Source organism: Melanotaenia boesemani, chromosome 16, assembly GCF_017639745.1.
Source record: "Melanotaenia boesemani isolate fMelBoe1 chromosome 16, fMelBoe1.pri, whole genome shotgun sequence".
NCBI lineage: Eukaryota > Metazoa > Chordata > Actinopteri > Atheriniformes > Melanotaeniidae > Melanotaenia > Melanotaenia boesemani.
In genome coordinates, this window is record NC_055697.1 from 33,106,166 (window position 1) to 33,250,344 (window position 144,179).

Consider the following 144,179-nt stretch of genomic DNA (forward strand, 5'->3'; position numbering starts at 1 on the left):
AAGTTATAACATTTCTTCTAGTGAAACTAAATAAATGGATTTTAAGGAATCAAACATGCCAGCGTCAACATTTTCATTGATCCTCTATTCTGACACCTTATTGCCTCTGTTTTAGTCTTTTTATGTCTTTGTTACAGTCTGCATCCATGCACTACATCCTTTTTTACCATATGCATCCATTTCCAAACCTTTCACCCTTTTTTATTCTAATGGTTTAATCTTTTTTCCACCAAACCCATTTAAGTCTCTTTAAAATGCAGAGCATCTCTACTGAGTCTGGTCTGAGTCTCGTGTATTTACTACACATGGTCCCGAACAACATCATGTGTGTGTGTGTATATATATATATATATATATATATATATATATATAGTATACTTTTGCTTCTTTGCACTAAAACAAAGGAGAAAAGTTATAAGTTTTCATTATTTATAGGTTTTTATGCTGTTATTTTACTGGTTCGGCCCACTGGAGACCAGACTGTGCTAAATGTGGAACCTGAACTAAAACGACTTGGACACCCCTGTTTTTAGAGGTTTGGAAAACACAAGATAAGTAAACAACATAGACGGGGTCAGAAAAACCAGGTGCTGGGAATTGAACCGATGAGAGGAAATCCAGCCGGGGTAGATACCCCAGCTGGGTCCCAGGCAGCTCTGGTGATGAGGTGATGAGCATCAGCTGGGAGGATACCAGAGAATACCGCCACCAGCATTCATGTAGAAGCTTTGTTAGCAAGTTTATAATGCCGGTCGGCCCTGAACTTTTCTTCCAGTCATGACGTGCGTTTACATGTTTGTGCAGAATAAATCATTCTCACATGCACATATAATCATCTGACTTACACAAAACAGCAGCAGAAGAAGACAGTGTGATTTCCTGTGTAAACAAACATTAAACAAATAAACAAACATAAGGCTGAATTGTGCTCTTGAATAAAACAATTGTTTAACTCTCTTCTTGCCTCAAGTCGGGCTCTTTATAAGACTAAGATGTACTAATACTAACGTGGTCTATATATTTCTTCATTCAAGAATGCATACCTACAACAATTAGAGAAGATTTGATGGACTTTGGCTACAAATACATCTGCCTCATCTCAAACCGATATTAGTAGGTAGCTGTTACAGACCACCTAATGCCACTACTGTGTACCTGGATAAAATATGTCAAATGATAGACTACGTCAGTGTCATGGGTAAGGAGATATATTTAATGGGAGACTTTAATATTGATTGGTTAGACCAAAACTGTTAAAAAACAAAATGTTAACTACTACTACAGCCTGTGGTTTCCACCGGCTAATAAATATACCTACCAGGACATGTCTTAGTAATGGCTCCAAGAGCTCAACATGTATTCACCATATTTTCACAAATGCTCCTGAACAATGTCTCACAACTTTTTCAGTGCCTGTTGGTTGTAGTGATCATAACATGGTGGCCGTAGTAAAGAAAGCAAGAATGTCACAAACTGGACCCAAAATAATATTTAAAAGATCATATAAGATGTTTAAAACTGAACGCTTTAAAGACGAGATTAAAACCTGATTCGGGTGGAAATTTTAAAAGAATGTAATCCAGTCGTAGCTTTGAACAAATCTGAAGAAATTTTGTTGCCGGTAGTTGACAAACACGCCCCTCTCAGAAAATTTACAGTCAGAAGTACCGTACACCCTGGTTAGATCAAGAAACCGAAGAGCTCATGAACCAACGAGATAAGCAAAGAAAACGGCGAGACTAACAGGACATGAGTCCGACTGGAAAATATATCGTAAATTTAGAAACTGTGTTACGAAATTAAACAGAATAAAAATAAAAAAATATTATGAAAATAGGATTAGTGACATTAAAAATTATAGCAAAAAAGTATGGAAAACACAAAATGAAGTGATGGGCATCAAATCTTATCAAACACCATCATTTTTAGAAGTGGATGGTTGTTTCCTCACTCGACCATCTGACCCTGCATGCCATCTAAAGAAATATTTATAAATAAAATTAACAAACTGAATGATAATATGCCCTCTATCGATATTACTAACATATCTAACGTCCTAATAAAAAATAAAATGATGAAAGATAAACAATGTTCATTTCAGTTTGATAAAGTGAGTATAAAGACAGTAGAAAATTTATTAATAACATGTAAAAAGAAACCTCCAGGCATTGATAATCTCGATGGTAAGCTACTAAAATGGTCGTAGAGGAAGTTGCTCCACCCATCTGTCATATTATAAATATGTTTTTCCAGCTTTCTGTGTCCACCACAGTGGAAGCGTCCCAAGATAATTCCAATACCAAAAAACAAGGAATTGTCATTTTCAGGAGCAAACAGCCGTCCAATCAGCCTCTTACCTGTAATAAGTAAAATCATGGAATGTGTCATATCTGAACAAATTACAAACTACTTTTCTGTGAATGATTTAATAACAGATTTTCAACACGCATATCACCACATCAGCTCTGACTCAGATGACAGATGACTGGTTAAGGGAATTAGATAAAAAGAAAGTAGTTGGTGCTGTTATGTTGGATTTTTCTGCAGCTTTTGATTTAATTGACCACAACTTATTGTTGGAAAAACGTGAATGTTATGAGTTTGAAGTGCCTGCAATGTCCACCCTTAGGAACTATCTAACAGAACACAACTAGTTTTCTTTAATGGATGTTTTTCTGATGAGAGTGCTGTGTCTTGTGGAGTACCACAGGGAAGTTGTTTGGGAGCTTTATTGTTTACCATTTTTACTAATGACCTTCCACTTGTTCTGAGAAATACAAACATAGGAATGTATGCTGATGACTCAACCTTATATACATCTGCACTGACTATCAATTAGTTGAATTCAGTTTTAAAAGAAGAATTAAAAGTAGTTGTAAACTGGGTAAAACACAACAAACTTGTTTTGTATGTCTCTAAAACCACCTGTATGGTAATTGGTTCCCATCACAATGTCAGTAAAAGGCCTAAAGCTAAAAATGGAGAAAGTATTTATCAACCAAGTGCAAGAAACCAAGCTGCTGGGTGTCGTCATAGATGACAAACTTTCATGGAAGACACATATAAATAAAACTGTTAATAAAATGGGAAGTGGAATCTCTGTCATTAGAAGATGATGGTCATATTTGTCATAAAAATCAGTTAAATTAATAATACAAGCTTTAATCTAGTCAAATCTTGACTACTGCCCAGTGGCCTGGTTGAACGCCTCAGCAGACATGATCAATAAACTCCAAAGAGTGCAAAATAGGGCAGCTCGCATTGTTCTTGGCTGTCATTCTAGAACAAATGTAGTTTGTTCTAGAATGACAACCAAGAACATGAATATATATGTATATATATATATATACATTTATGAAGATGAACTTATTATTCGTGTTTACAGCGTAACTTAAAAACCTGCTGACAGGTTCATTCATTTGTGCTGAAAAACTGTTTTCTGGGGCTTAAAAAGTACATCCGCACCTAATTATAGCTTTCATTATTCATCCTTTAATGGCTGAATGTGAACGTAATTATACAGCTCATCAGACTCTTTTCATGAATACATCATAATTATTAAAGTTTCATTTTAGATTTTAGGCTTTAGAAACTGTATTTGATGTCCAAAGACAGCTTGTGAGCATCCCTCATGCAGTTCGAATATAACGAACCTGGAGATTTTAGATAAAACTCTCGGACCAGCTTTATCTATCCCTTCAGGAGTTCTGTGTGTTCTTGTGTCTGTCTTGTACTGATAACTGCTGTCTGTTATTCATTCGTGGCTTGTTCCCAGCGCGTTACCACCGGACACTCAGACCGAGGGAGGAAACTTTCTGTCCTCTTTCTGTATCTCTGGTATTCATAGAGAGGCTTCAGCTGGAAGGACACCGAGCTCTGTAAATAATAGATGCAACCTCTGTTGTTTGCCTCTGAATGACAGCCCGGAGGAAACTTTAATGCTCGGAGCAACCTGGTGGAGACGGAGAGAGACGGGCGCGGATGTACTTTATAAAACGACACGAAGCACGTGGAGTCTGAGCTTTATGGTCCTGCAGATTTCATGGTGCAGTCTGTTGATTGGTTAGCTGACAGCTGTGTTCAGTCTTTTACGTCCTCTGATCCGACGAGGATGTTCAGCTGTATGATTGGTGCACTGATGGCTTCAGCTATGTGACTGTTCTTTAATTAAAGTGAATCTGATTCTTGTACATTGTTTAGCCTGAAGGTATCATGGGTGATGGGTTGTTCAAACAGCATTATTTAATCTCATCACTTCTGTAAAATATATTCATACATTTTGTGATGTTAGGGTTTCATCTTAGAGAAAAATAGTCAGACTTAATCATTTTTACTGCTCACCACTAAGAACAGGTCACCAACCAAGGATGAAGAAGTGCTTAATAATGCATGTAATAATGCAATAATGCCAAATAATGCATGTTTTGTTTTTTCCTGCTAGTAAAAAACAGTGGCATTAAGTCATCAAACTGGCATTTAAAGGGTTAAGCTCTTCCAGGTCTTTGAATATTTGGTAGTTTTGAGCAAGGCTGAAGCTTTTTAAGTAATTTATGATGAAAAAAATCAGACTATTAAATTTTTATTGCAGTGTTTTGTTTTTTTCCTGAATGACTCAACAGGGCAGTAAATGAAAGACACCTGAGGGTGGAATTAAAAGAAAATGCAGAAAAGTAGTTTAATGTGAGTAACTGTGGAGGTTGAGCTCAAACATAATAAATCATAATTACTGCCCTGATTTGCATTCTGTGTTCTGTTATTTGCATTTAAAACAGCAACTGGGGTTGAAGTCATTTTCACCATTAATGTCCTGGTTTCAGTCCGTCGCCATTTGACGGCTTAAACCAGCTTTTCCTCACAGCTTTCCTGTGTTCACCGTTTCAAACACGGCCACTGATGCTCGTATGAAGTCATGAAAAAGTAATATTGTTACTGTAACGATTTACTCCCAACACTGTATATGTGTATATATATATGTATATATATATATATATATACATATGTAACATCCACCCCTCCTAAATTTCACAAAAATCCAAACTAGCATGGAAAATATACAAACATTGAAACATCCGTAAAGTACCCTGAAAATCTGGCATGGGTCTCCCACAAACTCTAAGCTTATGTCTCGGCTATAAAAGCCACCTATAACACAGGTTCAGAAAGAACAAAAGGGTGATCAAGCCTTTGTCCCTCTTAGATTAATATGATGCCGTTTACACCACACATTTCCCTTGCCACACAGGTGAATAAACATACAGGGTAAATTCGATGACAGTGACATTGCCACAATAGATCGGCAAGCATAAAAAAAACTGATCAGGTTCAATACCCTAAAACAATGAAAGGAGTGACTGAGATCTCCTGCTAACAGAATCTGCAAAACCTCTGAAATAAGAAGACCTTTGCACCATGGATTCAATAAGTCTGTTTACTTTCTTACTGACCCTACCCACTCGTGTTCTGACCACAGGTTCTCTGTTTCCTGATGGATGTGCCACTTGTTTTGAGTTATGACCTGAATCACCTGAAGGTGCCTGTGCACCTGACACTGTGTCACTCCTTAAGTCTGTGGAAAGTGTCTGATAACAAGTTTCTCCTGCATCTACATCTGAAACAAGCAAGTTTGAGTCAGGTTCTGCAACTAAACTGCACGGGTCACCATCTTTGTCACAACTGTCAGTTTTCTGAGAGGGCTCTCTGCGTAGTCATCAGCTTCCACCTTTCACAGTCCATATCAGGATGATTTTGGCTCTGCTGGGGCGTCTCTGACAGTCCTTCGTTAAAACTGTGAAGACTCTCATTCTCTGCTGACCTGGTTAGGATCCATGAGCTGATCTTGTCCTCCGTGTTATTCTCATCCTCCATGATGCTAAAGGAGTCTGTGACACATGACAGTTCCTCTGTTTCATCCATCTCCTCCTCAAATGTTCCAAAGGGCAAAAAGCTGATGTTAAGGACCAAGTTGCGATGCACTATCTTTGTGTTTCCTTTTTCATCCTCCAGTTTATAGGTGTGTCTGAAAATTTCTGTCTTTGACTGTGTACACTGTTGCATCCCACTTGTCAGCCAGCTTTTTCTTTCCTTTTCCACCCTTGTTTGCAAGTAGAACTCTGTCTCCTATGTTCAGATGAGTGCCTTTAACTTTTCTGTTGTATCCCTCTGCCTGTTTGTCCTGTTCTTTAACAGCATGTGTTTGGGCAATCTTGGCAGCTTCATGGAGATGTGACATCAGTGTTTTTACATAATTTTTGTGGTCAACAATCACTGGATCATGCAACACTTGCTTAAACATCACATCCACAGGAAGCCTTGGAACTCGGCCAAACATTAGCTGGAATGGGGCATATCCTGTCGTTTCATGTATGGTTGCATTATATGCAAATGTCAGGGTCCGCACCTGCTGAGGCCACTTGTGTTTCTCTTTAAGAGGCAAAGACCGGAGCATGCTGCCAAGTGTTCGATTAAATCTTTCAGTGCCTCCATTCCCCATTGGATGGTATGCTGCGGTATGTGATTTTGAGACACCTGATAAATTGAGAAGTTCTGCTATGAGCTCACTCTCGAAGTTCGCCCCCTGATCCGAATGGACCCGTTCTGGGAAGCCGTACACACAGAACACGTTATCCCACAATTTCTTAGCTACTTGCTTGGCTGTTTGATTGGTGCACGGGAAAGCATGGGCCAGTTTAGTAAAGTGGTCTGTCACGATGAGCACATCAACTGAGTTCTGCTTACTATCCTCAGCACTCCAGAAATCTAAACAAACTAGTTCCATTGGAGCAGAGGTTCTGATGCTGGTTAGTGGGGCACGAGCATGAGGGTCTGGTGTTTTGGCTAGGATGCACCTTTGACAACACTTGACATACTGTTTTATGTCGGACTCCATCTTAGGCCAGAAAAATCGCTGTCTGGCTAGATGTAAAGTCCGAGCTTGCCCCTGATGTCCAGCTGTATCATGGATGCCATGCAGTGCTTGTTGTTTGAGGCCATCAGGCAGAACAAACTGATGTCGTTTATGTTTACTGAGAGGGTCCTTGATAACCCTGTAGAGGACACCATTCTGTATTTTCAGTCTGTCCAATTGCTTAATAAGTGCCAAAGCTTTTGCATTGAATGCCACTCTCTCATGACGAGACGGTCGCCTCCCCTGAATAACAAATGGCATGATCTTTGAAATAGCTGGATCAGACTCCTGGCTAAGCTGTAGTTCATCTAATGTGAACACTGGCAGTGTGTCTTGGCCTGGTAGCATAAACTCTTGAACTGAATGATATAATTCCACAGCTCTTGTCTCAGCAGCCAGATCCCATTGGTCATGGACATCCAAAAGAGCTTGAACAGCATCCGCATTACAGTGAGAGTTTTGAGGGCAGAACTGGGCCTCTGCCACACCCTGAGCCGGTTTATTTAGCCTGTGGCACTGGACCTTTAGGTGGAAGGTGTCCTGGACACCATCTTGGCTGACACTAACAGCCTCAGCAAGCAAGCGGCTGTACTGCTCTGTGATGAGCCTATGACTGACAGTTGTTGCAAATGGGTCTCTACTGAGAGCATCGGCTACGATGTTTTTTGTGCCAGGTATGTGTTTAAGGTCAAATGTGTAGGGTGCTAGCTTGGATACCCAACGCTGTTCACATGCTCAAGTTTAGGCTTTGTCATGATGTAAGTAAGTGGGTTGTTATCTGTCCACACTGTAAAAGACTGACCTCTCAGCCAGTGGCTAAACTTCTCACATACACTCCACTTCAAAGCCAAAAACTCAAGCCTATGAGCTGGGTACTTTTTCTGGGAGTTATTTAGGGTCTTACTGGCAAAAGCTACAGGGCGTGCTTTCTTTTCTCCAGCCGGTATTTGTGACAAGACGGCACCAAGCCCGTCTAGTGAGGCGTCAATAGACAGGATGAAAGGCAGTGAGAAATCTGGATGTGCAAGAACAGCACAATTCAAGAGTTTTTCTTTCAGGGCAGAGAAGGCTGCATCACATTCATCTGTCCAATCAGAAGGTCTGAGGTTCCTGTATGACCCAGAATTTGTGTTTATGTGGCCTCTTCCCCTTCTTTTTTGCCCAGCAGTGAGAGCAAACAACGGCTTGGCTATGGAAGAACAGCTTGGAATGAAATGTTGGTAGTAAAATACCATGCCAAGGAAAGATTTGATTCTCTTCACTGATGGTGTGCAGCCATCATTTTCCATTAAGTCTTTTTTTGTCATCTTTGTTATGACCTCAATCTTTTCGGAGTCCACAGCTACTCCACTGCCATCTATGATGTGACCCAAAAACTTGACAGAAGATCTCATGAAGTGACACTTTTTAGGGCTCAGTTTGAGGTTGTGCACACGCAGTCGCTGGAACACAACCTCCAGACGCTCTAGGGCCTCTTGCTCAGTTGAAGCAAACACAAGTAAATCATCAAGGTAACACAACAGACTGCTGAAGTTCAGATCACCAAATATGCTTAGCATCATTCGCATGAATGAGGCAGGGCTGTTGCATAAACCTTGGGGCATTCTGTTGTACTCATACAAGCCCATTGGAGCTGTGAATGCAGTGTATTTCTTGTCTTCCTCTGCCATTGGGATATTGTAAAATCCTGAGGTCAGATCCATTGTGCTGAAAAAGGTGTTTCCCCCTAATGCAGCCAGGCAGTCAGACTGGTGTGGCAGAGGATGTGCATCTTTGAATGTTCTCACATTGAGCCATCTGAAGTCAGTGCAGATTCTCAGACTGCCATCCTTTTTCCAAACTAATACAAGGGGGGAGGTGTACTCACTGACTGACTTCCTTATTATTTCCTGCTCCTCCATTTCAGACAGAACTTGTCGCAGTTTCTGATAATGGGCCGGTGGTATTCGGCGGTAAGGAAGGCGGAATGGCTTTTCATCTACAAGTTGGATGCGATGCACAAAGCCTTTTGTCTCGCCACAGTCCAGTGCATGTTTGGAGAAAACATCATTATAGTTTTCAAGCAGTTCAACCAGCTTCACTTTCCCTGCGTGATCAGCATGGCACAAATCAACATCAATGTCACTGAAACCAACCTGCTGCAGTCGCTGTTTGAGATCTGCAGGTTTGGTGTCATCACAGGTCTCCTCCTGCCTAGCTTTTGCAGGCTGACTAGTGCCTTGAAAGATCTCAAAATCCTCTACAGCCAAACAAGGGGACACATCTGCCAGCTTACTGTTCCTCCTCAGGGTGAGGAGGGTCATGGGGACCCACCTATCCCCCCACAACGGTGTAATGACACGGCCGACCATAACATTGCGTGGAATGGACTTGGATGTGGTGGGTTCAACGATCACTGTGCTCCCTTGAGACATGGGAATGTTATTTGGCAGCTTACCCCACACCAAATGCTCTTTCTTCGCTGACAGGGTGACTGAATGCTGCAGCTTCACTGTGCCTATTTTGTCCGGAAGCTCCTCAGCCTTCCACCGGGAAGTGTTTGCCATTAGGTCAAGAAATTGCTCACACTCTGGGAGAAGACTGCCACTGGACACAAGATGCCAATAATCACTGGTTATTTTCAGTTGATGCATGAGAAATCTGATGACATTTGTGCCGATGATTAGATCATCACGTTGGCCTGGCACTACAAGGACAGGAACAGTACAGGTTTCTCCATACAACTTCATTTCCACCTCATACATGCACTTAGGTTTGCTGAGTGTCCCACAGCAGCCTACCAGCACAATTTCTTGAGTTGAGGGGATGGGATTAAAGAGTGCATTCTCACTCAGCATCTTCTGCTCTGCTTCCTCACTGAGTGTGCAGGCCATGGAACCTGAATCCAGCATACCCTGCAGATGGTTTGTGTTGTTAATGGTAACGGGGGTGTAAAACAGTTCATCGTATGGCCCCACTCTTTGTGTATTCTGTGCTATCACCTTAGCACCAACAGGTTGTTGAGGGTCTCATCAATTTTACCCACACTTCCCCTCACCGAATGCGGGCCAGTTAGTTTAAATGCTGGGAATTTTGTGGCTGGGAGGTATGCTGATTTTGAGCAGACAAGCGGTTAGGACAGTCTCTTTTGATATGGTTTGGCTGGAAGCATGCCAAGCAGAGACGTTTCTGTCTGCAGTGTGCAACAGTGGAATGTTCTGGGGACTGGCAGACCCTGCATGTTGTGAAGTGTGTTCGACCAGGAGAGATCGGCTTACTGGTAGCCTGATTATTCTGTGACAGTGCACGTTCAAAAAGACTCATCAAGGTTTTCATGCATCCGTCATTACAAGAAGGCCCAGCTGCTGCAGTGGTTTCAACCTGGGCTGTTGGCACTGCTGACTGACTTGTTACGGGGTGATTTTCAAGAGCAGGGGCCTGGGTATGAACTGTAATTGGCTTAGATGGTCTTGATCTGGAGAGCACCTGTTCTCTTGATTCAATATGGTAACGATCAATCTGTTCTTGAATCTCACTGGCTGTCCATTTATCTGGTGCTTTGAACTTGAGAACAGCAGCTAAAGCTGGGTCTGGGCAGTGTTTCACAAACATCATGACTGCCTCTTGGCATGGGTCTTCTAAGTGACGTCCTAGCCTTTTAAGCCTTCTTCTGCTGCATCAACTGCCTTATTCAGTCGTACCCAGTAATCTAGAGGAGACTCTCCTGTTACAGGGACTGTGCTGCAGAAATCGGCCATAGGCATACATGAGTAAGACACTTCACTAAAATGCTGTCTGAGAATTTGGTAAATGACCTCTGGGTTCTCTTGAGCCTTCAGTGAAGGGCTGCTTCTCAGTGTTATTCTCACAATGTCTTTAGCTTTTCCCATCAACCTAGACATTATCTCTGAGTGCTGTTCTTCCATCGGTATGGCTCGCTTCCTTAAGTACATTTTCATTATCTCTTCCCACTCGCAGATAGTGGTTTTGTCTGACCCCTCCCCTCTGAAGATAGGGGGCTGTCTTATGTCTGACTGCAGAACTAGCTTTGCCCCAGTCAAGTTAAGGTAAGTAGAGTCATGGGGTAACTGACCTGCACCAGAGTGAGATTGTGAGGCCCTGCCATCGCTCTCTCCAAATCCCCCCTTTAGATGATCGCGAATAGTCAGCCCAACCTGCTGAGCGATTTGAGTTATCAGGTTATCTAACCCTGGATCAGCAGTAGCTGGGTTGTCTGAAAATGTGGCATTTTGCTTAGGACTAGAAGCTGCTTGACCCACAATGCGGGTTGAACAAAAAGCTGGAGAGCCTGTACCATTGCCATCTCGAACTGGGGTAACTGGTAATCCTCCAATTAATCTCCCTCTCCCAAAAGAAAAGTTAAAAGAATCAGCTAATGGCTTATTTTCATCCATTTTACCAAGTACATACGTCATTCCCAATCCCTTACACAGTAATCAAGTTATGAACAACAATACAGAATTTACCGAGGCAACAAATTTGTCTTCAAGACTGTATGTGCAACTAACAACAACAAAAAAATAGATAAATAAAATTTCTGTATCACTTCACACTCTTATTTTGTACTGACCGATACGTTAACATTAACACATTTATAGCAGCAACCTCTGGTGACCAAACTGTTGTTGATCCACAACTTCAGGAGCCACGATGATCCAGTCTGAAGCAGTGTGGATCCGGGTCACGGCACCACTGTAACCGGTCTTGTTCGACACCGTCTATCTGCGTTGTGTAGTTTGAAGAATGAGGAGGCGGACACCACTGTGACCTTGCAGCTGGCTGGCGGGTTTATTCTGTACAAAAAACAGTTAATCAGTACAGCAACTCTCCTTAACCTGGCTTCACCATGCACACCTTTAGCAGGGAAAAGAACAAAAAAATAAAACAATGGACCGCATGAGAGAGACCAGACACATGCTCTGGTTAGCTGAACATCGACAAATGAGCACATCTTAATAAGAGTTTTGTACTGCATCCAAACTAACAAACATAACAAGTAGAACATACAGTATAACCATAAAACCAGGTATGAGACTGACTGGAAGAGTTTTAGATCGTATATTAACATTCCCCACGTTATAAAGGGTGGAGCACTTCTCAGACTCACCTCTCCTCAGCGGGGCTGCTAGCAAACTGAGGAGCAGAGCGCGAACAGGAAGTGACATCACCAAAGGAAACCGGGATCAACCATACAAATAAAAGCCCACCAATAAAATAAGTGCTTTACAGAAAAATAAAGAACATAGTGCTGAACAAAGCATATACAGACATATAAGGGGGATTTTTAGTGAAATGTATAGTATTTTAACACACCTGTTACACATATATATATATATGTGTGTGTGTGTGTGTGTGTGATCGACAGGTGGATCGGTGCAGCGTCTGCAGTGATGCGGACTCTGTATCGGTCTGTTGTGGTGAAGAAGGAGCTGAGCCAAAAGGCAAAGCTCTCGATTTACCGGTGGATCTACGTTCCTACCCTCGCCTATGGCCATGAGCTGTGTGTAGTGACCAAAAGAACAAGATCACAAATACAAGCGGCCGAAATGAGTTTCCTCCGCAGGGTGGCCGGGCTCTCCCTTAGAGATAGGGTGATAAGCTCGGTGATCCGGGAGGAGCTCAGAGTAGAGACGCTGCTCCTCCACATCGAGAGGAGCCAGATGAGGAGGCTCGGGCATCTGGTTAGGATGTCTCCTGGACGCCTCCCTGGTGAGGTGTTCTGGGCACGTCCCACCAGAAAGAGGCCCCGAGGAAGACCCAGGACACACTGGAGGGACTACATCTCTTGGCTGACCTGTGAATGTGGCCGGGTAGAGGAAAGTCTGGGTTTCCCTGCTTAGGCAGCTGCCCCCACGACCCGACTCCGGATGAATGGAAGAAAATGGAAAAAAAAATGTATATATATATATATATATATATATATATATATATATATATATGTATATATATGTATGTATGGCTGCGTCCGAATGTCCACCCTACTCCCTCCTTCACTACGTAGTGACTCATTCTCTTGGCGATTCGGACACGAAGCTGCCTATTTTTTTCGTCGCTGCAAATCAAGTGACTACCGCTGTCACCACGGCAACCACAGCCTGCGTCAAGAAGTCATTCCAAATCCAATCCAAAGTTGTGTGTACATATTTTTATTTTTATTCCTTATGTTGTATTTTATTTTTTGTTTGTTTGCTTATAGATAATTTCGAGCAGCTCACTTTTTTCGTCTCCTTGCTCCATGTTGAGCTTCTGCCCGCAATGCATTGTGGTCTATATTGGCCTGTCTAGTGACCATTGATGCTCACTACTTTTCAAGATGCATTGTGGGTAATTTTGAGTACCCTACTTTTTTCTCTCTGGACATTCGGACACCCCTACAAAATGGCGTGACCCCTACATAGGGCGTGTTGCTGTGTCCCAATTCAGGGTCTGCACACTTCACCCTATGTAGGGAGTAGGGTGGACATGCGGACACATGTAAAGCTCTGAAGTGTGCGTCATTCTAATCGGTGCACCGGAAAACTCGTTCACTGACAAATGTTCCGCGTTGTTTAGAATGAAAAACTGGGATTAAATGTGTTCATTTTTTTAAAATTAATTAATAATAAATAACGAGTTAAAGTCCCACCTCTAACACACACACACACACACACACACACACACACACACACACACACACACACACACACACACACACACACAGATATATATGTACAATAAAATAACCCCAGTTTAAGTTGTTTACTTGATCCCTGTTGTTGCTTTCACCTTGTCCTTCCAGTTTATGTAATAAAAAGAAGAATTTAGAGACATCAGTTCACTTAGCAGCATCTTTTTCGACTGTGGGAGTTAATCATAAATATCATCATCAGAATCAGAAATACTTTATTAATCCCAGAGGAAAGTGCTGCATTGCATCAACATCATTATCAACATAATAATAAATTGATGGTAATGATAGTAATAAAAAGCAATAAATTATAAATTACAAAAACAACTTAATAAATAGATAAACAGATGATTTAATAAAATGAGTATTATGATGATGATGATGATACATGGCTGTATATTCTTTTAAATCTCCTGCTTCATGACAAAAAGAGTGTACCATTTTAATTCTAATGAAAACGTACATTTTCTGACACGAGCCTTCATGAGTCTGTGTGCAGCCTCCACAGTGATGTGCAGCTCACGTCTTCACCAGATCCATGCTGATCAGCGACAGACTGATCAGTCGTCAAGCGCTCTGCACATCATGTCTTTCTAACAGCTGAACCAACCGCAGCACAGCATGATAAGAACAACGGATTGATGAATAAAATCAGACTGGACTTAATGTCCGAGTATGAGCAGCTCAGGGCGACTGGTGGCTTTCTAGTGAAAAAGAAAAACGCCTGCAGGAGCAGCTTTATTTTCATCATTAACAATCTCATTTCCATTCACACTTGAATTATAGTTGCATCAGTCTGTCATCCATTTCCTGCCACAGCAGCGACATTAACCTAAAATAAATAAATAAAGAGAGAAAGAAACAGACATGCAGACACTTAAATCACCTCAATCCTGAAATGTGTATCTCCAGCCCTCACCGCTGCTTGGTGCCAGTCTTTTCCTACAAAGGAGGTCAGAAAATCTAAAGCGTCTTTGGTTTTTATTCTGCAGCTTATTGTTACCCTGCTCATTAAAATAACTGCCATCCTCTATGAATAGACAGCTTGAAGTCTGCAACTTTTCTACAACTTGAGAAAGTTACAGGTAGAAGGTGCTGCATGATCCGACAGGTGAGCCGAGTGTGAACCGTCAGGTCCGCTGGGTGTCCAGGCGGGACTCAGACCACCGTCTCCTGGGCGGAAATCACTCCATCGCCATGGATCTGGGCGACATCGCCTCTGGAGTTTAGGATCAGCTGACGGTGGCCTGCTGCTCAGAGTGCGGCTTGAGATCCTCGTACATCAGACCGGGCTGGCGGTGAAGATGATGCTGAAGACTTTTCCCTGGTCAGACATCACCTCACCGAGCCGTCATTTCCTTTTAAACACTTAACCCCTTAAAAAACCTCATGTACCCTTTTAATCCCAGTCAACATGCAGACATTATTTTTTCAGGGCAGCTTCGGGTTAAATTTGAGCTTCTGTCTTTCAGCTGTTATATAAATGACTCAAAGACCTAATAAATGTGATCTGATGTAAAGACAATGACGTTAGACTCTACAACGCAGCCACAAACGTGTTACATAAAAGTCCATCTGGTCCATCATGTTTGGAGTAGTTGCATTCGAGGCTTTTTCCAGAATCAGATTTGATCCAGTTTTTAATTTCTGTGTAACTGAAATTTCATTTTTTTCTTTCAACTCTTTCCTACAAATGTTGCGACTTTAACCCAGAACAGAACATAAATAAAGAAAGTAAAGTCTGCTGGGAATCCTGGAAACAAGCAAAGAAAGCTGCAGGACCATGATCCTCATCATCATTTCTGCCTCTGCAGCGCACACACAGGCTCTAAGCTGTAAAGCTGCTTAGCTGCAGCCAAGCAGGCAGCTGCCTCCGGAGCCATCCAGGCACCCGTAGCCTCCAGGACGGGATGGCAAAATATATAAACACAAATGTAAAATGGTTTTTGTTACAAAACTCATCCCCATGTTCAAACTTATTTACATACATCAGTTAAAAATAAAATTTTCTGTTTTTGTTTTTATAATTTTATTTTGATATTTTATATCTTTATGTCAGTGAATGTCTTTATGTGACTGAAGTACTTTTAAAAGGTTTTATTTGGAAGAATAATTTCCAGACGGGCTCGGGGATCGGACATGGATGGCTCTGGGTCATTTCTTAACGTGGTGAGCTGTTCAGGGAGGACGTTGATGGCTGCAAAGTGTCACTGAGAGGGCACTCCGGCATGTTTAAGCTGCTGGGAGGTAATGATCCACAGGTGAGTTGAATGAGAAATCACAGGAAAAGTGAAAGTACAGATGATCGATATTCCACAGAAAAAGCTTTACGTCCTTCATCTGATGCAACCGGATCATGGCGTCATGCAGAAGCCATCGAGATTTTAGGATGTTACGACGGCTTGGAATCAGAAAAACGTTCTCACACAAACATTTTTCTGCCCTGATATGTATCACCGTACAGCTGGATAAACATGGACGTCACAACCACAAGGAATTGTGGGATGAAATTATCACCTCTCTTTCATAAAGATGCTTCCACATCTCCTTTCCTACAGGAGGTCATAAAGGAAGGATTGGATCTCTTTTCCTTTGCATTTGGAGAATAAAAACAGCTCTGATCACGACTGCTGTTCAGAAACATTCAGTCTTTCCAGAAGATTCCTGAATAGACTCGACTGCTGGACCAGGCAACTGTCAGATACAAACGAAAATCAGACTTCTCTGGACCTTCTGAGGTCCAGATTCAGGACTGAGAGGACAGAGACCCATAAACACTCTGCAATAAAAACACGACACAATGGAAGAAAGAACGCTGAAATTAAACAGCAACCCAAGCGTCTGAGTGAGCTGTGATGATGAGACACATGAGGCTCGGCTCCATGAACAAGGACCACACGCCGGTCCTTACATCACACCACCGTGAAATTCGCCAAAACGGGAACGTTGTTTGAGCTCCGGCATCGAGATGTTTCCTACAGCAGATATCAGAGATGCTGCTGCAGGTGATCATGATTCACGTCGTCATTTCTGAGCATTAGTTTGTGAACTTCCTCTTCAACCCAAAGAAGCGTCTGGATTCAGGTCTGGATTCAGGTCTGGATTCAGGTCTGGGAGAAGTTCCCCCGTCATCTAAAAACCTGTGAAATTTTGACTTTATGCTGCATCATCATGAGCTGAAATTATTTAAATCCTCCTCTGATCGTCCTGCAGCATTGCCTGCTGGAACAAACCAGATCTGTGCGTGAACACGTTTATTTATTTACATGTTTATTTAACAGACAAATGCATAAACTTTGCTTCATGAAATTATGCAAAGCAAAAGCCACGCTTGCAGGTTAGCCAAGGAAAATGTGCGACCCCGGGCCCTGGATAGACCTCATGAAGACAAATAAAACAGGATGACGTTAAAAATACTTTTAAAAAAGACAAACAATAAGATTAGTATTTACAATAAGATATTAAACAGGAAGCAGCACCAGGATAAAGACGGAGAAAGAAATAAAAAAGTGTGTGTAAATGTGTGTGCAGGTGTGCACATGATCAATTTTCAGCTAGTACTTTGTTAAAAACCTCCACTTCACGGTTTGATACCCATCACTGACCAAACATCGTCTTCCTCTGCTCCTCCTCTCAGGTTTAGGGTTGCAGCAGTGGTGTGCACAGACATTTTGAGGGGCAGGTGCTCGGTTTTAAAAAAAGGGCACCTTGCAGAGCGCGTGGAACCGCCACCTTTGTTTAATTATAGTGTGGGAAAAAAAAACATTACAGGCATTTACAGGCAAATGTAGTGAAACATGTTACTGTACATGAACCTGGTACTGATCTGACACGGCTGTCCCTATCTTCCTCATCCTCCATGCTGGTAGATGGTCTACTGTGGGACAGTAGAGAGAATAGAGTGATGCATCTTTGACTAAGACTGCTTAGTGACAAGAGTCAATGCATTGCACCACGAAGTCTAAGACCAGTCTGCAACCGCCATAGTCTGACTTCATGTCTCACCACTAGCTGTGTTCTGCAGACAAATTCTAATAGTTTATTCATGATGGTCAACATTTCATTATTAGCCTACAATAAATACAAGGTAACTGTGAATTCTCTAATGCCTAACACAGAAACAACTTCTATTTGTGGGGCTACAGAATAAAGTACTATACTAATAAAGCTTGTACCAGATCTGGCTGCCAGACCACATAGTGGACACGTTTACAGGCTTCAGTAAAATTAGTGGAAGAGTTCATTTTTAAAAAGCTGAGGTCCCCTAAACACTGTAAAGCGCTTCAAGTGTCTAAAAGGGCTATAGAAATGTACGGAATTATTATTTATTAATAATTATTAAAAGGCTTTAAACAGTTAACATGACTCTGGTCTTGGCTCTGACCTTTCTCCTTCATCATCTTCCTCATCCTCCTTGCTACTTGATGGCTTCATCCAGGCCAGCAGAGAGCTGCTGCCCTGAGCTGCTGGTGTAGCTTCTGGTTTCTTAAACTCTCTTTTCTAGGCTGCAGTTGATAAATGCCGAGGCCAACAGTGTTACAGACGGCTTAGAATAACGCTGCTTGGAATAAAAAAAAAAAACTTGTCAAATTATTACAATCTGCGACAAGAGATGGAAACTGGAGGACGCTGTGCGGTGTGGTTTATGAAAACGTCGTGAAAACTTCATGGAAGAAAAAGCCAAACACACCCGCGTTTGTAGCGACCACTTAGCCCGACATCTGGCAACGACATGATCATGGCTGCTCGTTAACCAGGCAGTCGGCTGATCCAGACTCAGCCGTTCAGGCTGTAACGAGACAGGCTGCTTTACAACAGGGATGAATAGTTTGTATCACACACACATGCACATGTGTGCAAGGTCAACATAGTGGGGCACATACAATACACTGCACATTAAAAAAATAATCCTGATTCAAAGGACACTTTTTCAGCCCTGACAACAAGGGCTTCAGCACCACCAAGGCTCGCTCTGTGTACGGCAGTGGCTTGCAGGCTCCAGCGGGTCTCGTTCCCTCATCAGACACATTCTCTGCGCTGGATATTTTTCCTCTCTCGGGTTTCTGAATGAGCTGTCTGTCAAACACCCTCCAGCCAATAGAATTCTAGATAGATGCTGAGTGATCACATAGTCCCCGCCTTCTTCAGGGTGCGCTTGTTTTACTTATCAGTGTACTCAGTAAATCGTATTTAACTGAGATCATCAGTAAACACCCAGCAGTCTCTAGTAAGATTATGTTTTTATTATAGGGTTGAAAGTATATACAAACAAAACAAATAAGAATAATAATCTTTATTTTAATCAAACAATAATAATGCTCATAAACAAGAAGGATATAGGGTGTAAATAAGGAGAGGAAAAAGGTAAATAAATCAGATACATAATTTTATAATAAACCAGATTTACTGAACTGAAAGAAGCAATATTGATTTATTTTATTCCATCAGACACAAACATGAAACTAAGAAATTATAATCAAACTGAACCTAATCTGCAGGGTTGACGTGATCCAGGAAGCCAAACCTGAACTAGCAAGCTGCAAGATGACCCCACGATTAAAGAAAATGTGTTAAATTACCCACATGATAGTACTCTGATGGCAGCGGACACTTGTGTTTTACTGGCATCAAACCGCTGACCTGGTTATAGGACGCCATCTCACACCAATTCTAAACATAATGGGGCATTAAGCTGCCAGTAGGACGCTAAAATAATAACCCCAGTCAAAGAAACGGCCATGTTTGATTCCCATTATGCCTTGGTTGCTAAGCAACGGTGAAGACGAGCAGCAGAGACAGACTCGTCTCGTATTTGACTAAAAGCCTTTAATGAGTTTATTCAGACGGTTTGAAGGATCTGAGCGCTCGTCTGGGAGAAGCAGCAACACGCCCTGTTGCTTTGTGAAGATGTTTTCCCGTGGGGGGCGTTTTGTTCCTCGTAGCATCTCCATACCCCGAAGATTCTGGAATGTTTGGATTCCTTCAGGGCTTTCAGAGAGCTGATAGCTAATGCATGTGTTTCCTGTAACGCTGTTTTTGTGAGGACAAGTTTGGCTTTCAGACCCTGATGTAACAAGACTGAATCACATATCTGGTTTCATTTCATTCTCTCAGGATGACGTCGGATTTGTTCTGGTGTTGGATGATGTTTCCATCCAGATAAAACGCTTCCATGAACACTGAGATATTCTGTCCTCTGAGATGAGACGTCTTTTTCAAAAGGAATAAAATTAAGTCTTTCTTTGTACAAGTTCAATTCAAATCAGTTATATCAATGTACCTTTAAAAGATGGCGTTTAATTAAAATCCAACTCATGTGTAGCTGTCACATGATGTTAAATTTTCTTCATTTGTCCTATTCTCACCAAAAAAAAAAAAAAAAGTGAGAGAATTAAATTACCTGATGTGTGTGGACTTGTCATCATGTTGAGTTAGCTAACAGCTAACAGTGGTGTGTGGGGGGAACGCAGCTTTGCTCTCAATCAAACACACTGATAACCAATCAGAAGTTGAAGGATTGGAAAACATGTGGTTGAAAGATCCGCTGCAGGTTAAATGTGCTCCCAGACAGAAACGATGGAGCAGAGACGGTGCTGAACAGGTGTAAACGAAGGCTACGTCAGTTTGCGAGATCAAGTCAACTTTATTTATGAGCACATTTATTCAGTTGCTCTGCTCTCATGGAAGTCACTTCCCCCTGACATCCTCAACATCGACTCACTTCCAGTCTTCAGATCCAAACTTGTCTCTTGTTCTTTTGTAATTGTATTTCGCTGTAGTTTGATTTTATTTATCTTTGACTGTAAGGTGACCTGGAGTGTCATGAAAGATGCCCAGAAATAAAATTATTTCTTCTTCTTCTTCATCTTAAAAACAGTAAAAAGAAAATAAAGCTCCAAGTTTAAAGGGCTAATCAGACTATTATTATACTTGTTTTTTGGTTCAGTTTCAGAAATGAAAATGTCTTTAATTTAGTTTTAGTCGTGAATAGCAGCTGATCACATGGTGAAGCTGAGGAATGTGATTGTCCTCACAAGCCTAGAAGTGTTGTGTGTTTCCACGTCTAATCAGCAGAAACTGCATCTACCCAGCCTCTGATTTTATGTTCACATGCACACTGAACACACACATCTGAAATCTCAGTCTGAGCTCCTACTCAGTAAACAGGTCACATCTTCATAATGTTCCTTTCAGCATCGCCGGCTCGAGGAGTTCTGCAGCTGAATGAGATGAACAAGTTTGCTGTTGGATTAATCCTCTAACAGCTCCCAGAGATGCTCTCATTTCTCCTCCCGGACCATTCCTTCATTTCACCTTCCCTCTGCTCTCACTGCATCTTACTGCCCTCCATCTCCAACGTTCCTCCATCTCCAGTGTTCCTCTGTCCCCAGCATTCCTCCATCCTCAGCGTTTCTCCTTCCACAGCGTTCCTCCATCCTTAACGTTCCTCCATCCTTAGCGTTCCTCCATCCTCAGCGTTTCTCCTTCTCCAGCGTTCCTCCATCCTTAACGTTCCTCCATCCTTAGCGTTCCTCCATCCTTAACGTTCCTCTGTCCCCAGCGTTCCTCCATCCTTAACGTTCCTCCGTCCCCAGCGTTCCTCCATCCCCAGCGTTCCTCCATCCTTAACGTTCCTCCATCCTCAGCGTTTCTCCTTCCCCAGCGTTCCTCCATCCTTAGCGTTCCTCTATCCTTAACGTTCCTCTGTCCCCAGCGTTCCTCCATCCTTAGCGTTCCTCCATCCTTAACGTTCCTCCGTCCCCATCGTTCCTCCGTCCCCAGCGTTCCTCCATCCTTAACGTTCCTCCATCCTTAACGTTCCTCCGTCCCCAGCGTTCCTCCATCCTCAGCGTTTCTCCTTCCCCAGCGTTCCTCCGTCCTTAACGTTCCTCCATCCTTAGCATTCCTCCATCCTTAACGTTCCTCCGTCCCCAGCGTTCCTCCATCCTCAGCGTTTCTCCTTCCCCAGCGTTCCTCCATCCTTAGCATTCCTCCATCCTTAATGCTCCTCCATCCTTAACGTTCCTCCGTCCCCAGCGTTCCTCCATCCTTAGCGTTCCTCCATCCTTAACGTTCCTCCGTCCACAGCGTTCCTCCAACCTTAGCGTTCCTCCATCCTTAGCGTTCCTCTGTCCCCAGCGTTCCTCCATCCTTAGCATTCCTCCATCCTTAACGTTCCTCCGTCCCCAGTGTTCCTCCATCCTCAGCGTTCCTCCATCCTTAGCGTTCCTCTATCCTTAACCTTCCTCTGTCCCCAGTGTTCCGCCATCCTTAGCGTTCCTCCATCCTTAACGTTCCTCCGTCCCCAGCGTTCCTCCATCCTCAGCGTTTCTCCTTCCCCAGCGTTCCTCCATCCTTAACGTTCCTCCATCCTTAGCGTTCCTCCATCCTTAACGTTCCTCCGTCCCCAGCGTTCCTCCATCCTCAGCGTTTCTCCTTCCCCAGCGTTCCTCCATCCTTAACGTTCCTCCATCCTTAGCGTTCCTCTGTCCCCAGCTTTCCTCCATCCTTAACGTTCCTCCATCCTTAGCGTTCCTCCATCCTTAACGTTCCTCCGTCCCCAGCGTTCCTCCATCCTCAGCGTTTCTCCTTCCCCAGCGTTCCTCCATCCTTAACGTTCCTCCATCCTTAGCGTTCCTCCATCCCCAGCGTTCCTCCATCCTTAGCGTTCCTCCATCCTTAACGTTCCTCCGACCCCAGCGTTCCTCCATCCTCAGCGTTTCTCCTTCCCCAGCGTTCCTCCATCCTTAACGTTCCTCCATCCTTAGCGTTCCTCCATCCTCAGCGTTTCTCCTTCTCCAGCGTTCCTCCATCCTTAACGTTCCTCCATCCTTAGCGTTCCTCCATCCTTAACGTTCCTCTGTCCCCAGCATTCCTCCATCCTTAACGTTCCTCCGTCCCCAGCGTTCCTCCATCCTCAGCGTTTCTCCTTCCCCAGCGTTCCTCCATCCTTAACGTTCCTCCATCCTTAGCGTTCCTCCATCCTCAGCGTTTCTCCTTCCCCAGCGTTCCTCCATCCTTAACGTTCCTCCATCCTTAGCGTTCCTCCATCCTTAACGTTCCTCCGTCCCCAGCGTTCCTCCATCCTTAGCGTTCCTCCATCCTTAACGTTCCTCCGTCCCCAGCGTTCCTCCATCCTCAGCGTTTCTCCTTCCCCAGCGTTCCTCCATCCTTAGCGTTCCTCCATCCTTAGCGTTCCTCTATCCTTAACGTTCCTCTGTCCCCAGCGTTCCTCCATCCTTAGCGTTCCTCCATCCTTAGCGTTCCTCCATCCTTAACGTTCCTCCATCCTTAGCGTTCCTCCATCCTTAACGTTCCTCCGTCCCCAGCGTTCCTCCATCCTTAACGTTCCTCCATCCTTAGCGTTCCTCTATCCTTAACGTTCCTCCGTCCCCAGCGTTCCTCCATCCTCAGCGTTTCTCCTTCCCCAGCGTTTCTCCATCCTTAGCGTTCCTCCATCCTTAGCGTTCCTCTATCCTTAACGTTCCTCTGTCCCCAGCGTTCCTCCATCCTTAGCGTTCCTCCATCCTTAGCGTTCCTCCATCCTTAACGTTCCTCTGTCCCCAGCGTTCCTCCATCCTTAGCGTTCCTCCATCCTTAGCGTTCCTCCATCCTTAATGTTCCTCCGTCCCCAGCGTTCTTCCATCCTTAACGTTCCTCCGTCCCCAGCGTTCTTCCATCCTTAGCGTTCCTCCATCCTTAGCGTTCCTCCATCCTTAACGTTCCTCCGTCCACAGCGTTCCTCCATCCTTAGTGTTCCACCATCCTTAGCGTTCCTCCATCCTTAACGTTCCTCTATCCTTAACGTTCCTCTGTCCCCAGCGTTCCTCCATCCTTAACGTTCCTCCATCCTTAGCGTTCCTCTATCCTTAACGTTCCTCTGTCCCCAGCGTTCCTCCATCCTTAACGTTCCTCCATCCTTAGCGTTCCTCCATCCTTAACGTTCTTCCGTCCCCAACATTCCTCTATCCTTAGCTTTCCTCCGTCCCCAGCGTTCCTCTATCCTTAACGTTCCTCCATCCTTAACGTTCCTCCGTCCTTAGCGTTCCTCCATCCCCAGCGTTCCTCCGTCCCCAGCGTTCCTCCATCCCCAGCGTTCCTCCGTCCCCAGCGTTCCTCCATCCGTAGCGTTCCTCCGTCCGTAGCGTTCCTCCATCCGTAGCGTTCCTCCGTCCCCAGCGTTCCTCCATCCCCAGCGTTCCTCCGTCCGTAGCGTTCCTCCGTCCCCAGCGTTCCTCCATCCGTAGCGTTCCTCCGTCCCCAGCGTTCCTCCATCCGTAGCGTTCCTCCATCCGTAGCGTTCCTCCGTCCGTAGCGTTCCTCCATCCGTAGCGTTCCTCCGTCCCCAGCGTTCCTCCATCCCCAGCGTTCCTCCGTCCGTAGCGTTCCTCCGTCCCCAGCGTTCCTCCATCCGTAGCGTTCCTCCGTCCCCAGCGTTCCTCCATCCTGATGATGATGCTGAAACCACTCTGTTGCAAACTCTGAGCTAAACTTCTTCCATCATAGAAAAGTATTATTTTCTACTCAGTAGTAGATCTTCACTGAAAACTTTTACTGATCTTTCCTCACTTTACCCTAAAAATCTATGAATAATGTTTGTAAATGAATGTTGTTTTTCCTGGTTTCATGCTGTGCTTTGGGGTACACTCTATCGGATGAAAGGATATTCGCTTGGGAAGCGTAAATTCCTGGTGACTGGGCTGCAAACAGAACTAACAAGTCCAAGTCACAAAGTCGAGCTTTTTTATTTCACCTCCATAACTCTTCTGTACATTTAATTTTCTCCCCTGGAGACAGTGGTCTGTTCCCATTAGGGAGTCTTCTCATCCCCACTACTGGTCCCCGTGTAGAAAAAAGAACTGTCCTTGCAGAGGACATCATTTACAATGTTGAACAAGTGTCACATGTATTTGCAATGTTTCTGAGATGTGTATGTTTTCTGGATCACAATTAAATCAGAGACTAAACCTGCTCAAAATTTCATTCACACAGGTTCCATAAAACTACGATTTAAAGGCAGCGGGATCAGCTTGTGTTTTCAGTATTGATGGAAAGTGAAGACGAGGCTGGAAAACGAAAAACAGCATGAAGGCAAAATTGATCTTTAATGGATGTTTGTGTTTTAGACTCAGAGTGGTAATTTAAAGGGAAAAAGCTGTACAATCTGTCTAAATCTCTCCTGTTTGAGATGAGCTGAAACAATTCCAGCAGAATGTTAGTAAAACAAGCTGAGAGCAGCTTATCAGAGGCAATCAGAACATTTCTAACAGGTAAGTGGGAACTCAAGGATAACAAAGTGCTTGTGGATAATGTGGAAAAGGTTGTAGTGTGTGGAGTATCTGCTGTTTGAGAACAGAAATTCTGGAAACATTTCCATTTGTGTTTAACATTTACAGGGTTTATATGAAGGACAGAAGAGGTTTGCTTTTGGTTTTTGTTCATGTATTAGCTGTAGAAGCAGAGATGCCGCTCTCACTATAGGCATCATTTAGGGGGCACCAAAAATACTGAGAAAATGATCATATAATCATAATCAGGCCTAGATAAGAGTATTCAGAATCCAATCCTTTAACAGGAAGACAGAGCCTGATGTGGGAAAAATCACCATGGCTGATATATTTAGAAAGAACAAGCCTGAGCTATTTGCACCAAAGGGGAGACCCTCCCATAGACCCATCTCTCAAACTCACCCACATCTATGAGAAATAAAACATCTTTATATTAATAATCTGGATCATCAACAAGGTGAAAGGCATAGAAAGCAAGTTGGTGGTTTTGGGTTTCAGTATCTGGATCCTGGTGTGGTAGTAGGGGGATCAGGTCCGGTCTACTGTCTGGTGGTGGTTGTAGACTAGATCCTGGTGTGGCTAGCTCCGAGCTGGGCTGCTGATACTGCGTCTGGGGTCTGTCTCCACCTGTCTAGAAGTCAGAAATATCTCCTTCCTCTTCATTCTTATATCTTCTTCTACTAAACCAGACTGGTTCCAGGATCTATTTCTTCACATTTTCATGCTGTAGCTATTTTAAACCAGCTAGCAGCCTTGCTAGCCTCCTGTTTAAATTAAACTGGATCATAGCGCTAGCTTAGCCAGCGCTAAGTAACCTGGATACTAGGGATGGGCATAATTAATGATCAGCTATTTGATCATTAAGATGTTAGTCGATGACATTTATTTAAATTAATAAAACTAATGCAAGTCCTGTTGCGTGGTGCGAGTCTTGAAGGAATGCAATGAATGTTGCTATGTGGCAGTAATTCAACACTTTACCACATGAGGGCAATGTTTTTTTTAAAAAAAATCTCCACAAGCCTACTCAGTTACCTGTTTCTGTGTATTTCAAAAGTAGTCTAATCATGAAGAGGTCCCGGGGAAGTGTGGCGTGGGTCCATTTTAATTTAAAAAAATGACTCTGTTCACCAACACTGCAAAGCTGTGTTTAAGTACAACTCGTCCACGACGCAAATGATGTACCACTTGAACAACGTGCATCGACCCTGGTTAGTGGCGGTGCCTCCTGCTCTCGTCTTGACCTAGCATCAACTCTGTTAGCACGGAGAAGCTGCGATGCACAACGGGCAGAGAAAATTACCCAAACGATCTGCAGGTTCATTGCGATGGATGTGCTACCCTTAAGTGTTGTTGAGGGCGAAGGTTTTCAACAACTGATAAACTTATTGGAACCGGCAATCACATTCCATCACGACGTACGAAGAACGGAAGCAGGAGCTGTTAGAGGAATTGAGCACCGCTGAGAGAGTTGCTCTAACCACCGACTGTTGGACCGCTTTAACAGCTGAGAGCTACGTCACCATCACCTGCCGCTACATCAGTGATGGCTGGATGAACTTGGCGGTCCTCCTCACAGAAAGCCTGCCAGGCCGACACACAGCTCACCACCTAGCTAAGAAGATGAATGCAGCTGTAGAGCAATGGGGACTTGAAGACCCAGTTATTGCATGTGTTATGACAACGCAGCCAATGTTGTCGCTGCCAGTAGACTGGTGCTGAAGTTATGTAAGTTACTGGTTATTTTTCTACTAAATTTAGTCATTGTTGGGTACGCTGAGCTCGCTCTCACCCTTTTTCTCAACTCTGTGCCTTTTTTTGTAAGTTTTGTGTTATATTTAGCAAAACCTGTCAGATTGTTTTCATATATTATTATTTTGGCCAAAAAGGGGGTCGGTTGTGTTTATGAGAACCGGCTGCTGGCTGTCGGCTCTGCTGCTTAAGAACACACATTTTCAAGTGTAACCATTAAATGAATCCCGTTTACCTGCCACAAGAGTTGTTCATCTTGTAATTTTCACTGCATTTTAATACACCCCATAAATACTGAATTTTAATATAAATATTAATGATTAATCGATAATCAATCGTTTATTCTCACGATGATCAATTAAGACAATTTAATGGAATGCTCATCCCTAGTGGATACCGAGCTTCTCTTTGAGCATCTTGATAGCTTATTTTCAGCTCCAGTGTGAAAATCTTGATGTTGATGTGTTATCCCTAAACACACTCACTGAAAACCAAATATGACCTGGTTTCCCCACATTAGTCTAAAACTGATCTAGTGCTAGCATAGAACTAGATTAGCACTGATGTGTGTCTTCATGCTAATATCAGGTTAATAGTCTTGCATAACATTAGTAGTTGTACCTGCACAGGAACTAAGTCTCATCTAGAAATCTGCAGCCACATGTCAATATTTTTGAAGGATGAATAATTAGGAAACTACTTTAAAATGTACTTTTTGCAGGGAAAGATGGTTCTGTCCTCCTCCAGTGACCTGACAATCACCTGAGGTGGCACCTGGGGGGTCCAATAAGATTTCAGAGATAGCCAGTGCCACCCCTCTAGCTCCGCTGGAGAGATTTCCGTTCCTGCTATCATGTGACCCCTTTAATCACATAACTCAAAGTGTTAAAGGAAAACATGTCACTCATCATCCCAGACCAGCATTAAAACAAGTCTCTCCAGTCTAGCCTGCCACTTTTTGTCATCACCTCGACTGTAGGCAGGTTTTTTTTCAGGTATTTTGTCTGAATGTTGTGTGCATGTCTCTTCGCCTTGCATGTTTTAAGCTGCAGTGCTTTGAGCTTTCCTGGCTCTGTTTTTGGACGAGCATATAGGAGAAGAATCTGTGGACAGCATTAGCTCAATACCAGCGACCGTCAATGCTGACAAAGCCGATCCCACAAGACAAACACAAAACAAGGCATGAGAGGATGAAAAAGGAAGCCTAACGAGAAACAGGAAATTGTGTGAGTATGGAGAGAAAGCCTTTAAGCAGCGACGACCTGCTGAGGAAACAAAGTTAAACTGGGTTGTGTACCTGGATCATTACTCGGCTGTTGGAGCGGCCGAACGGATCAAAGTGAACTCGCGAGCTGACGGGTCAGAAAGCCAAGCGCTCCCCATCTTTCTGACCTGGTTTTGGCAGGTACTGCTTTATATTCTCAAGACATGAATGTTGTCAGGAGGAGATGTAGTTGTCTGAGGAGGGCTGAAGGCTGTGATGTGAGAACAGCTGAACTGAAATGAATAACAGACCTGGTGATGGCGGAAATGGGGGGGGAAGCAACTTCATTTCACTTTGTTAGAAAAATTCCTTCCTTCCGTGTCTCAAAATGCAGCTGCTGCTGGTGTCACACAAACCCGAGCACAGCTTAACGCAATACCTGGATTAGCCACTATTTTACAGAACAATGCAGTAATTAGTACAATTAGGCCAAGACTGGATGTCCTAGAAGAAATAAAATGCAAATTGCTGGCTAACTGAGGAAGAGTCAGAGGTGCATCAGCAAGGGATGGTAAAGAGAGGAAGGGAAGCTGTGGTAAATAGTATAAGAGAAAAACGACAGCTGCAGCGGAAACTGGGCCGAAAGCAGGAGAAACGTGCTAACAGATTTCCATCCCCGTAAACTTTACTGGATGTCAGCCAGTTTGTTGTGGTTTGGTGGCTCATCACATGATGAGAAGGAACCCATTTAGTGTTTCGCCTAAAGTCAGACTGAAGACACAATCTGGGTCTGAATGAAGTCGGCTTGAGGAGGATGATGCTGTGAGGTGATGATGATGCTGCTGATATTAAAAAACAGACTTGGTTTCAGAACGAAGGAACCTTTGCTCCAAATATCATCTCAGACTCAAACAACTTCGATTTCAAATCTCCAATTTTACTTTGATTGGACCTCTTGATCTATTAATCAGCAAATATTAGATAATTATCTTCATTTACCTGTTGACCAAATTCCAGATTTATAAATCAAATTTCTCCAACTCACCACAGGAGTCCAGGACTACTCCCCGATTCCTGGCTTGGTTGGTTTTTAACGTCACTGTTTGATGCCGAGTGCTGACTTTTAATCTCTTATTTCAGTAGAAATAGTAGCAGCTTGTAGATGATGAACAGCAGTGGACTCAGGATGGAGCCTTGAGGAACTCCACAGGTTATTTTAGTTAACTCAGATTTATACTACAAAATAGTTCCTGTGTGTTAGGTAGGACTCAGAGCAGTTCAGTATTGCTCCAGAAAGTTCTACCCTGTTTTTCAGCTGGTCTTTAAGACGTTCTGGTGCTCTGTGTTGAATGCAGCACTGAGATCCAGTAGAACCAATCGTTGAAGATGTAAAGTAAAACTCACGCCCAACACGATGCTGGAAAGTGTAGCTTCTCGGTCTCGGGATGCTGCAGGAAAGTACGTAATTAATGTCCCTGTGGCATCAAAATGAGTCAGAAGTGTATGTAGTTTTACTTTTATGACTAATTCCTTGATTAATAAGATTCACTGTCTGGAAAAATGCCTGCACTTTAACCTGAAACACTGACATTTTTTTGCTATCACCCTGTCTTGATTTTTTTTTATACGTGTTGCTGAAATACTGGAAAAAGATGTTGGACCCGAAGCCCAAAAAATGAACGGAAAACTTGTGACGGCTGCAAAAGGCTTCAGTGCTGAATGTATGCAGAGAAAGGAGTCCTTCAGGCTGTTGCTTCTACCATGAGTTAAGTGCAGAGAGGAGATGATGATGAGCTGATGATGAGCAGGGGATAATCAGCAGGAGGAAACAGACAAAACCAAAGTGCTGAGAAGCTGTCTCAGTACCAGCCGTAAACAGCTCAGCTTACAACAAGATGAGAATAAAATGCTAGAGATGCTGATGGACAGACATCCCTGCACAGCTGCAACGTTTTCTAATAATTCTATTTACGTCTCTAACAGCTGGTGAACATTTAGAGGCTAAGTACAAGATCAGCACAAAGCTATAACCCATGATGAAATTTTACATTTAATTTTTTTAGTAGTTTTAGTTGTGAACCAATCGTCATATAATTTTCCTCTAGTTGAGAGAGAACCTTTTAATAAAAATTCAAGCTCTCTATTTGGAGATTATCTCCCGGTCCTGAACTAGGAGGATGCCTGAAGGTGACAAACAACCAATGAATATGATGAAGGAGCTGAGGGATAATGGGGATATCACAATTAAGTCATTCCACAATTAATCATGGTATTAAACGCTACGATTAAGTAATCGTAAAGATCTCGCAAAATCATGAGTCTCCATGTGTGAACCATGTGATCAGATCAAGAAGGTAAACAACACGCGTGTTACTGCATCCGTGTTTTCATGGGAAACTAACAGATTAAATCCTGGTGGGATGAAACATGAGGCCGGTGTGCTGCTGGTGGACGTCTCAGCCTGGAAAGCAGGAAGTGAGACAGGAAGTCGGTCCAGCATGTTTGACCTCATGCAGGAGAAGCAGCAGCTGTAAATGTTCATGATGTTTAGCTAGCTCTGTGTTTACAGGTTGTCCTGGACTGACTCTGTCTGGACTTACAGCAACGTGACCACTTCACTGGATCCTGGTCCACGTAGAGGTCCTGGTCCAGGTAGAGGTCCTGGTCCAGGTAGAGGTCTAGGTAGAGGTCCTGGTCCACGTAGAGGTCCAGGTAGAGGTCCTGGTCCAGGTAGAGGTCTAGGTAGAGGTCCTGATCCACGTAGAGGTCCAAGTAGAGGCCCTGGTCCAGGAAGAGGTCCTGGAGCCTTTTCATCTGTTTTCTCTGAATTGATATGAAGGATTTATTTATTCTTAACATCAAATGATAGAAATAAATTAAAGTGAAATTTATTTACAATTATGTAAAAACAAAATAAATACAGGGAAAAAATACAATAATGTACTACATTAGATAAATACTAAACAATATCAAGATAAATCCATAAATAAGACTGGATAAAAGCAAATAAATAAATCAACCAGATAACAAAACCAGGAGTGATTAAAGGTGTGGAGGGTGTACACCGGTAAGGGTTTTACACATTCATCCTGTGGAAAATGATACCAGATTAATTGTGATAATTGTGATTATTTCTCTGACAATAAAGATCCAGAAAACCTATAATAGTGACATCCCTGATTGACTCCAGATCCAGCCAGTTAGGATTAATTCATTACTCCAACCAAATAAAAGAAAAAAGACACAAAAGATATTGAGCTTCGGTTCCCATCCTCAGTTCTTCACGGCTTTATGGATGCAGGAAGGTTTCCCAGTAGCTCCAGTCAGACTCAGAATGGGTTGGATGAAAAGCAGTGACAGAGGCCTGCAGACGGTCTGTAGCTGCTGTTAGGATCAGTGAACAGTCAGAGTCATCGCTCATCATCAGTGCATTGTTCTCAGATCACCCAGCAGATATGTGAGGCAATCACACTGAGCCGTGCGTCAGAAACTGCACATCTCCACCTGCCATCAAATGATAAATATTGATGACCTAAAATTTAAGCTTCACTACTTTAATTTTTTTTATTACGTTTTGCTCTTTTAAGTCTTAACCTGCACAATCAGGATCAGAGTTTCTTTATCTGCATGTTCATCAAGATGTCGTTAATGGGCCGTGAGATGAGATTAGCAGGGGAAATTTCACTTCCTGACATTTTCGCAGGATATGGAAAGTGTGGAAAACATCACCAGGCACATCAATAACTGGAGATTACAGGGGTGAGTGGGCTCTTTCCAGGACTCCGTTCCACATAAAGACTAATTGAATATTAAGATAATTGCAGCCAGGAAACGTACTGGGAAAAAATAGCAGTAGGCCGAGTTTCACGCGGACAGCTGCAGCACAGGTATAACGCTCACTGCTGCAGCTCAGCCTCTAATTACAGGAACATTTTAGCCTCCTGTCAACGCTCTTTCAACAAAATTTTAAACTTAACAAAATTCTAAGATTTTGGTGAATGAGGCTCAGTTTACAAGTATAGTTCAGAACAGGAACCATCAGGCCGTCAGTTTCTAACAGCCCCTTCTAACTCCATACCTGAGCTGTCCCAGTCACACCTGCATGCATACGTACGTACACAGTTTGCTTTTAATTCACTCATACATGCACGCACGCACCCACACACACCCCACACCAATACAACCCCCAATACACTCACGCAGCCACTGACCCCACCCCCCCACACATACACAGACATTTCTTCTCTCTTCTATCCTGTTAATACTACCTTAGTACATTTTCTTCTTACTCTTGTCACGTGTTTGTTTCAAAGAGGATCTGTGTTTTTACTGGGTTTGGTATGTTTATGTGGTCATATGTTTCTGTATTTAGTTTTTATCTGTACTGGGACTTCTTGGTCACGTCACGTCACATTTACCTGTGAAAACAGGTAAAAAAATATTTGCTGTTGAATGTCGCATTGTTTGGCTAGCTATGGTTTTAAATTTGCTGTTGAACGTAGCATTGTTTGGCTAGGTATGGTTTTAAATTTGCTGTTGAAAGTAGCATTGCTTAGCTAACTATGGTTTTATATTTGCTGTTGAATGTCGCATTGTTAGGCTAGCTATAGTTTTATATTTGCTGTTGAACATAGCATTGTTAGGCTAGCTATGGTTTTATATTTGCTGTTGAATGTAACATTGTTTGACTAGCTATGGTTTTATATTTGCTGTTGAATGTTGCATTGTTTGGCTAGCTATAGTTTTAAATTTGCTGTTGAACGTAGCATTGTTTGGCTAGCTATGGTTTTTACATTTGCTGTTGAACGTAGCATTGTTTGGCTAGTTATGGTTTTAAATTTGCTGTTGAACGTAGCATTGCTTCGTTAACTATGTTTTTATATTTGCTGCTGAACGTAGCATTGTTTGGCTAGCTATGGTTTTAAATTTGCTGTTGAACGTAGCATTACTTCGCTAACTATGTTTTTAAATTTGATGTTGAACGTAGCATTGTTTGGCTAGCTATGGTTTTAAATTTGCTGTTGAAAGTAGCATTGCTTAGCTAACTATGGTTTTATATTTGCTGTTGAATGTCGCATTGTTAGGCTAGCTATAGTTTTATATTTGCTGTTGAACATAGCATTGTTAGGCTAGCTATGGTTTTATATTTGCTGTTGAATGTAACATTGTTTGACTAGCTATGGTTTTATATTTGCTGTTGAATGTTGCATTGTTTGGCTAGCTATAGTTTTAAATTTGCTGTTGAACGTAGCATTGTTTGGCTAGCTATGGTTTTACATTTGCTGTTGAACGTAGCATTGTTTGGCTAGCTATGGTTTTAAATTTGCTGTTGAACGTAGCATTGCTTCGTTAACTATGTTTTTATATTTGCTGCTGAACGTAGCATTGTTTGGCTAGCTATGGTTTTAAATTTGCTGTTGAACGTAGCATTGCTTCGCTAACTATGTTTTGAAATTTGATGTTGAACGTAGCATTGTTTGGCTAGCTATGGTTTTAGATTAGGCTGCTGAATGTAGCATTGCTTCGCAAACTATGTTTTTAAATTTGCTGTTGAACGTAGCATTGTTTGGCTAGCTATGGTTTTAAATTTGCTGCTGAACGTAGCATTGCTTCGCAAACTATGTTTTTAAATTTGCTGTTGAACGTAGCATTGTTTGGCTAGCTATAGTTTTATATTTGCTGTTAAATGTCGCATTGTTTGGCTAGCTATAGTTTTAAATTAGCTGTTGAACGTAGCATTGCTTCGCTAACTATGTTTTTATATTTGCTGTTGAAGGTAGCATTGTTTGGCTAGCTATGGTTTTACATTTGCTGTTGAACATAGCATTGTTTGGATAGCTATGGTTTTATGGTTGCTGTTAAATGTCGCATTGTTTGGCCAGCTATATTTTTATATTTGCTGTTGAATGTCGCTTTGTTTGGCTAGCTATAGTTTTATATTTGCTGTTGAATATAGCATTGTTAGGCTATCTATGGTTTTATATTTGCTGTTGATCATAGCATTGTTTGGATAACTATGGTTTTATGTTTGCTGTTAAATGTCGCATTGTTTGGCCAGCTATGGTTTTATATTTGCTGTTGAATGTCGCATTGTTTGGCTAGCTATAGTTTTATATTTGCTGTTGAACGTAGCATTGTTTGGCTAGCTATGGTTTTAAATTTGCTGTTGAACATAGCATTGCATCTCTAAGTATGTTTTTATATTTGCTGTTGATCATAGCATTGTTTGGCTAGCTATGGTTTTATATTTGTTGTTAAATGTCGCATTGCTTGGCTAGCTTTGGTTTTATGTTTGCTGTTAAATGTCGCATTGTTTGGCCAGCTATGGTTTTATATTTGCTGTTGAATGTCGCATTGTTTGGCTAGCTATGGTTTTAAATTTGCTGTTGAACGTAGCATTGCTTCGCTAGCTATGTTTTGAAATTTGATGTTGAACGTAGCATTGTTTGGCTAGCTATGGTTTTAGATTAGGCTGCTGAATGTAGCATTGCTTCGCAAACTATGTTTTTAAATTTGCTGTTGAACGTAGCATTGTTTGGCTAGCTATGGTTTTATATTTGCTGTTAAATGTCGCATTCTTTGGCTAGCTATGGTTTTAAATTTGCTGTTGAACGTAGCATTGCTTCGCTAACTATGTTTTTATATTTGCTGCTGAACGTAGCATTGTTTGGCTAGCTATAATTTTATATTTGCTGTTGAATATAGCATTGTTAGGCTAGCTATGGTTTTACATTTGCTGTTGAATGTAACATCGTTTGACTAGCTATGGTTTTAAATTTACTGTTGAACGTAGCATTGCGTCGCTAAGCATGTTTTTATATTTGATGTTGAATGTAGCATTGTTTGGCTAGCTATAGTTTTAAATTTGCTGCTGAACGTAGCATTGTTTCGCAAACTATGTTTTTATATTTGCTGCTGAATGTTGCATTGTTTGGCTAGCTATGGTTTTAAATTTGCTGCTGAGCGTAGCATTGCTTCGCAAACTATGTTTTTAAATTTGCTGTTGAACGTAGCATTGTTTGGCTAGCTATGGTTTTAAATTTGCTGCTGAACGTAGCATTGCTTCGCAAACTATGTTTTTAAATTTGCTGTTGAACGTAGCATTGTTTGGCTAGCTATAGTTTTATATTTGCTGTTAAATGTCGCATTGTTTGGCTAGCTATAGTTTTAAATTTGCTGTTGAACGTAGCATTGCTTCGCTAACTATGTTTTTATATTTGCTGTTGAAGGTAGCATTGTTTGGCTAGCTATGGTTTTACATTTGCTGTTGAACATAGCATTGTTTGGATAGCTATGGTTTTATGGTTGCTGTTAAATGTCGCATTGTTTGGCCAGCTATATTTTTATATTTGCTGTTGAATGTCGCTTTGTTTGGCTAGCTATAGTTTTATATTTGCTGTTGAATATAGCATTGTTAGGCTATCTATGGTTTTATATTTGCTGTTGATCATAGCATTGTTTGGATAACTATGGTTTTATATTTGTTGTTAAATGTCGCATTGCTTGGCTAGCTTTGGTTTTATGTTTGCTGTTAAATGTCGCATTGTTTGGCCAGCTATGGTTTTATATTTGCTGTTGAATGTCGCATTGTTTGGCTAGCTATAGTTTTATATTTGCTGTTGAACGTAGCATTGCGTCGCTAAGCATGTTTTTATATTTGCTGTTGAATGTAGCATTGTTTGGCTAGCTATGGTTTTAAATTCTCTGTTGAACATAGCATTCTTTGGCTCGCTATGGTTTTAAATTTGCTGTTGAACATAGCATTGCATCTCTAAGTATGTTTTTATATTTGCTGTTGATCGTAGCATTGTTTGGCTAGCTATGGTTTTATGTTTGCTGTTAAATGTCGCATTGTTTGGCTAGTTATGGTTTTAAATTTGCTGTTGAACGTACCATTGTTTGGCCAGCTATGGTTTTATATTTGCTGTTGAATGTCGCATTGTTTGGCTAGCTATAGTTTTATATTTTCTGTTGAATGTAACATCATTTGACTAGCTATAGTTCTAAATTTGCTGTTGAACGTAGCATTGCGTCGCTAAGCATGTTTTTATATTTGATGTTGAATGTAGCATTGTTTGGCTAGCTATGGTTTTATATTTGCTGTTGAATGTCGCATTGTTTGGCTAGCTATAGTTTTATATTTGCTGTTGAACGTAGCATTGTTTGGCTAGCTATGGTTTTAAATTTGCTGTTGAACATAGGATTGCATCTCTAAGTATGTTTTTATATTTGCTGTTGATCATAGCATTGTTTGGCTAGCTATGGTTTTATATTTGTTGTTAAATGTCGCATTGCTTGGCTAGCTTTGGTTTTATGTTTGCTGTTAAATGTCGCATTTTTTGGCCAGCTATGGTTTTATATTTGCTGTTGAATGTCGCATTATTTGGCTAGCTATAGTTTTATATTTGCTGTTGAATGTCGCATTGTTTGGCTAGGTATGGTTTTATATTTGCTGTTGAATGTAACATCGTTTGACTAGCTATGGTTTTAAATTTGCTGTTGAACGTAGCATTGTTTGGCTAGCTATAGTTTTAAATTTGCTGTTGAACGTAGCATTGTTTGGCTAGCTATGGTTTTATATTTGCTGTTGAACATAGCATTGTTTGGATAACTATGGTTTTATGTTTGCTGTTAAATGTCACATTGTTTGGCCAGCTATGGTTTTATATTTGCTGTTGAACGTAGCATTGTTTGGCTAGCTATGGTTTTAAATTTGCTGTTGAACGTAGCTTTGCTTCGTTAACTATGTTTTTATATTTGCTGCTGAACGTAGAATTGTTTGGCTAGCTATGGTTTTAAATTTGCTGTTGAACGTAGCATTGCTTCGCTAACTATGTTTTTAAATTTGCTGTTGAACGTAGCATTGCTTGGCTAGCTATGTTTTTAAATTTGCTGCTGAACGAAGCATTGCTTCGCAAACTATGTTTTTAAATTTGCTGTTGAACGTAGCATTGTTTGGCTAGCTATGGTTTTATATTTGCTGTTAAATGTCGCATTGTTTGGCTAGCTATGGTTTTAAATTTGCTGCTGAACGTAGCATTGCTTCGCAAACTATGTTTTTAAATTTGCTGCTGAACGTAGCATTGTTTGGCTAGCTATAGTTTTATATTTGCTGTTGAATATAGCATTGTTAGGCTAGCTATGGTTTTACATTTGCTGTTGAATGTAACATCGTTTGAATAGCTATGGTTTTAAATTAACTGTTGAACGTAGGATTGCGTTGCAAAGCATGTTTTTATATTTGATGTTGAATGTAGCATTGTTTGGCTAGCTATAATTTTAAATTTGCTGCTGAACGTAGCATTGTTTGGCTAGCTATGGTTTTAAATTTGCTGTTGAACGTAGCATTGCTTCGCAAACTATGTTTTTATATTTGCTGTTGAATATAGCATTGTTAGGCTAGCTATGGTTTTACATTTGCTGTTGAATGTAACATCGTTTGAATAGCTATGGTTTTAAATTAACTGTTGAACGTAGGATTGCGTTGCAAAGCATGTTTTTATATTTGATGTTGAATGTAGCATTGTTTGGCTAGCTATAATTTTAAATTTGCTGCTGAACGTAGCATTGTTTGGCTAGCTATGGTTTTAAATTTGCTGTTGAACGTAGCATTGCTTCGCAAACTATGTTTTTAAATTTGCTGTTGAACGTAGGATTGTTTGGCTAGCTATGGTTTTAAATTTGCTGTTAAATGTCGCATTGTTTGGCTAGCTATGGTTGTAAATTTGCTGTTGAACGTAGCATTGCCTCCCTAAGTATGTTTTTATATTTGCTGTTGAACGTAGCATTGTTTGGCTAGCTATGGTTTTACATTTGCTGTTGAACATAGCCTTGCATCTCTAATTATGTTTTTATGTTTGCTGTTGATCGTAGCATTGTTTGGATAACTATGGTTTTATATTTGCTGTTGAATGTCGCATTGTTTGGCTAGCTACAGTTTTACATTTGCTGTTGAATATAGCATTGTTAGGCTAGCTATGGTTTTAAATTTGCTGTTGAACGTAGCATTGCGTCGCTAAGCATGTTTTTATATTTGCTGTTGATCGTAGCATTGTTTGGCTAGCTATGGTTTAAAATTCGCTGTTGAACATAGCATTCTTTGGCTAGCTATGGTTTTAAATTTGCTGGTGAACATAGCATTGCATCTCTAAGTATGTTTTTATATTTGCTGTTGATCATAGCATTGTTTGGCTAGCTATGGTTTTATGTTTGCTGTTAAATGTCGCATTGTTTGGCTAGCTATGGTTTTAAATTTGCTGTTGAACGTAGCATTGTTTGGCCAGCTATGGTTTTATATTCGCTGTTGAATGTCGCATTGTTTGGCTAGCTATAGTTTTAAATTTGCTGTTGAACGTAGCATTGCTTCGCTAACTATGTTTTTATATTTGCTGTTGAACGTAGCATTGTTTGGCTAGCTATGGTTTTACATTGCTGTTGAATGTCGCATTGTTTGGCTAGCTATAGTTTTATATTTGCCGTTGAACATAGCATTGTTAGGCTAGCTATGGTTTTATATTTGCTGTTGAACGTAGCATTGTTTGGCTAGCTATGGTTTTAAATTTGCTGTTGAACATAGCATTGCATCTCTAAGTATGTTTTTATATTTGCTGTTGATCGTAGCATTGTTTGGCTAGCTATGGTTTTAAATTTGCTGTTAAATGTCGCATTGTTTGGCTAGCTATGGTCTTAAATTTGCTGTTGAACGTAGCATTGCTTTGCTAAGTATGTTTTTATATTTCCTGTTAAATGTAGCATTGTTTGGCTAACTATGTTTTTAAAATTGCTGTTGAACGTAGCATTGTTTGGCTAGCTATGGTTTTATGTTTGCTGTTAAATGTCGCATTGTTTGGCCAGCTATGGTTTTATATTTACTGTTGAATGTCGCATTGTTTGGCTAGCTATGGTTTTATATTTGCTGTTGAATATAGCATTGTTTGGCTAGCTATGGTTTTATATTTGCTGTTGAACATAGCATTGTTTGGCTAGCTATGGTTGTAAATTTGCTGTTGAACGTATCATTGCTTCGCTAAGTATGTTTTTATATTTGCTGTTGAACGTAGCATTGTTTGGCTAGCTATGGTTTTACATTTGCTGTTGAACGTAGCATTGTTTGGATAACTATGGTTTTATGTTTGCTGTTAAATGTCGCATTGTTTGGCCAGCTATGGTTTTATATTTGCTGTTGAATGTCGCATTGTTTGGCTAGCTATAGTTTTATATTTGCTGTTGAATATAGCATTGTTAGGCTAGCTATGGTTTTATATTTGCTGTTGAACGTAGCATTGTTTGGCTAGCTATGGTTTTATATTTGCTGTTAAATGTCGCATTGTTTGGCTAGCTATGGTTTTAAATTTGCTATTGAACGTAGCATTGCTTTGCTCAGTATGTTTTTATATTTGCTGTTAAACGTAGCATTGTTTGGCTAGCTATAGTTTTAAATATGCTGTTGAACGTAGCATTGCTTCGCTAACTATGTTTTTAAATTTGCTGTTGAACGTAGCATTGTTTGGCTAGCTATGGTTTTAAATTTGCTGTTAAATGTCGCATTGTTTGGCTAGCTATGGTTTTAAATTTGCTGCTGAACGTAGCATTGCTTCGCAAACTATGTTTTTAAATTTGCTGCTGAACGTAGCATTGTTTGGCTAGCTATAGTTTTATATTTGCTGTTGAATATAGCATTGTTAGGCTAGCTATGGTTTTATATTTGCTGTTGAATGTAACATCGTTTGAATAGCTATGGTTTTAAATTAACTGTTGAACGTAGGATTGCGTTGCAAAGCATGTTTTTATATTTGATGTTGAATGTAGCATTGTTTGGCTAGCTATAATTTTAAATTTGCTGCTGAACGTAGCATTGTTTGGCTAGCTATGGTTTTAAATTTGCTGTTGAACGTAGCATTGCTTCGCAAACTATGTTTTTAAATTTGCTGTTGAACGTAGGATTGTTTGGCTAGCTATGGTTTTAAATTTGCTGTTAAATGTCGCATTGTTTGGCTAGCTATGGTTGTAAATTTGCTGTTGAACGTAGCATTGCCTCCCTAAGTATGTTTTTATATTTGCTGTTGAACGTAGCATTGTTTGGCTAGCTATGGTTTTACATTTGCTGTTGAAAATAGCCTTGCATCTCTAATTATGTTTTTATGTTTGCTGTTGATCGTAGCATTGTTTGGATAACTATGGTTTTATATTTGCTGTTGAATGTCGCATTGTTTGGCTAGCTACAGTTTTACATTTGCTGTTGAATATAGCATTGTTAGGCTAGCTATGGTTTTAAATTTGCTGTTGAACGTAGCATTGTTTGGCTAGCTATAATTTTAAATTTGCTGCTGAACGTAGCATTGTTTGGCTAGCTATGGTTTTAAATTTGCTGTTGAACGTAGCATTGCTTCGCAAACTATGTTTTTAAATTTGCTGTTGAACGTAGGATTGTTTGGCTAGCTATGGTTTTAAATTTGCTGTTAAATGTCGCATTGTTTGGCTAGCTATGGTTGTAAATTTGCTGTTGAACGTAGCATTGCCTCCCTAAGTATGTTTTTATATTTGCTGTTGAACGTAGCATTGTTTGGCTAGCTATGGTTTTACATTTGCTGTTGAACATAGCCTTGCATCTCTAATTATGTTTTTATGTTTGCTGTTGATCGTAGCATTGTTTGGATAACTATGGTTTTATATTTGCTGTTGAATGTCGCATTGTTTGGCTAGCTACAGTTTTACATTTGCTGTTGAATATAGCATTGTTAGGCTAGCTATGGTTTTAAATTTGCTGTTGAACGTAGCATTGCGTCGCTAAGCATGTTTTTATATTTGCTGTTGATCGTAGCATTGTTTGGCTAGCTATGGTTTAAAATTCGCTGTTGAACATAGCATTCTTTGGCTAGCTATGGTTTTAAATTTGCTGGTGAACATAGCATTGCATCTCTAAGTATGTTTTTATATTTGCTGTTGATCATAGCATTGTTTGGCTAGCTATGGTTTTATGTTTGCTGTTAAATGTCGCATTGTTTGGCTAGCTATGGTTTTAAATTTGCTGTTGAACGTAGCATTGTTTGGCCAGCTATGGTTTTATATTCGCTGTTGAATGTCGCATTGTTTGGCTAGCTATAGTTTTAAATTTGCTGTTGAAAGTAGCATTGCTTCGCTAACTATGTTTTTATATTTGCTGTTGAACGTAGCATTGTTTGGCTAGCTATGGTTTGACATTGCTGTTGAACGTAGCATTGTTTGGCTAGCTATGGTTTTACATTTGCTGTTGAATGTCGCATTGTTTGGCTAGCTATAGTTTTATATTTGCCGTTGAACATAGCATTGTTAAGCTAGCTATGGTTCTATATTTGCTGTTGAACGTAGCATTGTTTGGCTAGCTATGGTTTTAAATTTGCTGTTGAACATAGCATTGCATCTCTAAGTATGTTTTTATATTTGCTGTTGATCGTAGCATTGTTTGGCTAGCTATGGTTTTAAATTTGCTGTTAAATGTCGCATTGTTTGGCTAGCTATGTTTTTAAAATTGCTGTTGAACGTAGCATTGTTTGGCTAGCTATGGTTTTATGTTTGCTGTTAAATGTCGCATTGTTTGGCCAGCTATGGTTTTATATTTACTGTTGAACATAGCATTGTTAAGCTAGCTATAGTTTTATATCTGCTGTTAAATGTCGCACTGTTAGGCTAGCTATGGTTTTATATTTGCTGTTGAATGTCGCATTGTTTGGCTAGCTATAGTTTTAAATTTGCTGTTGAACGTAGCATTGCTTCGCTAACTATGTTTTTATATTTGCTGTTGAACGTAGCATTGTTTGGCTAGCTATGGTTTTACATTGCTGTTGAACGTAGCATTGTTTGGATAACTATGTTTTTATGTTTGCTGTTAAATGTCACATTGTTTGGCCAGCTATGGTTTTATATTTGCTGTTGAATGTCGCATTGTTTGGCTAGCTATAGTTTTATATTTGCCGTTGAACATAGCATTGTTAGGCTAGCTATGGTTTTATATTTGCTGTTGAACGTAGCATTGTTTGGCTAGCTATGGTTTTAAATTTGCTGTTAAATGTCGCATTGTTTGGCTAGCTATGGTCTTAAATTTGCTGTTGAACGTAGCATTGCTTTGCTAAGTATGTTTTTATATTTGCTGTTAAATGTAGCATTGTTTGGCTAACTATGTTTTTAAAATTGCTGTTGAACGTAGCATTGTTTGGCTAGCTATGGTTTTATGTTTGCTGTTAAATGTCGCATTGTTTGGCCACCTATGGTTTTATATTTACTGTTGAATGTCGCATTGTTTGGCTAGCTATGGTTTTATATTTGCTGTTGAATATAGCATTGTTTGGCTAGCTATGGTTTTATATTTGCTGTTGAACATAGCATTGTTTGGCTAGCTATGGTTTTAAATTTGCTGTTGAACATAGCATTGCTTCGCTAACTATGTTTTTAAATTTGCTGTTGAATATAGCATTGTTTGGCTAGCTATGGTTTTACATTTGCTGTTGAACGTAGCATTGTTTGGCTAGCTATGGTTTTAAATTTGCTGTTGAACGTAGCATTGCTTCGTAAACTATGTTTTTAAATTTGCTGTTGAACATAGCATTGTTTGGCTAGCTATGGTTTTAAATTTGCTGTTAAATGTCGCATTGTTTGGCTAGCTATGGTTGTAAATTTGCTGTTGAACGTATCATTGCTTCGCTAAGTATGTTTTTATATTTGCTGTTGAACGTAGCATTGTTTGGCTAGCTATGGTTTTACATTTGCTGTTGAACGTAGCATTGTTTGGATAACTATGGTTTTATGTTTGCTGTTAAATGTCGCATTGTTTGGCCAGCTATGGTTTTATATTTGCTGTTGAATGTCGCATTGTTTGGCTAGCTATAGTTTTATATTTGCTGTTGAATATAGCATTGTTAGGCTAGCTATGGTTTTATATTTGCTGTTGAACGTAGCATTGTTTGGCTAGCTATGGTTTTATATTTGCTGTTAAATGTCGCATTGTTTGGCTAGCTATGGTTTTAAATTTGCTATTGAACGTAGCATTGCTTTGCTAAGTATGTTTTTATATTTGCTGTTAAACGTAGCATTGTTTGGCTAGCTATAGTTTTAAATATGCTGTTGAACGTAGCATTGCTTCGCTAACTATGTTTTTAAATTTGCTGTTGAACGTAGCATTGTTTGGCTAGCTATGATTTTATGTTTGCTGTTAAATGTCGCATTGTTTGGCCAGCTATGGTTTTATATTTGCTGTTGAATGTCGCATTGTTAGGCTAGCTATGATTTTATATTTGCTGTTGAATGTAACATTGTTTGACTAGCTATGGTTTTAAATTTGCTGTTGAACGTAGCATTGCGTCGCTAAGCATGTTTTTATATTTGCTGTTGAACGTAGCATTGCGTCGCTAAGCATGTTTTTATATTTGATGTTGAATGTAGCATTGTTTGGCTAGCTATAGCTTTAAATTTGCTGCTGAACGTAGCATTGTTTGGCTAGCTATGGTTTTACATTTGCTGTTGAACATAGCCTTGCATCTCTAAGTATGTTTTTATATTTGCTGTTGAACGTAGCATTGTTTGGCTAGCTATGGTTTTAAATTTGCTGTTGAACATAGGATTGCATCTCTAAGTATGTTTTTTATATTTGCTGTTGATCATAGCATTGTTTGGCTAGCTATGGTTTTATATTTGTTGTTAAATGTCGCATTGCTTGGCTAGCTTTGGTTTTATGTTTGCTGTTAAATGTCGCATTGTTTGGCCAGCTATGGTTTTATATTTGCTGTTGAATGTCACATTATTTGGCTAGCTATAGTTTTATATTTGCTGTTGAATGTCGCATTGTTTGGCTAGCTATGGTTTTATATTTGCTGTTGAATGTAACATCGTTTGACTAGCTATGGTTTTAAATTTGCTGTTGAACGTAGCATTGTTTGGCTAGCTATAGTTTTAAATTTGCTGTTGAACGTAGCATTGTTTGGCTAGCTATGGTTTTATATTTGCTGTTGAACATAGCATTGTTTGGATAACTATGGTTTTATGTTTGCTGTTAAATGTCACATTGTTTGGCCAGCTATGGTTTTATATTTGCTGTTGAACGTAGCATTGTTTGGCTAGCTATGGTTTTAAATTTGCTGTTGAACGTAGCTTTGCTTCATTAACTATGTTTTTATATTTGCTGCTGAACGTAGAATTGTTTGGCTAGCTATGGTTTTAAATTTGCTGTTGAACGTAGCATTGTTTGGCCAGCTATGTTTTTAAATTTGCTGTTGAACGTAGCATTGCTTGGCTAGCTATGTTTTTAAATTTGCTGCTGAACGAAGCATTGCTTCGCAAACTATGTTTTTAAATTTGCTGTTGAACGTAGCATTGTTTGGCTAGCTATGGTTTTATATTTGCTGTTAAATGTCGCATTGTTTGGCTAGCTATGGTTTTAAATTTGCTGCTGAACGTAGCATTGCTTCGCAAACTATGTTTTTAAATTTGCTGCTGAACGTAGCATTGTTTGGCTAGCTATAGTTTTATATTTGCTGTTGAATATAGCATTGTTAGGCTAGCTATGGTTTTACATTTGCTGTTGAATGTAACATCGTTTGAATAGCTATGGTTTTAAATTAACTGTTGAACGTAGCATTGCGTTGCAAAGCATGTTTTTATATTTGATGTTGAATGTAGCATTGTTTGGCTAGCTATAATTTTAAATTTGCTGCTGAACGTAGCATTGTTTGGCTAGCTATGGTTTTAAATTTGCTGTTGAACGTAGCATTGCTTCGCAAACTATGTTTTTAAATTTGCTGTTGAACGTAGCATTGTTTGGCTAGCTATGGTTTTAAATTTGCTGTTAAATGTCGCATTGTTTGGCTAGCTATGGTTGTAAATTTGCTGTTGAACGTAGCATTGCCTCGCTAAGTATGTTTTTATATTTGCTGTTGAACGTAGCATTGTTTGGCTAGCTATGGTTTTACATTTGCTGTTGAACATAGCCTTTTATCTCTAATTATGTTTTTATGTTTGCTGTTGATCGTAGCATTGTTTGGATAACTATGGTTTTATATTTGCTGTTGAATGTCGCATTGTTTGGCTAGCTACAGTTTTACATTTGCTGTTGAATATAGCATTGTTAGGCTAGCTATGGTTTTAAATTTGCTGTTGAACGTAGCATTGCGTCGCTAAGCATGTTTTTATATTTGCTGTTGATCGTAGCATTGTTTGGCTAGCTATGGTTTAAAATTCGCTGTTGAACATAGCATTCTTTGGCTAGCTATGGTTTTAAATTTGCTGTTGAACATAGCATTGCATCTCTAAGTATGTTTTTATATTTGCTGTTGATCATAGCATTGTTTGGCTAGCTATGGTTTTATGTTTGCTGTTAAATGTCGCATTGTTTGGCTAGCTATGGTTTTAAATTTGCTGTTGAACGTCGCATTGTTTGGCCAGCTATGGTTTTATATTCGCTGTTGAATGTCGCATTGTTTGGCTAGCTATAGTTTTAAATTTGCTGTTGAACGTAGCATTGCTTCGCTAACTATGTTTTTATATTTGCTGTTGAACGTAGCATTGTTTGGCTAGCTATGGTTTTACATTGCTGTTGAACGTAGCATTGTTTGGATAACTATGTTTTTATGTTTGCTGTTAAATGTCACATTGTTTGGCCAGCTATGGTTTTATATTTGCTGTTGAATGTCGCATTGTTTGGCTAGCTATAGTTTTATATTTGCCGTTGAACATAGCATTGTTAGGCTAGCTATGGTTTTATATTTGCTGTTGAACGTAGCATTGTTTGGCTAGCTATGGTTTTAAATTTGCTGTTGAACATAGCATTGCATCTCTAAGTATGTTTTTATATTTGCTGTTGATCGTAGCATTGTTTGGCTAGCTATGGTTTTAAATTTGCTGTTAAATGTCGCATTGTTTGGCTAGCTATGGTCTTAAATTTGCTGTTGAACGTAGCATTGTTTGGCTAGCTATGGTTTTAAATTTGCTGTTGAACGTAGCATTGCTTCGTAAACTATGTTTTTAAAATTGCTGTTGAACGTAGCATTGTTTGGCTAGCTATGGTTTTATGTTTGCTGTTAAATGTCGCATTGTTTGGCCAGCTATGGTTTTATATTTACTGTTGAATGTCGCATTGTTTGGCTAGCTATGGTTTTATATTTGCTGTTGAATATAGCATTGTTTGGCTAGCTATGGTTTTATATTTGCTGTTGAACATAGCATTGTTTGGCTAGCTATGGTTTTAAATTTGCTGTTGAACATAGCATTGCTTCGCTAACTATGTTTTTAAATTTGCTGTTGAACGTAGCATTGTTTGGCTAGCTATGGTTTTACATTTGCTGTTGAACGTAGCATTGTTTGGCTAGCTATGGTTTTAAATTTGCTGTTGAACGTAGCATTGCTTCGTAAACTATGTTTTTAAATTTGCTGTTGAACGTAGCATTGTTTGGCTAGCTATGGTTTTAAATTTGCTGTTAAATGTCGCATTGTTTGGCTAGCTATGGTTGTAAATTTGGTGTTGAACGTATCATTGCTTCGCTAAGTATGTTTTTATATTTGCTGTTGAACGTAGCATTGTTTGGCTAGCTATGGTTTTACATTTGCTGTTGAACGTAGCATTGTTTGGATAACTCTGGTTTTATGTTTGCTGTTAAATGTCGCATTGTTTGGCCAGCTATGGTTTTATATTTGCTGTTGAATGTCGCATTGTTTGGCTAGCTATAGTTTTATATTTGCTGTTGAATATAGCATTGTTAGGCTAGCTATGGTTTTATATTTGCTGTTGAACGTAGCATTGTTTGGCTAGCTATGGTTTTATATTTGCTGTTAAATGTCGCATTGTTTGGCTAGCTATGGTTTTAAATTTGCTATTGAACGTAGCATTGCTTTGCTAAGTATGTTTTTATATTTGCTGTTAAATGTAGCATTGTTTGGCTAGCTATAGTTTTAAATATGCTGTTGAACGTAGCATTGCTTCGCTAACTATGTTTTTAAATTTGCTGTTGAACGTAGCATTGTTTGGCTAGCTATGATTTTATGTTTGCTCTTAAATGTCGCATTGTTTGGCCAGCTATGGTTTTATATTTGCTGTTGAATGTCGCATTGTTAGGCCAGCTATGGTTTTATATTTGCTGTTGAATGTAACATTGTTTGACTAGCTATGGTTTTATATTTGCTGTTGAACGTAGCATTGCGTCGCTAAGCATGTTTTTATATTTGCTGTTGAACGTAGCATTGCTTTGCTAAGTATGTTTTTATATTTGCTGTTGAACGTAGCATTGTTTGGCTAGCTATGGTTTTACATTTGCTGTTGAACGTAGCATTGTTTGGCTAGCTATAGTTTTAAATTTGCTGTTGAACGTAGCATTGCTTCGCTAGCTATGGTTTTATGTTTGCTGTTCAATGTCGCATTGTTTGGCTAGCTATGGTTTTAAATTTGCTGTTGAACGTAGCATTGTTTGGCCAGCTATGGTTTTATATTTGCTGTTGAATGTCGCATTGTTTGGCTAGCTATAGTTTTATATTTTCTGTTGAATGTAACATCATTTGACTAGCTATGGTTTTAAATTTGCTGTTGAACGTAGCATTGCTTTGCTAAGTGTGTTTTTATATTTGCTGTTGAACGTAGCATTGTTTGGCTAGCTATGGTTTTACATTCGCTGTTGAACGTAGCATTGATTCTTTAACTATGTTTTTATATTTGCTGCTGAACGTAGCATTGTTTGGCTAGCTATAGTTTTAAATTTGCTGTTGAACGTAGCATTGCTTCGTTAACTATGTTTTTATATTTGCTGCTGAACGTAGCATTGTTTGGCTAGCTATGGTTTTATATTTGGTGTTGAATGTCGCATTGTTTGGCTAGCTATAGTTTTATATTTGCTGTTGAACGTAGCATTGCGTCGCTAAGCATGTTTTTATATTTGCTGTTAAACGTAGCATTGTTTGGCTAGCTATGGTTTTAAAATCGCTGTTGAACATAGCATTGCATCGCTAAGTATGTTTTTATATTTGCTGTTTATCGTAGCATTGTTTGGCTTGCTATGGTTTTATATTTGCTGTTGAATGTCGCATTGTTTGGCTAGCTATAGTTTTATGTTTGCTGTTGAACATAGCATTGTTAGGCTAGCTATGCTTTTATATCTGCTGTTAAATGTTGCACTGTTAGGCTAGCTATGGTTTTATATTTGCTGTTGAATGTCGCATTGTTTGGCTAGCTATGGTTTTAAATTTGCTGTTGAACGTAGCATTACTTCGCTAAGTATGTTTTTGTATATATGCTGTTTATCGTAGCATTGTTTGGCTAGCTATGGTTTTATATTTGCTGTTTAATGTCGCATTGTTTGGCTAGCTATATTTTTATGTTTGCTGTTGAACATAGCATTGTTAAGCTAGCTATAGTTTTATATCTGCTGTTAAATGTCGCACTGTTAGGCTAGCTATGGTTTTATATTTACTGTTCAAGGTCGCATTGTTTGGCTAGCTATGGTTTTAAATTTGCTGTTGAACGTAGCATTGCTTCGCTAAGTATGTTTTTATATATGCTGTTGAACGTAGCATTGCGTCACTAAGCATGTTTTTATATTTGCTGTTGAACGTAGCATTGTTTGGCTAGCTATGGTTTTAAAATCGCTGTTGAACGTAGCATTGTTTGGCTAAGTATGTTTTTATATTTGCTGCTGAACGTAGCATTGCTTTGCAAACTATGTTTTTAAATTTGCTGTTAAACGTAGCATTGTTTGGCTAGCTATGGTTTTATATTTGCTGTTAAATGTCGCATTGTTTGGCTAGCTATGGTTGTAAATTTGCTGTTGAACGTAGCATTGCTTCGCTAAGTATGTTTTTATATTTGCTGTTGAACGTAGCATTGTTTGGCTAGCTATGGTTTTACATTTGCTGTTAAATGTCGCATTGTTTGGCTAGCTATGGTTGTAAATTTGCTGTTGAACGTAGCATTGTTTGGCTAGCTATGGTTTTATATTTGCTGTTGAATGTCGCATTGTTTGGCTAGCTATAGTTTTATATTTGCTGTTGAATATAGCATTGTTAGGCTAGCTATGGTTTTATATTTGCTGTTTAATGTAACATCGTTTTACTAGCTATGGTTTTACATTTGCTGTTGAACGTAGCATTGCGTCTCTAAGCATGTTTTTATATTTGCTGTTGAATGTAGCATTGTTTGGCTAGCTATGGTTTTAAATTCGTTGTTGAACGTAGCATTGTTTGAATAGCTATGGTTTTAAATTTGCTGTTGAACATAGCATTGCATCTCTAAGTATGTTTTTATATTTGCTGTTGATCGTAGCATTGTTTGGCTAGCTATGGTTTTATATTTGCTGTTAAATGTCGCATTGTTTGGCTAGCTATGGTTTTAAATTTGCTGTTAAACATAGCGTTGCTTTGCTAAGTATGTTTTTATATTTGCTGTTGAACGTAGCATTGTTTGGCTAGCTATAGTTTTAAATTTGCTGTTGAACGTAGCATTGCTTCGCTAAGTATGTTTTTAAATTTGCTGTTGAACGTAGCATTGTTTGGCTAGCTATGGTTTTATGTTTGCTGTTAAATGTTGCATTGTTTGGCCAGCTATGGTTTTATATATGCTGTTGAATGTCGCATTGTTTGGTTAGCTATAAGCTGTGTCCCAATTCAGGGTCTGCACACTTAGACGTGCGCAGACTACGTAGGCTACAGAGTGTCCTCCGTAGTCTACACACTTCGAAGTCTGCTTAACGTTCGTGAAATGGGACAGCCTACCTAGTCTACAAGAATTTCCCATAGCAACAACACATGACGTTGAATCACTTAAACCTCTGAAATTACTCATAGGAAACGTCAGTAGACGCTGAACACGGAGCGGCAACACTGACAGTAAAAAAAAAAAAAAAAAAAAAAAGAAAGAAAAACAAGGTTTGAGGCTCTGTTGTTTTCCAGCCGGTACACACTTCATTAACCCCTTAAAAGTAATTGAATATCAAATATTACCAAATTTTAATGTCACCATTTAACAAACATGCTTTAAATGTACTTGATTTTGTAACGTATATACTAAGGTGTAGTTAAAAAAACGAACTTTTTTTAAATAAAACTTTATTTAAACTTAATACGACTCTTCTAAGGTTGCTGATTCGCCACCGTCCTGTGCGCAATGAATTGTGGGAGAAAAAAGGCCGCGAAGGATGCATCACCAGCATCCTTCGTTTGAGGCCAAACGAAATGCGGATTCGAAGGGTGGATTCGGAGGGTCCTTCAAATTCTGTGAATTGGGACAGTACTTCGCGCACCGCGATGACATATTTACATTTGCTGTTGAACGTAGCATTGTTTGGCTAGCTATGGTTTTACATTTGCTGTTGAACGTAGCATTGTTTGGCTAGCTATGGTTTTAAATTTGCTGTTGAACGTAGCATTGCTTCGCTAACTATGTTTTTATATTTGCTGCTGAACGTAGCATTGTTTGGCTAGCTATGGTTTTAAATTTGCTTGTTTTTTTTGGTCTCAAAAACAATGTTTGAATTTGACAAAGGCAGTACCATTGGTAGCGTACATTTATCTGATCACGCACCTATAAAAATGGAAATAGAATTTACAGGTTCAAATAAAGATAAGAGATCATGGCAGTGCAATAGATCAATACTATCTGATCCAAATTTTTTTAATTCTGCAAAAGATAACCTCCAAATATTCTTAGAAATTAATGACAATAATGAAACTGATGCATCAAATTTATGGGAAACTACAAAAGCATATTTACGGGGTTTAATGATTTCATATTGTGCCGCAAGAAAAAAGCAAATAACTAAAGAACAAAAAAGACTTGAGTTGAAATTAAAAGAAGCTGAGGCTGATCATAAAAATAATCTTACAACTGAAAGTTGGGACAAGGTTATAGTTGCAAAATCTGCATTAAACTCATTACAAATGCAAAAATCAGAGAAAGATTTGTTTTTGCAGAAATATAAAAGGTATGGTGATCACAGATCTGCAAAGTATTTGGCAAGTTTAATTAACAATAAAAAACATTGTTCTGCAATAACAAAAGTTAAGGATAAAAATGATAAAGTGGTTTATACATCCTGCGAAATCGCAAATGTATTTAGAAATTATTTTGATGATTTGTACAAACCTGAACATAAAAGCAGTGAAGAGGACATGAACTCATTTTTCCAAAAACTTAAACTACCTAAATTAAACTTACAAGATAACAATTCTCTTGATGCTGAGATTACAGTTGAAGATGTAAAAAAATCAATCAACTCTTTAAAAAATGGAGAAGCCTGTGGTCCAGACGGTTTCCCAAGGGAGGTATATAAAACATTTATAGATATTCTGGCACCTCTTTTAACAAAAATGTTTCAACATTCTTTTGATATGAAAAAACTACCAAAAACTATGCAGCAATCCATTATTACTGTAATACTAAAAGAACATAAAAACCCTGAAAATCCTTCATCATATAGACCCATATCAATTCAAAATACAGACTCAAAAATATTAGCAAATATTTTAGCACTACGTCTGAATACTATAATGGATAAATTAGTGGCTACCGATCAAACAGGCTTTATACAAACACGTCAATCCTGCTCCAACGTGAGACGACTGCTTGGAATACTTCAGTATATAACATCTAGGAGGGAAAAGGCAGCCGTCATTACGTTGGATGCGGAAAAAGCTTTTGACCGTGTAGAATGGAAATATCTTTTTAGAACATTAAAAGAATTTTCATTTAATGAAACATTTATTAATTGGATTAAACTATTCTATACATTACCACAAGCTGCAGTACTCATAAATGGAACAATATCTGAGACATTCTCGCATGAAAGAGGCACTAAACAGGGATGTCCTTTGTCCCCTTTACTGTTCGCCTTAATAATCGAACCTCTTGCAGAGGCTATAAGATTAAATGATCAGGTTAAAGGCATTCAAACAAATCACAGCACACACAAGATATCATTATATGCAGATGATGTACTTTTATTTCTGAAAAACCCAACTAAATCAATTCCGCCCTTAGTCAGTATAATTAAAGAGTTTGGTAAATTCTCCGGATATAAAATTAACTATGAAAAATCGTTCGTCCTACCACTTGGAGAAAAAACAAATAACTTAATTAACTACCACCCATTTAAAGTAAAAAGTAATATCAAATATCTTGACCTTTTTTTCTGCCCTGATCTCTCAAAATTAATTAAAAATAATCTATTACCTATTATAGCAAAAATAAAAATTGATCTCTCAAGATTGACTAATCTCTCACTATCTTTGATTGATCGTATAGCAATTATTAAAATGAACGTCCTCCCACGCCTATTGTATCCTTTACAAATGCTACCCGCATACATACCCTTAAAAATCTTCAAAACTATACACAGTGCTATAGGTGCATTTGTTTGGAACAATAGGAGTCCGAGAATGGAATTACAAAAACTTCAGCTACCTATAAAAAAGGGTGGACTTGCAATCCCTAATCTAAAATTCTATCACTGGGCTTCTCAACTAAAATTTGTGTAAGAATGGGTAAAAAAAAGTCAGTTTTGCTTTCCAGATCTAGAAAGTATAGATATGGATAACAGTCACCTAGAGCACTTCCCGTTTATATGTTTTACGAATATAAAAACTCAATTTAGTAATAATTATATAATTAAAAATATATACAAAACTCTTACTGCCGTACGCCAACATTTCTGTCTCAACCAATATTCATTTTTAGGACCTATTGCGAACAATCCTGATTTTCATCAAACGTGTATTGATGCTGGATTTAAGGAATGGCAAACAGCTGGTATAAAAAAAATATCGGATCTATATTTAGATGACAGAATAAAGTCCTTTCAACAACTACAAAATTAATTTAATCTCCCACGAACTCAGTTTTTCCGATATCTACAAATAAGAAGTTATTTAAACTCCATTCCATATTACCAAACAGGTAAGAAAATAAATGTTTTAGATGATCTGTTACTAAGAACAATTGCAGTAAAAAGAAAAATAATCACTCATATATATGATCATTTTATAGTAAATAACAATATCTGCATAAATATTAAACAAAGCTGGGAAAAAGACTTTTGGTCTCAACTGGATGACCAGATATGGAGTAAAGTACTGATAAATGCAAGACATATTACAAGATCTAATAAATCCTATGAAACACAATATAAAATTATTAATAAACTGCATGTTGACTCCTGTAATTCGGAGTAAGTATGATAATACATGTACCAAAATATGTCAAAAATGTCAAAAAGAAACAGGAACTTACTTTCACCTAATATGGTCATGCCCTATCATCACCTCATTCTGGTCTTCAGTTGTAAATTTGCTGTTGAACGTAGCATTGCTTCGCTAAGTATGTTTTTATATTTGCTGTTGAACGTAGCATTGTTTGGCTAGCTATGGTTTTAAATTTGCTGTTGAACATAGCATTGCTTCGTTAACTATGTTTTTATATTTGCTGCTGAACGTAGCATTGTTTGGCTAGCTATAGTTTTAAATTTGCTGTTGAACGTAGCATTGCTTCGCTAACTATGTTTTTAAATTTGCTGTTGAACGTAGCATTGCTTCGCTAAGTATGTTTTTATATTTGCTGTTGAACGTAGCATTGTTTGGCTAGCTATGGTTTTACATTTGCTGTTGAACTATCATTGTTTGGCTAACTATGGTTTTAAATTTGCTGTTGAACATAGCATTGCTTCGTTAACTATGTTTTTATATTTGCTGCTGGACTTAGCATTGTTTGGTTAGCTATGATTTTAAATTTGCTGTTGAACATAGCATTGCTTCGTTAACTATATTTTTAAATTTGCTGTTGAACGTAGCATTGTTTGGCTAGCTATAGTTTTATGTTTGCTGTTAAATGTCACATTGTTTGGCTAGCTACGGTTGTAAATTTGCTGTTGAAGGTAGCATTGTTTGGCTAGCTATGGTTTTATATTTGCTGTTGAACGTAGCATTGTTTGTCTAGCTATGGTTGTAAATTTGCTGTTGAACGTAGCATTGTTTGTCTAGCTATGGTTGTAAATTTGCTGTTGAACGTAGCATTGTTTGGCTAGCTATTGTTGTAAATTTGCTGTTGAACATAGCATTGTTTGGCTAGCTAAGGTTTTGTATTTGCTGTTGAATGCTGTTGAATTACATAAAAGAAAAGGAACAAGAGTTTATCCAAAATAAATAATCCACGTTTGCCTCCATCAAACAGAGAACAGGTTTCTGGTAACTGTTCTGTCCATCAGGTCACAAGCGATGAGAAGTTATTAACTGAAGTGTATTGTCAGCATGAAACTTCGCTAGGAGGACGGTAGCGTTGCCAGATCTTTTTGCAGGAAGAAGGGTTTAGGTTGGTTGACTTATCGTGCCCACGGATGCATGTGTTCCCCTGAGATAATGCTGACCAAAACACCAAAACTACCAAAACACTTTCTGCTGTTATTGTATGCAGCTTGTTTAAATAGAAAAAACAACCACAGAAACAACCACAGAGAAAAGCATGTATTAGTGTTGGGCACGTAACGTGTTGTGTATATATATATATATATATATATATATATATATATATATATATATATATATATATATATATATATATATATATATATTTACATACATCACAGCACACTACCAACAATGCTGCTGTCCATGGTGCTGAAGGAAACATTAGATCACCTACATCCTTTGGAAGATTTAATAATTTAATTAATAAACGGAGCTATCCTTTGTCTTAAAACATAATTTCCTGCCTTTTCTTTTGTTCTGCAAAAGAACCTTTATTTTCAATACAAGATATTTGTTTATTTGTTAATTAAAAGATGAAAACCTGTTAAAATACAATCACACAATACATACAAAAGATGGCAATGAATGTCAGAAAAGACCCAGAAGCAACGATGAGCATAGTCTGGAAGATTATATATATGTATATAATTAATTAATTTATTTATTATTGTTATTATTATTATTATTATTATTATTATTATTATTATTATTATTATTATTATTATGTGTGCGTTTGTAAATAGATAGAAATTTTTTTAGATGATGTCTGTTTAGTCTTTTGGCAGAACATTGGTACCAGAACAAGTATTCGCCAGGTAAATATATGGACTGTGAATTCATCCTTTGGGGCTAAAAACAACCCTGCTGTTTCAGGAAAATAGGGAAGAAGGCTGTGTATATGTTAACAGGCTTAGAAACGCCAGCCCCTTAATAACGGCGTGACTAGCTCTATGATTACAGCCGTGAGTTCCAGCTCATTCTTCTGCTGTGTTTGATGTGGTCTTAAAGCGTGGAAACCTATATTATCCATTTTATTTCTGCTACCACCCTGGTGGTGTTAAACAGTCTTGCAATAAAGAACAAAAATATTAATCAAAGCCATAATTAGACTGTCAGGGTGCATGGTGGATGAATGCAGGGAAAGAAGGAAAGAGGTAAGCCGACTTCACATGAAATGTTTATTAAAACTCTGCTAGATCTCCAGCTCCCCTGAGCGGGATCTCTTATACTGTCAAAGCTTCTCAGGAACGGTAGTGTGTAACTCTGTGGGTAAACTGCAATGGACAGTCAACCCTTTTCTAGGCATTTGATTCTGACATTTCTGTAGTAATCCCTGTAAAAACCCTCCCTCGTCCTCTATGTTCTCTGGATCAGACCTGTTGTTGTTAGAAAACAAAAAATGCTTCATCTTCTGTGTCATGCTTGCTTATTAAATAAAAAATAGAAATTAGTCCAGTAAGTCCCCACCTTAGCCTGGACATCTGCTGCATCTCCTGCTTCCTACCGCCTTCCTCCCACTTTTCTTCTCTTCCCCCCACCGGCTGTTCTTTGAAGGCCTGTCCATTCAAAGCTCTTATCTTTCTTCTTCTCCACTTCCCAGCAGGGTTGCAGTCTAGCTTGTGTGGGGTGATCTTGACTGTGTCTTTATAAATTAACCAAATAGTTTAATTATAACTGAGCTTTTTCCCTTGTGTTTTCTGTGTGCTTTCCTCTTCTCTGCTTCATTAATCGTCCCACCAGCATCTCGGTCTGTAACCCTCTCTTTATATGCATCAGGTTGTCCTGTATTTGTGGTGTGTTAAAGCCCATTTCTTTTCCCTTTTGTACGTAAATCTCAACATCCGTTTCAAACGCTGTCATACATCGCCGTGCTCATACTTCCATGCATCTGTTGCGTTGCCATGGTTGTTAAGTCAGTTCCTCCACTAGGGGGCAGTGCTGAGCTCAGAGTTCACTCCCGCAATCCGATGTCAGTTTCAGACACCGTTTAGCAGCAGGAACGTGTCGCTATGAAGCTGTTTTCGACCGCTCAACACGCCCTAAACACGCCCTAAACACGCCCTAAACACGCATACAGTCTATCTTTAAAAGCTTGTGCAACTTTTACAGTTGTTGACCTCGTCTTCATGCTTCTGCTTTTTTGTTTCCTTCCTGATCCTCTTCTTTCCCGGTTTGTTTCTTTCGCTGGTCACCTGTCAGCTGTTCTGCTCAGTACTGCCCCCGTGGTTTCCGGTGGTATTGCTCCGTCTTCTGGGTCAAGCGATGGATAGTTAGGCTCCCTGAAAACGGACCAAATTACATGCGTGACAGACGCATATCCATCTTCTGTGTCCCGCGTCAACGAGCCTCTAGTTGTCAATCTGTCACTGAGTCCGGTCACTTCCATTGTCTTCATTTGTCAGTTTGTTCAGTTTTTTTGGTCGTCGTCAGTTGTGTCTTTTGTTTTATTAAATCTTCCCACTCAGTCCTGCGTCTGGGTCCTAGCCCCTCCTCGCTGTCTGAGATCAGCTTTCTTTTGAGACCAAGATTATACATACAGGCCTTGTAGCTGTGAAGATATACTTCATTTATTTTGAGCATGTCATCTCAGGAGGCAGATAATATATAAATATATATTATAATATATATAAAAATAAAAATATTTGTCATTTTTCCACATATTCAAAGGGCAGTGATGTAATATATTTATTTTAATTAAGAACAGGCAAATTTGTCCTCATTTTGCAAATATGAGCTTATCCTGTTGGTTAGTAAGTGGGACTACTCCTCCGTGCAGGAACAAACATGGAAACATTAGAAAACCAAGCCCAGAGTGATTCTTCAGAAGCCCAGAGCTGCATCGCTCATTCACACATCAAACAGTGAAACAACCGACTCATTTCTCATGAGTGTGAGTTCCCACTGTGGGCCGTCCTCGCTTTGCGTGGGCTCCTATAATCTTTTATCAGGATCGCAGCAATGCCACACACATGCTGCTTTGCCTTGTGCTTCCTACACTCAGACACACTCATATCGGCTCCATGCTGTTAAATATGGACCGCGTTGAGCACATTTAAAAGTCTGTAATGAAGTTTACTGAAAACCTACACACACTGGTTCTCCTTTTAGCCATGAAATAGAACCCACCTGCAGTTATATTTGAAGCTGTGAGCTCAATATTCAGTTACTGATGCTGCTTAAACATTGCTTTTGCTTTGCTTGTGTTAACTCCGTATTGAATTAGAAAGCACTGATCATCTGGAGGGAAACATCTGTCTGATGAGAAGCTGCATCAGTCCAGACGGAAGAATGTTGATGTGGAGTTAGGTTGATGAGATGGACTGGGGAACCTTCACAGGGACAAGGATTGTTTTGAATAACTGAAAGGGTTTAAATAAACTGGAATAATTCAACATGAAAAGCTCCCGATGTAAATTATTTGTTTCAAACTGTGTTTCACACCAGGAATTACTGACCCACAACACACTGCCAGATTCAGTTTGATGGAGAAAACCACCAGGAGCTAAATCAGAGGAAAACATGCAAACTGGAACCATTTTAAACTAAAGTGTGTGAAATTGGATTATCTTGCCAGAATGCCTCCACGCCAGTAGCTGCATTTACATGGAGCACTCTTACGAGTCAAGTGTATTTATTACAGATGTTGAAACAGTCTTTAAACCAGTCCTGGAGACGCAGGTGAGAGATGCAGGTGAGAGGGTAAGTTACGCAGGTAGTCTGCAGTCTCACCAGATCTACGTCACTTACAGCATCAGCGTGATGCTGTAAGTGACGGCAGACTCAAATCAGGCGCGCTCAAACATTCATTGATTTTTATTTTTGCCAGTCTAATAAAAAAATTTCTGAAAGTAGGAAAATAGCGTCTTTAAGGTCCATTCTGGAGCACAGCGAGGAGGATGTGGCCAGACTGACAGAATTTATAGATCGATGCTACGACAGAATCGTCATGGGAAAGCCAAACCAGACATCAACCCCCTCCACCTCATCCAAGGCCAAGAGACAGCAAAACGAGGATTCACCTGGATTTCACCACCGGGAAATGACTCAAGGACGTTCTGATCTCCATAGACAAGAAACTCAGTAGTTTTGATGCACATTTGAATCTGTCGGAGATTCTCCACAAGGAGTTCCAGGTGTTACGTGAATAACTGGAATTCAGCCAGAAGCAGGTGGAAACCCTCGCTGCAGAGAACGCCGGCCTCAGAGAGTCTGTAAAATCCCTCACCGAGGGGTTGAGGAAAACAAGAAGATGAAGGAAACAGTGATCCATCTGCAGGTGCGGAGCATGAGAGAGAATCTGGTATCTGCAGACGGAGGACCCCAAGACCACGGTGAAAACCTTCATCCAGGCTCACCTGAAGCTCCCAGAGGAAACGGTGAAAACCATCTCCTTTCACAGAGTCCATCGTCTGGGCGGGAGGAAATCCCGGGTCCAACAGACCAAGATTCTAGCCAAGTTCGTCAGCTTCAAACAGAAGGAGCAGGTGAAGAACCAGGGCCGCTAACTGAAGGGGCAAACTTCAGCGTAAACAACCAATATCCGAGAGAGATCCGGACCGGTGAAGAGTCCTGTTTCCCACCAGGAGGAAATCCAACACGCTGTCATCTCAGTGGATAAATGATTTAGTAACAGACAGCTGAACCGTGACCCGGACATCACTCCGTGGCTCTACTGACGTGTTGGTATGAGCTTTAATCTTCATGTATTCTCGCTAGATCATGTTGTTAACAGTAAATCCACTACCGTCTCCTCTACACTGCTCTCAGCACGGATGTTTTTAAATATGGTTTCCTTTGGTACTGCCACGCCTTTCACTTTCCACTCTTCTTCTTTCCGACCCTTTCACGGTTAACGGTGATCCCACCATCATTTTAATACGAACCGCGGCGCACGCACACACTCGAACATCAGGCCCAGCTTGCTGACACACATCAGCACTTTGCATGATTCACACAGGTTTGAGTGAAAACCTGACCCATGGTTCTTTAAGGATGGAGCCTTAAAGGAAGCACATTGAACAAGGACTCCACAAGTGAGGAGAGCTGAAGGGGAGAATTCTCCTAACAGAAAAGTATCTGTCACTTTAATCTGATTAAACCATTTTAAAGAGTTTCATTATATCTCAACAGAGTGCTCCAGTTTAGAGATGAAGATGCTTTGGTCAACAGTAAAAGGAAAAAACGAAGATCTGAAGGACCCAAAATAAAAGTTCAGTAAAAGCTTTGAGCTTTGAAAAACATGAAGTTGTTCTCAGTACTTGATGGCCAGCGTGACACATTTCTCAGTTACATATTTATTGTAAACTTGAAGTAACATCGAGGACATGGAGGAGTGCTCTGATTGGTCAACGCTGCTTTAAACTTGTGATTGGTCAACGCTGCATTAAAGCTGTGATTGGTCAACGCTGCATTAAAGCTGTGATTGATGAACGCTGCATTAAAGCTGTGATTGGACAACGCTGCATTAAAGCTGTGATTGGTCAACGCTGCATTAAAGCTGTGATTGGTCAACGCTGCATTAAAGCTGTGATTGGTCAACGCTGCATTAAAGCTGTGATTGGTCAACGCTGCATTAAAGCTGTGATTGGTCAACGCTGCATTAAAGCTGTGATTGGTCAACGCTGCATTAAAACTGTGATTGGTCAACGCTGCATTAAAGCTGTGATTGATGAACGCTGCATTAAAGCTGTGATTGGACAACGCTGCATTAAAGCTGTGATTGGTCAACGCTGCATTAAAGCTGTGATTGGTCAACGCTGCATTAAAACTGTGATTGGTCAACGCTGCATTAAAGCTGTGATTGGTCAACGCTGCATTAAAGTTGTGATTGGTCAACACTGCATTAAAGTTGTGATTGGACAACGCTGCATTAAAGCTGTGATTGGTCAACGCTGCATTAAAACTGTGATTGGTCAACGCTGCATTAAAGCTGTGATTGGTCAACGCTGCATTAAAACTGTAATTGGTCAACGCTGCATTAAAGCTGTGATTGGTCAACGCTGCATTAAAGTTGTGATTGGTCAACGCTGCATTAAAGCTGTGATTGGTCAACGCTGCATTAAAACTGTGATTGGTCAACGCTGCATTAAAGCTGTGATTGGTCAACGCTGCATTAAAGTTGTGATTGGTCAACACTGCATTAAAGTTGTGATTGGACAACGCTGCATTAAAGCTGTGATTGGTCAACGCTGCATTAAAACTGTGATTGGTCAACGCTGCATTAAAGCTGTGATTGGTCAACGCTGCATTAAAACTGTAATTGGTCAACGCTGCATTAAAGCTGTGATTGGTCAACGCTGCATTAAAGTTGTGATTGGTCAACGCTGCATTAAAGCTGTGATTGGACAACGCTGCATTAAAGCTGTGATTGGCCAACGCTGCATTAAAGTTGTGATTGGTCAACGCTGCATTAAAGTTGTGATTGGTCAACGCTGCATTAAAGTTGTGATTGGTCAACGCTGCATTAAAGCTGTGATTGGACAACGCTGCATTAAAGCTGTGATTGGCCAACACTGCATTAAAGTTGTGACTGGACAACGCTGCATTAAAGTTGTGATTGGTCAACGCTGCATTAAACTGTGATTGGACAACGCTGCATTAAAGCTGTTATTGGCCAACGTTGCACTAAAGTTGTGATTGGTCAACGCTGCATTAAAGTTGTGATTGGCCAACGCTGCATTAAAGTTGTGATTGGTCAACGCTGCATTAAAGTTGTGATTGGTCAACGCTGACGCTGCATTAAAGCTGTGATTGGTCAACGCTGCATTAAAGCTGTGATTGGACAACGCTGCATTAAAGCTGTGATTGGCCAACGCTGCATTAAAGTTGTGATTGGTCAACGCTGCATTAAAACTGTGATTGGACAATGCTGCATTAAAGTTGTGATTGGTCAACGCTGCGTTAAAGCTGTGATTGGTCAACGCTGCATTAAAGTTGTGATTGGACAACGCTGCATTAAAGCTGTGATTGGCCAACGCTGCATTAAAGTTGTGATTGGTCAACGCTGCATTAAAGCTGTGATTGGACAACGCTGCATTAAAGTTGTGATTGGTCAACGCTGCGTTAAAGCTGTGATTGGTCAACGCTGCATTAAAGTTGTGATTGGACAACGCTGCATTAAAGTTGTGATTGGTCAACGCTGCATTAAAGTTGTGATTGGTCAACGCTGCATTAAAGCTGTGATTGGTCAACGCTGCATTAAAGCTGTGATTGGTCAACGCTGCATTAAAGTTGTGATTGGTCAACGCTGCATTAAAGCTGTGATTGGTCAACGCTGCATTAAAACTGTGATTGGACAACGCTGCATTAAAACTGTGATTGGACAACGCTGCATTAAAGCTGTGATTGGTCAACGCTGCATTAAAGCTGTGATTGGTCAACGCTGCATTAAAGCTGTGATTGGTCAACGCTGCATTAAAGCTGTGATTGGTCAACGCTGCATTAAAGTTGTGATTGGTCAACGCTGCATTAAAGCTGTAATTGGCCAACGCTGCATTAAAGTTGTGATTGGTCAACGCTGCATTAAAGCTGTGATTGGACAACGCTGCGTTAAAGCTGTGATTGGTCAACGCTGCGTTAAAGCTGTGATTGGTCAACGCTGCATTAAAGCTGTGATTGGTCAACGCTGCATTAAAACTGTGATTGGTCAACGCTGCATTAAAGCTGTGATTGGTCAACGCTGCATTAAAGTTGTGATTGGTCAACGCTGCATTAAAGCTGTAATTGGCCAACGCTGCATTAAAGTTGTGATTGGTCAACGCTGCATTAAAGCTGTGATTGGACAACGCTGCGTTAAAGCTGTGATTGGTCAACGCTGCGTTAAAGCTGTGATTGGTCAACGCTGCATTAAAGCTGTGATTGGTCAACGCTGCATTAAAACTGTGATTGGTCAACGCTGCATTAAAGCTGTGATTGGTCAACGCTGCATTAAAGCTGTGATTGGTCAACGCTGCATTAAAACTGTGATTGGACAACGCTGCATTAAAGTTGTGATTGGTCAACGCTGCATTAAAGCTGTGATTGGTCAACGCTGCATTAAAGCTGTGATTGGTCAACGCTGCATTAAAACTGTGATTGGTCAACGCTGCATTAAAGCTGTGATTGGTCAACGCTGCATTAAAGTTGTGATTGGACAACGCTGCATTAAAGTTGTGATTGGTCAACGCTGCATTAAAGTTGTGATTGGACAAAATGGCAGGATTGGCTGAATTTGCATTATAACAGTTCCAGTAACAAAATCACAAATTCCTGGAGGACCTGAATCACTTCAGCCACTTTGTGCTGCAGTCCTAAATTAAAGAGCATTTCCTCAGTTTGTTTTGATAAAAGACGGGAAATAAATCTTCCTCACGATCTCACTTTCAAAACAAAACTTTGAGCTTTAAAAAAGGCACTTTTGGTTCTTTTCTGACTTTTTTATTTAACAAAAGGAAAATGCAGGATCTAAAATCTGACAATAGGATGATGCCCAGTCAAAGCCAGCTGTAGTGCAGGGAGGGTGGTAGAGTCTTCCACACCGTCACTGAAGCCTGAAAATGATCAGCTGGTTATTTTCCCTCCAACCAGCCCTGTTACAGCAGAGCCAGAGTCCTGTCAGAGTTGGTCTAATGAGGTAAAAGTGCTGACGAAGAACACTGCTTTCTCCTCAGAGCCTTTATCCAGCTGTTTTCCACCAGTCAGTTTCTGCTGCTCTTTTGTCCTCTTCCCTTTTCCCTGCTGAGTCCTTGATAGTTTTACCAGACCTCACTGTTTGCCTGTCTCATTTTCACTGTTAGCTCATTAATATTTCATGTATAGGTTGTCAGATCTCATCTGCTGTGACTCCACAAGCCGAGAGTTCAACTCCTTCTGGTACAAGTCCCACTTCACAGCTATAAAAAGGCCTGAGAGTCGCTTTAAATCTTTTGTTGTTCTCACACACAAAACCCCAAAGTCTCAAAGCTGAAAAAATAGATGGTCACTTGTCAAGCCATGAAAAGAAGATTTTAACTGGTTGGAAGAGAAAAATGGAGGAAATGTTACAAAAAGTTCTTCATTCCATGCAGATTAACACCATTTCTCTACATTAGTTTGTCTCCTTGGTCCTTCAGAGGGTTGATCATCCCAGACTAGGCCTACAGCAGCCTCCTCTCCTGACATCATTCTCATTATCTGATCCATCCTCATCCTCCTGCATGTCCTTCTCCTGTCTTTGTCATTCTCAACCGGTCTATCAGCCAAATTTCAGAGATCCAGTCAGCCCCGGGCCTTCCCAAAATAATCCCAGAAACTGGAGGGAGGATTCTGGAGCAGAGAGCTGATGATGCTGCTGCTCCAGCTGAATATGGGAGGGGAAGCGTACGGTCGAACATAAATGGATGCTGAGGTCATTATATCTTTTCTGTCATTGGCTGTAAGATATTTGGAAAAAAAAGTATTTTCCGTCATTTGTTGCCAAATGAAAATTACAATAACTTGAGCTTGATTTATAAAAAGGAAAATATTGTTCTGGGGAGGAACTGAATCATCAACAAAGCCAGAATCGTCCCCCTTGGCTGAGGAACAGCTGTTACCTTCTCCGACTCCAGACACAGAGTGATGCTGAAAGCTGGACGTCCACAGCTTTGTAAGGAAAAGAGAAGGTGGCAGTGCTGCACAAACTCTGGCTAACGACCTGTAACTGAAGCTAATAAAGAGGTTGGGCCCAGTCGTTCTTCCCTCAGGGTGTCTGGGTCCCTGCCAGGACCTATTTCTGAATCCATCAGCTCCACTGAGCTGAGCGAGTTTGCCATGTTGTCTTCTAGCAGGCGAGGTGGATGAAGCAGCGCTGTGAGACTCCAGCACCCGGTCTGACGGTCGTATGGATCGATCCGCCAACCTCTGCTTCACATGCGATGCTGCTCATCACAATCTGCCTTAAGTTTCAGTCCAGCAGTTATTAATCACCCCAAAAAAAGTTTTACCACCAAAAGAAACCTGAACTCGAGTGAGGCACTTTGCCAGTCAGGCAGGAGGTGGAGGCAGCTAGCAGCTGCTTCCTCAGCCTGCTCGTAGCTGCTGCTAGTGTGTAGCTGGGCATCCCACCTGCAGACATCGCTGCATGCATGCTCGTCCAGGTTAGCTTGAAACTACAGACAGAAGTTAGTAAATACTAATTTTGTAATAGCAAGATTTTTCTGTTTGTTAATTCATATTGGTGGGAAAACATCCTCTACCTTTAAGATTAGATCCTAAACTTTCCTTTTTGATAAAGCAAATACCACAACAACACCAAAAAAGCAGGGACCCTGTTTAAAATGTAAATACAAGCTGCAGGGAGCTCCTACTGAGCTGCAAATCTGCCATCAAGTTCCAGCTTCCTCAGTTACACCGAACAGGACGGCAGCCATCAGTGCATCCTGTTATCCTGATGTCTGAGTTCAACCCGAGAAGCACAAAGAAAGATGGAGGTAAAGAAAAAGAGATGGCTCAGCAGCAGGAAGCACGATGTGAAGCCACAGCAGCCGTTCACGCCTCGTTGTTCGCTTCTGTTTACCACCCTTTCAAAAATATAAAATATAATATTCATCTTTCTTTCTTTCTTTTTTGTTTGAAGGTGTCATCACCTGGTCTTTTCATGCATCCACTGTCTCTAGGTGTTTTATGAAAACTTATTAAAGAAAAAAAATCAAACATTGAGCCTGTTCTGACCCTTTGCTCATACCACAACTTTGTTTCGTGAGAGTTCATGTAAGCTTTTGACTGATGTCAATGAGGTGCGCGCTGATTGGCTGCAGGGAGGCCAGAATGGGAAGGGGGGCTGGCCCAGTGCACGCTCAGTGCGTCCTAGTGATGGGATGTTAGGCTCTTTCCAGAGAGCCGGCTCTTTTGGCTCTGCTCCCAAACGGCTCTTAATTTAGCATCTTTTTTAGCCCCATAATTTACCTTAACTTCTTAAAAATTAAAGCCTTATATTTGCCTCCTTTCGTGCATTTATTCTGATACAAACCCCCTTACTTTTGTTTAATATTTCAACACAACTCTTATGTTGCACAAATGAACAAAAAAACAGCAAACAAATCCACAAAACAGAACGAGAACCAAACTCAAGAAAGCAACAGTAATGTCCTCAGTGCAGGTTGGCATTCGGAAAAATAAGATGCCTCATCATGGAGGGCTAATCCGGTTTCTCCTCTCTGTGAGTCAGGTTTGATGACACGACGCTCTCACGTACTGTCCTCATGGCTGCTGTGTACCACTGTCTACCCCCCCGTTTTCAGATAATGGTATGATCCTATATCCTCACATGTGATTGGCTGCCTGTCCATGCAGGCCAATCCAAACAAAGCTGTGCCGTGGGCAGAGCTGGGTTGAGCACTGAGAGTTAAGTGTAAAAGGAAAAAAAACTGGGAGCCGGCTCTTCTGATTCGCTACCAAGCATCGGCCCTCAGAGCCGGCTCTTTGACGCATGGCACATCACTAGTGCGTCCGGCTCCAAAACATCAACAGCTTAGTGATGGCGAGCGAACCTGATCGATCAGCAGCTTACGGAATTTAGCCATTTATGTTTGAACAAGACGCCGAGCCTGAGATGAAGATACTGAGATGGTGGAAGAAGCACGTTTACAACCAAATGTTTACTAAAGTTTACGCGACAGAGCACTTCACCCTACTTATAAAAAAGAAAACACGGGACTCGTTTGCACTTTGCAGGGGGTTAAAGTTTCCGGCTTGTCCCTTAGCATTAGCGTTAGCATTAGCATTAACGTTAGCATTAGCCGCATCAGCAGTAAGCATGACTTCATATCATTTTATCATTCCGTGTCTAAAGCATGACTTTAGTCGTGGAAGAGGGGCTGGCTTATTCAAACAGCCTCCTGTGATGAGGAAATCCCAGGAGTAAATTAAAATCACGCCTTAGCGAGAGTTTACCTTGTCGGCGGTTCTGCTGTGAACAAAGGACCAGACGGAAAAATTCTGCAAAAGAAAGACTTTCAGGGAATCTGGAATCTGGCAGCCCACTGCTCCTAGCAACCAGGATGGGTTAAATGCAGAGAAAGAATTTCCCAGCTTGGGATTAATAAAGTATAATAAAAACATAAAAATTTTCCAGATTAAATCTATAGCAGAGTTTAGACTAGGGATCGATCAATGTTTTACATGGAAAATATGTTTTAAACTGTGGGTTTAAAGGCTTAAAATAAAACGAATATCAACATATTTGGTAGTTTTAGACTAAAGTTATTTCAAAGATTTGAGTTCATCTCCTCTTCGGTCTCCCTCAGAAATATCTCCATGAGCTTCAGATGGTCCAGAATTCAGTCGCATGCACCAAAACACATCACCAACCCTACAGCAGCTGCACTGGTTTCCAGTTAAATCACCACAACCTTTATCTGTCAGATCTCCTGCACATCGCCACCTCCGCCCGCTCCCTCAGCTCATCCTCCACCTCCCCGCGCCCTCCAGCCGTCTGCACCATGGGGAGGAATTCACTCCCACCAGACGTTCAAAACATCCAGACACAAAACTCTCCCACCCAAGGTCACATCTTCTCTCCATCCAGCCATTATCTACACCACTTCGTCCATTAAGAGTCTCAGGGAAGCTGGAGAATAACCCAGCATTTAGCAGGTGAGAGTCAGGAACACCTGGACAGGTAGGCAGTCCACTGCAGGGCCAACAGAGAGACAAACAACCACTCACACTCAGTCCTGGACTTTAGAGAGACCCGCTGACCTATCATGTCTATGGACGATGGGAGGAAGCCGGAGAACCCAGAGAGAACCCACACACACACAGGGAAAACATGCAAACCACACAGAAAGACCGCTGTTCCACCCTCCCCCCAGCCGAGGCTCGAACCAGCGAGGCCGTGGTGCTAACCTCCACACCACCGTGCAGCCCTACATCTTCACTGTCATTACATTTTCCCATGTTTTAGGCCTGCTTTCTTTATTTGTACAGTGTCCTTGAGTGACCTGAAAGGCAAGTAAAATGTGTTGTTGTCATTATTATTATTATTACTGTTATTGTTAATGATAATAATAATAATTATAATAATAATAATAATAATTATTATAATAATAAAATAATAATAATAATAGTAATAATAATAATTATAATAATAAAATAATAATAATAATAGTAATAATAATAATAATAATTATAATAAAATAATAATAATAATAGAAATAATAATTATAATAAAATAATAATAATAATAATTATAATAAAATAATAACAATAATAATAGTAATAATAATTATAGTAATAATAATTATAATATAATAATAAAAAAATAAATAAATAATAATAATAATAATTATTATTATTATAATAAAATAATAATAATAGTAATAATAGTAATAATAATTATAATAACATAATAATAATAATAATAATAATAATAGTACTAATATTATAATAAAATAATAATAATAATAATATTAATAATAATAATAGTAATAATCATTATGATATAATAATAATTATTATTATTATTATAATAAAATAATAATAATAGTAATAATAATTATAATAAAATAATAATTATAATAAAATAATAATAATAATAATAATAATAAATATTCATCATAATGTTTTCATAGCAGTTTTTGGAGAAGCCTTTCTTCTCCTCTAATGATGCAGGAGGGCAGTAAATTTAAGGAAAACTGAAACTGGAATTTGAAAGTTCTTCAAGAGAAACTCATACAAAATACCATCCCCTACAGGGAACAGATCCAAACTGGGGCCAGAAACTTGGGGCAAAAGCCCTGAATGGACAAAATCGTCCTGGTGACGTTTAAAGATCCAGTCCGATGTTTAAAGGTTTAAACTTTGGACCAGTTCATTCTCTCTCTGGACCTCAGTATTGATCAGAGTCAGATTAATGGATGAAACCAGGTTTAGCCTGGTTAGCTGGCCCAAATGTTGTCATGCCATTCCGCACTTAGAACTGGGACAGAGACAATGTGAGTAAAAGTCCACATGAACACACATAGGACACACTTTTCTCTCACTTTCACCCAGATTCTGGCCGACTTTTCAATGTCACAAAGTGTTGAAAACAAAAAAACGAGTGAAGAGGCATGAAGGAACGATGGAAGAAAAGACGAGGATGGAGGCAGTCTGGGTCCCACTGGAGAGACCGAGGGCATCATCCAGCTTCTCACAGCTTCCCATGACCAGATTCATTAGTTCATTAGCCAATTAAAGCATCATCTGAAACAAAATACCCTCGACAGAAGGATCAGTAGATCCAGTCTGTGTAGGAGTGAGTTATATTTGGTAGCAGGTAAAAGGCCTGAAGGCCAATGAGCGTCTGTAAAGCAGCTGTTTATGTGCAGAGGTTGGTTTCTACCTGAGGCGGTCTGAAGGACGACCTTGACCTGATATCAGGGTCCAGGGTGTCTGATGCTCACTGATGTGAGTGGGTTGGTATGGCTGCTGGCAGGGACAGAGTGTCCGATGACTCGAGTTTCCATACTGACATCTGTTCCTGCTGCAAACACCTTCAACCAGCCTGGAAGCATCACAGCTGGAGCATGAAGCAGAGGAAGGGCCTTCGTGCTTCATGTATGTGATGCTCTGCTGTTCCAGCCCTTCCTGGCAGCAGTTTCCTGACGATGCTGGACTCTCTCAGAGGAATAATGATCCTGACACGCTGGAGAAATTGCTCAGGAATTGATTGAAAACCATGACTGAGAGTTGAAATTGTTGAATCCACTGAGGCGCCACCTCACAGCCTGCAGGAGTTAATCTGGTGCAGCCTGCAGCACCTTAATCCTTTTCACTAACATACGGTTAAACATCTGATTCACAGATGATACGCAAGTCAGATTTCTTTATGAAGCACGTTTAAAACATCCACAGAACAGTGAAGATTAAAAGCAACACAAAACAGCTCCGTCTGCTCAGATTGATCATTTATTATTGTTTATCTAACACGCAGGAAGGCTGTTTGCACAACTTACATGTGACATACGCTAATCTACAAAGACAGAATACCAGAGGATGGACAGGTGGGCTGGGCTGTCCTTGATAACAGGGACGAGTGAGTTGAAACTGGTTTAAAAGCCGACACTGAAGGAAATCCGGACTGCAGGTCTTCAGCAGTTCCAGCTGCATAGTTTAGGCCTTATTTAGCTTTATTTATCACATTTCACCATAAAAACATCACCATCACTACTATGTTGCTAAGAGACCTCTATTTAGACCTGGACATGATGATGAAGCCACTTCCTGTCAGACTTTCCACCAATCAGAGAGCTTAGATTGACGGTAACGTCCAATCAGGAGCAGCCAAAGATCAACCAGTGAGCAGAAAGTTCTATGTGTGTGTGAAAAAGAAGAAAAATAATGCTCCTCTATGGCTGGAATAAAGCCAAGAAGACGTTTCTGATGCACGGTGGCGCCACAAAGCAGCTGAGCTGGAGTTGGTTTAGTGAGGATAGCAGGTAAATAGTAGCAGGAATAACTGGAAATGAGGAAAGAGTGGGGAAAAACTTATAACTTATAACAGCTAAAACATTTTTTTCTGGAAATAATTAAAGAAGCAAAAGGAAATGATAGAATATTCTGGAAAAACATCCATAAATGAGTTACAAGTAGACAGAGCAATGGATATCTATGGACTTGATACCATATTCCTCAAAAATATAATGAGCATTTCAGAGTGCCAGTCACCACGATAATTAACAGATCGTTCCAGGAAAACACATTTCCAGTATCCTGAAACTGGCCATTGTAACTCCAGTCTACAAATAAGGAGATAAATAAGTCAAGTTGCAGAGCGATAAGTATACTTCCCGTTTCTTCAACGGTTGTGGAGAAAGTTAAAGCTGAGCAGTTGGTAAACTGTCAAACTCCCTCCTGCATCCCATGCCGTTCGGCTTCATGACTAATCATTCATGCTGCTTTTTCCTGAAATCCCTAAACTCCAGTTTGGACATAGGAGAGGTGGTAGGTTCCATCTTCTTGGATTTATGCAAAGCTTTTGACACAGTTAATCCTGCAGTTCTATTATCTAAGTTGACCCATTATCAACTGTCCATGGACACCCTTAGCTGGCTAAAACCCGACCTAGCTGGGCGATCCCAGTGTGCTCATCTAAATGATGCAGTGTCACAGCTTGACATGTGCACCATGGGGGTACCACAAGGCTCTGCTCTGGGGCCACTCCTGTTCAGCCTTCACATCTCTGACCTCCCATTTGTGTGTGAAGATGCTGATGTCCAAATGTATGCTGACGACACAGTCATCTACACACATGGAAGGACTCAGAGGACGTTCTTCTCCAACAGGCAAAACTGCTAAATCTAACCCACTGTAACAGTTATGGGTGAAGCGATTACAAATGTAGATGAGTTCAGATACATAGGCTTTATTTTAGACTCCAGGCTCAGCTTCAAAAACCATATTAAAAGGCTTTGTCATACTTTGGTATACAATTTGGTCAATTAGAATTAGAAACTCACTGACAATAGAATGCAGCATAATTGACATGAATGCATTAATTTGGTCTCATTTATCATTTGATTTATCAAGTTGGTCTCAGGCAAACAAGACAACTATTAAACAGCTGGAATCGCTCTCTAAACAAGCACAGAGGTTCCTGCACAGGAAAACACGATAATATCACCACTGTCACATACTCTCCAAACACAGCATGTTAAACTTTCACAACTACAATTAAAAATGCACATTTATGTTTACTTTTTAAATCTATAATATGGCCCCTCCTCCACTTAACAAGTTCATTAAATTAACATCTGAACAAATGAGTAAAATAACATGATCAGTGCTCAATGGGCAATGTGCCATACCCAGAAGAAGAGCAGCATCGGACAATCAGCATTCTCACCTAAAACAGACTGGAACAAGCTTCCAACAGAATTAAAAAAATGCCAATATTTCAAAATATTCTGCAATATTCTAGCATCTGTTAAAAAAACAGACATGTCAACATTAAGTTCTTCATTTGTCGTGTTTCCCTTGACTAGGAAAAATAAGATAAATGCGTGCAATTTTCTTTGTATTTACTATTTTGGACAATGAGGGAAGCATGTGGCGGGCGGGGCTTAAATAGGCTAAACTTATACTTATTTTATAGTTCTACTAGCTGTTACGTATATATGTGTGTTTGTGTATATATACAGTATATATATATATGTTTCACAGATTTTTAATGTGCTATGTACCCTTTTCCATTTTTCAAATAGGGCTGTCAAATTATTCAAGTTTTTAATCAGGTTAATCGCAGCTTACAAATGAATCTTGATTAATTGCGACTACGCCTGAAATCTGCTTGTTTTTACTGTATCAGCAGAACGAGCCGATGCTACAAATATTTACTGTTAACTGACCTTCTCTAGGATAAACTTCAGATGTCCAAGGGTCAGTAAATGCAGCATGTCATGTACTTCTATATGTTGTTCTGCATCATCTCCACCATGTTCTAGATTAATATGCAGAATTCATATATCATCATCTCACCAACCGTCTCCATGGTGATCATTTCTGTCCTAAAACCAGCAGATGTGACGACTAACATGAGAGGAGAGGGACGAAGCAGCTGCTGCACAAACAGAGAGACTGGGATTAAAAGCTGCTACAGACTGGTTTATACTGGGATTAAAAGCTGCTACAGACTGGTTTATACTGGGATTAAAAGCTGCTACAGACTGGTTTATACTGGGATTAAAAGCTGCTACACACTGGTTTATACTGGGATTAAAAGCTGTTACAGTCTGGTTTATACTGGGATTAAAAGCTGCTACAGACTGGTTTATACTGGGATTAAAAGCTGCTACAGACTGCTTTATACTGGGATTAAAAGCTGCTACAGACTGGTTTATACTGGGATTAAAAGCTGTTACAAACTGTCACAGACCCACAGTATGTGATCCAGAATCCAAATCCAGTGTACGGTCCTGAGGTCAGTAATCCAAGAATCCAATAACAAACAAATCAGCGTTACCAGACAGGGGGCAGGCAGAGACGAAAATCCAGGTCCAGAATAACAAGGTCAAACGGCAGGCAGGCAGGCAGAATTAAAGGCTGGATACGTGCAGGGAAGAACCAAGACGATCTGGCGGAGAGAAGCTGTCACAGGCAGGTATTTAAAGAGCGCTGTACAGGTGAAGCGCATCAACAATCAGTGTGGGGAAAGAGGGTGCATTCAGGGAAGCTGGGACGTCCGATCCTTATCAGACGAACCATGACAGTACCCCCCCCACAAGGGTCGACTCACGACGACCCACCAGGCTGAGCAGGGAAGCGGTGATGGAAACGCGCCCGGAGAGCAGAATCCAAAACAAAACGAGCAGGAACCCAGGAGCGCTCCTCAGGACCATAACCAGCCCAATCCACGAGATACTGCAGCGAGCGGCCCGAGCGACGCGAGCGCAGGATGCGGCGCACAGTGAAGGCCGGCCCACCGTCCACGAACCGGGCGGGAGGAGGGGGTCTGGAGGAGGGCACAAGCGGACAGAAGGAGACAGGCTTGATCCGAGACACATGGAAGGTGGGGTGCACACGCATAGCCCCAGGAAGGCGAAGGCGCACAGCCACGGGGTTGATAACCTTCAAGATGGGAAAAGGCCCCACGAACCGCGGGGCCAACTTCCGACATTCCAGGCGCAGCGCAGGTCCTTGGTGGCCAACCAAACCCTCTGACCCACCTGGTAGGAAGGGGCTGCCCGTCGATGCCGGTTGGCCGCTGCCTGGTAACGCCGGGAAGCCTGCAGGAGCGCGGCGCGCGTGCGCCGCCAGATTCTGTGACAGCGGCGAACCGCCGCGTGCGCAGAGGGAGCCCGTACCTCCGCCTCTTGAGGAGCAAACAGCGGAGGCTGAAAACCGGTGACAACGTGGAAAGGTGAGAGACCCGTGGCCGAGGAGGGCAGGGAATTATGGGCATACTCCACCCACGGCAGAGACCTGGACCAGGTCGAGGGGTCGTCGGAACAGAGGCACCGAAGGCAGGTCTCCAGCGTCTGGTTGGCCCTCTCCGACTGGCCATCCGACTGCGGGTGAAATCCGGAAGACAGACTGACCTTGATACCAAGCAGACGGCAAAACTCGGCCCAAAACTTGGAGGTGAACTGCGGGCCACTGTCGGAAACCACATCCAGGGGAATTCCATGCAGGCGGAACACATGGACAGAAAGAAGGTCAGCTGTTTCCTTAGCTGTGGGCAGTTTGGGGAGAGCAACGAAATGGGCCATCTTAGAAAACCTGTCAATAACAGTCATTATTACAGTCTTGCCATCAGAGGGGGGAAGACCCGTGACGAAGTCCATGGCAATGTGCGACCAGGGACGATGAGGGATGGATAATGGGCGCAGGAGGCCGGCTGAACGTAACCTAGAAGGCTTAGAGCGGGCACAGACAGGGCAGCCGGCCACGAAGCTCCGCACGTCCTGGCGACAGGAAGGCCACCAGAAGCGCTGGGACAGGAGAAACCAGGTACGTGCCACTCCAGGGTGACAGGCCAGGCGAGAAGAGTGGCAGAGAACCAGGGTTTTAGAACGCAGATGAGGTGGTACAAACAGTCGTCCTGCGGGGCAGCCAGTGGGGACGACAGCTCCCGCCTGCGCCTGACTGATCTCGTCCTCCAGCTGAACTCTGTTTACTCCCAGACGTATGTGAGTAGGAAGGATGAAGTCCTCAGCATCATCCGCATCCTCCTCCGGGTGGGTGGTCTGTCGGGAGAGAGCGTCAGGTTTAATGTTTTTTGAACCAGGACGATAAGCCAGAGTAAAACAGAATCTGTTAAAGAAAAGGGCCCAGCGAGCCTGCCGGGGGGTCAGTCTTTTGGCAGTTCTCAGATATTCCAAATTCTTGTGGTCTGTCCAAACCAAAAACGGCTCTGCCGCTCCTTCCAGCCAGTGCTGCCATTCCTGCAATGCCAGTTTGACCGCAAGAAGTTCGCGGTTCCCGATATCATAGTTGCGCTCAGCGGAGGATAGCGTTCTGGAGTAATAGGCGCAGGGATGCAACTTAGAGTCCTCTGAGCTGCGCTGGGAAAGCACCGCTCCCACGCCAGCATCAGATGCGTCGACTTCCACAATGAATTGTCGTTTGGGATCAGGTGTTCGCAGGATGGGGGCCGTGGTGAACAGGGTTTTGAGCTGCTGGAAGGCCGAGTCAGCCTCCGTAGTCCAGTTGTAAGGAGTTCTTACAGACGTTAACTGATGGAGGGGAGAGGCTACAACACTATAATTCTTTATGAACTTGCGGTAAAAATTTGCAAAACCCAGGAATCTTTGAAGTTGCTTACGGTTCTCCGGCGTGGGCCATTCTCTCACCGCCGAGACCTTGGATGGATCCATCTCAACCCCACCTGCAGAAATGACACTCCCCAGGAAGGTGACTGATGGACGGTGAAATTCGCACTTCTCCGCTTTAACAAACAACTGGTGCTGGAGAAGACGCTGTAAAACTGTTCGAACATGAAAAACATGCTCCTCTGGACTGTGGGAAAAAAATCAGGATATCATCCAAATAGACAAAAACAAACTTGTTTAACATGTCCCGTAACACATCGTTGACAAAGGACTGGAAGACAGCAGGTGCATTGATCAGCCCAAAGGGCATTACCAGATACTCGTAGTGTCCCGTAGGGGTGTTGAAAGCCGTTTTCCACTCATCCCCTTCCCGGATGCGGACCAAATGGTAGGCGTTGCGTAGATCCAACTTGGTGAAAATAATGGCTTCCTGTAACAGATCTAGAGCTGTAGACATGAGAGGCAGTGGGTAACGATTTTTCACTGTGATTTCATTAAGACCCCGGTAGTCAATGCATGGACGGAGCGATCCGTCCTTCTTTTCCACAAAGAAAAAACCTGCTCCGGCGGGGGAGGACGAAGGACGGATAAGCTTGGCTGCGAGCGAGTCAGAGATGTACTGTTCCATAGCGACTTTCTCCGGGGCTGACAGAGAGAACAGACGCCCCCTGGGGGGTGTGGTGCCGGGGAGAAGGTCGATGGCGCAGTCATATGGCCGATGTGGAGGCAAAGAGGTAGCCCTGGCTTTATTGAATACCTCTTTCAGGTCATGATAATGTTCCGGCACCTGCGACAGACAGGGGTAGCTGGTTTCCTCTGCCTCGGGTGTGAAACTGACTGTAGGAGGAAAAGAACGGAGACAGGAGGTTAAACAGTTCGTATCCCAATTGATAATTCTGCCATCACGCCAGTCAATGTGAGGGTTATGGATTTGTAGCCAGGTAATGCCAAGAATAACCGGGATCTGGGGGGAATCGATGACAAGGAAGCTGATGTTTTCATGATGACAGGAATCAAAAACCACTGGTACAGGTTCTGTCCTTATGGTAACTCTGTGCAGAAGGTGGTCATCCAAGGCTCGGACCTGTAGTGGTGCCGGCAGGGGAAAGAAGCTCAGGCCCAACTGCTCAGCCACGTTCTTATCAATGAATTCTGAGTCGGAGCCTGAATCAATGAAAACTGATAACGTGTGTTCTTCACCTGCCGCCGTGACCTGGATTTGGAAGACTGGACGAGTGACAGACGGATCCAGTAATGTTCGGCTCAACAAGGTCCGCCCGTTCCCTGCTGAGCCTGCTCTTTTACTGGGAAGGCGCGTACGAGATGGCCGGACTGACCGCAGTATAAACAAAGTCTTTCTGTTATCCTTCGTGCCCTTTCCGCTTGTGATAACTTGTACCGACCCATCTGCATGGGCTCCGGTTCAGCAGGGGAACTGGCGGCGGCGACAAATCTTTCAGGAATTACTGATGGACCAGGTTTGAGGGGAGATCGGAGGTCGTGTGACGCGCGTGCACGTCCTCTTTCTCTCCGCCTTTCTCTGAGCCGCTGATCGATCCGGATGGAAATATCGATGAGTGCATTCAGATCAGCAGGAGGATCCCGAGCAGCGAGCTCATCCTTTATCCGGTCAGATAAACCATTGTAAAAGGCGTCGAACAGGGCTGAAGCATTCCAGGTACTGTCTGCTGCAATAGTGCGGAAATCGATAGCGTAATCCGTTACTGATCGGTCCGCCTGGGAAACAGAGAACAGAGTCCTGGATGCCTCATGATCGAAACGAATAGGATCGAAGACCCGGCGTAATTCATCTGAAAAGCTCCGGAAGGTGGCAATCGCTGGCGAGTCTCTTTCCCACTCAGCCGTACCCCATAACCTAGCCAATCCAGACAGCAGAGACAAGACATAGGCCACTTTGGCTCGTTCAGTGGGGAATGACAAAGGCTGGAGCTCGAAATGTAGAGAGCATTGAACCAGAAAAGCCCGACACTGACCTGGATCTCCGGAATATCTTTCTGGGGGAGCTACGCGGGGTTCGAACCCTGGATTTACCGTAGGAGGAGACGGTGGTGACTGAGTTGCCCCTGAAACAGACGTTGTTAGGGTTGCGATCCCTTTGGTCAGTGTCTTGACCTGCAAAACCAATTCATTCAACCCCGTTTCCTGTTGGGAGATAGCGCTCTCAACTCTGGCACGCCAATCTCTGGAATCTGATGAGTCCATTGTTTTGGCCAGATCGTTCTGTCACAGACCCACAGATAGGACTCAAAGTGTCAGAGCTCCAGAGATTGGGTAAAAAGTGGTTTATTGGACAGTAAGAATTTGCAATGGTGTTCAATCCGGTCTTGCAGGGTCAGCTCTTCTGTGGGGTATGAGAACAGGGGTAAGTAGGCAGAAAGTCAGTGGCAATGATGTGGGATGATGTTACTCCACGTACCAGGTGTAGTTGGGTTGTCGGGGAGAACGGAAAAAGCAGAACCGGAAGATTCAGCAAGGAGTCCGTTGGGTGGGTTGATAACTGCTGAGTAGAGAACAGGTTAGTGAGGGAATAACTTGGCGGGGTCAGGGAATCCAAATGACAGAAGCGGGGCTTCTGAAAATCTCCGTCAAGGCAGAGAAGATAAGTCCGTGATCCAGAATCCAAATCCAGTGTACGGTCCTGAGGTCAGTAATCCAAGAATCCAATAACAAACAAATCAGCGTTACCAGACAGGGGGCAGGCAGAGACGAAAATCCAGGTCCAGAATAACAAGGTCAAACGGCAGGCAGGCAGGCAGAATTAAAGGCTGGATACGTGCAGGGAAGAACCAAGACGATCTGGCGGAGAGAAGCTGTCACAGGCAGGTATTTAAAGAGCGCTGTACAGGTGAAGCGCATCAACAATCAGTGTGGGGAAAGAGGGTGCATTCAGGGAAGCTGGGACGTCCGATCCTTATCAGACGAACCATGACAACAAACTGGTTTATACTGGGATTAAAAGCTGCTATAGACTGGTTTATACTGGGATTAAAAGCTGTGACAAACTGGTTTATACTGGGATTAAAAGCTGCTACAGACTGGTTTATACTGGGATTAAAAGCTGCTACACACTGGTTTATATTGGGATTAAAAGCTGTTACATGCTGGTTTATACTGGGATTAAAAGCTGTTACAGACTGGTTTATACTGGGATTAAAAGCTGCTACAGACTGGTTTATACTGGGATTAAAAGCTGCTACACACTGGTTTATACTGGGATTAAAAGCTGCTACAGACTGGTTTATACTGGGATTAAAAGCTGCTACAGACTGCTTTATACTGGGATTAAAAGCTGCTACAGACTGGTTTATACTGGGATTAAAAGCTGTTACAAACTGGTTTATACTGGGATTAAAAGCTGCTATAGACTGGTTTATACTGGGATTAAAAGCTGTGACAAACTGGTTTATACTGGGATTAAAAGCTGCTACAGACTGGTTTATACTGGGATTAAAAGCTGCTACACACTGGTTTATATTGGGATTAAAAGCTGTTACATGCTGGTTTATACTGGGATTAAAAGCTGCTACAGACTGGTTTATACTGGGATTAAAAGCTGCTACACTGGTTTATACTGGGATTAAAAGCTGCTACAGACTGGTTTATACTGGGATTAAAAGCTGCTACAGACTGGTTTATACTCGGATTAAAAGCTGTTACAGACTGGTTTATACTGGGATTAAAAGCTGCTACAGACTAGGTTTATACTGGGATTAAAAGCTGCTACAGACTGGTTTATACTGGGATTAAAAGCTGTTACAAAATGGTTTATACTGGGATTAAAAGCTGCTACAGACTGGTTTATACTAGGGATTAAAAGCTGCTACAAACTGGTTTATACTGGGATTAAAAGCTGTTACAAACTGGTTTATACTGGGATTAAAAGCTGTTACAAACTGGTTTATACTGGGATTAAAAGCTGTTACAAACTGGTTTCTACTGGGATTAAAAGCTGCTACACACTGGTTTATACTGGGATTAAAAGCGGTTACAAACTGGTTTATACTGGGATTAAAAGCTGCTACACACTGGTTTATACTGGGATTAAAAGCTGCTACAGACTGGTTTATACTGGGATTAAAAGCTGCTACAGACTGGTTTATACTGGGATTAAAAGCTGTTACATGCTGGTTTATATTGTGATTAAAAGCTGTTACAGACTGGTTTATACTGGGATTAAAAGCTGTTACACAGTGGTTTATACTGGGATTAAAAGCTGCTACAGACTGGTTTATACTGGGATTAAAAGCTGTTACAAGACTGGTTTATACTGGGATTAAAAGCTGCTACAGACTGGTTTATACTGGGATTAAAAGCTGCTACAGACTGGTTTATACTGGGATTAAAAGCTGCTACAAACTGGTTTATAGTGGGATTAAAAGCTGCTACAGACTGGTTTATACTGGGATTAAAAGCTGCTACAGACTGGTTTATACTGGGATTAAAAGCTGCTACAGACTGGGTTTATACTGGGATTAAAAGCTGCTACAGACTGCTTTATACTGGGATTAAAAGCTACTACAGACTGGTTTATACTGGGATTAAAAGCTGTTACAAACTGGTTTATACTGGGATTAAAAGCTGCTATAGACTGGTTTATACTGGGATTAAAAGCTGTGACAAACTGGTTTATACTGGGATTAAAAGCTGCTACAGACTGGTTTATACTGGGATTAAAAGCTGCTACACACTGGTTTATACTGGGATTAAAAGCTGTTACATACTGGTTTATACTGGGATTAAAAGCTGTTACAGACTGGTTTATACTGGGATTGAAAAGTTGCTACAACTGGTTTATACTGGGATTAAAAGCTGCTACAGACTGGTTTATACTGGGATTAAAAGCTGCTACAGACTGGTTTATACTGGGATTAAAAGCTGTTACAGACTGGTTTATACTGGGATTAAAAGCTGCTACAGACTAGTTTATACTGGGATTAAAAGCTGCTACAGACTGGTTTATACTGGGATTAAAAGCTGTTACAAACTGGTTTATACTGGGATTAAAAGCTGTTACAAACTGGTTTATACTGGGATTAAAAGCTGTTACAGACTGGTTTATACTGGGATTAAAAGCTGCTACAGACTGGTTTATACTGGGATTAAAAGCTGCTACAGACTGGTTTATACTGGGATTAAAAGCTGCTACAGACTAGTTTATACTCGGATTAAAAGCTGTTACAAACTGGTTTATACTGGGATTAAAATGCTGTTACACACTGGTTTATACTCGGGATTAAAAGCTGTTACAGACTGGTTTATACTGGGATTAAAAGCTGCTACAGACTAGGTTTATACTGGGATTAAAAGCTGCTACAGACTGGTTTATACTGGGATTAAAAGCTGTTACAAACTGGTTTATACTGGGATTAAAAGCTGCTACAGACTGGTTTATACTGGGATTAAAAGCTGCTACAAACTGGTTTATACTGGGATTAAAAGCTGTTACAAACTGGTTTATACTGGGATTAAAAGCTGTTACAAACTGGTTTATACTGGGATTAAAAGCTGCTACACACTGGTTTATACTGGGAATTAAAAGCTGTTACACACTGGTTTTATACTGGGATTAAAAGCTGTTACACACTGGTTTATACTGGGATTAAAAGCTGTTACAAACTGGTTTATACTGGGATTAAAAGCTGCTACAGACTGGTTTATACTGGGATTAAAAGCTGTTACATGACTGGTTTATACTTGTGATTAAAAGCTGTTACAGACTGGTTTATACTGGGATTAAAAGCTGTTACAGACGTGGTTTATACTGGGATTAAAAGCTGCTACAGACTGGTTTATACTGGGATTAAAAGCTGTTACAAACTGGTTTATACTGGGATTAAAAGCTGCTACAGACTGCTTTATACTGGGATTAAAAGCTGCTACAGACTGGTTTATACTGGGATTAAAAGCTGTTACAAACTGGTTTATACTGGGCATTAAAAGCTGCTATAGACTGGTTTATACTGGGATTAAAAGCTGTGACAAACTGGTTTATACTGGGATTAAAAGCTGCTACAGACTGGTTTATACTGGGATTAAAAGCTGCTACACACTGGTTTATATTGGGATTAAAAGCTGTTACAGACTGGTTTATACTGGGATTAAAAGCTGCTACAGACTAGTTTATACTGGGATTAAAAAGCTGCTACAGACTGGTTTATACTGGGATTAAAAGCTGCTATAGACTGGTTTATACTGGGATTAAAAGCTGTGACAAACTGGTTTATACTGGGATTAAAAGCTGCTACAGACTGGTTTATACTGGGATTAAAAGCTGCTACACACTCGGTTTATACTTGGGATTAAAAGCTGTTACATACTGGTTTATACTGGGATTAAAAGCTGTTACAGACTGGTTTATACTGGGATTAAAAGCTGTTACAAACTGGTTTATACTGGGATTAAAAGCTGCTACAGACTGGTTTATACTGGGATTAACCCCGCACACTGGTTTATACTGGGATTAAAAGCTGCTACAGACTGGTTTATACTGGGATTAAAAGCTGCTACAGACTGGTTTATACTGGGATTAAAAGCTGTTACATGCTGGTTTATACTGGGATTAAAAGCTGCTACAGACTGGTTTATACTGGGATTAAAAGCTGTTACAGACTGGTTTATACTGGGATTAAAAGCTGCTACAGACTGGTTTATACTGGGATTAAAAGCTGTTACAGACTGGTTTATACTGGGATATAAAGCTGCTACAGACTGGTTTATACTGGGATTAAAAGCTGCTACAGACTGGTTTATACTGGGATTAAAAGCTGTTACAAACTGGTTTATACTGGGATTAAAAGCTGCTACACACTGGTTTATACTGGGATTAAAAGCTGTTACAAACTGGTTTATACTGGGATTAAAAGCTGCTACAGACTAGTTTATACTGGGATTAAAAGCTGCTACAGACTGGTTTATACTGGGATTAAAAGCTGCTACACACTGGTTTATATGGGATTAAAAGCTGTTACATGCTGGTTTATACTGGGATTAAAAGCTGTTACAGACTGGTTTATACTGGGATTAAAAGCTGCTACAGACTGGTTTATACTGGGATTAAAAGCTGCTACAGACTGGTTTATACTGGGATTAAAAGCTGCTACAGACTGGTTTATACTGGGATTAAAAGCTGCTACAGACTGCTTTATACTGGGATTAAAAGCTGCTACAGACTGGTTTATACTGGGATTAAAAGCTGTTACAAACTGGTTTATACTGGGATTAAAAGCTGCTATAGACTGGTTTATACTGGGATTAAAAGCTGTGACAAACTGGTTTATACTGGGATTAAAAGCTGCTACAGACTGGTTTATACTGGGATTAAAAGCTGCTACACACTGGTTTATATTGGGATTAAAAGCTGTTACATGCTGGTTTATACTGGGATTAAAAGCTGTTACAGACTGGTTTATACTGGGATTAAAAGCTGCTACACTGGTTTATACTGGGATTAAAAGCTGCTACAGACTGGTTTATACTGGGATTAAAAGCTGCTACAGACTGGTTTATACTCGGATTAAAAGCTGTTACAGACTGGTTTATACTGGGATTAAAAGCTGCTACAGACTAGTTTATACTGGGATTAAAAGCTGCTACAGACTGGTTTATACTGGGATTAAAAGCTGTTACAAAATGGTTTATACTGGGATTAAAAGCTGCTACAGACTGGTTTATACTAGGATTAAAAGCTGCTACAAACTGGTTTATACTGGGATTAAAAGCTGTTACAAACTGGTTTATACTGGGATTAAAAGCTGTTACAAACTGGTTTATACTGGGATTAAAAGCTGTTACAAACTGGTTTCTACTGGGATTAAAAGCTGCTACACACTGGTTTATACTGGGATTAAAAGCGGTTACAAACTGGTTTATACTGGGATTAAAAGCTGCTACACACTGGTTTATACTGGGATTAAAAGCTGTTACAAACTGGTTTATACTGGGATTAAAAGCTGCTACAGACTGGTTTATACTGGGATTAAAAGCTGTTACATGCTGGTTTATATTGTGATTAAAAGCTGTTACAGACTGGTTTATACTGGGATTAAAAGCTGTTACACAGTGGTTTATACTGGGATTAAAAGCTGCTACAGACTGGTTTATACTGGGATTAAAAGCTGTTACAAACTGGTTTATACTGGGATTAAAAGCTGCTACAGACTGCTTTATACTGGGATTAAAAGCTGCTACAGACTGGTTTATACTGGGATTAAAAGCTGTTACAAACTGGTTTATAGTGGGATTAAAAGCTGCTACAGACTGGTTTATACTGGGATTAAAAGCTGCTACAGACTGGTTTATACTGGGATTAAAAGCTGCTACAGACTGGGTTATACTGGGATTAAAAGCTGCTACAGACTGCTTTATACTGGGATTAAAAGCTACTACAGACTGGTTTATACTGGGATTAAAAGCTGTTACAAACTGGTTTATACTGGGATTAAAAGCTGCTATAGACTGGTTTATACTGGGATTAAAAGCTGTGACAAACTGGTTTATACTGGGATTAAAAGCTGCTACAGACTGGTTTATACTGGGATTAAAAGCTGCTACACACTGGTTTATATTGGGATTAAAAGCTGTTACATGCTGGTTTATACTGGGATTAAAAGCTGTTACAGACTGGTTTATACTGGGATTGAAAGCTGCTACACTGGTTTATACTGGGATTAAAAGCTGCTACAGACTGGTTTATACTGGGATTAAAAGCTGCTACAGACTGGTTTATACTGGGATTAAAAGCTGTTACAGACTGGTTTATACTGGGATTAAAAGCTGCTACAGACTAGTTTATACTGGGATTAAAAGCTGCTACAGACTGGTTTATACTGGGATTAAAAGCTGTTACAAACTGGTTTATACTGGGATTAAAAGCTGTTACAAACTGGTTTATACTCGGATTAAAAGCTGTTACAGACTGGTTTATACTGGGATTAAAAGCTGCTACAGACTAGTTTATACTGGGATTAAAAGCTGCTACAGACTGGTTTATACTGGGATTAAAAGCTGCTACAGACTAGTTTATACTCGGATTAAAAGCTGTTACAAACTGGTTTATACTGGGATTAAATGCTGTTACACACTGGTTTATACTCGGATTAAAAGCTGTTACAGACTGGTTTATACTGGGATTAAAAGCTGCTACAGACTAGTTTATACTGGGATTAAAAGCTGCTACAGACTGGTTTATACTGGGATTAAAAGCTGTTACAAACTGGTTTATACTGGGATTAAAAGCTGCTACAGACTGGTTTATACTAGGATTAAAAGCTGCTACAAACTGGTTTATACTGGGATTAAAAGCTGTTACAAACTGGTTTATACTGGGATTAAAAGCTGTTACAAACTGGTTTATACTGGGATTAAAAGCTGCTACACACTGGTTTATACTGGGAATAAAAGCTGTTACACACTGGTTTTTACTGGGATTAAAAGCTGTTACACACTGGTTTATACTGGGATTAAAAGCTGTTACAAACTGGTTTATACTGGGATTAAAAGCTGCTACAGACTGGTTTATACTGGGATTAAAAGCTGTTACATGCTGGTTTATATTGTGAGTAAAAGCTGTTACAGACTGGTTTATACTGGGATTAAAAGCTGTTACAGAGTGGTTTATACTGGGATTAAAAGCTGCTACAGACTGGTTTATACTGGGATTAAAAGCTGTTACAAACTGGTTTATACTGGGATTAAAAGCTGCTACAGACTGCTTTATACTGGGATTAAAAGCTGCTACAGACTGGTTTATACTGGGATTAAAAGCTGTTACAAACTGGTTTATACTGGCATTAAAAGCTGCTATAGACTGGTTTATACTGGGATTAAAAGCTGCTACACACTGGTTTATATTGGGATTAAAAGCTGTTACAGACTGGTTTATACTGGGATTAAAAGCTGCTACAGACTAGTTTATACTGGGATTAAAAACTGCTACAGACTGGTTTATACTGGGATTAAAAGCTGCTATAGACTGGTTTATACTGGGATTAAAAGCTGTGACAAACTGGTTTATACTGGGATTAAAAGCTGCTACAGACTGGTTTATACTGGGATTAAAAGCTGCTACACACTCGTTTATATTGGGATTAAAAGCTGTTACAGACTGGTTTATACTGGGATTAAAAGCTGTTACAGACTGGTTTATACTGGGATTAAAAGCTGTTACAAACTGGTTTATACTGGGATTAAAAGCTGCTACAGACTGGTTTATACTGGGATTAAAAGCTGCTACAGACTGGTTTATACTGGGATTAAAAGCTGCTACAGACTGGTTTATACTGGGATTAAAAGCTGCTACAGACTGGTTTATAATGGGATTAAAAGCTGTTACATGCTGGTTTATACTGGGATTAAAAGCTGCTACAGACTGGTTTATACTGGGATTAAAAGCTGTTACAGACTGGTTTATACTGGGATTAAAAGCTGCTACAGACTGGTTTATACTGGGATTAAAAGCTGTTACAGACTGGTTTATACTGGGATATAAGCTGCTACAGACTGGTTTATACTGGGATTAAAAGCTGCTACAGACTGGTTTATACTGGGATTAAAAGCTGTTACAAACTGGTTTATACTGGGATTAAAAGCTGCTACACACTGGTTTATACTGGGATTAAAAGCTGTTACAAACTGGTTTATACTGGGATTAAAAGCTGCTACAGACTGGTTTATACTGGGATTAAAAGCTGCTACAGACTGGTTTATAATGGGATTAAAAGCTGTTACATGCTGGTTTATACTGGGATTAAAAGCTGCTACAGACTGGTTTATACTGGGATTAAAAGCTGTTACAAACTGGTTTATACTGGGATTAAAAGCTGCTACAGACTGGTTTGTACTGGGATTTAAAGCTGCTACAGACTGGTTTATACTGGGATTAAAAGCTGCTACAGACTGGTTTATACTGGGATTAAAAGCTGCTACACACTGGTTTATAATGGGATTAAAAGCTGTTACATGCTGGTTTATACTGGGATTAAAAGCTGCTACAGACTGGTTTATACTGGGATTAAAAGCTGTTACAGACTGGTTTATACTGGGATTAAAAGCTGCTACAGAATGGTTTTATACTGGGATTAAAAGCTGCTACACACTGGTTTATACTGGGATTAAAAGCTGCTACAGACTGGTTTATACTGGGATTAAAAGCTGCTACACACTGGTTTATACTGGGATTAAAAGCTGCTACAGACTGGTTTATACTGGGATTAAAAGCTGCTACACAATGGTTTATACTGGGATTAAAAGCTGCTACAGACTGGTTTATACTGGGATTAAAAGCTGCTACAGACTGGTTTATACTGGGATTAAAAGCTGCTACAGACTGGTTTATACTGGGATTAAAAGCTGCTACAGACTGGTTTATACTGGGATTAAAAGCTGCTACAGACTGGTTTATACTGGGATTAAAAGCTGTTACATGCTGGTTTATACTGGGATTAAAAGCTGCTACAGACTGGTTTATACTGGGATTAAAAGCTGTTACAAACTGGTTTATACTGGGATTAAAAGCTGCTACAGACTGGTTTATACTGGGATTAAAAGCTGCTACAGACTGGTTTTTACTGGGATTAAAAGCTGCTACAGACTGGTTTATACTGGGATTAAAAGCTGCTACAGACTGGTTTATACTGGGATTAAAAGGTGCTACAGACTGGTTTATAATGGGATTAAAAGCTGTTACTTGCTGGTTTATACTAGGATTAAAAGCTGCTACAGACTGGTTTATACTGGGATTAAAAGCTGCCACAGACTGGTTTATACTGGGATTAAAAGCTGTTACATGCTGGTTTATACTGGGATTAAAAGCTGCTACAGACTGGTTTATACTGGGATTAAAAGCTGTCACAAACTGGTTTATACTGGGATTAAAAGCTGCTACAGACTGGTTTATACTGGGATTAAAAGCTGCTACAGACTGGTTTATACTGGGATTAAAAGCTGCTACAGACTGGTTTATACTGGGATTAAAAGCTGTTACAGACTGGTTTATACTGGGATTAAAAGCTGCTACACACTGGTTTATACTGGGATTAAAAGCTGCTACAGACTGGTTTTTACTGGGATTAAAAGCTGCTACACACTGGTTTATACTGGGATTAAAAGCTGCTACAGACTGGTTTATACTGGGATTAAAAGCTGCTACAGACTGGTTTATACTGGGATTAAAAGCTGCTACAGACTGGTTTATACTGGGATTAAAAGCTGCTACAGACTGGTTTATACTGGGATTAAAAGCTGCTACAGACTGGTTTATACTGGGATTAAAAGCTGCTACAGACTGGTTTATACTGGGATTAAAAGCTGTTACATGCTGGTTTATACTGGGATTAAAAGCTGCTACAGACTGGTTTATACTGGGATTAAAAGCTGTTACAAACTGGTTTATACTGGGATTATAAACTGCTACAGACTGGTTTATACTGGGATTAAAAGCTGCTACAGACTGGTTTTTACTGGGATTAAAAGCTGCTACAGACTGGTTTATACTGGGATTAAAAGCTGCTACAGACTGGTTTATACTGGGATTAAAAGGTGCTACAGACTGGTTTATAATGGGATTAAAAGCTGTTACATGCTGGTTTATACTGGGATTAAAAGCTGCTACAGACTGGTTTATACTGGGATTAAAAGCTGTTACAAACTGGTTTATACTGGGATTAAAAGCTGCTACAGACTGGTTTATATTGGGATTAAAAGCTGCTACAGACTGGTTTTTACTGGGATTAAAAGCTGCTACAGACTGGTTTATACTGGGATTAAAAGCTGCTACAGACTGGTTTATACTGGGATTAAAAGGTGCTACAGACTGGTTTATAATGGGATTAAAAGCTGTTACATGCTGGTTTATACTAGGATTAAAAGCTGCTACAGACTGGTTTATACTGGGATTAAAAGCTGCTACAGACTGGTTTATACTGGGATTAAAAGCTGTTACATGCTGGTTTATACTGGGATTAAAAGCTGCTACAGACTGGTTTATACTGGGATTAAAAGCTGTTACAAACTGGTTTATACTGGGATTAAAAGCTGCTACAGACTGGTTTATACTGGGATTAAAAGCTGCTACAGACTGGTTTTTACTGGGATTAAAAGCTGCTACACACTGGTTTATACTGGGATAAAAGCTGCTACAGACTGGTTTATACTGGGATTAAAAGCTGCTACACACTGGTTTATACTGGGATTAAAAGCTGTTACAAACTGGTTTATACTGGGATTAAAAGCTGCTACAGACTGGTTTATACTGGGATTAAAAGCTGCTACAGACTGGTTTTTACTGGGATTAAAAGCTGCTACACACTGGTTTATACTGGGATAAAAGCTGCTACAGACTGGTTTATACTGGGATTAAAAGCTGCTACACACTGGTTTATACTGGGATTAAAAGCTGCTACAGACTGGTTTTTACTGGGATTAAAAGCTGCTACACACTGGTTTATACTGGGATTAAAAGCTGCTACAGACTGGTTTATACTGGGATTAAAAGCTGCTACACACTGGTTTATACTGGGATTAAAAGCTGCTACAGACTGGTTTATACTGGGATTAAAAGCTGCTACAGACTGGTTTATACTGGGATTAAAAGCTGCTACAGACTGGTTTATACTGGGATTAAAAGCTGCTACACACTGGTTTATACTGGGATTAAAAGCTGTTACATGCTGGTTTATACTGGGATTAAAAGCTGCTACAGACTGGTTTATACTGGGATTAAAAGCTGTTGCAAACTGGTTTATACTGGGATTAAAAGCTGCTACAGACTGGTTTATACTGGGATTAAAAGCTGCTACAGACTGGTTTTTACTGGGATTCAAAGCTGCTACAGACTGGTTTATACTGGGATTAAAAGGTGCTACAGACTGGTTTATAATGGGATTAAAAGCTGTTACATGCTGGTTTATACTGGGATTAAAAGCTGCTACAGACTGGTTTATACTGGGATTAAAAGCTGTTACAAACTGGTTTATACTGGGATTAAAAGCTGCTACAGACTGGTTTATACTGGGATTAAAAGCTGCTACAGACTGGTTTTTACTGGGATTAAAAGCTGCTACAGACTGGTTTATACTGGGATTAAAAGCTGCTACAGACTGGTTTATACTGGGATTAAAAGCTGCTACAGATTGGTTTATACTAGGATTAAAATCTGTTACAGACTGGTTTATACTGGGATTAAAAGCTGCTACAGATTGGTTTAGATAATAAAAGCAACCCAGGTGGAACAATAGAACGAGCTGGCTGGGAGATAAAAAGGTAAAGCTGCAGTCGTCTTTTCATCACAGAGATGTAATCAGGTTTCAACTGTCTACAGCCTGAGTTTTAAAGCTTGACAATGAGTCAGTAGGAGCAGACGTCTCCCCTGACCGGCTACAGGATGTAAAACTGGCTCAGCTACGAGTGCGATGCTACAGCTGCCTGGATTAATAAAGTCCTTTATGGCCAGGCTGCGGAATCCAATTCAAATATATAAAGCACTCCTATATATCCAGCTTAATATTCAGTCTTTTCCACTCTGTGCTGTAAGTCCAGAGCGCTGGCTTTAATGTTGAGATGGTTTCTTAAACCTATGAACTCGCTCACCTAAAAGTTAAATACCACTTCACGCAGGAAGAAGGTAAAGTCCAGCCGTTTTATCCTTCTTTGATGCTCTGTAATTCCAGAGCGATAACTCTGGGCTGGAACCAGCTGAACGAACAGAGGGTGGAGGATGCAGCCTTCCCTCACCCACCCTGTTATAAATACTAGAGCACACAGTTAATTACATGTAATCCAGCACTGAGCAGCATCTACTCTGCTAATTGTTGCTGCCATCGTCACACAAATGCTTTTTAACCCTGGTGGCAGAATTCTGCAAAACAGTTTCAGCTTCTTGTTTTAATTTATTTGGAAAGATGAACGATAAATAATTCTCAGAAATTTCCTGTAATTACTGTTTGCTAGGATGGGGTGTATTTGTTTTTTTTTATATATCAGATCTGGTCTGAGACTGCAGCAAACAGAGCTGAACCCTTCCTTCGGACAGTAACATCAAACTCACTTCTCTTTTCATTTAAATTTAGTTCTTTTTCCCTTCTGAATCCCATCTTAAGCTCCTTTTAATCCCTCCACTCTCCTGAAGTCATTCAGACCATAATAATGCATCTAATTATTCTTCTTAATTTGTTTTCCCTGAAAGGAAAACATCTGAAAAAAAGAAAAGAAGTTACAGCTGACACATTTTCATTATTCAGCTCACGTCTCTCATATTTAGTACATTTTCCCAAATATGGAAATTCACTTCAAACATTGTTAATATAACCATTAACCACATATTTAAATGTCAGTTATATATCAAATATATTTAGATTACAACTTTATACATGTGGTTAACAGTTATATGAATGTTCACTTGTAGTCAAAGTGTCTCCATAATTCCCGTCTGCAGCCTCTGGTTCTCTGACACAAAGGCCAATGCCTCCTAAATCATCCCGATCTGGATAAAAAAGAGGCTGAAGTTTCTCCAACTGGAGCTTTAATCTCTGGAATAAACAAGCACCTCATTAATCAGCATGTGTGTTGATTAGCAGCTGCAGCGTCTGCAGACGTGTTCATCAGCACATGCACAGAAATAAGTCAGCTGTGTCCACACGAGTCCTGTTAAACGACACGCATGCAGCGACGTCATAATGCTGCTAAAGTTTTAGATACTTATGCATCATTACATGCAGGAATGACAACGTTATGCAACACAAGATGCATGTTAGCAGAAAATGAGTTCACTTTCAGTCTGACTGAGACGACTCAAAGGAGGAGGCTACAAAGATAAAGAAATCTGAAGTTTCTTTTGTTATTCAAACTTTCTAAATGGCCTGGACATTGCACAAAGTCTGCTGACTGACAACCTGGGATGCTGTCAAGTGTAAAAGCAGCACCAGTATAATGAGAAAAAAGAAAAGAAATTCCAGTTTGGACGTTTAAGAGGAAACATCACCTTTAATTTCTACTCCTGGAAGAGTGACAAAGTCCTCATCTAAGCCCAAATATTCCTCTCATTCACCACATATGGCGCTCGTGAACCAATCAGTTCTTTTGAGCGACTCTTTTAAATGAACGTTGGGATCCGAGTCGGAGCTGTGAGCCTTTATTTTACAAATTAAGCAGGTTTACAGGTTTTATGTTTATAGCTGTTTTTATGGAAGTTGATTGTAGCTGCTTAGTTTTTTGTTGCATCACAAAGTTTTTTGGTGAGAGAAATTCCAAACCAGTGATCTGACTGTCCGGACACAGAGTCAGGGAGACACAGAGACATGGAAACACGGAGACAGGGAGACACGGAGTCAGGGAGACACAGAGACATGGAAACACGGAGACAGGGAGACACGGAGTCAGGGAGACACAGAGACATGGAAACACGGAGACACGGAGACAGGGAGACACAGAGACACGGAAACACGGAGACACAGAGACACGGAAACACGGGGACACAGAGACACGGAAACACGGAGACACGGAGACACAGAGACATGGAGACACAGACACACGGAGACAGGGAGACACGGAAACACAGAGACAGGGAGACACGGAAACACGGAGACACGGAAACACGGAGACAGGGAGACACAGAGACATGGAAACACGGAGACAGGGAGACACGGAGTCAGGGAGACACAGAGACATGGAAACACGGAGACACGGAGACAGGGAGACACAGAGACACGGAAACACGGAGACACGGAGACAGGGAGACACAGAGACACGGAAACACGGGGACACAGAGACACGGAGACACGGAGACACAGAGACATGGAGACACAGACACACGGAGACAGGGAGACACGGAAACACAGAGACAGGGAGACACGGAAACACGGAGACACGGAAACACGGAGACAGGGAGACACAGAGACATGGAAACACGGAGACAGGGAGACACGGAGTCAGGGAGACACAGAGACATGGAAACACGGAGACAGGGAGACACGGAGTCAGGGAGACACAGAGACATGGAAACACGGAGACACGGAGACAGGGAGACACAGAGACACGGAAACACGGAGACACGGAGACAGGGAGACACAGAGACACGGAAACACAGGGACACAGAGACACGGAGACACGGAGACACAGAGACATGGAGACACAGACACACGGAGACAGGGAGACACGGAAACACAGAGACAGGGAGACATGGAATCACGGAATCACGGAAACACGGAGACAGGGAGACACAGAGACACGGAAACACGGAGACACGGAAACACGGAGACACGGAAACAGTGGAGACACGGAGTCAGGGAGACACAGAGACACGGAAACACAGAGACACGGAGACAGGGAGACATAGAGACACGGAAACACGGAGACACAGAGACACGGAAACACGGAGACACAGAGACACGGAAACACGGAGACACGGAGACAGGGAGACACGGAGACACTGAGACACGGAGTCAGGGAGACACAGAGACATGGAAACACGAAGACACGGAGACATGGAAACACGGAGACAGGGAGACACAGAGACATAGAGACACGGAGACACGGAGTCAGGGAGACACAGAGATATGGAAACACGGAGACACGGAGACACAGAGACACAGAGTCAGGGAGACACAGAGACACGGAAACACAGAGACACGGAAACACGGAGACACTGAGACAGGGAGACACAGAGACACGGAAACACGGAGACACAGAGACACGGAAACACGGAGACACGGAGTCAGGGAGACACAGAGACACGGAAACACGGAGACACGGAGACATGGAAACACGGAGACAGGGAGACATGGAGACACAGAGTCAGGGAGACACAGAGACATGGAAACACGGAGACACGGAGACACAGAGACATGGAGACACGGCGACACGGAGTCAGGGAGACACAGAGATATGGAAACACGGAGACACGGAGACACAGAGACACGGAGTCAGGGAGACACAGAGACACGGAAACACGGAGACAGGGAGACAGGGAGACACAGAGATACGGAAACACGGAGTCAGGGAGACACAGAGACACGGAGTCAGGGAGACACAGAGACACGGAAACACGGAGACACGGAGACATGGAGACACAGAGACACGGAGTCAGGGAGACACAGAGACATGGAAACACGGAGACACGGAAACATGGAGACACAGAGACACGGAGACACGGAGACAGGGAGACACGGAAACATGGAGACACGGAGACACAGAGACATGGAAACACGGAGACACAGAGACACGGAGTCAGGGAGACACAGAGACACGGAAACACGGAGACAGGGAGACACAGAGACACGGAGACAGGGAGACACAGAGACATGGAAACACGGAGACACGGAAACACGGAGACAGGGAGACACAGAGACACAGAGTCAGGGAGACACAGAGACATGGAAACACGGAGACACTGAGAAATGGAAACACGGAGACACGGACATACAGAGACATGGAGACAGGGAGACACGGAAACATGGAGACATGGAGACAGGGAGACACGGAGACACAGAGACACTGAAACACGGAGACACGGAGACACGGAGACACGGAGTCAGGGAGACACAGAGACATGGAAACACAGAGACAGGGAGACACGGAGGCACAGAGACACGGAAACACGGAGACACAGAGACACGGAGACACGGAGTCAGGGAGACACAGACATGGAAACACGGAGACACGGAAACACGGAGATACGGAGACAGGGAGACACAGAGACACGGAGACAGGGAGACAGGGAGACACGGAAACACGGAGACATGGAGACACGGAGTCAGGGAGACACAGAGACATGGAAACACGGAGACACGGAGACACAGAGACATGGAAACACGGAGACAGGGAGACACAGAGACACAGAGACATGGAAACACGGAGACAGGGAGACACAGAGACATGGAGACACGGAGACAGGGAGACACGGAGACACAGAAACACGGATGATTATAATGGAAACACAAGCCAAATGAAATCATGACCAATATTCCAGAATAATTCTCACCACCAGAGTAAATATTGGAGTTGAATTATTCTGATTTAAATCTGACCTAACTGTTACCCCAGATTAAATTCTAATTAAATCAGTTTTAAAAATGAAGTTTTGAAAGGCTCTTTGAAGGGAATGACTCCTTAAGATCTGGCTGTCTTCAGAGAGCCATGAATCCCATCAGTACTGGGTTCATACTGGGCAGGTAAAATAAACCTGGACACACTGGGCGTCACCACAGAGCCAACGAGCTGAATATCAGCGACTGAAAGGGCATCCAAGTGAGCAGGAGGCGGCTTCTCCGTACGACCAAGCCCAGTCCTCGGTACAAGACCAGCTCAGTGTGAACAGGAATCTGTGAGCTTTAAACCTGAAACGCTTCCATCATTGGAGTGATGAGCCAACGATGATTCGGCCGGCTAACCCGTCCCAATAATAGTGTGATCCTGTAGAATTACACTGAAATCACCATGGTTACAAACATCTCACCAATCATCAACAATAAGGAGGGAAAGATCTGTGTCACAAAATGACTGACAGCTGTTGTTGACCAATCCAGAAGATTGTGGTTTTTAATGAGAAACGTTTCCAAAGGACAGAAGGAAACCTAGTTTTTAACTAAATGTGTTTTCTTTGTTACCCTGTCCTGCCCAGCATCAGGACAGCAGAATGATGGTCCCTGAACTCATCTACTCTGCCAGGAAGAGCCTTTTGGAGATGGGTACTAAATGGGGCTTTATCTTTATAAAAATACGTCTTTGAGCCAAGGCAGCAAAGGAAAAGGCATAATCCAGGACCATGTTAAACGTGAAGCAGAATTTCAGCCATAGCGAGATGAAACCTTTCGTGCTTTCAGCGGAGGAGTTATACAGGCTGTCGGGTTAAATATTATTACAGGTTTTGTTTACCTGGTTGTTAATCGTTTATTGTCTTAAGCACTTGGAATCACCTGTCTTTGAATGGTACCTTGCAAATGAACTCGCCTTGTTTGAACTGTGTTTGGTAAAAAGTGGTTTTAATGAGCTTTTAGCTGCAATTCTGGACTTTCTGTGGATACACAGTTAGTGATGTAGTAAATTAGTCCTCAACCTTCAAAGTTTCTGCCATGCACACGACTGCTGCTCTGTACGAACCACCAACATTACGGCTCCAGCCTTTGCAGGAACCGGATATAAACGTTTCCCTGATGACGTATCACGTAACACAAGCTAACACAAGGAAGCTAATCTTCACAACACCAGATTCTGACATGATCATGGGATGTCTGGGTTTGGGTTCTGTTTACGTTCTATTATGATCATGTTTTAGTTTAGTCATGATTTTGGTTTATAGTTCCCGTTAGAATCTTGGTTCATGTGTTTGTCATGTTTAGTTTAGTTTCCTGTTGGTAGCTTTCCCTCATGTGCTCTGTGTTCTGTTCCCGCCTCATTAGTTCACCTGGTCTGATCACCCACTGACTTCACCTGCTCCGGATTATTCCCACTCTGTATAAATACCCCATGGTTTTCAGTTGTGGTTGTCAGATCCTTTTGGTTAACTCCCTGTCATGTGTGGTTCCCTGTCCTGCGTTTTGAAAACAAACCTTTTTACCTGCATATAGGTCCTCACCTCCGCCGCCATTCGTGACAGATTCCTTCATCTGCATTCTGCACAACAGCACAAAAGTGGCCCCATATTTCTGTTCAGAGTGAATCTTGGCTGCAGGGCTAATTTATATTCTCACCAAAAATCCATACCTGAAGCCGTCTTGACTCGACAGTGTCCTGCTTCTGTCTCAGAGATACGAGGCCAGCGGACAGATGTCAGCTCCGCTCTCGCTTGGCGAACGACACCAAGCGTGAACTTCAGTCAGGTCGGATCCCTTCATTCTCTTCATTTTGCCTCCGTCTTTGTCTGCTTGTCTCCATCATCTTCCTCCAAAGGAAGAACCGAAGGAGTCAGCGTCCTGGGGGACAGAAACTCAAGTTGAATTACATCCTTTTCCAATGTGGACTTTTCACAAGGAGTCTGTGTCTGAGCCTCGGGTTGACCTGTCAGCATTTCTGATGAGACAAAGTTCTTCTGATGTCCGAATACCTGCTGAAAATATCATATCAATCAGGAAGTATAATAAGTGGGAACATCTCCTTTCAACTTGAAAATGTAATGAGACCTTTGTAATGAGGGCATTCTTTGTTTTATTATGCACTGATATTTCTACCACACATTAGTGTTGCTCATTAATAAACCCTCTACAGGTGTAGTCTTTCCTGTCCATGAAATGAGACAGAGAGGTGCAGAGCCAGGGGGCGGAAATACTGATTGGACACCTCCTATGATTGACAGGTAAGTTGTGGACAGAAACATCTTCCCAGACCTGCATGGATCACAAGTATCACTACACCATTTTGAAGTAGTTTCCTAATTATTCATCCTTTAGAAATATTGACATGTGGCTGCACGTCTAGAGATTTAGTTCCTGTGCAGGTACAACTAATGTTATGTAAGGCTCTGATGTTAGCATGGAGCTGCATAGCAGTGCTAATCTAGTTCTATGCTAGCACTGAGTCCAGGTCAGAGTCCAGATCAGAGTCCAGACTTAACCCTGAGAAGCAGCATTTCGTGGGATGAAACTTCACCAGTAGAAACTTTGACATCCAGGAAAAAACATTTGTCCTCATGCTCCGTTTCTGTTAACAGATCCAGACTGTTGTTTTAATTTAGTTATTTAATGACTTGTTTTCATAATGATTTTACACACGACTTTTTTTTCTCTTAATGGTATTTTATGTACTTTTTAATGCCTCCTCTGAAGCCCGCGGTGATGCTTATGTTTCATGTGAAGCACTTTGAATGGTCTTGTACATGAATGTGATATAGAAATAAACCTGCCTCGCCTTGTTTATTATACTGTGTATAACTATCACATTACTTTTTGATGAGGTCCAACATGTCCCTGATGGTGGTGAAAAGATGTCCTTCTCCTCCTGGGTCTCAGCCTGTCACCGGATCACATGCAGGCCGAGTTTCTATCCAAACCCGTCTCTGCACCGCTGCCCTCGTCCATGTTTGTCAAAATTACTCCTGTTATATTTACGCTGCTCTGATGCTCGATCAGTGGTGGAGAAAGGAGACGATGAGACAATGTGAGGGAGTTGTAGAGGAAAGAATTACATGCCGTAGCTTCATAATTACAAGGTTCCAGCCGGGTTCACTGATAGCTCAGAGATAATGAGCATTAAAGCTTTAACCTTCAGTACACCAGGACAGAAGGAACTTTTTAATCCTTGTCTTTACCCTCCTCCACAGAAATGACACAACAAAAACGACACCAGAAACTCAGGGAATAGTTTTATATATATTGTATTTTTAAAACTACTCAAACTTCATGCAGCTCTTTAAATGATTAATTTTGTGCAACATTCAGTTTCAGGTTTGTCTGCCAACAGATAACAGATGTAAATTAGCTGCCAGGCTAACTCTGTGCACATTTACATGTAGTACTTTTGTACTAATGTTCATTAATGTGCAATCTGTCCCCTTCTGAAATGTTTAATAAATAAATAAAAAAATACTGAAATCTGTCAAATACTCCAATTTGACCTAAATGTACCAGAATTCTAGTTCTCCACAGTCTGAGGTCTGAGCAACAATCTGGTCACAGAAACAAGTGAAGTTATTTTCTGCATGATGTCTAAAAGAAAGAGAAGGTATGTGTGATGTTTGTTCTTTGAATATGCAGATTTTCTCAGTGACGCGAGCCCTGTCGACGGCTAATCCAGCTCCATCTTCGTCCTACCTGTACTCTGAGATCACTCCAAGCAGGAGAAGTCTTGTCTCCACTCTTGTTCTTCCTCTACCTCTTTCTTTTCCTCCGATAATGTCTTCTTGTAACCCCAAAAAAGTTCATAATGTCTATAATTTTCTATAGCTGAGTTAGTTCTCATGTTATCAGACACTTTGTTTTATCATGAGTCTACCTGACATGTTTCAACGGTCGTCTTTCATCTTCATCAGAGGTGTCACGGGATGGTGTGTGACGTGTAAAAGGCAAACAACAGCAGAAATAAAAAGCTAAAATAAAATAGATAAAATAGAAATAAAGTTCCAGTGTGGGGAATTAACAGCTGTTCTGATAAAAGGCAGCAAATAGAAAAGTTTTAACTTTGATGTAAAACTGCTGAGTCAGCAGACCTGCAGGTTTCTGGGAGTTTGTTCCACATGTGAGGAGCATAAACGCTGAACGCTGCCTCTCCAAGTTTAGTTCTGACTCTGGGAATAGAAAGTAGACCTGACCCTGATGACCTGAGGGATCTGGTTGGTCCATAACGAACCAGAAGATCCTGAATGGATTCTGGTCCTAAACCATTTAGGTCTTTGTAAACTAACAGCAGGAAGCCAGTGTAAAGATCTGAGGACTGGAGTTCTAGGATCTACTTTCCTGGTCTTAGTGAGGACTGGAGTTCTAGGATCTACTTTCCTGGTCTTAAGGCTCTTTCCGACTGTAGGAACCTTTTGTAGTTCCTATAACCTTTTCAGGAACCAGGCCGTTTTTTTCGCGCATTCCGACATATAGGAACTAGGGACCAAAGCCCTCAGTTCCTAGAACCATTTTAGTTCCTGCTCCGAGGCAGGGTCTGAGCGGGGTTCTATAGGAACCCTCATGACGTAGGTGTTTGGTGACTGGTAGCTACGCCTCTTGCCAGATTTCTGCATTTTGTGTCCCCGCCACGTTTAAAAAACATGGTTGCACATACGGACAAAAACAACAACAGCAAGCGATAAATGGACCGACGAGGAGGTCGAAGCTCTTCTGACCGTCTACGCCACAGAGGATTTTCAGAGAGGTTTTGAAGGTTCGCAGCGAAATATAAAAATATTCCTGATGATCAGCTCTCAGTCAGAGAACGCGGGATAACGCGAAGCAGCGCACGTAGAAAACTCACACAACACTACAAATAAATTAAGGACCACGACAACCGGAGCGGGACGAACCGAAAAAACAGTAAATTGGACAGCTTGTACCACCGACATGTTTACTCGGGCAACGCCGCAGCAAATGACTCCTGCGTGCGGCAGGAAAAGCCAGTGTGATATGCAGAGCATATACACACATGTACATAGTTATTTTTGCTCTGCTGTATTCACTATAAAAAATAAATGACTTTGTAAAGAGTCTGAAGTATTCAGTTTGTGTCTGTTAGATGTGCTTTGGCCACATCTATAAAATATTAGCTAATAAAAATATTGAGTAGTTATTAACTTATCACAGCTATGAAATATTAAATAATCCATCTTTGGTCGCTACATTTTAAGTCTTATCCTGGGTGTAAATTACATTAGTTTATCAACTTTATAATATGCTCCATGTCACAGAACGAAGTTTATCATGTTTAACCAAGATCTGACACAAATTACACACCTGTAAACATTTCACCACCTCTTTTTATATTTTTACCTTCATCTACGCTAAATCTGTGTGAGTATGTCCTCATAATTCTAAACCATAACTCAGTCACAACCAGCCCTTCACTGACGGATTTCTCCTCCACCTTTCTACTGATGATTCCATAAAACACACAAAGCTAAAGCAGATGATGAGATCTTTATTTTACACATAACACAAAAAAAAAGAAAAAAAATTAAATGAAATGATGCATTTTTTTGGAACATTTTCTCTTTAAATGTGTACATCATGTATACATGTATGTTCTATCTGTCAAACTTCCAGAACATGATGCTTATTATGAAGAGGTGTGTAGTGATTAGCTGGAAGGCAGGAGGTAAAGCATCCAGGCTGTTCTCCATCTCCTTCAGTATCTGCAGCAGGTGGTTGTGTCCATCCTCTCCAGTGCAGCTTCAGGCGGCCACAGATGTATTGAAATGTCTCCCTGGACATACAGAAATTCTCTATCTACTGCTCATCGGTAAAATTGAGAACAACCTTTTCCCACTAGTTATCAGCTTTGCTCCGGACCAGCCCGACGGTGAGGAGGTTCAATGAGCTGCAGCAACGTCTGAAACACAGAACACGAGTTACAATAAACCCGCCGTCTGAAATGTTTACCCATAAGACACGTATACAATCGGCACATGTTTAATAAGTTAAACTTACACGTCGTCTCCTTTGTCTGCGGCGTATCTTCTGCCGCTGGATTCTTCCTCTTCTGACTTTCAGGAGCCTTCCAGCCTCGACGTGAGATGCCTGATTTTATCGTCCATCAGTAACATCTCCATCAAGCAGAGCATGAACACGACGATCTCTTCCTTCTCCATATTAGCTTGCCGTGTTGTTTTGTTTTTAGTGGGTTTTGTTTTGTTGTTATGTGGCGCTAAAGTCACACGTCACTGTCGCAGAAGTATGCGTCACATTGGTCCTGCTACCGCCCCCAACTCATGTACGAATGCAACAAGGAACAGTTCCCCTGGAGAAGGGCCGTTCTTAGAACTAGGACAGTTATTAGAACTGCGTTCTTAGAACTTCCCTGTCGGAATGCGCCTTTAGTGAGGACTGGAGTTCTAGGATCTACTTCCCTGGTCTTAGTGAGGACTGGAGTTCTAGGATCTACTTTCCTGGTCTTAGTGAGGACTGGAGTTCTAGGATCTACTTCCCTGGTCTTAGTGAAGACTGGAGCAACAGCGTTCTGGACTAACTGCAGGTGTCTGACGGACTTTTTAGGGAGACCTGTGAGGACAGCATTACAGTAGTCCAGTCTACTAAAGATAAATGTGGACCAGTTTTTCTAAATCCTGCTGAGTCATCAGGCCTTTAATCCACCAGATGTTCTTTAAGGGATAACAGGCCGACTTCACAGCTGTCTTAATATAACTGCTAAAATCCAGGTCTGAGTCCAGGACTGCTCCCAGGTCTGAGTCCAGGACTACTCCCAGGTTTCTGGCTTGGTTGGTAGTTTTGAACTTTGCTGTTTGAAGCTGAGAACTGACTTTTAATCTTTCTTCTTTGGCTCCAAAAACTTATTTCGGTTTAGTCTTCATGTAACTGAAGGAAGTTCTGGAACATCCGATCTTTAATCTGATTCATGCAGGTGATCAGAGTCTGGATCGGACTGTAGTCTCCTGGTGAGATGGATAAGTAGATGTGTGTGTCATCAGCATAACTGGTAACAGGTTTAGTTGTTTCCATAATGTGAGCGAGTGGCAGTATGTAGATGTTGAACAGCAGTGGCTCCAGGATGGAGCCTTGGGGAACTCCACAGGTTATTTTGGTTCGCTCAGATTTATAGTTACCTATAGACACAAAGTAGTCCCTGTCTTTTAAACAGGACTCAAACCAGTTAACTGCAGAGTCAGAAAGTCCAGCCCAGTTTTCCAGCCAGTCTAGTGAGATGTTCTGGTGGACCAAGTCAAATGCAGCACTGAGATCCAGCAGCACCAGGACTGAAATGTTCCTGCTATCTGTGCTCAGGCGGATGTCATTAAAGACCTGAACTAGAGCATCTCAGTGCTGTGGTGGGGCTGAAAACCTGACTGGTTGATATCAGAACAGGTATTTAGTGTCAGGAAGTTGTGTAGCTGCTGGAAGACAGCTTTTTCTAGAACCTGACTAAGAAAAGGGAGGTTTGATATTGGCCTGTAGCTGCTCATGAGGAACGAGTCCAGGTTTTTCTTTTTCAGTAGTAGCTTGATGACGGCTGTTTTTAGGGTCTGAGGGAAGACGCCTGAAAGCAGAGACGTGTTTATAACCTGGAAGATATCTAAGGCCATGCATCCTGAAACATTCTTAAAAACCCGGTTGGCAGGACGTCAAGACAGCAAGTGGTGGTTTTCAGATGGACAAGGATCTCATCCAGGTTTTTAGGACTGACTGGAGAAAAGTGTGTCCTGGTGTTCATGTCTCTGAGTGGACACAGGGACATATGTCCTCCCCTGGCATGGAAGCACTGACTGACTGCCTGGTTTTCTGGATGTAGTCAGTAAAGTCAGAAGCAAACTCATTTCAGGCCCGGTTGGATAGAAGTTCTGGGTTACTGACCAGGAGGATCAGTTAGCCTGTTAACAGTAACGAACAAGGCTCGAGCTTTATTGCTGTTTTTAGCAATGATGTCAGAAAGAAAGATGGTCTGAATTTCTCAGCTCCAGGTTAGAAATCCTCAGTCTCTCTTTACAGATCTCATAGTGAACCTGCAGCTTTGTTTTCCACCACCTGCGTTCAGCTTTTCCACTTTCTGGTTTTCCAGCTCTTACCAGAGTGGCATTTTTCCATGGAGTCAGTGAGAGCAAAGACATCAATAATGCAGTAATTTTACCACTGAAATTATCCACGAGCTCATCAGCTGAAGGGCGGGGGAGGGGTGATGGAGAAAAAGCTGGTAGAAACATTTCAGTGGGATTTTCACCAATGTACTGGTTCTTGATAACCTCTGTTTGGGCTTTTTTGATGACAATAACAGCATCTCAAAAACAACCCAGGAATGATCAGACAGAGCAACATCCATCAGCACAACCTGGAAATATTCAAACCTTTAGAGACGACCAGATCCAGATAGGGTCCTCTGGTCCACATGCTGAGTTAGACCCAAGTTATCAAGAACACAGTCCTTTGGTCACTCCATGATCCAGGTTCTCAGCATGAATGTTGGAATCACCAACAATAACGACACCGTCAGATTCGACAGATTACTGACAGCAGTTCAGAACGTCATCAGAAACGCTGCTCAGTGTTTAGGTGGCCTGTGTATGTCAAGGACCACCACACGAGAGGGGAGGTCATCTGGAGAGACACAAAGTTTTTTATAAGAGATCTTCTGCATTGGGGGGAGTCAAAGCAAACGGCCCTCCTCCACCTTTCTGATGTGATCTAGCTCCACACACAGAGCTGAAGTCTGGAGGGGTTGCTTCTATAAGAACAAGCATTTTCTCTGTCTAACCAGCTTTCTGGTAAAAACTAGACATTAACTTTGTGCTTTGTAATAAAATCATTGATTAAAATGTTTTTCCAGCCAGAGACCTGACATTTAGCAAAGCTAGCTTCAATGTACTAAAAACATTACCTGTCCAGGTGTTATTCTGGGCAGGCTGGGGCTGATGAGGAATGAACACAAGATGTGATAAATTTATAGAATGTATTGGGTGAATCTGGCTTCTCTGAACATTTATCAGTCTTTTTGTTGCCTATTAAAAGAGGGATAAAGGAAACTACCTGCATGTTGGGCCCAGCTTATCCTGGAGAGCCATGAGTACCCACATAGCTGCAGCCCGGACCAGCACAGATCCATCAGATGCTGGGCTGTTATCAGGCTGGAAACAGATTAGGAGTTTGGTTTTTGACGTGGAGGGAGGGGAGGTGGGCGCTGGAGCTGGGACGACTAGTCAGAGCTCACTGGGGGACTGGTGGGGGAGGATGAAGTGGGATGTTTCGGGGTGAAAAATGGGACTGGGGCATGGGGTCAGTTTGGTCGCAAGCTTCATCTGGGAGGTGAAGTTCAGGAGGGGTGGGGAGGATGGGGAGAGGGAGGGTGACCTGGATGGGGTATTATGAGATGAAGGGGGTGGATTCTTGCTGAGAGCTTTGGTGGTTTCTTCAGGAGGGGCTGAGGTGGTTTTTCTCCAGGTTTCCTCTAGACTCTGTCTTATGTTGTTTTGGTCTCTCTTGTCTGTTGTCTTTGTCGGATGGAACAGAGTCTGTTCAGAAAATAAACCAGGTTGGAGGTAAGCAGCCTCACTCCTGCCTGTTCAGCCAGAATCCATCTGTCTTTAAAAAAAAGAAAAAAAAAGTGCCTGCGATCCCAGTAGAAGCTGAAATTGTCTATGAAATGAACTGGATGTGTGGTATACACAGCCGACAGCCATGTATTCAGACTAAAGAACCTGATGAATCTCTCCACTCCTCTGATGGGAGGGAGAGGCCACTGATGAATATCCGGGCAGCCAGACAGCTGATCATTTCCAGCAGTTTAGTAGTACGCTTTCCACACGTTTCTCACGTCTTTCACACCGAAGTCACCAACAACCAGAGTCTGAGGCCCAGCCGTCTGCTTTTACTTTCTGAGTTGTTCTTTGGCCTGATTCTGGTGTGTAGGGAGATTCCATCCCGGTCATCAGATGTAGATCCAGAATCCTGCAGCAGTGGAGCAAACCTGTTCTGTAGTTGCGTGTCCGGTTGTTGTCGAGAAGATTTGTAAGTTTTTCTTTTTGACAACTGGCCATGACTGTGTCTTGCTAGGGAGAGGTGTGGAGGAGGTGCTTGGTCTGGATGGCAGATCAGGCCAGCCGGTCGAGTTGCTAATCTCATCTTACTGGGCTCTGCCTGTTACTCGTCCTCCCATTTCCCTGTGAGATGATTTACTCTTTGGCTTGGCACCAAGAGCATTCCAGGGAGGACTTTCAGTGAAAGCGTTATTACTTTCTACACTGTCCTCCTGTTTCTTTCCAGCCATGTTTGTGCTAATTAGCTGTGTGTTAGCAAGGTCTTGTCCACTGTTAATGGTAACGTATCATTTCTACACAAACCATTCACTTCCACATTCACCTGGAGCCATTGAAATTCTTTTTTTTTTTTTACAGCATGCTGATCTTCTGTATAAGTTTGTAATAGTCATCTGAAGAGAAGGGAGGTATCTTGAAAGAGAAAGAGGGAAACTTTCTCCTCTTGGAGATCTCATTTACCACCTGGTATGGACTGATAGATACTGGCATGACTGTGTTAATGTCATCGTCAAGTCTTTGCTTAGTTCTCGAACTGCCATCTGATTCAGTGTTTGAGGGTTCAGAGGATCTAGAAATCTCTTGAAAAGTTCAGACTTGGCTTTTAGGACATACCATTAGAAATAGCAACACACTCATGACCCTGTGCAAGGTACAAAATGAGCATTGTGGACATAATGAGTCTAAATATGACGCAACTTTGTCCCTGATGAGGAGGAGAAAAATGTTCTCCTTCCTTTGACTCATTAGTCACTGCCATGTTTCTGCATAGTATGTAAATACTCTCCTCCTTGCTTTCTCCCCTAACTTACCCAAACTGATTTATTTAAGCACCTGGTTTAACCTGCAGAGGAAAACACACAGGTTCTGCTATACTGACCAGCAACAATCAAGACCAACAAAACCAGATGTGGACAGTTTAATATAGATCTGTGTGAGTAATTAACAAAGAAAAACACACAAGATCTAAGGTGCAATATTCTGAATTCATCAGATGTGATGCACACAGTACCAGCTTAGCCAACAAACAGGGAACTGGGATGAGAAAACAGCCGTCATCTCCCGAAATCCCAGTCTGATCATAAAAAAATCATTTTGAAAAGCTGAAATTATGCCATTTGTCTGGAAATGAAGAACCTTTTGTCTCTTTTTATCACTTGTGTTTTGTCCTCCGTCTTCCTGCCTTTAACCCAAAAATTTACATCATTACACCCTCATCACTTCTTAAACGTTATGTAGAGGATAAAAAGGCTGCAGGAGGAGATGTGATGAGGATGGATTCTTTCTACAGAAGTCTTGTAACAAACACTGGAGCTCATCTGACAGACGGCATAAAAAGCAAGCTGCACTATGAAACATAACTTGGTTTAACAGAATTTAGTGGATATAAATTTTAATCTAATTATTAAAACAGATTAAATGAATGTTGGAGAACAAAAGGCTGAATAAATGATCACATGATTAAGGTGAACATGTGAAAAAGGTGGACAATGCTGTTGACTTCTCTTAGCAACCAATTAGAGGCAGTTCATTCTCTCTACTTTGGCAACTTACAGAAAATTCACATGTGGTCACACATTCCACATGTGAAGCACATTTTACAAACACAAACCCCTCCACACATGCTTCACGTTCTTCACATGGTTGAAAACCATGTGGTTCACATGTTCTCATTTGAGTCACATTAAAATGTTTTAAAACCAGATGTTTGCACATGTTCTTCACATGTGGATCACATACAAAATAAAACCGAGACGACAGTGATCCAGGATGATTTCTGAGCCCCTCTTCACCATCAGGCCTCCATCATGTTTTTACCTGGACTGACCCCAGCATGGCTCCAGATGTTGCATCCTCCCCACGAGTGATTGGCTGGAGCTCCGTTTTCCCCTGGAGCTCAGCTGTGCATCGGTCTGCTGTGCATTCATGCTTTAAGACAGAGTGGAACATAGACCACAGGGACGTTTTTATCCGACTCCGGATGATGGCAACACGTTTTCTCATGGGATGATTCATTTGTTTACCTCCAAATAGAAGTCATGTACACACAAACTGGAGTCAGACTTCAGGAATTCACACCAATCAGGTCATTTTCTTTTCAGGAAAATGTTAACTCTTTAAGATGAAACAGGGAAATGTTTTATATCCATGAATATTTAGCTGTAACAGCAGAAAATGGGATGGATGAATTTTAACCCTTTAAAGCCCAACTCATACAAAATAATTGAGAGAAGTTTTTCTTTTTTAATCTGCAGTCTTTATTTGGCCAATTAACAACATATAGAAAGATCCATCCATCCATTTTCTGACACTTATCCGTGTTCGGGTCGTGGGGGCAGCTGCCTAAGCAGGGAAACCCAGACTTCCCTCTCCCGGCCACATTCACCAGCTCATCCGGAGGGATCCCGAGGCGTTCCCAGGCCAGCTAAGAGATGTAGTCCATCCAGCGTGTCCTGGGTCTTCTTTGGGGCCTCTTTCTGGTGGGACGTGCCCGGAACACCTCACCAGGGAGGCGTCCAGGAGGCATCCTAACCAGATGCCCGAGCCACCTCATCTGGCTCCTCTCGATGTGGAGGAGCAGCAACTCTACTCTGAGCCCCTCCCGGATCACCAAGCTTCTCACCCTAGGTAGGTAGGTAGGTAGGGATGGATGGATGGATGGATGGATGGATGGATAGATAGATAGATAGATCAAAAATCAACTGCACAGCTTCTTTTTTTTTTTTTCCCCACGTGACACAGAAGTTCTCTCTGTGTTCGTGGTGTCGACTGATCATCATGATTAATCCATCCAGAATAAAGTATTTTCATTAGCAAGATGAAAATGATTAGTAGACCTGTATCTGTACCGATCAGCTGGACTGAAAGTTTCTGGTTGGACTACAGTTTCCTGGATGTTCGCTGCACTTTAACATGAGCCGAGTTGTTGGTTTAGCCCCCAGATTTGAATTTTTTTTGGGTGGGATTTATCAGAGGAATGGAGGAGAGATCAGTGGCTTAGCCAGCTCTGTCTGAACCAGCTGATCACCATGGCAACTGATGCTCACTGCTGCTATGAAGAAGGTTCTGTTGTTGAAAATGAATAAATATAAAGCTCCATTTGCTCCTGATAATCCTCCAGACTGCTCCTCTAGATATTATTATACAAATATTAATTTAACGTCTTTTACTGTTTGTTTCAGGATATCGTGTTGAGGATGGTCCAGAAAGAAAAACTCCCCTCGCTTACCATCTGCATGATGAAAACTGAAGCATAGATTGTGTCACATCTGTACACCACTGGCCAGAAATACCGCAGCCAGAACAGACTAAGAAAACTGCCCTATGTTTTCTTTCTACTGAGTGATGGTCAGATCACACAACCGATGTTTTCTAAAATTCTTGAAAAAACCGTTTCAACTCAACTCTGTCTATTTTGGAGCAGAACTCATGGGAAGGGTTGCAGTCAGGATTTAGACCTGGTGAAGGTTAGCAATGATCTCATGGCCTCAGATAACAGACTCCTGTCTGGACTCGTCCTGTTGTTCTGGTTCAGAGGCTTGAACACGTTACCGGCTGTGGAGAACACAGATTATCCTGGAATACTGAAGTAGTTCCAGATGGAATTTACTGCATTCTGTAAATGATGTGTCATCATACTCCACACGCTTGCTTTTACAGAGGGCATTTCAGTTAGTGCTGCGTACACGTACGGCCATCTTGGTGTGGTTCTTCTAAAGGGTAAATGCTCTGTACTTATACTTATATACTTATACTTGTACGCTTTTACCCAAAGCGCTTTACATGTACATCATGTAAGGAGTATAAATACACAGAGGAACTACCTAGACACAGGTGAGATGAATGAACATCAGAGCAGGTGAACTAACGAGCAGGAACCAGGAACAACACAGAACATAAAACCCAGAACGTGACGGCAAACCAGGAACATAAACCAGGAACACATGAAACAACATAAACATGACATCGTCGAACAAACTCCACTTTTTGCTTTGAGGACAGTGACGTCTCATTGGGCAGAGCACTGTTAAAAAATGGCGTGGCCCCTTTAAGAGCGAGCCACACGGGGAGACATCATGCACTTCTGCAGGTTCTCCAAGATTTGGTATCGATCCGATAAATTTTAAATATTTATTGGAGTTGTGGTGGACCTAAAATTAAAACATAGTGAAAGCTGTTTCTGACTACTTTTGGATGTCTAGGTGGATTTAGATCTATATGAAAACGTCTTAGATTTTCTATAAGTTAGGAGCATGTTTATTATTCTGAATAAATTTCCATGTTCGTGCAGGTTGTCAGTCAAACAAAAATCATCCAGTGGCGAGGGACAGATCGGTTTGAGCTGATGGTGCTGGTAAATAAAGAGGAAGGATGGATTTTAAATTCCTAGGATTTAATGTTCTAATCAGCTCATCAGATAACAGCAGGAATAAAATTCCTGTTTTTAATCATTTCATTTTGCATTGTGTTTGAAAATATCTGCAGCGTGAAAGAAGCAACAGAACTTCCCACCTCATCGGACAGTCGGGCTTTTTTCGGGTCTGGTCGGGATGTGCATTTTGGCTGCAGACCTTCAAAATAAGATGCAAGTTATTTTTCAGTTGGTTCCAGCAGACAAAAAATTTAATAAAACATTAGAATTAGAAAAGGCGTGCCGGCACAAAAACTGTCAAGCCAGATGTGTGATTTTTCCTACAAACAGCACATTTTTTCCACATTGTTTTGTTTAGCAGATGGCAATGGGCGGATCTAGGGGTGGGTCCAGGGTGGGCCAGTTCTGCCCTGACAGCAGGCTTGGACCCCTCTGTTGCCCCCCTGCTGAGGGGAGAATCTGAGGTTTTTGTGACTGGCTTCAGCTGTAGTTAACAGAACTAAACAGTTTCTTTATCATTAATTTGAAGCAGAGACGAGATGCTGAGATGGAGAACCGAGATGTTCACATACTTTTAATTAGTCATATCTTGAAAATACAGTTGTAATTAAATTGCTGTAATAAAATCACCTTGATTGGAGTAAATTCTGAAATCCTTGAAGGCTCTTTGTTGTGTTATTTACTCATGAATGTGCCTCTCCAACCAAACAGCTGGCCCCAGCCCGGTTCCCCCTCTAACGCTGGTCTAGAACCGCCCCTGCATGGCGAGAATCCCAAACTGATAGTCAGCAGCCAATACCAGTCCTACCGCCACCTGCTGGTCCAGAAAGAAAGTGTAACACGATGCTGTTTCCCTACACTTGAGTATATTCGCACATTTCATCTGCGTCAGCTACGCCGACCCGACCTGACCCCAACGCCGCGTGAGTGTAACTCCAGCTTTAGAGCGACCAGTGAACCGAACCCACGCACACACGGGGAGAACATGCACACCCCACACAGAAATTAATTTACATTTTAATATATTACATATTTATGTTAATTTCTTACAGAAAAAAATCCACTTATTTAATGCATTTAGCATAAATAAACACATTTAATAAAGTTAGACTAAACATCTGGCAAACGTCCCGACGGCACAAAGAAAAACAATTTGACTAAAAAAGGAAAAAAAGGACATTTATTTATGACCTGAGCGGATTTTAAGAAGCTTTGTTCATGAGACAATGAGAGCCGAGGGGATTTATTTACTCTAAATCCTCCGTTATCTGCCGTCTTCTGTCAGAGAGTAAGTTATACTGAAACAGGGCCGTTCAGTGAGTAATTACAACGAACTGGTGTGTCTGTAAGTTGGTTTGTCCTTGAGTGTGAAACAAAAAGGTAAGATTAAGAATCGGAAGATGAATATCTCCACAGCAACAGATCCAAGGCTGCTTTCTTCTCTCTCAGGGACACAATTATTTTAAAGCCCTCGCTGGCGTCTGGAGATGAAACCAATCCTACCGGTTTGCCTTTAGATCCGACACAGCTCACAATGACGGACAATCAGAGAAGTGATGATAGCAGAGTCGACTGGACGGAAAGTTGAGTCCAAATCACAGAAAAAACTATTTGTTGCTGTCTCTTGTTAAAATATCCTGTGCTCATTAAGCCTTCGACACCTGTTGTCATATACATGTGCTTTTTGGCCTTTATTTATTCTATTTCTTTAGATCTAATTTTATTAATTTATTTGTTTATTTTCACTTAGTTTTAAAATGAATAATACACATGCCAGACGCGGACGTGCACATAGCTCAGTGTGCACTTGCGGACCAGATACTGTGCATGGAGCGGACATACCCGGACTCTCTCATCATTGTTCTTGGGGACTTTAATAAAGCCAACTTGAGCCAAGAACTTCCCAAATATAAGCAGTACATTAAATGCCCGACCAGAGAGGAGAACACATTGGACCACTGTTACAGCACGATAAGCAGAGCTTATCACGCAGTGCCCCGCGCTGCACTCGGTCTTTCTGATCACGAAATGATCCACCTGATCCCCGCGTACAGGCAGAGGCTGAAACTCTCCAAACCTGTAGTGAGGACAATAAAACAGTGGACCAGCGAGGCTGTGGAGGAGCTTCGCACGTGTTTGGAGACTACAGACTGGGACTCAATGAGGGCTGCCACGGACAGTTTGGATGAGCATACGGACACTGTGACCTCATATATCCACTTCTGCGAGGACAGCATTATACCATCACACACCAGGGTGAGTTATAACAATGACAAACCCTGGTTTACTCCTAAACTCAAACAGCTGTGGCTAGAAAAGAGGGAGGCCTTCAGGAGTGGGAACAAAGACTGCTACAAAGAGGCTAAATACAGGTTTAGCAGGGAAGTGGACACTGCTAGATCACAGCACTCTGAGAATATGCGACAGGAAATCTCAGAGAACGACCCAGCCTCAGCGTGGAGAAGACTTGGGCAAATGACCAACTACAAGCCCAAACCCCCCCACTCCACTGACGACCTGCGAACAGCCAACCTCTTAAATGGATTCTACTGTCGCTTTGATGGACCATCAGGCAGCCCTCACACCTCCACCAGCCCCAGTCCCAACAACAACAAAGACTCTTACCCCCCCTCCTACCCCGCCTCAGAGGAGAATGCATCATCAAGGACTTCCACAACGCCCCCCTCCTTCCCCACCCCCACAACCTTTTCCATTGGGGAAGAGCAGGTGAAGAAGCAGTTCGAACGTGTGAACCCCCGGAAAGCCCCCGGCCCAGACGGTGTCTCTCCAGCCACCTTGAGACACTGTGCAAACGAGCTGGCCCCAGTGTTTACGGACATTTTCAGTGCCTCACTGGAGGCGTGTCACGTGCCGGACTGCTTCAAAAATTCCACTATAGTTCCTGTCCCCAAGAAGCCAAGGATCACTGGACTTAATGACTACAGACCTGTGGCACTGACCTCTGTGGTCATGAAGTCATTTGAGCGCCTGGTTCTGTCCCACCTCAAATCCCTCACGGCCCCCCTCCTGGATCCCCTGCAGTTCGCCTACAGAGCCAACAGGTCTGTAGACGACGCCATCAACATAGCCCTGCACTTCATCCTGCAGCATCTGGACTCACCGGGAACCTACGCCAGGATCCTGTTCGTGGACTTCAGCTCTGCCTTCAATACCATCCTCCCAGACCTCCTCCAAAACAAGCTGTCCCGGATGAATGTGCCTGATCCCATCTGCAGGTGGATCACTGACTTCCTGACGGACAGGAGGCAGCACGTGAGGCTGGGGAAGAACATCTCGGCCTCCCGGACCATCAGCACTGGCACCCCCCAAGGCTGTGTACTTTCTCCTATGCTCTCCTCCCTGTACACCAACTGCTGCACCTCGAGCCACCAGTCTGTCAAACTTATTAAGTTTGCGGACGACACCACCGTTATTGGACTCATCTCTGACGGGGATGAGTCTGCCTACAGGATGGAGGTTGAACGTCTGGTGTCCTGGTGCAGCCACAACAACCTGGAGCTGAACGCCCAGAAGACAGTGGAGATTATTGTGAACTTTAGGAAGCACACAGCCCCACTCCCCTCCATCATCCTGACTGACATCCCCATCACCACTGTGGACTCATTCCGCTTCCTGGGTACCACCATCACCCAGGACCTCAAGTGGGGGCCCACCATCACCTCTGTCATCAAGAAGGCCCAGCAGAGGATGTACTTCCTGAGGCAGTTGAAGAAATTCAACCTGCCAACAAAGACAATGGTGCAGTTCTACACAGCCATCATCGAGTCCATCCTCACTTCTTCCATCACCGTGTGGTACGCTGGAGCCACCACCAGGGACGTACAGAGGCTACAGCGTATCGTGCGCTCTGCTGAGAAGGTGATCGGCTGTACTCTCCCATCTCTCCAGAACCTGTACGCCTCCAGGACACTGGGCCGTGCTGGCCGGATCGCAGCCGACCCTTCTCATCCTGGTCATGGACTTTTTGAGCCACTCCCCTCAGGCAGGAGGCTACGGTCCATCCGGACCAGAACCTCTCGCCACAAGAAGAGTTTCTACCCCTCTGCTGTTGGACTCATGAACAAGAACTCTAGGCCATAAACGCTCTGTCTCACTCACAGGACCTGTGCTTCATGCAAAAAGAGACAAACATACTAAAGTTACTTTACTGTCACTTTAGCATACTCCCTTCTGGATTATGCTCTGATTCCATACCCATCCTGTATATTTTGTATTTTTGTGTTAAAGTGTAGAGACTTTATTTTGTTTTTAAAATTTTTATTTTACATTTATTGCATGCTTAAACTTATAACTTATATTGTTTTTATGTCTGCACCAAGTACCGCAGCATTTTCCTAATGATGTGAACCTGTTCACTCATATGGCAATAAAAACCTTTCTGATTCTGATTACACTGTGATTACTGAACAAAACTCAGCAAAGTTACAGAAGCATTGTGTAAAAGTAGTTCCTGCACCTTCACTGCTTCTTCCCAGGAATGGACGTCCCAGCAACTTCATCCCAAGATCAGAGCATGAGAAGCTCAGATAAACTGCAAAAACCCTGCAAGCTGCATCTCAGACTCTTCAGGTCCAAGTAGCAGGTCAGATGTTAAAATTCATGAGAGTCCAGCTAGAAAAAGACTGAACCAGTACGGCTTGTTGGGAAGGTTACAGGAGAAGAAAGAACATGTGCTCATAAACTGACTCCTGCAGTCACTGATGGACCATGAACTCCTCTGGATACCAACGTTTTCTAGAGTCGGATGTGAGTCCATCTGTCCGTCAGCTGAAGCCTGGCTGGAACTGTCTCATGCAGCAGAACAAAGATCCCAAATACAGCAGATCTACACCAGAACCAGGTGTTGACCTGGTCCAGTCAGAGTCCAGACCTCATCCTGACTGCAGGAACCAGACCAGCTGGAGGGGGAGGAGGTCTCAGCGTGGTCCAGTCAGAGTCCAGACCTCATCCTGACTGCAGGAACCAGACCAGCGGGAGGGGGAGGAGGTCTCAGCGTGGTCCAGTCAGAGTCCAGACCTCATCCTGACTGAGATGCTGTGGTGGGACCTTCAGATGCTGCAGATCTGGATGAGCTGAAGCAACGTTGGAAAGACGAGTGGAGCAGAATTCCTCCTCCATCATGAGGAAGACTGATGACATCATCCAGGAAACCATGACTGCAGCTTCCTGCTGGAGGCGCTTCTAGAAGCTGCTGAGAAGCTGCTGGTCCTGGAGAGGAAGCAGTTCTTTTACACATCATTTAATTTGTCTTCACTTAGATCTGTGGCAGGATTTAAGTGATTTTCAAACCTCATAAGGGCCAGAGTTTCCCCCCAAGAGATCATGTTTTAAGTGCAGCCTTGACATTCATGTCCATGATAAATGAAGCTGAAACTGCAGCTAGTACTTTGCTCTTGTGTGTAAAAGAAAATATTTTTAATTCTGTGTTGAGAGAAATTCCAACAAAATAGTTTTAAGTGATTACAGATGAAGACAGTTTCATCTCTCCATTACATCCCAGCCTCTCGGTTAAGAGTTATGGAGCCATCAGGGAAGAAGTTGGCATCTTTCACATTCTTATGGTTTTAAGTGATTAAAGAAATCCTGCTCTCCTCCACAAGCTTCAAGTGTGTGTTACAGCCAGTTTACCCATGTGATGCAAACAGGAAACTTTAAAATGCTGGCAGATGAGTAAGAGATGGAGCAGAGGGAGCAGGAGATGTGCCCACACTAAGCCTGTCAATCAGTGCAAGATTAATCACGATTAGTAAATGCTGCGTTTCAAACAGATGCTTACAGATGACACCCCAGCTAAAAGATCCCCAGCACCAGACAGAACCAGGCCTTCAAGAAGGAAAAGTTTCTGTGTGATGTTTGGGGGATTAGATCGCTGGAGAATGATAGGGATGGCTCTGAAGGGCGGGACAGTAAACCTACCACTTGCATCAAACACCAGGGGAGACCAACTCCTCCACCAACAGCACCCTGGAAAGCAGTTTGCAGAATACGGTTTAAAGGTGGAGGCTCACAGCTGCTCTGAGGCATCAGGGAGGGAGGTGCTCTCGGAATGACTCACGTGTGAAGATGAATACCAGAGATTTATGCTGCATGTTCACACATGCACACCTCAGCAGGAAACGATGCACAGCTGAAAACAAGTAAAGGCTCTCAGGGAAACATCTAGCGCAGGGATCCTGGTCCTGGGGGGCCGTGTCCTGCAGGTTTTAGAAGTTTCCCTGCTGCAACACATCTGATTCTTTCTCTTTTTCCATCATGGACACTGCAGCTTTTACAAGTGCAAAGAGTTTTTCTTTCTTTTTTTACTAATACACACATCCAGGACAACGGCTGCGTTAGAGTTGCTACGACCAGCCACTCTGCTAGCTGCTTCTGGATGGATTTAGCCTCCTGCTACATGTACGTAGCCACAGTCAGGTGCTCAGTACTCTGAATTTAGGCCCGTTTATTCCATCATGAAACACCTCGGAGGTGAAACTGCTACTTAGGGGCCAAGTGAAGATTTGATCAGTTTCTTTTAGCAGAAGCATCGAAGTTTAAAAACCTGTTTAAAGTATTCATGTATAAAAATAAGGCACATGCACCCATCCACCCATTTTAGTATTTAATAACAATATATTCGGATATTTTAATATTTTATTCCATATTAATTATATTTTTATATTTTGTTATATTTTAATATTTTATTTAATACTAACCATTTTAATATTTAGTTAATTATAGGGCTGGGCACGTTAACAAATGATTGTGTTTACACATTAATTAACGCTGTTTATTTTTTATTGCACGCAGTTTGGTTTTTTTCTTTCTCCAAACCAGAGGAACCTCATACAGAGGCTGCATCAGGCCTCTTCCTCCATGTCTGGTCCTGCTGCCGCGGTGATGATGGAACCAGGAGAGAGCGGCTTTATTAACACGAAGACATGTTTTCTGTCTGGAACTTAAAAAGAAAAAGAACCGAAGTTTCTCTTTGTCCATCTAAACTCGTGCAGGTGGGCAGAAAGTTGTGATTTTTAGACAGAAAACTGCTTCCAGAAGACAAGAAACAAGTTGGGTTTTTTTTATAAACTAAATGTGGTTTTATCCTGGTGGAAGTTTTGAGGCCAGACTTTTACAAGCGTGCAGCATAAATCGGGTCTTCTTCTGTCTCTGGTTCGGTGAATCTTGGTCATATTAAGATGAAACTTCCAGCTGAGGAGTCGTTTGTTCGTGTTCATGGGGAAACATCATCTGTGTTTACATGTTTTTCAGACTTTGTGTACCTGGTCTTTTAATTATTGTTGTCTTAACTGTGTTTGTTGGTGATAGAAATGGTTTTACTGAGCTGGTAGCTGAGATTCTGGACTTTCTGTGGATACCACACATGTTTATAGTTACATCTACAGACCTGACACTACACCCGGAAACGAGATGTTAACCCTTAACTCCCGGTAGTGGAGGCTGCAGGTGCAGAGGTGAAGCTAAACAGTCAAGCTAAGAATGAAAGTTTAGAGAATTTATATCCAGAAATGTGGATAATGAAGCAGTGAAGGTGCATGGATGGAAGTTATTGTGCATATTGTGAATATTTCTCTCTCCTCACCATCTAGAAGCTGTGAGATTCTCATCCTGCTTTCTGTCTGTTCACCTGATGCTGATATTCATCACAAATTGTTCCTTCTGTGTTTAGAAGGAAGCAGCTTCACAGCTTTAAATCCATCCTGCTGACTTTTTACCTTTTAGTTAGTAAATCCTGAACATTTCATCCTTCTTTCTCATAAATATTGTTTAGTGCAGGAGTCTGCAGCCTTTCCAATCCAAAGAGCCATTTTTCCCTCAGCCAGCTAAATAAAAACTACTTATAGTTTCTGATAAATATCTACTTTAGAAGAACCACATTTTATTTCTATTTTTAGGTTTTAAAATAAAGAAAACATAAAAATTTTGCAGTAGACAGACTTTCTTCTATATGTGATGTAGACGTTTGTGGAAAATGATGGGAAAAGAAGCACATAGTTACTAACCTAATGACAAGAAAAAAAAAAGATAAAAAACATTCCTGGTACTTTTAACGTCCTCATGTTGTGGAAATTCAATGCAATTATTCCATGAAAAAAACAGAAAAACTGCTAAAAACCTGCATTTGTTATTATTTCTGTATTTAAAAACACGAGTTAGCTCTTTAGCATGTTTAGCTGTGTGTTAGGAGCCGTTGTGGAAGGTCCAGAGGGCCACTTGCTGCTCCGGAGCCGCAGGTTGAACACCCCTGATTTAGTGTTTGTAAACCAAAAGTTTCTTCATATAGCAGTAGGCCTGCTTTTAGAGGAAAAGGACATTTTGCACCTAACAATGGGATTAATCGCACGAACTGTTGTGATTAATTGTGTTAAAAAATGTTAATTCTTTCGCAGCATTAGTCATTTAAATTCAGTTATTTATAAATAATGTTTATTTAGTTGTTAATATTTCATTTATTAAACATTTATTTACTTTTTTATATTATTTATTTGTAGTTTCATATTTAATGAAATATTAAACATTTTAATTTTTCTACTTTATTTAATTCAGTACTAAACATTTTGACTTCCAGCAGCAGCAGCCTCATGGAGAGCTTCTGCTGGAAGAACACCTCAGATCCATCATGTGTCTGCTTCCAGACTCCCACATCCCACCCGGACCGAGCCTGAGCGGCCCACCACGGTCAGGACTTTACAGGATCTACTGATGCCAGGACTTCCCACACACCGTGTCCCAGAAGCTCACATCTGGCTTCGTAGGACAAAGAACTCGATAAGAAAAGTGGTTTGACTTAACCAGACGCAGCTGTGTGGAAACCTGCTCATCTCCTGTAAGAAGAGTTTTGTCCCCGCTGTCACACCACTTCTCTCCAGCACATAATCAGAAATAGGAATTTATTCCAGGCTGTCTCACTCTGTAAAGCACACGCTCGCTGCCTCCATGCAGATAAGGAAGCGCTTCTCTTTTAAATGGAAGCCGCGGCTCGCAGCACTTCCAGGACATTGTGAGTTTCCTCAAAGTAAAGATGATTAAATCACCATCAGGCTGCAGCTCGTCTGTTAAACGTCTTACCACCAGGGGAAAAAAAGAAAAAAAGTCTGGGCATTATCATCTGAAGAGCATCTTTAAATGAGTCTCCTCTTTTTTGGGGATAATGAATTTTTCCTGCAGAGGCTGCAGCAATGCTGGATGGATTTCAATGAGCACAGGACTGACTGGATCAGGCTCTTTCATCTGGAATCAGATCAGTCAATGAAACCACTTCAGTACCAACAAGCCAAATGAAAAAAGGAGCGGTAACGTTGCACCGAGTCACATCCAGCACATAAAAGATCATCTTTATTTCAGCTGTGCGGCTGCAGGAAGACGCCCGACTACCAGACCTGGAGAAAGGCGTCCACATACTGACACACAACCTCTGATTCACACCAGAAACTCAGAGCACGACGGACAACAGATGAACCGAAGAGCCTCCTGGTTGGATTCCAGTAATTCATCTCATTTACAACCTAAAACTTACACTCTGTCTTCCTTCATGGTGCAAGATTTAGAGAAATAAAGAATGTGAATTATTTATAGTTTCCAGCTACAGCTGGAGCAGGTTTTGGTCCATGTAGTGACTCTAGCTCACAGAGGAGGCGGTGTGGACGCCATCCATGCCGTGTCCCTGAAATAAAACCTCTGGACTCAGTCTTCAGCTGCAGTCTGGGTCCTTCTTTATCTCAGTCTGGACGTTCCTGGTAATTAAAGACCAGTTATTCTCCGGTTCAGAACGTTGGCGTTAACTGATGGAAATGTCTCTAACATCACATTAACTACAGAGGTCAGATCTGAGCTGGTGAAACGAGGACATTTAGGGTGGACAGGACTGGGACACAAAGTCAGGATACACCCCGACTCATAGTCTCATAGTCGGGGTGTATCATGCTCACACCCGTGCAAGTGTACGTGCACACGGATCTGGACTCGTTATTCTAGACTTACGTTCACATTAAACTACAAACCCCAGTCCAGCGTTTCTTTTAGCTCACCTGAGGCATCTGTCAGCTCCCATAAACAGCAAATGTCCGGTTAAAGAGGACACGTCCGCGTAAAAGAGGACACGTCCGCGTAAAAGAGGACACGTCCGGGTAAAAGAGGACAAGTCCGCGTAAAAGAGGACACGTCCGCGTAAAAGAGGACACGTCCGCGTAAAAGAGGACACGTCCGAGTAAAAGAGGACAAGTCCGCGTAAAAGAGGACACGTCCGCGTAAAAGAGGACACGTCCGGGTAAAAGAGGACAAGTCCGCGTAAAAGAGGACACGTCCGGGTAAAAGAGGACAAGTCCGCGTAAAAGAGGACACGTCCGCGTAAAAGAGGACACGTCCGGGTAAAAGAGGACAAGTCCGCGTAAAAGAGGACACGTCCGCGTAAAAGAGGACACGTCCGCGTAAAAGAGGACACGTCCGCGTAAAAGAGGACACGTCCGCGTAAAAGAGGACACGTCCGTAAAAGAGGACACGTCCGCGTAAAAGAGGACACGTCCGCGTAAAAGAGGACACGTCCGCGTAAAAGAGGACAAGTCCGCGTAAAATAGGACACGTCTGGGTAAAAGAGGACACGTCCGGGTAAAAGAGGACAAGTCCGCGTAAAAGAGGACACGTCCGGGTAAAAGAGGACAAGTCCGCGTAAAAGAGGACACGTCCGCGTAAAAGAGGACACGTCCGGGTAAAAGAGGACAAGTCCGCGTAAAAGAGGACACGTCCACGTAAAAGAGGACACGTCCGCGTAAAAGAGGACACGTCCGGGTAAAAGAGGACAAGTCCGCGTAAAAGAGGACACGTCCGGGTAAAAGAGGACAAGTCCGCGTAAAAGAGGACACGTCCGCGTAAAAGAGGACACGTCCGCGTAAAAGAGGACACGTCCGGGTAAAAGAGGACAAGTCCGCGTAAAAGAGGACACGTCCGCGTAAAAGAGGACACGTCCGCGTAAAAGAGGACACGTCCGAGTAAAAGAGGACACGTCCATGTAAAAGAGGACACGTCCCAGTAAAAGAGGACACGTCCGCGTAAAAGAGGACACGTCCGCGTAAAAGAGGACACGTCCGGGTAAAAGAGGACACGTCCGGGTAAAAGAGGACAAGTCCGCTTAAAAGAGGACACGTCCGCGTAAAAGAGGACACGTCCGCGTAAAAGAGGACAAGTCCGCGTAAAAGAGGACACGTCCGAGTAAAAGAGGACACGTCCATGTAAAAGAGGACACGTCCATGTAAAAGAGGACACGTCCCAGTAAAAGAGGACACGTCCGCGTAAAAGAGGACACGTCCGCGTAAAAGAGGACACGTCCGCGTAAAAGAGGACAAGTCCGCGTAAAAGAGGACACGTCCGCGTAAAAGAGGACACGTCCGAGTAAAAGAGGACACGTCCACGTAAAAGAGGACACGTCCGCGTAAAAGAGGACAAGTCCGCGTAAAAGAGGACACGTCCGCGTAAAAGACGACACGTCCACGTAAAAGAGGACACGTCCACGTAAAAGAGGACACGTCCCAGTAAAAGAAGACACGTCCGGGTAAAAGAGGACACGTCCACGTAAAAGAGGACACGTCCGAGTAAAAGAGGACACGTCCATGTAAAAGAGGACACGTCCCAGTAAAAGAGGACACGTCCGAGTAAAAGAGGACACGTCCACGTAAAAGAGGACACGTCCCAGTAAAAGAAGACACGTCCGGGTAAAAGAGGACACGTCCACGTAAAAGAGGACACGTCCGAGTAAAAGAGGACACGTCCATGTAAAAGAGGACACGTCCCAGTAAAAGAGGACACATCCCAGTAAAAGAGGACACGTCCGCGTAAAAGAGGACACGTCCACGTAAAAGAGGACACGTCCATGTAAAAGAGGACACATCCCAGTAAAAGAGGACACGTCCGCGTAAAAGAGGACACGTCCACGTAAAAGAGGACACGTCCGGGTAAAAGAGGACACGTCCGAGTAAAAGAGAACACGTCTGAGTAAAAGGGGACATGTCTGGGTAAAAGAGGACACGTCCGAGTAAAAGAGGACACGTCCGAGTAAAAGGGGACATGTCTGGGTAAAAGAGGACATGTTTGGGTAAAAGAGGACACGTCCGCGTAAAAAAGGACACGTCCGCGTAAAAGAGGACACGTCCGCGTAAAAGAGGACACGTCCGGGTAAAAGAGGACACGTCCGAGTAAAAGGGGACACATCCGAGTAAAAGGGGACATGTCTGGGTAAAAGAGGACATGTTTGGGTAAAAGAGGACACGTCCGCGTAAAAGAGGACACGTCTGGGTAAAAGAGGACACGTCCACGTAAAAGAGGACACGTCCGCATAAAAGAGGACACGTCCGCGTAAAAGAGGACACGTCCGGGTAAAAGAGGACACGTCCGAGTAAAAGAGGACACGTCCGAGTAAAAGGGGACATGTCCGAGTAAAAGAGGACATGTCCGAGTAAAAGAGGACATGTCCGGGTAAAGGGGGACATATCTGGGTAAAAGGGGACATGTCCGAGTAAAAGGGGACATGTCCGAGTAAAAGGGGACATGCCTGGGTAAAAGGGGACATGTCCGGGTAAAAGGGGACATGTCTGGGTAAAAGGGGACATGTCCGGATAAAAGAGGACATGTCCAAATAAAAGGGGACATGTCTGGGTAAAAGGGGACATGTCCGGGTAAAACGGGACATGTCCGAGTAAAAGGGGACATGTCTGGGTAAAACGGGACATGTCCAAATAAAAGGGGACATGTCTGGGTAAAAGGGGACATGTCCGAGTAAAAGGGGACATGTCTGGGTAAAACGGGACATGTCCAAATAAAAGGGGACATGTCTGGGTAAAAGGGGACATGTCCGAGTAAAAGGGGACATGTCTGGGGACTTACCTTTATGTGACGAGCAGGTGCATGTTTTCCAGCTTCCAGTTTGCTCGGTTTGTTTGGTCTCCTCCGTCCTCTGTCCTCTGTCCTTCATCCTCCGTCCTCTGTCCTTCGTCCTCCGTCCGCTTCCTTCACTCCAAACTTAGTTCAGCTTTGTTTCTGCACCAGCTGTTGGCCTCAAACATGGCTGCTCGTTAACACCTGGATGCAGGTTTGGACTGAACCATGTGAGTCTAAAGAAAGGGGGAGTCATGGATCAGCCCAGTTTTATGTCTTTTATCTGTAAACTATAAATACTCTTTAAATATGATATAGAAAACTCATCCTGAGAGATGTTGCACTTGAATCTAAATCTTGGGACAAAGATGATCAGCTTGTTCTCACTAAATGAGAAGATCATTTGGATTTCTCAAACCTTCATCAGCTGCTCGAACTAATATTTACGTCTGGTGCCTTCATCAGGACAAAAACCTAGAAATTACGGTGCTTTTTAATGAAGCTCATAAAACATAAAAATGTCACCTTTAACAAACATTTTAAATAAATGCTGCAGTAAAAGTTCGACCTTTCTGATGGGAGACGGTGCAGCTTCCTGCTGCTGGAGGAAGTCGGTCTCCGGGTTCCTCCACTTCCCCACAGGCAGGTACAGGTGAGAAACGTTTTTTAACTTCCAACAAACAAAAGATGCTGCAGAATTCTGCCGAAAATCCAAAAAGCAGGAGCAGAGGAACAGGCGAGGATGTCAGGGAAACCAAGTCAGCTGACCAGAAGAAGAGGAGGAGGAAGAGTCGGGTTGATGATGAAGATGGGGGTCAGATAAAAGCACCAGAGCTGGAACCTCAGCAGCACTAAACACGGCTGATAATGAGCTCCAATCTCAGATATGAGGACAATAAAAACTCAGCCGTTCCATTTAAGAAGTTTATTAACAGAGCAGCTTTTTACTGATTAAAATCTAAATAAAACTAAAACAGACTTTATTGATCTGCAGTGAAAAACCGTCCATATTTACCTCCAATCGTTCTGTAAATTATTCATTTGAAATTTTGGATTTTGTTAAACAATATTAATTAAAAGTTGAAACGATGAATAAAAACAAATTTTCTTTGTCTCATTTTTCAGGCCTCAAAGGGTTAAAACCAGCTATTGACGTGTGATTAGATCTTTTTTATTTTATTTTTATTTATTATCAAACTGGCTGAATTTAAAGCGAACTACAGTAATTACATTTGAGATGCTTCCTCGCGGTCCGTCAGCTTCTTTGGTCAGACTGTTTAACGACTGTTTCAGTTTTCCAGAGGAATCTCCGGCAGCGTCTCCCTGCTTGGTTTCTGCTTCTCTGCTTCATGGTTTTTAACAGACAGTCAAACCGCTGAATCACAGCAAACAGGCTGAACGAACCAGCTGTCACCAGGTTATTTACCTGTCCTTGGCTCAAGCCGGAGAATAACGACTACTTGTCCCTCTTCTGCTGGGAAGTCAGCCATTGAACCGTTGGTGAAGAGCTTCCTCTTATTCCCAAACTATTTATTTTGAATATTCATCCAGTAGTTTGATGATTTCTCTAAATTAGAATAGAGATTAGAAATCCCAGTTTCAGGGACATTTGGGGCTTAAATTAAGAGGAAATTGAATGTGTGCTCATGCCCATCTGCTCAGTTTCTCTTCCCCTCATTAATCTGAAGGACCAAAGAGACTATTCTCATTCAAATGTTTGACCAGGCCGGCAGCAGCCAGCAAGGAACGCCGAGGTTGCAGCCTGCATCAGTGCTGTTGTAGGGAAGTTCTCCAGGGAGGAAAGTTGTAGCCTTGGAAGTTGCACTCCTCACCATTTCCAAAACTCTGGCCACGCCTGTGAATTTTATGCTGATATGGAGTTCCAGTGAGACACATAAAATCACTCAGAGGTTGTAAAACAGCCAGAAGTTCCGAATACAGACAGTAAATAAGATATCTGTGAGCACAGCTTGTCGCCACGGTAACACATGGTTATCCCACCATCACCAGCACCAGGCGGTCTCTGATGACACCACCGTCCGTTTCACGTGCTGGACTCTTAATGTTCGCCTGACGCTTCTGCTCAGAACGGTGGTTCAATCAGTGCCATGAAGTTTCAAACTTCAGAGACTTGACTGTGACCTCCAAAGCACGATGACCAGCCCAGGGAGGAAACGGAAAACACACAGCTTTTTTCACAACACGGCCGCAGCCAAACTAGAGGCTCAAAAGCTGTAAAAAGCTTTACATCTCCATGTCATCCAGTCCTGCCTCCAGGGGTGATGCTAGACATTGAGCTCTACTGGGGCCCAGGCCCCTCATCACTCATCCCTTTTTTATCATGAAGACCTGCTTTATTCATGAAATGGACAACATCTTCTTCCATCTTTGTTAAACCTGCAGTTACTTCCAAACAGCTGCTGCTGAAAGGAAAAACCAACTGGCAAAATACAAGAAGCAGGCTTTATGAAAAATATAAACAATGTGAACCTGAACTAACCTTCTACTCTGCAGACGCATAATCAAATGGTTTCACCATTTGCATGGCAACATAGCTGGGATTTGTTCAAGCCACCATGATGGAACGTTAACTCAGACTTTTATGAGCCAGACTTATTGAAATTAGTCTGGGATAATGGTCCAGAAAGATCCAGAAAGATCCGGGGCCTCATTTATCAAACTGTGTGTAGCAAAGTAAACTACATGCGGCGCACAAAGGAAAACTTTCAGACTTACCAAAGCATGCACACATACGTCCTACACCTGTTTCCGTTTATAAATCAGAATCAATTCCAAAGCTGGTGCACATGAGACAAAGCCTTGCCCCGCCCACATGGTGGCTATAAAAGGTCAGGTGGACGCCTGTAACACATATTCATCACATCATTCCCATGACGGCTCAGGTTTGCCGTCAACCCTTTCAAAATAAGACATTTCCAAGTTTACAGGAAGTTCCAGAATAAAATATATGAATGCTTCAACCACAATTTAAGATAAAATTCTTTAAATTATGAGCTCGTGTTAGCCACCTTTATAAAATATGTACAGATACAGCTGAGATTGGTAGCATTTTATTTAGTGTTAGATAATATTTCTTTCTAGTTCCTGGTGCTTCAGCTGGGTGGGCGGTGCAGATGGACACCATCACCGCTTTTAACCAGGTGGACAAGGAGTTGTGGGAAATAAAGACGTGTGGACAGAAATGAGGACAACAATAAAAAACATTGTGTAAGAATAAATAAAGGAAATCCTCCTCTTGTGTGTTTCGTTAGCGTAGCATCACTTCTAGACCTCCAGCCTCCAGTCTGGTCCCGGTCTGCTGGAATGAAGGACCAAAGCTACTTTCCACACTGATGCTACATGCTGGCAGCAGACTGGCTCCTTATTTAACTGGATGGGTTTTATAACATGAAGTTTTGTTTCACATCACCTCCTCATCACCTCCTCATCACCTCCTCATCACCTCCTTATCGCCTCCTCATTACCTACTCATCACCTCCTCATCACCTACTCATCGCCTCCTCATCACCTCATCACCTCCTCATCGCCTCCTGAATTACCTCCTCATCACCTACTCATCACCTCCTCATCACCTACTCATCAACTCCTCATCACCTACTCATCGCCTCCTCATCGCCTCCTGAATTACCTCCTCATCACCTACTCATCACCTCCTCATCACCTACTCATCAACTCCTCATCACCTACTCATCGCCTCCTCATCGCCTCCTCATCACCTACTCATCACCTACTCATCAACTCCTCATTGCCTCCTCATCACCTACTCATCACCTCCTCATTGCCTCCTCATCGCCTCCCCATCACCTCCTCATCGCCTCCTCATCACCTCCTCATCGCCTCCTGAATCACCTTCTCAGCACCTACTCATCACCTCCTCATTGCCTCCTCATCACCTCCCCATCACCTACTCATCACCTCCTCATCGCCTCCTGAATCACCTCCTCATCACCTACTCATCGCCTCCTGAATCACCTCCTCTTCACCTACTCATTACCTCCTCATCACCTCCTCATCGCCTCTTCATCACCTCATCACCTACTCATCACCTCCTCATCACCTCCTCATCACCTACTCATCACCTCCTCATCGCCTCCTGAATCACCTCGTCATCACCTACTCATCGCCTCCTGAATCACCTCCTCTTCACCTACTCATTACCTCCTCATCACCTCCTCATCGCCTCTTCATCACCTCATCACCTACTCATCACCTCCTCATCACCTCCTGCATCAACTCCTGAATCACCTCCTCATCACCTATTAATCTCCTCCTGAATCACCTCCTCATCGCCTCCTCATCACCTCATCACCTCCTCATTGCCTCCTCATTACCTATTAATCGCCTCCTGAATCACCTCCTCATCGCCTACTCATCACCTCATCACCTCCTCATCACCTCCTCATCGCCTCCTGAATCGCCTCCTGAATCACCTCCTCATCACCTCATCACCTCCTGAATCACCTTCTCATCACCTACTCATCACCTCCTCATTGCCTCCTCATCACCTACTCATCACCTATTAATCACCTCCTGAATCACCTCCTCATTACCTCCTCATCGCCTCCTGAATCACCTCCTCATCACCTCCTCATCGCCTCCTGAATCACCTCCTCATCACCTACTCATCGCCTCCTGAATCACCTCCTCTTCACCTACTCATTACCTCCTCATCACCTCCTCATCGCCTCTTCATCACCTCATCACCTACTCATCACCTCCTCATCACCTCCTCATCACCTACTCATCACCTCCTCATCGCCTCCTGAATCACCTCGTCATCACCTACTCATCGCCTCCTGAATCACCTCCTCTTCACCTACTCATTACCTCCTCATCACCTCCTCATCGCCTCTTCATCACCTCATCACCTACTCATCACCTCCTCATCACCTCCTGCATCAACTCCTGAATCACCTCCTCATCACCTATTAATCGCCTCCTGAATCACCTCCTCATCACCTCCTCCTCACCTGTTTGTCAAACAGTGAAATTCTTCCTCTACTTTGCTCATGTTTGGTACCAAAACAGTTTGAGCTCATCGTCCACCGATGGCTTAGAAAGGGGATTATAGTGATGAGGAGATGAAGAGAGACAAAGATTGAGATATTTTCTAAATGCTTCAATGAGTTCTTTCTTCAGATGTGCTCATGGGGACGTTACAACTGAACACACTTGAGCAAAGCTGGCAGGTTTGTTTCTGTGGTGCCGGCCATTCATGTCTGACCCGCAACCAGAGACAATGGAGAGCGAGGTCAGCATGTGAGCGGAGGGCATCTGCAGGGCAAGCTTTTATCTTTCACACTGCAGAACATTTAAACTGTGCAAGATGACGTGAGCAGAGGAAGACTGGGACCAACGGCAGGGCTGGGGAAGCAGAAAGCCAGTTTTCCATCTACTGACACAGTCAGCACACCAAACTTTGCAGCTTCCCACTTGGACAATATTCACATGCTGATAGTTTTTAAAAGGGAATGACTCACATTAGTATGAATAAAAAAAAGAAAACAAAAAAAAAAAAAAAAAAAAAATGCCCATACTTCACCTTTCAACACAAAAGTTAGCATAAAACTGAGGAGGGAGGTGGTTCTTCCTAACAAACTGCTGTCTGGAAACCTGCCGACATGTTCAGACACTCAAGCAAACTACTGAAGGAACGTCGCATTTCTGATGTGTCCAATGAAATTCATCTTCAGCTGAGCTATAAAAGACTGACAGCATAATTCCCCTTCAGGATAACACAACAAGGCTCCAGGGAGAAAAGGCCGGTAATTAATATTACTGTCAGCAACAGAAAGGCCACCAGCTCGACTCTGCAGGACTGGATATCAGACAAGTCATTATGTTTATAGCATGAGTCAAATTTGATTTAGTCTGCCTTACATTTCTCAGAGCTCCAAATTGTGGAGGGTTTATTTGGTTTAACCCTTTAACAGCATGCATGTCAAGACCTTTTGTAATGGCTAGGAGCTATCTGCGCATGGCCCCAAGCAGAGGGGGGGGGCGGGGGGGTTGCTGTAATAAGCTTATTGTTTAGTGGTGAATGTTTTCCTACAAGCTTTAGTAATAAACACCACACAGCTCTGTATGAAACACACTACAAATAAGATTTCACACATCTTCTACAATTTCCTTTTTGGAGAAAAGGTATTTTTCATTTCATTATTGACGACATCGCGATGACATCCTGAGAAATCCTAAAATGTTTATCCCTACTCAAAAACGTTTTGTTTACAATCTGACATGTGTCTGATGCCCCCTGCTGGAAATCTTGAGCACTACAGCAATTCTGACATGTATAAATCGTACATTTGAGCAAATTATTTTTATTCATTCATTTACATTTTATTAAAGCCCCACTATTGATTTTTGGCAGATTTGCTCAGTGACACCACCCACGGCTAATCCAGCATCGTCTTCGTCCCGTCTATTCTCTGTGATCTCTCCAGCCAGTAAAAGTCTGTCTGACGTTGACTCTCGTCTTATCTCTTGCTCTGTCCCTTTTCTTTTATGTGCTCTTTGATGAATCAGCCATGGTGCATGTTTAAAACAGCCAGTGTGTTGATATCCAGTTTCTAGCATGTGATGCGGTGCCATAAAGTGTAATGCTGCTGTAACATGATAGTCCAGGCTGGAAGTAGTGAAGTGTTTTCTAGCCTCTGAACGCTACAGGGAAACAACGGCCCCCTGGATGAACAACACGAGTCAGAAGAAGAGAGGTTTAAATTTGGAAAGTTAAATAGTGCTGCTTAATTTAGGAGCCACATTCAGACTTCAGATTCAATAAATTATAATGCTCTGCTTAATGTTTCTATGGTCAGGCTTTAAAGGATTAGTGGGCTAGATGTGAAGGCATAAAAAGAGACTTTTTCTGATTTGAACACTCAGGTGGCCGAACATGAGTGTTTACCAGCATGCGAACAACCATCTGTAAGGGAACAGAGCTCAGTGGAGAAAGACCGCCTGCTGATGGAAACATGAGTCACTGGACAGGGTTCGCTTTAATCCACTGAAAGATAAGAAAAATGTTCATAATAATGAAATGAAATTAAATGAAATTAAGCCTGAGAATATGTTGCCATTTAACAATTTGGAGCTGTGACCGAACCTACCTTTTGCATGTTTGCTGGTAAAACTGGACTTCACATCAGAGATCCTCAATCCTGGTCTTAGAGGATGGATGTCCTGAAGGTTCGAGCTCCTCAGTTGATCTGTTAAAAGCAGGGACGAGGACTTTAAAGAGTCTTAGGAGTTCCCTAAGCAGAGGAGGAAGAGGCTGGAGAGATGTTCTGCTAACACTGGATGAATTAAACGCTACCGATCAGCTGATGCAGGAATCATGTTTGTGAAAACACTTTTATGCTCATTGACCGGCTGAGCCACTCTGTCCAGACGGGCTTCTTCCCTCTTCTCTTGTCCATTCGTTAGGAATATAGACCCGGTTCCAGAGCCGGAGTTCCCCATCTCTCTGGAACTTCCTAAAGATATCCGTGATTGCTCTGATATAAAAAACTCACCAGAACACATCTTTCCAGAGCTGCCTTTAATTATTTTAATGATCCAAAATTATTTTATATGAGGAGGAATCTTAAGAATTTTGTCAACTGAAGTTTTTGAATGTTTGCTATTTTATTCTTGTTTTGCTGCTTTAAGGCGTCTGAGTGTCCTGAAAAGGGCTCTTTAAATAAAGTTGCTAACAAGGTTTCAGTTTTACTTGTTTCGGGACACTTTGAATGCATCGGCATCCCATAATCCCACGGGGCATCACTACATTCTGCTCAACCAATCAACGTCTCTCTCCTCTGATTGACCACCGCCCTCATTAGTCAGCAGGTGGCAGCCATGGAAGGACAGTGACTTCTCCCGTCATTAGTCCCATTCTGGTCATTTGGACACTCAGATTTTCATTTCCGAATTGTTTATGCGTCCATGAGACTAAACCATAAACATAAATATAAACCTCATCACAACCCTCATTGATCATCGAGAATCAATATTAAAGAGTGGCATGAGTGTAACTGACGTCTACTATTATTTGTTCTGGCCGGACAACCTGGGGAGATTGAGGATATAAATCAGCTTCCTATACAGTTCTTTAGAGGTCACAAGTTTGGTTCATATACCAACACCTCCATCACAAAAGTGTTTGGTTGTTATTATTATTATTATTATTATGATTATATACAAATAAACCTGCCTTTTCTTGTCAGATAATGCTGCAGAAAAACTGATGCATTATGTCTACACATAAGAAGGAACACGTCATCTTCTTAGTGAGAATCAGTAAACATGCCAGAACATGTGGTTTTACCCCGGCTAACATACAGATCCGGGTCCTGTGTGGAGGTTTCTCTGGTCTTCCAGTCAAAACTCAAAACTCTGATTTCCCAGGTTCGGGTTAAATTACCGTCTGTCTGCAGCAGCTGATTTTGTAGTTGCTTCCATATTAATCTGTTTTTGATGTGTTGATGTATTTCAGGTTTCTGTTTCATTTATTCGGTTTCTGATTGTATGATCATCCTGTAGCTTCTCCACTGGGGAAAAAAAGGTAGTTACCAGGAAAACAAGTCACGCCATAGAAATATTCCATCCAGGGATGTTGGACAGATTTCAAGCCTCATGTACATCCATACTTTTTTCTTTGATATGCATTCAAATTTCGTGCATCGCTGTAGGATGTCCACAAGTGACTCAATCAGGTCGGTCAGAGCAAGCATGAAATAGTCCCAGTGAAGTTGGAGAGGCATGGAATAAGTTGTCAGGCTTTAAAGCAACATGAAAGCAGAGACTACAAGGTGTGGAACAAACATCCAGCGATGCAGGAAGTAAGCTGATAGAAGATGAAGAGAAACTACAACGTTATTCATGTGGGGGACATTCACACAAGCATCAGTAGCTCTGGATGGTACAACGTCACCGGATTCGTACAAACTTCCCTTCATTCGTTACGCTGCTGTTTTTATTCAGAAGAACTGAAGAAGGCAGAAATTATTTTCATTGGATCAGATTCAGGATCCATCGATTGATTAAATGATGTGACAGAAAAAAACAACTAAAACCAGCTTTTAATCCCAGTATAAACCAGTCTGTAGCAGCTTTTAATCCCAGTATAAACCAGTCTGTAGCAGCTTTCAATCCCAGTATAAACCAGTCTGTAGCAGCTTTTAATCCCAGTATAAACCAGTCTGTAGCAGCTTTTAATCCCAGTATAAACCAGTCAGTAACAGCTTTTAATCCCAGTATAAACCAGTCTGTAGCAGCTTTTAATCCCAGTATAAACTAGTGTGTAGCGGCTTTTAATCCCAGTATTAACCAGTGTGTAGCAGCTTTTAATCCCAGTATAAACCAGTCTGTAGCAGCTTTTAATCCCAGTATAAACTAGTGTGTAGCGGCTTTTAATCCCAGTATTAACCAGTCTGTAGCAGCTTTTAATCCCAGTATAAACTAGTGTGTAGCGGCTTTTAATCCCAGTATTAACCAGTGTGTAGCAGCTTTTAATCCCAGTATAAACCAGTCTGTAGCAGCTTTTAATCCCAGTATAAACCAGTGTGTAGCAGCTTTTAATCCCAGTATAAACCAGTCTGTAACAGCTTTTAATCCCAGTATAAACCAGTCTGTAACAGCTTTTAATCCCAGTATAAACCAGTGTGTAGCAGCTTTTAATCCCAGTATAAACCAGTCTGTAGCAGCTTTTAATCCCAGTATAAACCAGTCTGTAACAGCTTTTAATCCCAGTATAAACCAGTCTGTAGCAGCTTTTAATCCCAGTATAAACCAGTCTGTAACAGCTTTTAATCCCAGTATAAACCAGTCTGTAGCAGCTTTTAATCCCAGTATAAACCAGTCTGTAACAGCTTTTAATCCCAGTATAAACCAGTCTGTAACAGCTTTTAATCCCAGTATAAACCAGTCTGTAGCAGCTTTTAATCCCAGTATAAACCAGTCTGTAGCAGCTTTCAATCCCAGTATAAACCAGTCTGTAGCAGCTTTTAATCCCAGTATAAACCAGTCTGTAGCAGCTTTTAATCCCAGTATAAACCAGTCTGTAGCAGCTTTCAATCCCAGTATAAACCAGTCTGTAGCAGCTTTTAATCCCAGTATAAACCAGTCTGTAGCAGCTTTTAATCCCAGTATAAACCAGTCAGTAACAGCTTTTAATCCCAGTATAAACCAGTCTGTAGCAGCTTTTAATCCCAGTATAAACTAGTGTGTAGCGGCTTTTAATCCCAGTATTAACCAGTGTGTAGCAGCTTTTAATCCCAGTATAAACCAGTCTGTAGCAGCTTTTAATCCCAGTATAAACTAGTGTGTAGCGGCTTTTAATCCCAGTATTAACCAGTGTGTAGCAGCTTTTAATCCCAGTATAAACCAGTCTGTAGCAGCTTTTAATCCCAGTATAAACCAGTGTGTAGCAGCTTTTAATCCCAGTATAAACCAGTCTGTAACAGCTTTTAATCCCAGTATAAACCAGTCTGTAACAGCTTTTAATCCCAGTATAAACCAGTGTGTAGCAGCTTTTAATCCCAGTATAAACCAGTCTGTAGCAGCTTTTAATCCCAGTATAAACCAGTCTGTAACAGCTTTTAATCCCAGTATAAACCAGTCTGTAGCAGCTTTTAATCCCAGTATAAACCAGTCTGTAACAGCTTTTAATCCCAGTATAAACCAGTCTGTAGCAGCTTTTAATCCCAGTATAAACCAGTCTGTAACAGCTTTTAATCCCAGTATAAACCAGTCTGTAACAGCTTTTAATCCCAGTATAAACCAGTCTGTAACAGCTTTTAATCCCAGTATAAACCAGTGTGTAGCAGCTTTTAATCCCAGTATAAACCAGTGTGTAGCAGCTTTTAATCCCAGTATAAACCAGTCTGTAGCAGCTTTTAATCCCAGTATAAACCAGTCTGTAGCAGCTTTTAATCCCAGTATAAACCAGTCTGTAACAGCTTTTAATCCCAGTATAAACCAGTCTGTAGCAGCTTTTAATCCCAGTATAAACCAGTGTGTAGCAGCTTTTAATCCCAGTATAAACCAGTCTGTTGCAGCTTTTAATCCCAGTATAAACCAGTCTAACAGCTTTTAATCCCAGTATAAACCAGTCTGTAACAGCTTTTAATCCCAGTATAAACCAGTCTGTAGCAGCTTTTAATCCCAGTATAAACCAGTCTGTAGCAGCTTTCAATCCCAGTATAAACCAGTCTGTAGCAGCTTTCAATCCCAGTATAAACCAGTCTGTAGCAGCTTTTAATCCCAGTATAAACCAGTCTGTAGCAGCTTTCAATCCCAGTATAAACCAGTCTGTAGCAGCTTTTAATCCCAGTATAAACCAGTCTGTAGCAGCTTTTAATCCCAGTATAAACCAGTCTGTAGCAGCTTTCAATCCCAGTATAAACCAGTCTGTAGCAGCTTTTAATCCCAGTATAAACCAGTCTGTAGCAGCTTTTAATCCCAGTATAAACCAGTCAGTAACAGCTTTTAATCCCAGTATAAACCAGTCTGTAGCAGCTTTTAATCCCAGTATAAACTAGTGTGTAGCGGCTTTTAATCCCAGTATTAACCAGTGTGTAGCAGCTTTTAATCCCAGTATAAACCAGTCTGTAGCAGCTTTTAATCCCAGTATAAACTAGTGTGTAGCGGCTTTTAATCCCAGTATTAACCAGTGTGTAGCAGCTTTTAATCCCAGTATAAACCAGTCTGTAGCAGCTTTTAATCCCAGTATAAACCAGTGTGTAGCAGCTTTTAATCCCAGTATAAACCAGTCTGTAACAGCTTTTAATCCCAGTATAAACCAGTCTGTAACAGCTTTTAATCCCAGTATAAACCAGTGTGTAGCAGCTTTTAATCCCAGTATAAACCAGTCTGTAGCAGCTTTTAATCCCAGTATAAACCAGTCTGTAACAGCTTTTAATCCCAGTATAAACCAGTCTGTAGCAGCTTTTAATCCCAGTATAAACCAGTCTGTAACAGCTTTTAATCCCAGTATAAACCAGTCTGTAGCAGCTTTTAATCCCAGTATAAACCAGTCTGTAACAGCTTTTAATCCCAGTATAAACCAGTCTGTAACAGCTTTTAATCCCAGTATAAACCAGTCTGTAACAGCTTTTAATCCCAGTATAAACCAGTGTGTAGCAGCTTTTAATCCCAGTATAAACCAGTGTGTAGCAGCTTTTAATCCCAGTATAAACCAGTCTGTAGCAGCTTTTAATCCCAGTATAAACCAGTCTGTAGCAGCTTTTAATCCCAGTATAAACCAGTCTGTAACAGCTTTTAATCCCAGTATAAACCAGTCTGTAGCAGCTTTTAATCCCAGTATAAACCAGTGTGTAGCAGCTTTTAATCCCAGTATAAACCAGTCTGTTGCAGCTTTTAATCCCAGTATAAACCAGTCTAACAGCTTTTAATCCCAGTATAAACCAGTCTGTAACAGCTTTTAATCCCAGTATAAACCAGTCTGTAACAGTTTTAATCCCAGTATAAACCAGTCTGTAACAGCTTTTAATCCCAGTATAAACCAGTGTGTAGCAGCTTTTAATCCCAGTATAAACCAGTCTGTAGCAGCTTTTAATCCCAGTATAAACCAGTCTGTAACAGCTTTTAATCCCAGTATAAACCAGTGTGTAGCAGCTTTTAATCCCAGTATAAACCAGTGTGTAGCAGCTTTTAATCCCAGTATAAACCAGTCTGTAACAGCTTTTAATCCCAGTATAAACCAGTGTGTAGCAGCTTTTAATCCCAGTATAAACCAGTGTGTAGCAGCTTTTAATCCCAGTATAAACCAGTGTGTAACAGCTTTTAATCCCAGTATAAACCAGCGTGTAGCAGCTTTTAATCCCAGTATAAACCAGTCTGTAACAGCTTTTAATCCCAGTATAAACCAGTGTGTAGCAGCTTTTAATCCCAGTATAAACCAGTGTGTAGCAGCTTTTAATTCCAGTATAAACCAGTCTGTAGCGGCTTTTAATCCCAGTATAAACCAGTCTGTAGCAGCTTTTAATCCCAGTATAAACCAGTCTGTAGCAGCTTTTAATCCCAGTATAAACCAGTCTGTAACAGCTTTTAATCCCAGTATAAACCAGTCTGTAGCAGCTTTTAATCCCAGTATAAACCAGTGTGTAACAGCTTTTAATCCCAGTATAAACCAGCGTGTAGCAGCTTTTAATCCCAGTATAAACCAGTCTGTAGCAGCTTTTAATCCCAGTATAAACCAGTCTGTAACAGCTTTTAATCCCAGTATAAACCAGTGTGTAGCAGCTTTTAATCCCAGTATAAACCAGTGTGTAGCAGCTTTTAATTCCAGTATAAACCAGTCTGTAGCGGCTTTTAATCCCAGTATAAACCAGTCTGTAGCAGCTTTTAATCCCAGTATAAACCAGTCTGTAGCAGCTTTTAATCCCAGTATAAACCAGTCTGTAACAGCTTTTAATCCCAGTATAAACCAGTGTGTAGCAGCTTTTAATCCCAGTATAAACCAGTCTGTAGCATCTTTTAATCCCAGTATAAACCAGTGTGTAGCAGCTTTTAATCCCAGTATAAACCAGTCTGTAACAGCTTTTAATCCCAGTATAAACCAGTGTGTAGCAGCTTTTAATTCCAGTATAAACCAGTCTGTAGCGGCTTTTAATCCCAGTATAAACCAGTCTGTAGCAGCTTTTAATCCCAGTATAAACCAGTCTGTAGCAGCTTTTAATCCCAGTATAAACCAGTCTGTAACAGCTTTTAATCCCAGTATAAACCAGTGTGTAGCAGCTGTCAGACTGGGAGGTAAAATGATGTAAAATGAATGTATGAATAGATTTAGCAGCATAAAGGTCGACCAGAAGAAGAAAGCAGAATTTATTACTAACAGAACGTTGTAGAAATAACACACAGACCAACAGTGACCAAACCTTTTCTCATCTCATCGTTCTCTCAAGTCTTGGCTTTCAGGAGAAAAAATATTGTTATTGAAACAAACACACAACAGAAACTATTTCCATGTTTCCACTTTTTCCTCATTTCCAGTTATTCCTGCTACTATTTACCTGCTATCCTCACTAAACCAACTCCAGCTCAGCTGCTTTGTGGCGCCACCGTGCATCAGAAACGTCTTCTTGGCTTTATTCCAGCCATAGAGGAGCATTATTTTTCTTCTTTTCACACACACACAGAACTTTCTGCTCACTGGTTGATCTTTGGCTGCTCCTGATTGGACGTTACCGTCAATCTAAGCTCTCTGATTGGTGGAAAGTCTGACAGGAAGTGGCTTCATCATCATGTCCAGGTCTAAATAGAGGTCTCTTAGCAACATAGTAGTGATGGTGATGTTTTTATGGTGAAATGTGATAAATAAAGCTGTTATCATGGATCATTGTGGATTTACCAGATAGAGTCTCTGAATAAAACTACATTTAGTGGCTGGATTGTAAACCTCCTGGACGGGATAGAAATGCTGGAAAACTTCCGTAGATCAGCTAAAGGTTAAAATATCCATCACATTCACCCCACAGAGCTACACACCACTGGTGATGGTAGAAGTGATAACGGCTTTTCTAGCAGAGTTTTAGGAGATAGTGGTCCAGATCTTTTGTAATTCTCTGATCTTTTGCATCCATATGAGGCACCTCGTCCCCTTGGGTCTGCTGATCGGCTGGTCTGATATTGGTGACGGTGCACACAGGAGACCGGGCCAACAGCTCGTGCAGGTTCAGCATCACTTCCAGTTTTTAGTCTCATCCTAAAACACATGTCGCTGCTGTCAGGGCCAGCCTCATGTCTCCATGTTGTAGGTTGTGTGACCAGAGTGGCAGAAAGATGGCAGCAGGCAGAGGTCTTCCAAAATGGCAAGAATTTATTCACCAAGGTGCATGTTTCAACAAAAATATGCACGGAAAAATGCAAGGAAACATCATGTAACTTAACAGTTAACTTAACCAACATAACTGAAATCTAATAAACCAAACTTAAAGTAGACATGCACCCTGCTGCATCATCATGCCCCCCCCCAACACTGACTAAAGGTCAGCCTTATATAAGCTTGAGTTCCATCCACAAAATGGCTTCCCTGGGCTCCTCTCACTTAACAGGTGAGTCTATCCTTTCAACATAAATTCAACATACAATTTAAATGGCTAAATCCCAGTCAACTTAAATAAACCAACACAACTGGTAATAAATGAATCCTGGTACCACCCACAGAACTAGGCAATAGAAAATCAAATATTTCCTGTAACAAAACACAATCAAACACAAGAGGTTTTTGCCCGACAGCAACAATGTTTAACTTTGGCTTTTAAATTCTTATAAGAGTTCAGTTTTATTTTTAAATCCACATTTCATTGGTTTTGTTTTTACATTTCTTCTTCTAGATCTTATCAGTGAAGGTCTCTAATGGGACAAACATTCAACGTGATGATTAAATCTGGTTTTAGTGGACAGCGGGCAGTTAATTTAAAGCTCCAGCCTAGACGTGCCAGAGTCGGTCTAAACCATGAAGCTGGAACTGCTGAAGACCTGAAGTTCGGATTTCCTTCAGTGTCGGCTATCAAACCAATTTCAGCTCACTCGTCCCTGTTATGAAGGACAGCCCAGCCCACCTGTCCATCCTCTGGTATTCTGTCTTTGTAAATTAGAGTATGTCACATGTAAGTTGTGGTAAGTTCATGCAAACAGTCTTCCTGCGTGTTAGATAAACAACGATAAATGATCAATCTGAGCAGACGGAGCTGTAGATGAGCTGCAGGGAGCAGGTACACCTCCACATCTAACACCTCTCAGTTAAAAACACTTGGTGACAGCATGAACAGTCACGGTTCCTCTCAGCATCGTCTAATTAAAACTGTCACAGCCCGACTCGGCCCCTCCTCCAGCTAAGAACAGGAAACTGAGGCTACAATTCACACACACTCACCAACACTGGACAATAGAAGATGGAGAAACGTTGCTGGTCTGATGAGTCTCCATTTCAGCTCCACATTCAGATGCTCGGCTCAGAATCTGCTGGAAACATCATGAAAACATGGATCCATCCTGCCTTGGATCAACGCTTCAGGCTGCTGCTGGTGTCATGGTGGGGGGAGATTTTCTTGGTCCACTTTGGGCCCCTTAGTACCAACGTGGCCTGGTTTAACCAGCACAGCCTACCTGAGTATTGTTGCTGACCATGTCCATCCCTTTATGACCACAGTGGAGCATCTTCTGATGCTACTTCCAGCAGGATAATGCACCATGTCACAAAGCTCAGATCATCTCCACCTGCTTTCTAGAACATGACGATGAGTTCACTGGACTCCAACGGCCTCCACAGCCACCAGATCTCAGTCCAGTAGAGCAGCTTTGGGATGTGGTGGAACGGGAGATTCTCATCATGGATGCAGCCGACAAACCTGCAGCAACTGTGTGATGCTGTCATGTCAATATGGAGAAAACCTCTGAGGAAGGTTTTTTACCACCTGCTTCATCTATCACACCAGGATTAAGACATTTCAATGCAGTGTGAGATACGGTGTAGAGAATCCATGTGAACTCACCGCATCATAAACTAGCTCGGATTCTCTACCAGAGGCCTGGGAGCTTGAGGGTTCTGTGCAGTATCTTTGCTGTTCCTAGGACTGCACTCTTCTGGACCAGGATGTCTGAGGTTTGTCCTGGGATCTGCTGTAGCTACTCTTCCAGTTTGGGGGTTACACACACACACATATATATATATATATATATAATCATAAACTACTGGTCATTAAACGTTCATTCAGCCATTTTACAAGCAGATGGATGAAGATCTGTCAGCTGCAACTACACCATCATCATCATCATTTATATGTTAATCATCCATCCATCCATCCATCCATCCATCCATCCACCCATTATCTGCTGGTTAGCTGGTTAGAGTTGGGGGCAGCTGCCTCCGAGCACCTCACCAGGGAGGCGAAATGTAAAAACATTTATTGTTTTGATATCATGAGTTCTAAAAGAAAAGTGGGTCCAACTCAGAACCAGCAAGGTGGACGATGAGCGTGTACGGCAATGAGATTTCCCCAAACCTCCTTCCTAGTAGTTTCCAGAAGGAATGTCCTGGGTTATCAGTTGCCATGGCGACACTAAACATCACTGGCTGTGCTGGTGCAGCTGGTAACGTTAATGTTTTTCTTTTTACCATGACAGCATTTACTGTGAAATAGGTGTAGTTTCAGATTTATATGATTAACCTTTCTAGAAGTCCTGCCAGTTATTACGCAGAAACCAGCTCTCTGTTTCCTTCTTCTGGGGGAACTTACTGACTGCAGGACCCTAGAGACCTCTTAGCTTTTATTTCTTCTGTGATACATGTTTATGACTCGGTGGATGATCACGTTTTCCCTTTTCTACTTGATGTCTTATGATCTAATGAGGCATAAACTATCTTTATGTGCTATTTCCCTAAACACAAAGTCAACCTTTCTCCCTGTTTTTCCTCCAGGGAGGTTCACAGTGTCAGGGCATCATCCAGCCTCACAAAGAAAAAACAACAACATCATAAAAACCTTCCACTGAAGCAGAGACTGAGCACAGCCTCTTTCACTTGTTTGCATTCTGGCCTCTAAGTAGCTCCGTCCGAGACATTTAGGGCTCTGAACAGGATCAACAAAAAGGAAAAATAAATGTTAATGTAATTCAGCGCCTTTAATCACTGCAATTTCATTTGATCTTTGGTCCTGAGCCATTTTATTTTTCCTGTCCGGGACCGTGAACGCTGCAGGCTGCTGGTGTGAATTAAAGGCTGACAAAAGCTTCTTTCTGATTGGAGTCCACCTCACCAGGAAAGTGGAAGCTCTGTATGGAATAAATCTGCATGTTTCCTGCCGATAGAGCAGCACAGCCGTCTGTTCAGGGATGAAATTCAGACACGTGGTTCTGGTTTGAAGAACGTTTGATGAGAACTGAAGTACTGAGCAACGAGGACAAACATGAACAGAGAGCAGAAGCTATACGAGCTGGAAACGTCATGAGCCTGGTTCACCATATGATCTGATCTTCAGAGGAAGCACACAGATTGCATCATTATGCAGAAATTTTTTTTTTTTATAAATGCTCAATTTAACCCTTTAATACCACATGCATCATATCTGATACAGACAGTTTCTGGACCTTTTTGCATCAATTTATGGTAAAAACTTTGCTCAAGGCCCTGTTTTACACAATCTGATACTTGTCTTCTGCCCCCTGGTGGACACCTTTTGCACTATAATATGTTTGACATCACTGTGATAAACCGTAAAATACTAAAATTACTTTTAATTCTTTAGTTTACATTTTGTTCAAGGGACCAATAAGAACTTTAGATAAAGAAACAGAATTTTCTCCCCATTTTTTCTTGGGTCAGGCTTTAAAAGGTTGACGTTTGCAGGGAGGGGAAGATAGAGACATCACGGAGACACAGCTCAACAAGCAGAACCTACCGTTAGTGAAGTGGTTTCTGAGACATATTACGAATTAAAATTGATTTAATATTCTTTATAGGTTTTATTAAAGCTACCTGAGATCTGAACTTTTATAAATATTTATTATTTATTTATATTTATTAGAACATTTATTTTATTTGCTTCATCAGGACATTTCAGAAGTTGGACAGGTTTCTTTCCTCTGTGGTTTTTATCTCAGTGTTTTAGTCATTCAGATAAAACTAGTCCATGATGAGGTTAGAAGACGTGACTTCACAGCTGATAATAGCTGTCATATGATGCTGAAATGACTCTCAACAGGACGTTAGACAGGAGGTTGGACAGGAAGTTAAACAGGAAGTTGGACAGGAAAATTGGACAGGAAGTTAAACATGAGGTTGGACAGGAAGATGGGCAGGAAGTTAAACAGGAAGTTGGACAGAAAATTGGACAGGAAGTTAAACATGAGGTTGGACAGGAAGATGGGCAGGAAGTTAAACAGGAAGTTGGGTAGTGGGTATGACAAGAAGTTGGACAGGACTCTGCCCAGGAAGCTGGACAGGACTTTGCCCAGGAAGTTGGACAGAAAATTGGACAGGAAGTTGGACAGAAGGTTCGACAGGAAGTCAGACAGGAAGTTGGACAGGACGTTGAACAGGAAGCCGGACAGGAAGTTGGACAGTAGGTTTGACAGGAAGTTGGACAGAAGGTGGACAAGAGTTTGGACAGGACGTTGGACAGGAAGGTGGACAGGAGGTTGGACAGGAAGTACAACTTAAGGGTGTTGACACTGTAAAACCGCGGACGCCTCAGGTACGCGCTGTGTAACTTGAACATGTTTCACACGTGAATGTGTTCTTTACTTCTCTCATGTGTGTTTCATTCAACATGTGAAGATGTGAACCTCATGTTTATACATGTGAACCACACGTTTATACATGTGAACCACACGTTTATACATGTGAACCTCATGTTTATACATGTGAACCACATGTTTATACATGTGAACCTCATGTTTATACATGTGAACCACACGTTTATACATGTGAACCTCATGTTTATACATGTGAACCTCATGTTTATACATGTGAACCACACGTTTATACATGTGAACCTCATGTTTATACATGTGAACCTCATGTTTATACATGCGAACCTCATGTTTATACATGCGAACCACACGTTTATACATGTGAACCTCATGTTTATACATGTGAACCTCATGTTTATACATGTGAACCACACGTTTATACATGTGAACCTCATGTTTGTACATGTGAACCTCATGTTTATACATGTGAACCTCATGTTTATACATGTGAACCTCATGTTTATACATGTGAACCACACGTTTATACATGTGAACCACACGTTTATACATGTGAACCTCATGTTTATACATGTGAACCACATGTTTATACATGTGAACCTCATGTTTATACATGTGAACCACACGTTTATACATGTGAACCTCATGTTTATACATGTGAACCTCATGTTTATACATGTGAACCACACGTTTATACATGTGAACCTCATGTTTATACATGTGAACCTCATGTTTATACATGCGAACCTCATGTTTATACATGCGAACCACACGTTTATACATGTGAACCTCATGTTTATACATGTGAACCTCATGTTTATACATGTGAACCACACGTTTATACATGTGAACCTCATGTTTGTACATGTGAACCTCATGTTTATACATGTGAACCTCATGTTTATACATGTGAACCACACGTTTGTACATGTGAACCTCATGTTTATACATGTGAACCACACGTTTATACATGTGAACCTCATGTTTGTACATGTGAACCTCATGTTTATACATGTGAACCACACGTTTATACATGCGAACCTCATGTTTATACATGTGAACCTCATGTTTATACATGTGAACCACACGTTTATACATGTGAACCTCATGTTTATACATGTGAACCACATCTTTACACGTTGAGTTTATGGAGTAATTCAGATACTTCATTTCCTCTGCTGCCTCTGTTTACTACATCTTGCGACTCAGAGCATTCCCACATTATCTCCCATGCCTCTGATTCATCTATCGACCTCCTGCTGTCTTCCTCTGCACTTTTCCCACAGGACTGACTACAGCTGATCTGATGCACCATATTTCTCCTCCCGTATAATCCTAACAACCACTTTCTTTTCCCTGAAGTCCAGGATTTACAGTTGGAGAGTGTGTTTGTGTGTGCATCCTTATCTTGTCTTTGTATCAGTCCTTCGTACTCTGTGCCCTTGAAGAAAACGTTGTACTTCAGATGCATTACAGAGATGATTTCCAATAAAAACAAACAGCTGTTATGGATCCGTATGGGTTGATATTAACAGCATCCCCAGCTCAGTCTGAAAAAGATGAGTTGCAGTGGTGGTGTGCAGGTTAAATAGACCTTTCTAGACTTCATTACAGCTGGACCTGGACTGCATCCTCCCATGAAATGGTGCAGATAACTGTTTGGAACTAGAGGGAAACATAATGCAGCTGAACTGCCCCACGAGCTTTCAGGTGCAGAGTTAGAACTCCCTTCTCCCCCGTTTTCCTGCACCATTCGATTACAAAGGTCATCTTCAAACAAATGGCAGGATTGTGAACTGAGCATATAATTTAATAGTTTCCTTTTTCTTACCTTTTGAAAGCTGGATGCATTCCCTTCAGCTAAGATTAGTGGAAATGGCAGGATCACCATCAGCATGTTGCTCAGCCCTCACACCTTCAGTCAATCTCACGTTCTAACCACTCTGGGATCAAAGTGGCCACCAAATAGCAGATTTATGCTAATTTACATTCACAGGGCGACATGGCTAACCTTGAAAGGGCTTTAAGACGGTGAAAGAGAAGCAGAGGGGTGCAGAGCCGTCAGGGAGAAATCCAGATTTAAGACATTACTGGACTAAGAGTGTAAGAAGAAGAGAAGATGACCTTTTATTCGCCTCCAGATGTGATGGATATGAACAGTAAGTTACACCCACATTACATATTCTATTAATCTGAACTGAGCTGGATCCGAACACTGTAGAAGCAACGACAACATTCCTGAATCCTACGTCAAAGTTGCTCTGCGCTGACAGGAAAAGAAGTTTGATGGTGACTCATGCTGAGGTCTTCGCGGTGTCTCTCCACCTCCACTGTGAACACAATGTTAGATAATCATTCAGGTGCTTCTGTATTGTGTAAAATTAGTTATTTTAGACGGAATTGTGAGTCAGATTTGACCAAAATGAAAAGGAAAAGGCTGTGCAGAGGTTCCCCGTTCTAGTACAGACCTGAATGAAGAACTAAATGCTGTGAACAGAAGCTGCTTTGACCTCTGAAAGTTGGCAGAATAAAAAGAGTAAACTTCAGGATCCTGCTGTGTTGGTGGTGAGCGCATGCACGGTGAAATTCTGCTGGTTTGCATCGCCACACCGAGCATCCTCGTTACCGTAAGTCTGCACTAAACCAAGAAAATCCTCCGATCATTACAGCCCCTTTACTTAGGAGCTCATTAAAATAAAGTGAATTGATTTTGATTGTATGACTCGATCAAAGGCTGTATGATGAAGTTGAAGACGTAGTCTCTTCTATGCTATTTACAGATGCAGGTGTCACTGTGATGGAGAGCTCAGTGAGTGGAATAACATGGGTGAGCTGATGCAACGTCAGCAGCAGAGCGAGTCATCGGGCAGATGCATGTAGCAGCACACGGGATGCAGGGACTAGATGTTTTATTTTTCTCTTCCAACAGGAATAAAGTTTAATGACCGGCCACAGCGTCATTCATTGTCTCTAGATCATTGCTGCAGATGTTGGAGACCCAGGTCTGATCATTTAGGGGCCATGCATGTGGAGAGAGAGGTTATAAACAGGTTCTGAGATGTAAAATCAGGGGAGCTCTCCTCTCTAATGAAGTAGCTGTCAGGTGGCAGAAAGAATTTATTCTTTAGCGATGCAGGGGCGGGTCTAGAAAAGATTAGATGGGGGCCAGGCAGCACTGACCAGGAAAAGGGGGGCACAGAGGAGATAAACATTTTTAAGGTCTTGATTTTGTGTAATATTGAACTAATTATTGCAGCTAAAGACCACTGGGTCTTTCTGTTGATACAGTAAATACAGTAAAAAAGGGCAGATCTCAGGCATGGTTGCAAATGATGATTAATCATGATTAACTCATTTGTAAGCTGTAATTAATCCGATTCAAAATTTTAATATATATGTATATAAACTGCATCTCTACCTTTGCTGTAACCATCTGTTTAGAGCCAGAATGAAGGAGGAAACGTCCCTTTTTTGTGCTGAAGTTTTCTCTTTCGGCTGGATGGGGAAATGGTATTGAATGTTGAGCAGAAATCTGCACAAAGCAGTCAGATGTGGGAGGTGTTAACTTCACGATGTGAGGAGACAGATGGGCGGGGAGGGAAATGGCATCTTCTGTGAAGCTGTTGGCCCTGAATGCTAAGCTGTTGTGGGCCCAGGCTGGCAGTCCTGGAGAGGCAGCCTTTAAAGCAAAGCATCAGAGAGGAGGTGAGGACCGCGGGGAGGTCATTATTAAACCTGGACGTGTGGGGCGGGAGGACGATGGCGGCTGGGCTGAAGCAGGTGGAACGCTCTCGTCTGTTGGTGTTAAAGGTTTTCATGTGATTTGCATATCAGGCCCTGCAGCTTTGGACGTATTCATTCTCAGCAGGAGAGTCATTCCACCAGAACGGTACACACTGGATTAAAATGTTGAAATAGCAACTCCAGCATGATCTCACCACCCGTTACAGTTAAACACAAACCAGACCGAGACCAGACAGAGAGCACAGAATTATTATATAGTCCTGAAATTACAAAAACCTTTTTAATAAATAATAGTTTTCTGTTTTTGTCATTTAACACTGTTGAGTCATTTAGATTGACGACCACAATATCAGAAGATAAATAACAGAATGTTAGAAAGCATCAGCTTATCTAATCACACCCAGTCATTTTACCATTATCACAAACACAACGCATGCTGAGCTGAAACTGATTTTTCTTGGAGAAAAACTCTGGGAATGATGCGGTCTTCGCGTCCTCGGTGTCCAGAGTTGTGCCCATTCATTGTT